This window comes from Mobula hypostoma, chromosome 11 (genome assembly GCF_963921235.1).
Source record: "Mobula hypostoma chromosome 11, sMobHyp1.1, whole genome shotgun sequence".
Classification (NCBI taxonomy): domain Eukaryota; kingdom Metazoa; phylum Chordata; class Chondrichthyes; order Myliobatiformes; family Myliobatidae; genus Mobula; species Mobula hypostoma.
In genome coordinates, this window is record NC_086107.1 from 9,864,546 (window position 1) to 9,992,693 (window position 128,148).

Consider the following 128,148-nt stretch of genomic DNA (forward strand, 5'->3'; position numbering starts at 1 on the left):
TGATGTTCAAAGGTATTTGAAAACTGTTGCACTTAGGGTACACTTAAATATGCTTTAAAAGAAACCCTGGAACATCAAACCAATGCAAAACCTTTTGCAGAAAGTAAGTCAAAAACAAAAGAGATTGTGCAGGTGCAGGAAATCTTGAGCAATGCACACAAAGTGCTGGAGGAACTCGTCAATTCAGGCTGCGTCTATGGAGGGGAATAAACAGTCAACGTTTTGGGTCAAGATAGTTACAGTCTTTTTCCCAGGATAGAGGAGTCTAAAGCTAGAGGGCATGGATTTCTGTTGCAAAGGGAAAAAATTTAAGACAACTTTATACCCAGAGAGCGCTGGGTATATAGAACAAGGTGCCAGAAGAAGCTGGTACTCGTTACAAGGATGTTGCTTGGGCTTGAGGACCTGAGTTATAGGGAAAAGTTCGACTAGGTTCGGACTTTATTCTCTGGAGGGTAGGAGAATGAGGGGAGATTTGATAGAGATGTACGAAATGATGAACTGAATACAAAATTATTATAGATAGGGTAAATGCAAGCAGGCATCTTCCACGGAGTCTGGGTGAGACTAGAATTAGAGGTCACGGGTTAAGGGTGAAAAGTGTAATATTTAAGGGGAACATGAGGGGGAACGTCACTCAGAGGTGGGATGAGAGCGTGGAACGAGCTGCTTGTGGAAGTGGTAGATCTGAGTTCAATTTCAACATTTAAGAGAAGTTTGGGTGGGTACATGGGTGGGAGGGGTACGGAGGGATATGGTCTGAGTGCAGGTTGGTGGGACCAAGCAGATTAATAGCTTGGCACAGAGTAAATGGGTTGAAGGGCCTGTTTCTGTGCTGCAGTGTTCTATAACTCCATTAAGAAGCTGTTGAGAAGCATACAATTACAATGCTGAAAAGACATTTGGATAGGTACATGTTTAGAGTAGCGTAGTGGGTAGCACACTGCTTTATAGTTCCAGTGGTTCAATTCCCACCACTGGTTGCAAGGAGTTTGGTACATTCTCCCTGTTACTGCATGGTTTCCTCTCACAGTCCAAACACATAGGTTAATTGGTCTGCGTAAATTGTCCTGTAATTAGACTAGGATTAAAGCCAGGGAACGCTGGTTGGTCAGGCTCGAAGATCCTGAAGGACCTACTCTGTGCTGTATCACGATACATAACAATAAAAATAAAGAAGAGGCCTATGAGATGAGAGGCCAAATACAGACAAATGCTACGAGCTTGTGTGGACATCTTGATTGTTATGGGTGAGTTGGGCCGATCGACCTTTTTCTGTGCTGTGTTACTCTGACTCTACGAGGCTGAGCAGTGACCCTATAGGGGTTTATGAAATCGTGAGCACCTAGTTAAGATGGACGGTCACTGACTCTCTGACATTTTTCCCCCTCAGTAGGGGAGCGTAAAACTAGACGGGAAAGGTTTAGAAGTGATCTGAGAGGCAAGTTTTTCCACACAGTGGGTAGTGGGCCTATGGGATGAGCTGACAGTATTTTTGTAAGGCTACACCACGGTAACAAGTCCTTCCAGCCCAATGAGCCAGCACCACCCAATTACACTCATGTGACCAATTAACCTACTAACTCATACGTCTTTGGAATGTGGGAGGAAACCCAGGTGGTCACATGGAGAAGAAAATGGTAGAGCTGGGTTAAAATACAATATTTCAAAGATATATTCGACAAGTCAAATGCTCTGTGGGTCTGGTTGGACTATCACAAGATCATCACACACTACACTTCTCACTTGTGCATTGTGGATGAAACCATCACCCACTCCCTTGTTCACTTACCAACAAGACGGAGAAAAGGCACACTGTTCTTTGTCAGGATTACGCATTGGACTCTGTACTCTGCATGTTGCTTCCAGGCACTCACACGAAGATAAATATCAACTACGGCTGGAAGATGGTCAATTTGCTGAAAGATGCCCTCTAATTGAAACCTGATGGTTTCCATTGGAAGGAGTTGCCCAAATCCAAATGTTGTTGGCACAGATCAAGTTCATGACCAAGGGGCAGGGCGATGTACTGATGCTCGGTGCCATTAGTTCAAGGATTCTGTGGGGAAGGCCCCAGACTGGGACGGAAGGCATGTAAAAATCTGTTAGACTTAGCTTGAACGGAAAATTGAAATGATATTGAGATATATAAGTCATTATTTTCTTTACTTATTTAGAGATACAGCTGGGTGACAGAGCCTTTCAGCCCTACGAGCCAGCGCCACCCAACGTGTCCAATAAACCTACTAACACGGTACGTCTCTGGACTGTGGGAGGAAACCCACGCGGTCTCGGGGGAAATGGACAAACTCCTTACAGACAGTAGCGGGAACTGAACCACGGTCGCCTGCACTGGAACGGCGCTATGCTGTCTTCTACACGTGAACGAAACAGCACACCTCAACGGCAAATGCCAGCAAATAATTGTTTTGAGAACCCATGTGCACTGATTGAAGGGAGACACAAGACACTCCACCCACTCCGTCTGTCCATCATCCACACACTCACCCCCTGCCGCCCCGTTCCCCTCCTCCACTGCTCCTCCCACCTACCTCCCTTGCTTTCACGCTCCATCTTCTTCTCCTATCAGATCCCATCAGCTTTCCTGTCACCTCCCAGCTTCTGTTGCTATTTCCACTCTCGACTCCTCCATCTCCACCCGTCATCTGACAATTCTTGCTCCGCCTCTTCACGCCACCATTTATACTGGCTGCCTCCCCTCTTTTAGTCCAGATAAAGTGCTTTTACCTGAAGTATCTATTTCCCTCCAACAGGTGCTACCTGACTTGCTGAGTTCCCCCAGCACAGGGGTTCCCAACCTGGGCTCCACAAACCCCTCAGTTATTGGTAGGGGTCCACGGCATTAAAAAGGCTGGGAACCTTTGATCCCGCATCTTGTGCCTGGCACTAGTGGAAGGAAGAATAACAAGAAATTCAAGAATATTGGCTGGAATCTCAGAGTGGGGGCGGTTAGATGCAAAAATAATGTACTTTTAAATTCTGCAAATGATAATTCAGAGTGTTTATCACAGTTAACCCACAGTAGATAACTAATCGAATGAAGGCAGGAACAGCCTAGGGCAGCATAGACGAGCGGTTTTAGACTTGAGTATAGTTCATAAAATGATGGAAGAAATATTTGTGTTTATTTTAGTAGTTTGATCCAACCAAATAAGGTCGAGGATCAGTGCTCACTAGTTTACTGTGTGTGGAAGCAGTTCGGCTGAGATGCCGGGAGGTGTTCCTTCCTGCTGAGAATGGTGTTTATCAGCTCGGCACCAAAGAATGCTGAAACAGGTGATTCCGTTTCTGGCTGGGCGGAGGTCACCCCTCGCAAAAGATAAGAATAAATTTATTTGTCCCGTGTACATCGAAACCTAGTAAAAACGCGCCGTCTGCGCCAATGGCCGACACAATCCGAGGATTCACTGGGGCAAGTGTCGGCACCAACACAGCATGCCCACAGTTTACTGACCCTAACCTGTAGGTAAATCTTTGGGATGTGGGAGGAAGCCAGAGCACCCGGAAAAACTCACAGGGAAAATGTACAAACTCCTTACGGGACAGCGATGGGAACTGAATTCTGATCAGTGGTGCAGTACAGCGTGATGCATTACGCTACCGTGTCATCTACTAATCTTCCTGCTAAGGCAGTCACAGAAAGAAATCGAGGGCTGCCACGGTCTCCCAGGCAAAGCCTCCTCGGATTGTTCTCAAGGAGGCACAGGAACAATGTCCTCTCCTACCACCACACCAGCTTCCACATCCAGCACATAATTCTCTGCAACTTCCGCCATCTTCGGCGGGATTCCACCACCAAGCACATCTTTCCCTCCCCCCAACTTTTTGCTTTCCGCAGAGACCACTCCCTACGCCACTCTCTTGTCCATTCAACCCTCCCCACTGATCTCCCTCCTGGCACTTATCCTGGTAATCCTTGCAAGTGCCACACCTGCCCCTACACCTCCTCCCTCACTACCATTCAGGGCCCCAAACAGTCCTTCCAAGTAAGGCGACACTTCACCTGTGGGTCTGTTGGGGTCATCCACTGTGTCTGCTTCTCACAGCCGGAAGTGGATTACAAATTACAGCAGGAGTTGGAAAAGGCGTGTCAGAAGGGCAATGTCATGATAACCGTTGGGGATTTTAACATGAAAGTGGATTGGGAAAACCAGGCCAGTGCTGGACCTCAAGAGAGAGAATTTGTAGAATGCCTAAGGGATGACTTGTTGTTGAGCCCACTAGGGGATCGGCTGTGCTGGATTGGGTGTTGTGCAATGATCCGGAGGTGATAAGAGAGATAAAGGTTAAGGAACCCTTAGGGAACAGTGATCACAATATGATTGAGCTCCCTTTGAAATTTGGAAGGAGAAACTAAATTCCAATGTGTCAGTATTTCAGTAGAATAAAGGAAATTACAAAGGCATGAGAGGGGAACGGGCCAAAGTTGACTGGAAATGGACACTAGCAGGAAGGACAGCAGAGCAGCAATGGCTAGAGTTTCTGCGCAATATGTGGTAATTGCAAGACGGATATGTTCCAAATAAGAAGAAATTTTTGAATGGAAGAAGGAAACTACCACAGCTGACAAGTGAAGTCAGAGCCAAAGTAAAAGCAAAAAAGAGAGCATACAAGGAAGCCAAAGCTAGTGGGAAGCTTTCAAAAACTTGCAGAAGGAAACTAAGAGGGTTATTAGGAAGGAAAAGATGAATTAGGAAAAGAAGCTGGTGACTAATATCAAAGAAGATACTGAAAGCTTTTTTAAGTGTAGCCCTCTGATAAGCCTCAGGCTTGCTCAACTGGGTAATCAAGTTTGGGTGGATGCTGTGTGACGTACCCCACCCCGCTAAATAACAGGCAATACACCATATGTGATTAAATGATTACACTTTACAGACATAGATATTACTGGAACTATGTAATTAATAGAGATACAATATAAAAGGACAGTAAAAGGCACCAAACTTATCAAAGTTCAACCACTTCGTGCACAACAGTCGGAGCTCAAGTAACGGGAACCTCTTTCCACCATTCGATCCCCTCCGATCCCCTCGACCCGCCGCCTGGGACCAACCACGGTGGTCGACCAGACACTCCACACAAGTCTGTCTTCGTCTCCTCTCCTTGCCGAAAACCCTGGGCGTCGGACTCCCGCTCGGGCTCCGTCCCGTCGGCCGGCTTACAGCATCGCGCCTTCATCCCCAAAGCCCGCGAAAACAATAGCTTACAGACAGACAAGAAAGAATAACATCTATTCCAATTGGTTCCTTCTCTCTCTTATCAATAATACAACCCAAACGAGCAGAGAGAGAGAGAGAACTCCTTACATCGCAGTTAACATAACAAAGAAGCCATTTTGATTCTGTCTGTGTAGCCTCCAACCTGATGGCATGAACATTGACTTCTCAAACTTCCGCTAATGCCCCACCTCCCCCTTGTACCCCATCCGTTATTTATTTATTTATTTATATACACGGATTCTTTTTCTCTCTCCTTTTTCTCCTTCTGTCTCTCTCACTATATCCCTTACCCCTCCTCTGGGTTTTCCCTCCCTCTCCCTTTTCCTTCTCCCTAGGCCTCCTGTCCCATGATCCTCTCATATCCCCTTTGCCAATCACCTGTCCAGCTCTTGGCTCCATCCCTCCCCCTCCTGTCTTCTCCTATCATTTTGGATCTCCCCCTCCCCCTCCCACTTTCAAATCTCTTACCAGCTCTTCTTTCAGTTAGTCCTGACGAAGGGTCTCAGCCCAAAACGTCGACTGTACCTCTTCCTAGAGATGCTGCCTGGCCTGCTGCATTCACCAGCAACTTTTATGTGTGTTGCTTGAAATTCCAGCATCTGCAGATTTCCTCGTGTTTGAGCCATTTTGATTAGCCTATGCAGTAACATAAAAGAAGAAACCCCTTACATAAGTATATAAAGAGTAAAAGAGAGTAGATACAGGACCAATGAAAATGGCACTGCAGATACTGTAATGAGAGATGCAGAGCTGGTAGAGGAACTGGATGCGTATTTTGCATCAGCCTTCACACTGGAAGACATCTGCAGTATACTGGACATTCAAGAGTGTCAGGGAAGTGAAGTTTGTGCAGTGAAAATTACGACTGAGAAGGTGCTCAGGAAGCATAATGGTCTGAGGGTGGATAAATCTCCTGGACCTGATGGAACGCTCCCTCGGGTTCTGAAGGAAGTAGCTGGAGAGATTGCGGAGGCATTAACAATGATCTTTCAAGAATAGATAGATCCTGGCATTGTACCTGATGACTGGAAAATTGCAAATGTTACTCCGCTATTTAAGAAGGGTGGGAAGGAAACTATAGACCTGTTAGCCTGACATCAGTGGTTGGGAAACTGTTGGAATCAATTATTAGGGATGAGATTACAGAATACCTGGAGGCACATGACAACTTAGGCCAAAGCCAGCATGGTTTCCTGAAAGGAAAATCCTGCCTGACAAACCTACTGCAATTTTTTGAGGGAAATTACAAGCAGGGTAGACAAAGGAGATGCAGTAGATGTGGTGTACTTGGATTTTCAGGAGGCCTTTGACAAGGTGCCGCACATGAGGCTGCTGAGCAAGATAAGAGCCCATGGGATTACAGGGGAGTTACTAGCATGGGTGGAGCATTAACTGATCAGCAGAAAACAGAGAGTGGCAATAAAAGGATTTTATTCTGGCTGGCTGCTGGTTACCAGTGGAGTTCCACAGGGTTCTGTGTTGGGACCACTGCTTTTTACGATGTATGTCAATGATTTGGAGTATGGGATTAATGGATTTGTAGCTAAATTTGCCCATGATACAAAGATAGGTGGAGGAGCGGGTAGTGTTGAGGAAAGAGAGAGTCTGCAGGGAGACTTAGATGGAGATGCAAAGGGACTTGGGAGCCCATGTACAAGGTACCCGAAAGGTTAACCTCCAGGTTGAGTCAGTGGTGAAGAAGGCGAATGCAATGTTGGCATTCATTTCTAGAGGTAGAGAATATAAGAGCAGGGATGTGATGTTGAGGCTCTATAAGGCACTTGTGAGACCACACTTGGAGTATTGTGTGCAGTTTTAGGCTTCTTATTTTAGAAAGGATATATTGACATTGGAGAGGGTTCAGAGAAGATTCATGAGAATGATTCCAGGAATGTAAGGGTTATTGTATGAGGAACATCTGGCAGTTCTTGGGCTGTATTCCCTGGATTTCAGGAGAATGAGGGGGGATCTCACAAAAATATTCCGAATGTTAAAAGACCTGAACAGATTAGATATGGCAAAGTTATTTCCCATGGTAGGGGAGTCTAGGACAAGAGGGCACGACTTCAGGATTGAAGGACGTTCATTTAGAACAGAGATGCGGAGAAATTACTTTAGTCAGAGGGTGGTAAATCTGTGGAATTTGTTGCCACGAGCAGCTGTGGAGGCCAAGTCATTGGATGTATTAAGGCAAAGATAGATAGTTTCTTGATTAGCCAGGGCAACAAAGGTTATGGGGAGAAGGCAGGGGAGTGGGGACAACAGTAAGAATTGAATCAGCCCATGTTTGAATGGCAAAGCAGACTGTATGGGCTAAATGGCCTACTTCTGCCCGTGTACCTTATGGTCTTATGGGTGTGGCCTCCTGTATATCAGTGAGACCCAATGTAGATTGGGAGACCACTTCGTCGAGCATCTACGCTCTGTCTGCCAGAAAAAATGGGATCTTCCAGTGGCCACTCATTTTAATTTCACTTCCCATTCCCATTCCCATTCCCATTCTGATATGTCAACTCACGGCCTCCACTACTGTTGCAGTGAGGCCACGCTCAGGTTGGAGGAACAACACTTTATATTCCATTTGGGTAGCTTTCAACCTGATAGCATGAACATTAATTTCTCAAATTTCTGGTAATGACCCCCACCCCTCTATCTCCTTCACTATTCCCCATTCCCTTACCTCCCTGCCTGCCCATTACCTCCCTCTGGTGCTTCTCCCCCAAATCTTTCTTCCATGGCCTTCTGTCCTCTCCAGTCAAACTCCCCCTTCTCCAGCCCTGTATCTCTTCACCAGTCAATTTCCCAGCTCTTTACTTCCCCTCCCCCTCCCAGTTTCACCTATCACCTTGTGCCTTGTGCAGTGAAGACCAAGATGGTACGGACAAGGGAAGCACAGGAGCACTTACAGGACTGCTTTGAATCGGTGGACTGGGCTGTATTCAGGGATTCATCTGCGAATCTGGATGAGTATGCTGCAGTTACCGACTTCATTAAAACGTGTGTGGATGAGTGTGTGCCTACAAAGACTTGCTGTACATTCCCAAACCAAAATCCGTGCTTGAACCAGGAGGTACGTCATCTGCCGAAGGCTAAATCTGTGGCATTCAAGGCTGGCAACCCAGCTCTGTACCAGAAAACCAGGTTTGACTTGCAGAGGGCCATTTCAAGGGCGAAGAGACAATTTGGAACAAGTTTGGAGGTGACATTGGATGTACGACAACTCTGGCAGGGTTTGCAAGACATTACTTCCTACAAAGCGAAACCCAATAGCATGAATGGCAGCGATACCTCACTACCAGATGAACTCAACGCCTTCTATGCCCGCTTTAAAAGGGAAAATACACCTACAGCTGTGAAGATCCCTGCTGCACCCAGTGACCCTGTGATCTCTGTCTCGGAGGCAAATGTTAGGCTGTCTTTAAAGAGAGTGAACTCTCGCAAGGTGGAAGGCCCCAATGGAGTTCCTGGTAAGGCTCTGAAAACTTGTGCCAATCAACTGGCAGGAGTATTCAAGGACATTTTCAACCTCTCACTGCTACAGGGGGGAAGTTCCCACTTGCTTCAAAAAGGCAACAATTATACCAGTGCCTAAGAAGAATAATGTGAGCTGCCTTAATGACTATCACCCAGTAGCACTCACATCTATAGTGATGAAATGCTTTGAGGTTGGTCATGACTAGACTGAACTCCTGCCTCAGCAAGGACCTGGACCCATTGCGTTTTGCCTATTGCCACAATAGGTCAATGGCAGATGCAATCTCAATGGCTCTTCACACAGCCTTAGACCCCTTGGCAATACAAACACCTACGTCAGGATGCTGTTCATCGACTATAGCTCAGCATTTAACACCACCATTCCCACAATTCCGATTGAGAAGCTACCGAACCTGGGCCTCTGTACCTCCCTCTGCAATTGGATCCTCAACTTCCTAAACAGAAGACCACAATCTGTGCGGATTGGTGATAACATCTCCTCCTCGCTGACGATCAACACTGGCGCACCTCAGGGGTGTGTGCTTAGCCCATTGCTCTACTCTCTATATACACATGTCTGTGTGGCTAGGCATAGCTCAAATACCATCTATAAACTTGCTGACAATACAACCATTGTTAGTAGAATCTCAGGTGAGCGTACAGGAGTGAGATATGCCAACTAGTGGAATGGTGCCACAGCAACAACCTGGCACTCAACGTCAGTAAGATGAAAGAGCTGATTGTGGACTTCAGGAAGGGTAAGATGAAGGAACACAAACCAATCCTCACAGAGGGATCAGAAGTGGAGAGAGTGAGCAGTTTCGAGTTCTGGGTGTCAAGATCTCTGAGGATCTAAACTGGTCCCAACATATCAATGCAGCTATAAAGAAAGCAAGACAGCAGCTATACTTTATTAGAAGTTTGAGGAGATTTGGTAGATCTATACAAAAACTTCTACAGATGTACCGTGGAGAGCATTCTGACAGGTTGCATCACTGTCTGGCATGGGGGAGGGGGAAGTTCACTACTGCACAGGACCGAAAGAAGTTGCAGAGGATCGTAAATTTAGTCAGCTCCATCTTGGGCACCAGCCTACACAGTACCCAGGACATCTTCAAGGAGTGGTGTCTCAGAAAGGCAGCATCCATTATTAAGGACCTCCAGCACCCAGGGCATGCCCTTTTCTCACTGTTACCATCAGGTAGGAGATACAGAAGCCTGAAGGCACACACTCAGCGATTCAGGAACAACTTCTTCCCCTCTGCCATCCGATTCCTAAATGGACATTGAACCCGTGAACACTACCTCACTTTTTTAATATATAGTTTCTGTTTTTGCACAATTTTTAATCTATTCAATATATGTATACTGTAATTGATTTACTTACTTATTTATTATCATTATTATATTTTTTCTTCCGCTGCTGCTAAGTTAACAAATTTCATGACACATGCCACTAATAATAAACCTGACTGATTCTCTCTCCCCTTCCCCCTACCTTTTATCTCTACTCCTCATCATTTTTTCTCCAGTCCAGCTGAAGGGTCTCGGCCCAAAACGTCGACTGTACTCTTTTCCGTAGCTGCTGCCTGGCCTGCTGAGTTCCTCCAGCATTTTGTGTGTGTTACCTGGATTTCCAGCATCTGCAGATTTTCTCTTGTTAACAATTCTGAGATCTGTTTTGCACAAACTGGCCTGCTTTCATTCATGGATTTATAGCACTATTGGACAGATCTCATGATTTGGTACACGTTAAATGTACCGTGAAGCACCGGCTATCACAGTTACTCAGGCAGCCTCAATGACCCGGCCATTCGTGGTCCTGTTCGTGACCGAGTGCACCCAATGCAGGTACAGAAGCAAGGCCACTACCGCCACCTGCTGTTCTGAATGTGTAATTGATGAATTGCAAGGAGCTAGCGACAAATAAAAACAAAAAATACTGTAATGCTAAACAAGTCAGCCTGCATCTAAACAGTCAATGCTTTGAGTTGAAGACCATTTGTCAGTCCTGCCTCCCATCTTTCTCTGCCATTATTTTAGATTTTCAGAATCTGCAGTTTTTTGATTTATGCATAACAAATGCTATAGTCTTCACCATTTTACTCAATTTATTTATTGAGATACAGTGTCAAATAGGCCCTTCCAGCCCTCCAAGCCATGCCACCCAGCAATCCCCTGATTTAATCTGAGCCTAATCACAGACAATTTACAATCACCAATTAACCTACCAACTGGTATGCCTTTGGACTGTGGGAGGAAACCAGAGGACCCAGAGGAAACCCATGCGGTCACAGGGAAAACGTACAAACTCCTTACTGGTAGTGGTGGGAATTGAACCCAGGTCACCTGTACTGTAAAGCGTTGCAACGCTGCCTGAAATGTTGACTGCTCATTTCTCTCCATAGACGCTGCCTGACCTGCTGAGTTCCTCCAGCATTTAGTGTGCGTTGCTCTGGATTTCCAACGTCTACAGAATCTCTTCTGTTTAATGTGACTATGAAACCACCAGGTTGTTATAAGACCTATTTATTCTATATCCTATAAGGAATATCTGTCTTGTAGTCTTGGTTCTTTACTTACTGGCTTACTGCCTGTTATGCTGCTGGCGTTTAGGGCAGCAATGAAGGTCGTCCATCTCTGGTGGTGTTCAGGGCTTCCTTCATCATGTCAGTAGCATCCTCTCGGTTTTCACTCCTGTCAGTCACACAAGGTATACATGAAGACTCAGGAATACTGTCATACTCAGATGTAAAAGGATTCTTCATCGCTGCTTCCATAACAATTCTGTTTTAGCAGTCAGGGTTGTTAGCACCGAGCTGAACCCCCGAACCTGGAGTACCTCTACCCTTTGACCTGTTTGGCGTGGGTGACCCTACCGAGAGCCAAAGCATAAAGCCCTGACTCCAGCCAACAGAGCACTCAGGGTCACTGAGGCTCGCAAGCCTCCAGACCCCACGACAAGGTTGTGGCTCTCTTTGCGGCCTTGGTTCTTTGTCACTACAATTCTTGTCAATTTACGGTACCGGGCCACAAAGCATGTGCTATGAGGAAATGATATGATTTGGCGATATGAGTCAGCTGCACCTTTCCTCATTCCCTGTCACGCACTGTTGAACTTGAACGCACGCAAGCTCATTACCCGCGCGTCGTCTATGTCAGGGTGGGAAGGAGATCAACTCCTCCAGCTTGCAAATGACAGCGGGCTGAAAAGTATGTTTGACATAACATCTCTGCCGGCATTCTGGATCAAAGTCAAGGCTAAATATCCTGAGATAGCCACGAAAGCACTGAAAACGTTGCTTCCATTTCCAACATCTTTCTGCGAAGTGGAGTTTTCTGCAATGAATGCAACGAAAACTAAATTGCGGAATAGACTGGACATAAGGAACCCCCTTCGAGTATCGCTGTCTCCCATCACCCCTCAATAGGACCGTGTTGTTGCAGGAAAACAAGCCCAGGGCTCCCACTGATTCAGTGATATTGGTGTGTTGCAATGATTTTATATGTTCATACGAGGAAAATATGCGCTGTGTGTTTAATATCCAAACATTACTTAAAATGTTATGATGCTATTGAATTATGAGTGACTTATATAACCATATAACAATTACAGCATGGAAACAGGCCATCTCGGCCCTTCTAGTCCGTGGCGAACACTACTCTCACCTAGTCCCACCGACCTGCACTCAACCCATAACCCTCCATTCCTTTCCTGACCATATACCTATCCAATTTTTCTTTAAATGATAATACCAAACCTGTCTCTACCACTTCTACTGGAAGTTCGTTCAACACTTACTTCAAGCTCCCCTGTCCTTCCCTGATAATTGACTTATCACTATATTCACGCGAGGAAAATATGCGCTGTGTGTTTAATATTAAATTCGTTAGATAAACCCTTTTAGAAATGAAATTGAGTGTATTGGCCACTTATCACCTATATTCCAGTGGTGATTAACACCCCCCGAACAGAATGGCCAAAAACGATTTGCAGAGAAAAAAATCAGCAGGTACACGCATGCGCACTGGTGCCCGCGCAAGGCTTCATGGTCATTGTAGTCTTTTTTCTGGGTAACAACGTATTTGACTGCTACTCTTGTCCATTGGAAACCCTACCTCCCACCCCCGCCCCCACCACCGGTCGGCTGGTCCGCAAGAGTATTGTCAATATTAAACCAGTCCGCAGTGCAAAAAAGGTTGGGGACCCCTGCACTCCAGAATAACAGATCTCAGAGTGCTTGAGCAAGCAATGTTACAGCACAATCAGTTACGGCTTTGCCAACACCAAACACCTCTCTTCAAGTATTCACAGGACATTGGTCTCACTGTCAGACACTTTTATTTTATATTTTATTTTTATTTAGAGATACGACATGGTAACAGGCCCTTCTAGCCTAAGGAGCCTGCACCTCCCAATATCACCAAAGTGACCAATTAACCTACTAATCAGTACATCTTTGGAATGTGGGAGGAAACCAGAGCACCCGGAGGAAACTCACACAGTCATGGGGAGAACATACAAACCCCTTACAGTCACGGGCTGAAATTGAACCCGAGGTATTGCCGCTGTAATAGTGTTACACAAACCGCTACACTACCATGCATGTTTCTTTCAGTTATTTTTTAATAAATTTGTTTCAAGCCCCCTCTGCTTGTCAAAAAAATATTGCTGGGATCATAAATATTTCTCATTAGAGCTTTTGAATGCGCAAAGAATACGTCTTCTCTTCTTCTTGGACCCTTAACTCCCAGTGGAGCATGGGCCATCGATGTCCTCCTGTTTCCATCGTCCAAAGTCAATGGTATGGTTGAAGTTCATCAACACTTCTGTAATCCATTGTACAGGGGATTGGCCTGTACAGTTTCACCAGAGCCCTGTTGGCTGGCCTGACCCCTTTCCACCTCTCATGAGGGTTGGACTTTGAAAGGCACAAGGAAAATGTGCTTTGATAGAACTCTCATGAAATAGAAATTGCTTTAGCTTAGACTACAGTCTGGTATCGTCAGCACAGAAACAGACCTTCTGATCCACAGAGCCCACGGTTACTGTCCGGGCTCCCATTTTCATACAATTGCTGATCTGTATGAGGGCCACATCCTTTAAGACCATAAGACATAGGAGCAGAATCTGGCCCATCGAGACTGCTCCGCCATTCAATCATGGCTGATCATCTTTTTTTGTCTCCTCCTCAACCTCAGTTCCCGGCGTTCTCCCCGTAACCTTTGATGCCATGTCCAGTCAAGCTATCAATCTCTGCCTTAAATACAACCAACGACCTGGCCTCCACAGCTGCATGTGGCAACAAATTCCACAAATTCACCACCCTTCGGCTAAAGAAATTTCTCCGCATCTCTATTTTGAAAGGGCGCCCCTCTATCCTGAGGCTTTTCCCTCTTGTCCTAAACTCTCCCACCATGGGAAACATCCTTTCCACATCTACTCTGTCTAGGCCTTTCAACATCTGAAAGGTTTCAATGAGATCCCCCCTCATCCTTCTAAATTCCAGCGAGTACAGACCCAGAGCCATCAAACGTTCCTCGTATAATATCCCTTTCAATCCTAGAATCATCCTTGTGAACCTCCTCTGGACCCTCTCCAATGCCAGCACATCTTTTCTAAGATGAGGGGCCCAAAACTGTTCACAATACTCTAGGTGAGGCCTCACCAGTGCCGTATAAAGCTTCAGCATCTTCCCTTGCTCTTGTATTCTAGACCTTTTGAAATGAATGCTAACAGGGCATTTGCCTTCCTCACCACCGACTCTACCTGCAAGTTAACCTTCAGGATGTTCTGCACAAGGACTCCCAAGTCCCTCTGCATCTCAGATTTCTGGATTTTCTCCCCATTTAAAAAATAGTCCGCACATTTATTTCTACTATCAAAGTGCATGACAATGCATTTTCTAACATTGTTTTTCATTTGTCACTTTCTTGCCCATTCTCCTAATCTATCTAAGTCCTTCTGCTTCCTACCTGTTTCCTCAACACTACTTGCCCCTCCACCAGTCTTTGTATCATCTGCAAACTTGGCAACAAAGCCATCTATTCCATCATCTAAGTCATTCATATACAGCATAAAAAGAAGTGGTCCCAACACCAACCCCTGCGGAACACCACTAGTCACTGGCAGCCAACCAGGAGACAATAAGAAATAACTTTGAGGAGGTGCGTGAGGTTTTTGAAGGTGAGTTTTCCAGTCTTGCTATATTTATCTGACACTGATAATCCATGCACATTCTAAAAAGGAACAGCATTAAATAACCGATGTTACACTCAAAATTTGTTTAAAAAATTGTGAACTTAGTGAAATATAGTCTCTCTCATATCAGCTGCTGTTATGAGACAGTGCATGTTGCTATCTGTTCCCTGATGTATTGTGTATTAGGAAGAGAATCCGTACAGAAACATCAGCAATCTAACACCTCACTTTCAGATAAAGTCTTGTCCTTAACCAATCTCCACTGTCTGAAGATGAGAGCTTTCTTCAAAGTCCTTAAGACCATAAGACATAGGAGCAGAATTATGGCATTTGACCTGTGAAGTCTTCCCCACCATTCCATCATGGCTGATTTATTATCCTTCTAAACCCCATTCTCCTGTCTTGTCCTCATAACCTCTGACATCCTGAATAATCAAGAACCTATCAACCTCCGCTTTAAATATAGCTGATGACCTGGCCTCCACAGTTATCTGTGGCAAAGAGTTCACAACCCTCTGGCTAAAGAAATTCTTCCTCATCTCCATTCTAAGGGGACACTGTATTCTGAGGCTGTGCCGTCAACTCACCCACTACGGAAATATCCTCTCCGCATCCCAAAGGACAGCAATTGGAAAATTTTGAGTATTGGCCTGCCATCTTGTGGTTAAAACTGGACATATAAAAGCTCCAGGCGAGTATCCTCTCTTACTCACACACATTGAGCAAACTAGGGAACGAAGCGAGGATGAGAGGTAACTTGATAGAGGTGTACAAGGTAAGAGGCATTTTCAGAGAGGACAGCCAGAAATGACTTCACAGGGCTGGAATGGCTAATATGAGAGGACATCATTTTTAAGGTGGTTGCAGGAACTGACTGCAATTTTGCCCTATCCTGTGCCTGCCCTTCCTGAGGGTCTCACTACACAATGCATCGACTTGTACACCAACTGCCCCATTCTCAGCCCGATTACCCTGGTTCCCAACTCCCTGCCAAATTAGTTTAAACCCTCCCCAACAGTTGCTGGCAAAGAAATTGGACCCCCTCGGAGGTAGTTAGGGAGGGTTTCAAACCTGGGGTCCATGGACCCCTCGGTTAATGGTAGGGGTCCATGGCTTAAAAAAAGGGTTGGGAACCCCTGGTTTATACCAATTTGGCAGGGAGATGGGAACCAGAGTGATAGGGCTGAGGATGGGAGAGCTGGTATACGAGCAGAGGCAGTGTGTAGTGAAACTGTGAGGAAGGACAGGCAGGTGATAGGACAAAATTGCAGTCAGTGGAATGAGTTGAAGTGTAAGAGGGGGACAAAATCAAAAAGGGTGACGTATATAGGACTGACGGTGTAATATTTGATTGCACACAGTATACAGAATAAGGAAGATGATCTTGTGGTGCAGTTACAGATTGGTTGGTATGACGTTGTGGGCATCATTGAGATGTGGCTGAATAAAGATCATAGTTGGGAATTTAACATCCAAGGATACGCATTGTATTGAAAAGTCAGGAAGGGCGGCAGAGGGTCTGAGGTGGCTCTGGTGGTAAAAAATGAAACCAAATCCTTAGAAAGAGGTGACACAGGATCCCAAGATGTAGGATCATTGTGGGTAGAGTTAAGAAACTGCAAGGGTAAAAAGACCCCGATATAAGTCATATACAGCATAGGACTCTCAATAGTAGCAGGATGTGGGGTACAAATTACAATGGGAGATAGAAAAGCAATGTAATAAGTCAATGTTACAATAGTCATGCAGGATTTCACTTTGCAGGTAGATTGAGAAAATGGGTTGGTTCAAGTTTGAGATTTAAGGGGCATCTGAGGGGCAGGTTTTTCCACACAGGGGGTGGTGAGTATATGGAACGAGCTGCCAGAGGAAGTGGTCAAGGCAGGTACAATTACACCATTCAAAAGGCAAACGGACAGATACATTGAGAGGAATATTTAGAGGTCAATTACAGGCAAATGTGATTAGTAATATTTATGTATTCCAATGTGAAAACACAAGAAGTACAACAAACAGCGAGAGGAAAATATGATGCACTTGTAAATGACAAGGTTCAATGAGATAGAAAGGGAACCGCTAAACTAACAGAATGGTAAACAATACCCAGGTAAGAAAATCATAAAAACAGATTATTGATAATGCACAATATTTACCGGTGTCAAAGGACAAGAAATCAGAATCAGTTTTATTATCATTGATACGTGTCATGAAATTTGTTGTTCAGGGGCAGTGGTACAATGCAATGTATAAAAGATACCATAAACTATAATAAAAAAGGACACTTTATTAGGTACAGGAATGGAACATGATGTGGACTTCTGCTGCTGTAGCCCATCCTCTGGAAAGTTTGACGTGTTATGTGTTCTCAAGTAGTCTTTTGCTCACCATGGTCGTAATGTGTGGTTTATTTGAGTTACTGTCACCCTCCTGTCAGCTTGAACCATTCTGGCCATTCTCCTCTGACCTCTCTCATTTTTGCCCACAGAACTGCCACTGACTGAATTTTTTTTTCTGCTTTTCACACCATTCTCTGTAAACTCTAGAGACTGTTATGTATGAAAATCCTGGGAGACACTAGTAGTATGGTGGAAGTTCCCGGTATCAGGAGGCATAAAGTGTGTGAAGTTACCATAATTAGACAGAAGTTTCTTGGGAAACTGAAAGGTCTGAAGGTGGATAAGTCACCTGGATCAGATAGTGTATACTCCGGAGTTCTGAAAGAGGTGGCTGAAGAGATCACGGAGGCATTAGTAATGATCTTTCAAGAATCAGTAGATTCTGGAATGGTTCCGGAAGACCAGAAAATTCCAACTGTCACTCCACCCTTCAAGAAGGGAGGGAGGCAGAAGAAAGGAAACTATGGGCCAGTTGGTCTAACTTCAGTGGTTGGGAAGACATTGGAGTCAATTATTAAGGATGTGATCTCAGGGTAATTGGAGGCGAATGATAAAATAAGCCGTAGTCAGCATGGTTTCCTCAAGGGAAATTCTGACAGATCTGTTAGAATTCTGTGAAGAGGTAACAAACAGGTTAGACAAAGGAGAATCGTTTGACGTTGTGTGCTTGGATTTTCAGAAGGCCTTTGACAAGTTGCCACATGAGGCTGTTTAACGAGCTACCAGCTCATGGTATTACAGGAAAGATTGTACCTTGGATAAAGCAGAGGCTGATTGGCAGGAGGCAAAGAGTGTGAATAAAGGAAGCCTTTTCTGGTTGGCTGCCAGTGATGTGGTGTTCTACAGGGGTCTGTGTTGGGATTAATTCATTTTACGTTATATATCAATGATTTAGATGATGGAATTAATAGCTTTGTTGCAATGTTTTCAGATGATACGAAGATAGGTGGAGGGGCAGGTAGATTTGAGGAAGCAGAGAGGCTACAGAAGGACAGATTAGGAGAATGGGCAAAGAAATGGTAGATGGAATAGTGTTGGGAAGTGTATAGTTATGCACTTTGGTAGAGGAAATGAAAGGGTTGACTATTTTCTAAATGCAGAGAAAATACAAAAAACTGAGGTGCAAAGGGACTTGAGAGTCCTTGTGTAGGATTCGTTAAAGGTTAGTTTTCAGGTTGAGTCTGTGGTGAGGAAGGCAAATGCAATGTTAGCATTCATTTCAAGAGGACTTAGAATATAAAAGCAAAGATGTACTGTTGAAACTTTATAAAGCACTAGTGAGGCCTCACTTTGAAAATTGTGAGCAGGTTTGGGCTCCTGATCTTAGACAGGATGTGCTGAAGCTGGAGAGGGTTCAAAGGAGGAACACGAAAATGATTCCAGGATTGAATGGTTGTCACATGAAAGACATTTGATGGCTCTAGGCCTGTATTCACTAGAATTCAGAGAATGAGTAGTAACCTCATTAAAGCCTATCAAATGGTGAAAGGCCTCAGAGTGAATGCGCAGAGGATGTTTCCTGTGTTGGGAGAGTCTAATACCAGAGGACACAGCCTCAGAATAGAGGGGCGTCCTTTTAGAAGGGAGATGAGGAGGAATTTCTTTAGCCAGAGGGTGGTAAATCTGTGTAATTCTTTACCACAGGTAGCTGTAGAAGCTATCTTTATGTACATTTAAGGCAGAGATTAATAGATTCTTGATTGGTCAGGGCATGAAGAGATTGTGGAGAAGGCAGGAGAACTGGATCAGCCATGATAAAATGGTGGAGCAGACTCGATGGGCCGAGTGGCCTAATTCTGCTCCTATATCTTATGGTCTTATGGAGATTAGCAGTTTCTGAGATACTCAAACCCCCTCGCCACCCGCCCCCCCCCCAATCTGGCACCAACAATGATTCCACCAACAAAGTCACTTTAGATCACATTTCTTCCCCATTCTGATATTTGGCCTGAACAACAACTGAACCTCTTGACCATGTTTACATGCTTTTTATGCATTGAGTTGCTGCCATATAGATAGATGTACTATATCTATATCCCTACCCATGTACCTATCTATATGTATCTCTATAGACAGAGATGCAAAAACAGAGCAAAAATAGCAAGGTGGTATCCACGAGCTCATCACCTACAGATATTCAGAAATTTGATGGCAGAGGGGAAGAAGTTGTCCTGAAATGTTAAATGTTGGTTATAATGAGAGAAGGGCATGTTGAGGGTCTTTAGTGATGGGTGCCACCTTTTCAAGATGTCCTCAATGGTGGGGAGGCTTGCGCCCATGATGGAGCTCACAAAAATCAAACAAATACCAAATTCTAATTCTCTTCAAGCTCCATTCCTTATCTTCCTCCAATCTCCCTTTCTAGCCCCTAACCTATTCCCACTCCCTATTCCCTCCCCTCTCCATTTAACGCACCCTTTCTGCTTTTATTTTATTAAGTGCAATTGTGAACAGATCAGAAATGCTGATCAAGTCAACTCTCCACTCCCCACCCCTTCCTCTCCCTTCCCTCTCCTCTCCCCTCCCCCATTTGCCCCCTGCTCCTCATCCACCCAACCTCCCTCCTCTCCTCCCCCTCCCCACCTCTTCTCCTCCCCTCCTCTCCCCGTCACCTCCTCCACCCTCTGCTACCCTCCTCCCTCCCCTTTCTCCACCCATCCCCTCCCCCTCCTCCCCTCAACCCCCATCCTCAGCCCCTCCCCATCCCACCCTCCCTCCCCTCCCCCTCTTCCCAACATCCTTTCTCTCCCCCTCACTCTTTCACCCCCTCCCCATTCTACCCCCTCTTGCCCCTCCTCTCACCCCTGCCCACCCCTCACCCCTCTCTCCCACCACCCTCACCCCTTTCTCCCCCTCACCTCTCTCCCCTCTCCCCTCTCTCCATCCCCCTCTGCTCTCCCCTCACCTCTTGCCCCCTCCCCCTTTCCCCTCCCTCCTCTCCCCTCATCCCTCCCCTCTCTCTCCCCCTCCCCCTCTCTCCCCTCACACATTTTCCCCCTTCCCCCTCACACCCCCACCTCCCTCACCCCATTCCCTCACCCCTCCCTCTCCCCTCACCCATTTCTCCCCTTTCCTCTCTCCCACCCCCTCCCCCTCACCTCCATCCACTCTTCCCCCTCCCCTTCCCCACTCTCCCCTCCTCCCCCCTGTTCCCCCTCCTCTCCTCTTCCCCTCCTCCTCTCTCCCTCCCCTCCCCCCCTCCCCACTCTCCCCCTTACCCCTCTCCATCCACTCTCCCCTCCCCTGTTCCCCCTCCCCTTCCCTCTCTCCCTCCCCTCTCCCCTCCCCTCTCCCCTCCCTCCCCTCTCCTCCCTCCCCTCTCTCTCCCTCCCCTCTCTCTCCCTCCCCTCTCTCTCCCTCCCCTCCCCTCCCTCCCCTCTCTCCCCCTCCCCTCCCTCCCCACTCTCTCCCTCCCCTCCCTCCCCACTCCCTCCCCCCTCCCTCCCCACTCTCTCCCTCCCCCCCTCCCCACTCTCTCCCTCCCCTCCCTCCCCTCCCTCCCCACTCTCTCCCTCCCCCCCTCCCCACTCTCTCCCTCCCCTCCCTCCCCTCCCTCCCCCCCCACTCTCTCCCTCCCTCCCCACTCTCTCCCTCCCCACTCTCTCCCTCCCCTCCCCTCCCTCCCTCCCCACTCTCTCCCTCCCCTCCCCTCCCTCCCCACTCTCTCCCTCCCCTCCCCTCCCCTCCCTCCCCACTCTCTCCCTCCCCTCCCCTCCCTCCCCACTCTCTCCCTCCCCTCCCCTCCCTCCCCACTCTCTCCCTCCCCCCCACTCTCTCCCTCCCCCTCCCCACTCTCTCCCTCCCCTCTCCCCACTCTCTCCCTCCCCTCCCCTCCCTCCCCACTCTCTCCCTCCCCTCCCCCCCACTCTCTCCCTCCCCTCCCCCCCACTCTCTCCCTCCCCTCCCCCCCCCTCTCTCCCTCCCCTCCCCCCCCACTCTCTCCCTCCCCCCCACTCTCTCCCTCTCCACTCTCTCCCTCCCCCTCTTCCCCCCTCCCCTCTCTCCCCTTTCTCCCCTCCCACTCCTCCATATGTTCAATACTCACTCCCTGATACCAATCTGTATTCCTATCTCTCATGCCGTTACTCCCTCTCCCCGATCACTGCATTATCACCACTCCCCGTCTCCCTCTCCTTCTCTCCTCCTTCTCTTCTCCTCTCCCCCTCCCTCTCCCTGTCTCCTCCCCGTCTCCCTCTCCTTCTCCCCTCCCCGTCTCCCTCTCCGTCTCCTTCTTCTCCCCTCCCTGTCTCCCTCTCCCTCTCTCTGTCTCCTCCCCGTCTCCCTCTCCGTCTCCTCCTTCTCCCCTCCCCGTCTCCCTCTCTCTGTCTCCTCCTTCTCCCCTCCCCGTCTCCTCCTTCTCCCCTCCCCGTCTCCCTCTCCGTCTCCTCCTTCTCCCCTCCCCGTCTCCCTCTCCCTGTCTCCTCCCCGGTCGCTCCGCCCATTCACTCGGTCCCGCTGCCGCCTCTCACTCTGCCCGCCGGAGACGAGCGATCCTAGCGCCGCGCTGTTTGCCAGGTTGGTAGAAACGGGACCCCCCGCCCCCGTTCGCAGCGGAAACGCTCCCTCCCGGCGGTGAGACTACCCCCGCTTGCCACGGAAGTGTCGCACTTACAGGATCGGCGTTCACACAGCGGGGAAACAACGGCACGGACCGTCTCACCTGTGGACTTGGGCCCTTCCATTCTGTCCGGAATTGATCCGTTGTTGAAGGGACCGGGTTGGTGCGGCAACACTCCATCCAAAGGGAGCTGCCCGCTGCGGCTCCGAACTGTAACCCCTGAGCTGGGTTCCAAGTAGAAGGTACAATCCAGCAATTATTTTGCACCTTCGAAGTCTCTGTTGGGGTGTTCAAACCATTCGTGTAGATAAACCAAACGTTTCGGTTTCACATTCAGGGAAACGCTCAGTGTCGGGCTCTGCAGGTTTGGGAAGTCATTTGTTCAGCTTGTTCCTACAATAGGTTGGATACAAAGTGAAAGTATTTGATACAATTGCATTTTTACTTCTGATATGAAGTTACATTGTTACAGACGTTCCTCTTTCCTCCAGCATTCAGATATGTTCTATAGGTTCTCCTTATCCAAAAAATCACACTCTGAAATTTGTAAGCATTTACATGACATCACAAATGGAAAATTCGACAAGGCGCTGGGAAGGTTCCCAAGCAAAGGGACCGTTCTGAGAAGTGACCTCACTTAAGTAACAAACAGAAGTTAGTGAAAAGTAGTAAAACACTGTGTAAAGTGAAAAATGAAGATCTCGAATGCGTATTGAACGAGTGGAATTGTCCGTGTTGGAGTGAACATATGTCGTTTGGCAGTATGCTGATCATGAAACAAGCAAACGATCTATCAGGATGAACTGAAAATTAAATGTACCGGTAATTGAATATTCAGCAGGCTGGTTGCAGAAATTTAGGAAAAGGCACAGCGTTAAATTTTTTAAGATTTTTTTAAAATTTAAAGATAAACCATCTGCTGATCACGAAGCAGCAGAGAAACCTATTCAGTTATTGAGGAATTTAACACCAGAACAAGTCTATATTGCTGTTTGTTTTAACACCTTACAAAAAGCCTTTAAAAAAGTGAAATACAAATACAGTGTGCTTTAACTTTTTAATCAAAACAGGGCTGCGTAGGTGGAGACTGCTGATGTTTGTTGTTGTTCAACAGCTGATTCAGGTATTCTCCCAAACCTGCTGTGCTGTTTTTGTTACCCTGCACACATTATATTGTCATTATATTAATGGGATGTAATATGTTTTACTGTTAAGTACAGATGTGTGTTGAACAAATATAAGACAAAGACTGTTTACCGGTAACACATAAATTCAGAGTTGGAAATGATGAAGATCCCAAGCCATCTCATTATATACTCCATAATCCAAAATTTGAACCACTTCCTGCCCCAAGCATTTTGGATAAGGGGTACTCAACCTGTGTTAAGTTTCAATGCTTTAATAGAATCTTAGGAAGGTACACTCACTCTTCTTTTTGGCCTGTTATGCCGCTAGCATTTAGGGCATCAATGAAAGTCCTCTATTTCTGGCGGTGTTCACAGTTTCCTTCATTGTATCACTGGCTTCCTCTTGATTTTCATCACTGTCAGTCTTGCAAGTCCCCGGTGGAGACTGGGGAATACCATCGCACTCAGATGTAGAAGGATTCTTCATTGCTGTTTCTGTAACAGTTTCAGTTTACTAGTCAGGGTGGTTAGCCCTGAACCTAGATGATCGGTGGATCACTCTTAGTCTAACCTCTACCCTTTGACCTTTTTGGCATGGGTGACCCTACCAAGAGCCAAAGCACAAGGTCCTGAGTCCAGCCAGCATAGCTCTCTGGGTCACTGAGGCACGCAATCCTCCAAACCACAACCAGGTTGTCATCCTTGGAGATTAGAAAGGCACAGAAGATTGTTGTTTCACATTCCAGCACCTGCAGGCTTTTGTGTCTCTCTAAACATACAGAACAAAAATGGACCCTTTTGGCCAACCTTGTCTGTGTGGATTGTGATAAGTGATCACGCTGATTCCATGTGCCCATATCCATCTTCATTCCTACTCAACAATGGTAATTGTTTCTGCCTCTGCGGCCGCTCATTCCAAATATTCTGCACTCTATATGAAAACTTGATAGAGGTGTACAAGATGATGAGAGGCATAGATCCGGTGGGCAGCCAGAGACATTTCCCCAGGGCGGAAATGGCTAATACCAGGGAACATCATTTTAAGGTGGTTGGAAGAAAGTAGAGGGGAGATATCAGAGGTAAGCTTTTTACACGGAGAGTGGTGGGCATGTGTAATGCCCAGCCAGCGTGGTCATAGAGGCAAGTATATTAGGGGCATTTAAGAAATTCTTAGGTAGGCACAGGGATGACAGACAAATGGAGAACTCTGTGGGAGTGAATGGTTGGACTGATGGCAGGTAGGTTTAAAAAGGTCTGTAAGTGCTGTACGTTCCATGTTCTAAAATTTATTACTCAGATTTCCTTTTGGACCTTAAACCTGTGCTCTTCAGTCCCAGTCTCCATGCCTTATGAAAACAACTGTAAAAATCTACCCTATTTAGACCCCGTATAATCCTACAAAGTTCGTCACTCAGCCTCCTCCGCTCCATTTGAAGCAATCCGACCCTCACCAAACCCTCCTTGAAGCTACGGCTCTCCGTTCCAGGATGAATCACTTCTGCACTCTTTCCAGTTGCGATCATATCCTTCCTGTAGTGTGCTTATCAGAACTGTACACAACACTCCAAGTGGGGCCTGAACAATGTTTTTTTTGCAGCTGCAACATACTTATACTCGATGACTTGGTCTATGAAGGCGAGCATCCTGAATGAAATTCAGTGCCACAGACCACTGTTCATCCCGAGCCGTTGGGTATATTTAAAGTGGAGATTGATAGGTTCTTGATTAATAAAGGTGGCAAAGGGTTACAGTGAGAATGCAGGAGAATGGGGTTGAGAGGGACAGCCACAGTGGAATGGTGGGGCAGACTCAATGAGCCATAAGCAATAGGAGCAGAATTAGGCCATTTGGCCCATCGAGTCTGCTCTGCCGCTTCATCACAGCTGATCCAATTTTCCCCTCAGCCCCAATTTCCTGCCTTCTCCCGTAACCCTTCATGCCCTGACCAATCAAATCAAAGTCAGCCTTGAATATATAACTAGACTTGGCTCCCACAGCTGCCTGTGACAAAAAAAATTCCACAGATTCACCACTCTCTGGCTAAAGAAATTCTTCCTTATCTCCATTCATAAAAGACACCTCTCTATTCTGAAGCTGTGTCCTCTGGTCTTAAACTCTCCCACCATAGGAAACATCTTCGCCACATCCACTCTATCAAGACCTGTGTTTATATTTTCAGGAAACTATAAACTTCTACCCCAAGTTCTCCCTGTGCAACAACACTTGTAAGGTCTCTGCCTTTTTACTCTATATGTCCAACTGATACTCGACATGCCAAGTTCCACCCAATATTCATACCTGCATATCTGCGGTAATATTCCTTCCTCGTCAAAACCTGCCTTCCCTCCTTAGTACTGTCAGCAAAGAAAGTGAAATACAAAATTAAAAAAAAAACAAATGTTTCTGGTTTTATCCAGGTTTTCTCTTGAGGGAGTTCTTGTAGGTGTAATATACCCAAAATGGTGGAGGAACTCAGCAGGCCAGGCAGCATCGACTTCATTAAAAGTCTCGACCCAAAACATCAATGTTATTGATTAATAGATATCATTGGTTTCAGTTTTTCCTTGGAGAAGAGGTTAACATTTTCAGTTCACTGGCATATCATTAGGCATTCTGAAGTGTCGTTGGTTTTAATGTTAGCTCTTTTCTCTGGAGCTTTAAATCCATCCAGGGAAATACAAGATGAGAGGAAAGCAGGATCCATCATCAGGGACCCCCACCACCCAGGCCGAGCTCTCCCCAACACCCACCACCCACCACCCACCACCCACCACCCACCACCCAGGCCGTGCTGTTCCCAACACCCACCACCCAGGCCAAGCTCTCCCCACTACCCACCACCCAGGCCGAGTTCTCCCCAACACCCACCACCCAGGCCGTGCTGTCCCCAACACCCACCAACCAGGCCGAGCTGTCCCCAACACCCACCACCCAGGCCATGCTGTCCCCAACACCCACCACCCAGGCTGAGCTCTCCCCAACACCCACCACCCAGGCCGAGCTGTCCCCAACACCCACCACCCAGGCCGTGCTGTCCCCAACACCCACCATCGTGGCCGAGCTCTCCCCAACACCCGCCACCCAGGCCGTGCTGTCCCCAACACCCACCACCCAGGCCGAGCTGTCCCCAACACCCACCACCAAGGCCGAGCTCTCCCCAACACCCACCACCCAGGCCGTGCTGTCCCCAACACCCACCACCCAGGCCGAGCTCTCCCCAACACCCACCACCCAGGCCGTGCTGTCCCCAAAACCCACCACCCAGGCCGAGCTGTCCCCAACACCCACCACCCAGGCCGAGCTCTCCCCAACACCCACCACCCAGGCCGTGCTGTCCCCAACACCCACCACCGTGGCCGAGCTCTCCCCAACACCCACCACCCAGGCCGTGCTGTCCCCAACACCCACCACCCAGGCTGAGCTGTCCCCAACACCCACCACCCAACACCCATCACCCAGGCCGAGCTGTCCCCAACACCCACCACCCAGGCCATGCTGTTCCCAACACCCACCACCCAGGCCAAGCTCTCCCCACTACCCACCACCCAGGCCGAGTTCTCCCCAACACCCACCACCCAGGCCGTGCTGTCCCCAACACCCACCACCCAGGCCGTGCTGTCCCCAACACCCACCACCCAGGCCGTGCTGTCCCCAACACCCACCACCCAGGCCGAGCTCTCCCCAACACCCACCACCCAGGCCGAGCTCTCCCCAACACCCACCACCCAGGCCGTGCTGTCCCCAACACCCACCATCGTGGCCGAGCTCTCCCCAACACCCGCCACCCAGGCCGTGCTGTCCCCAACACCCACCACCCAGGCCGAGCTGTCCCCAACACCCACCACCCAGGCCGAGCTGTCCCCAACACCCACCACCAAGGCCGAGCTCTCCCCAACACCCACCACCCAGGCCGTGCTGTCCCCAACACCCACCACCCAGGCCGAGCTCTCCCCAACACCCACCACCCAGGCCGTGCTGTCCCCAAAACCCACCACCCAGGCCGAGCTGTCCCCAACACCCACCACCCAGGCCGAGCTCTCCCCAACACCCACCACCCAGGCCGTGCTGTCCCCAACACCCACCACCGTGGCCGAGCTCTCCCCAACACCCACCACCCAGGCCGTGCTGTCCCCAACACCCACCACCCAGGCCGAGCTGTCCCCAACACCCACCACCCAGGCCGAGCTGTCCCCAACACCCACCACCCAGGCCGAGCTGTCCCCAACACCCACCACCAAGGCCGAGCTCTCCCCAACACCCACCACCCAGGCCGTGCTGTCCCCAACACCCACCACCCAGGCCGAGCTCTCCCCAACACCCACCACCCAGGCCGTGCTGTCCCCAACATCCACCACCCAGGCCGTGCTGTCCATAACACCCACCACCCAGGCCGTGCTGTCCCCAACACCCACCACCCAGGCCGAGCTCTCCCCAACACCCACCACCCAGGCCGTGCTGTCCCCAACACCCACCACCCAGGCTGAGCTGTCCCCGACACCCACCACCCACCACCCAGGCCGAGCTGTCCCCAACACCCACCACCCAGGCCGAGCTCTCCCCAACACCCACCACCCAGGCCGTGCAGTCCCCAACACCCACCACCCAGGCCGAGCTGTCCCCAACACCCACCACCCAGGCCGAGCTGTCCCCAACACCCACCACCCAGGCCGTGCAGTCCCCAACACCCACCACCCAGGCTGAGCTCTGCCCAACACCCACCACCCAGGCCGAGCTCTCCCCAACACCCACCACCCAGGCCGAGCTGTCCCCAACACCCACCATCCAGGCCGAGCTGTCCCCAACACCCACCACCCAGGCCGAGCTCTCCCCAACACCCACCATCCAGGCCGTGCTCTCTTTTTGCTCCTGCCATCAGGAAGAAGGTACAGAGGCCTCAGGACCCACACCAACCAGATTCTGGAACAGTTATTACTCCTCAACCATCAGGGTCTTGACCCAGTGGGGTAACTTCGGCGGGAGGAGAAGATGGCAGCACGCTGCGTGTGTGCAGCTCTCCGGTGAAAATGATATCGTATCCGTTAAATAGGGGCCGTGGACAATTCTGATTTGATGGAGAATGGACGTGAAAGCACAGAGGAACATCTGGAGAAATTTCTGAAACGCCCGTTTCCTGCTGTCGTTACTGTGTGGTTGGGAATCTTTTGGAGGGTAGGCCTCAAAATCCCCGGCCTTGCCTGCTTTTGGCGACCGAGAAGGAGGTGGAATCATTTGGACAGAGATGGCGCTCAGTACTCGGCGTCGGAGAGCTGATCGGAGGCTCGAAGTTTTCGGACGACTCAGAGTCAGACTGTGGTTGGGCATGGCAGGGAGAGTTTTTCTTCCTTCTCCCGTCTGCGTGAGATGTGGGACATTTGAGAGACTTTGAACTTTTTACTGTGCTCATGGATGTCTTCATCAAGTTATGGTATTGTTACACTGTTGTAACTATATGTTATAACTATGTGGTTTTGTCAGTTTTTCAGTCTTGGTCTGTCCTGTGTTTTGTGATATCACACCGGAGGAAATATTGTATCATTTCTTAATGCATGTATTACTAAATGACAATAAAAGAGGACTGCGTGTCTTCATAATCATAACTGCACTTGCCCCATCACTGAACTGTTCCCACAACCTATGGACTCACTTTCAAGAATTCAATATTTAGTGCCTATTTATTTATTATTATTATTAATCTTTCTACGTGTATTTGCACAGTTTGTTGTCATTTGCACACTGGTTGAGCATTCAAGTTGGTTTTTCATTGACTCCATTATGGATTTATTGAGTTGCCCATAAGAAATGAATCTTAGGGTTGTGTACGGTAATTGATATGTACTTTGATAGTAAATTTTCTTTGAACTTTAAAAATTTTAGACCTCTTGAGAGCGTCACATCCTCTGGGCAAACAAATATGGATACAATTAAATAATTAGTTTTTCTGGTGCTTTCAAGAACTGTGGGTCAACTGAAGCAGCCTTACAACCGATTAAATATTTTTGAAATTGAGTCATTATTGTGTGAAACTCAGTAAACAGCTTCTGGACCACAAGATCCCACACCAGCACTGTGTTGATTAAGGGATAACTGCAGATGAGATACTCGAGAACACAGTTTGAATTGTGAAGCCGACATCTGGATGTGTTGCCAAATATTACAAAACAAAAATAGTCTAAAATGCTTAACAAGTTGGTATTGTCCTACTAGAAGGATGGTACCACAGTATCAAAGAGGCTCCAGAGACAGTCAATACCAGAAACGGTTTGTTGTCAGAGATCCTGTGAACTAGCAAAGTTACATAATCCATTGCACAATTCATATTTTGCAAAGTCCATTGAGTTTTAAACAAAACTTTTAACACATTTTCCCCATTGATGGTTGTGGCTTTTATAGAATAGTGTATGCAAGGATGTTGCTTTAATTGACCCGTAGTTGTCAAAAGCACCAGAAAGATATAAAAGCAAGATTGTAATGCTGAGGCTTTATAAGGCACTGGTCAGACCACACTTGGAGTATTGTGCGCAGTTTCTGTCTCCTTATCGAAGAAAGGATGTGCTGGCATTGAAGGCAGGGTCCAGAGGAAGTTCACGAGACTGATTGTGGGAATGAAAGAGTTAATGTATAAGGAACATTTGAAGTCTCTGGGCCTGTACCCGCTGGAGTTTAGAAGAATGAAGGAGGGATCTCATTGAAACCTATTGAATATTGAAAGGCCTTGATAGAGTGTATGTGCAGAGAATGTGGGAGAGTCTAGGACCAGAGGCACAGTCTCAGAAAAGGGGGATGTTCCCTTAGAACAGAGGTGAGGAGGAGTTTCTTTAGGCAGAGGGTGGTGAATCTGGAATTTATTGCCACAGATGGATGTGCAGGCCAAGTCACTGGATATAGTTAAAGTGGATATTTATAGGTTCTTGATTAGTAAGAGCATCAAAGGTTATGGGGAGGAGGCAGGAGAATGGGGTTGAGGGGTTGATGGAATGGAAGGGCAGACTCCGGACTGAATTGCCAGACTCCTATGTCTTATGATCTTATAGATATCCATTTGTAAGGTAGATACTCCGAGAGCTGCAGAAGTGGGGTTGGTTAGATTTCAGCCAGGCCTTTGGCAAGGCTCCAACCTGACAGACAGTCAACAGGGCAAAGGTGCTTGGGGTCTGAGGGATGGCAGTGACCTGGCTCATTGGCAGGGAGGATGCAAAGGGGAACAACTCTCTGGAAATGATATTGCACAGTGAAGGCCCTTCAGCCCATGATGTTTATACTAGAAGTGTCATGGAGCATGGAAACATGGCCCTGGAGCCACCGTCCACAACAGCCACCAGACACTTGTTTCAAATCAACCCTTCACTCTTCCTGTGTTAATCCCCTCACATTCCCACCAGTTGTCTCAGGTTCTACCTCTCCCCTGCACACCTGATATTCTGTCTGCGTGTTGCCTCCAACCTGACAGCATAAACACTGATTTATTTATTATAGGGATTATAAACATTAATTCCTATCCCCATTACCATTCCAACATGTCAGTGCATGGCCTCCTCTTCTGCCATGATGAGGCCTCTCTAAGGTAGGAGGAGCAACACCTTATATTCAATCTGAGGACATGACCAACGATTTCGCCATCTTTCAGTAATTTTTTCTCCTTGAATTCCCCTCTCTGGCCTCTTAGCTCTTCTCCTCACCTGCCTATCACCTCCCTCTGGTGCCTCTTCTCCTTCCCTTTTCCCCATGGTCCACTCTCCTCTCCTATCAGATTCCTCCTTCTCCATCCCTTCGCCTTTTCTACCAATCACCTCCCAGCTTCTTGCTTCGTCCCCCAGTCCCCCACCCACCTGACTTCACTTATCACCTTCTAGCTTGCCGCCCTTCCCCTCCCACCACCACCTTATTCTGGCATCTGCCCCCTTCCTTTCCAGTCCTGAAGAAGGGTCTCGGCCCAAAATGTCAACTGTTTATTAAATTCCGTTCACGCTGCCTGACCTGCTGCATTCCCCCGGCATTTTGTGTGTGTTGCTCTGGATTTCCAGTATCTGCAGAATCTCTTGTATTAAACATTGATTACTCTAATTTCCGGTAACTTTTCTCTTCTCTCTCTTTCTATTCCCCATTCTGGCTCCGCTCACCCCTTCTCTTCACCTGCCCACCTCCTGCCTCTGGTGCCCCTCCTCTCTCCCTCTGTCCCATGATCCACTCTCCTCTCCTGTCAGATTCCTCCTTCTCTAGCCCTTTATGTCATCCACTTGTCACCTTCCCCCCCCGCACCCATCCACCTTCCCCCTCACCCGGTCTCACCCGTCCCCTGCCAGTTTGTACTCCTCCCCCTCCTCCTCAGTCTGTCTTCTGCCCACTTCCTTCTAGTCCTAATGAAAGATTCTCAGCCTGAAGTGCTGACCGTTTATTCATCTCCAGAGACGCTGCCTGACCTGCTGAGTTCCTCCAGCAATTCATATGCGTTGTTCTCGAAACCCGGCATCTGCAGAATCTCTTGTGTTGATGTTAAACATGGTCTTTGTATTTGATCCTAGCACTTCCCTCTGGCAGGGAGTTCTAGATGCCAACCACTCTATGTATAAAAAAATAACACTTTCTTGTCAAATCCCCTTTAAATTCCATCCTCTCCTTAAACTGTGGCCTCTGGTTTTTGATACCCCACCTTTTCTAGAAAGTTTTGAGACAATCCACTTGGTATTAACGAAATTCTCTCTTTGCAGGATGACTGCCAAGTTGTATCTGCTTGTGCTTACCAGCCAGCTGCCCTTCTTGTTTCATGCACTATCAGAGTGCACTGACGCATCGGCAAGACAAACCGATCACACTCCACACACAGAAAGAGAAGGCAAGTTCCTTTAATACAAGTTTAATGTAATTGTATTGATCAACCCTGCCTCCTACTCCTGTAGTTAAGCTCGTATTACAGAACAGGGACAGGACCTTTGATCTGTCGTGTTATGTTGGTGCAAAAAGTCTAGTAATTAAAGTATTGTCGCACTATGGTAGCTAGCGGTTAGCGCTTGGGGCATCAAAGTTCGGAGTTCAATTCCAATGCCATCTGTCAGGAGATTGTATGTGACCGTGGGGGTTTCCTCCGGGTGCTCTGGTTTCCTCCCACAGTCCAAAGACGTACCGGTTACTAGATTAATTGGTCATTGTCAATTGTCCCGCGATTAGGCCAGTGTTAAGTAGGCGGGTCACTGGTCCAGAAGTGCCTGTTCCATGCTGTATCTCTACAAATCAAAAATCTAAAATAAATGCCTAACTAAACTAATCCTTTCTGCCAAACCACCTCACTACTCTCTGAACATTAGCGTGCTTCAGCTGATGAAGGCAGACGCGCCGTAGGTCTCTGCCCCACCCTGTCTATGTGTGTTGCCACTTTGTACCCCGAGGTCTTTCTGCTCGACAACACACCCCCAGGGCCCTATCGTTCAGTGTGTACGTTGAGCTGAGTTTTACTTCCCAAAAAGCATCTCCTTGCAGGGAATTGACTTAAACTCCATCTGCCATCCCTTGCCCACTTCCCCAGTTGATCTACACTCAGTGGCCACTTTATTAGGTACACCTGTACACCTGCCCGTTAGAGCGCAAATATCTTATCAGTCAATCATGTGGCAGCAACTCAATGCATAAAAGCATGCAGACATGGTCGAGAGCTTCAGAACAAACATCAAAATGGGGAAGAAATGTGATCTAAGTGACTTTGACCATGGCATAATTGTTGGTGCCGGACAGGGTGGTTTGAGTTTCTCATGTGACGAAAAACCAAGTTATCAGAAGATTGATGCTAATGAGAGAGAGATAAGTGAGATAATGGAGAAATATTCAAAATGCTAATAAGAGAGAAGAGAGAGATTAACAAGAAAGAAACACATTTCAGAATATTGACAGACCGGTTACTTTGAACCTGAACTGTTTGAAGTTTGATGGACAGGCGATACCCCAGCAGGGGGATAAAAAGAACAGGTTCACTAAGGCATGACACACACCACGAGATAACGAGACCCTGGAAGAGTGGTGTGCCCCCACAAGTTGGTGAGTTTGGAGGTCTGGTCGCGGGAACCAACCATAGACGCACAGGGTGAAAAGGGTACGATCGGTGGGAACCTGGTGTGTGTGTCCGCCCTTGCCTGGGTGCCGGGTTCACCGTGGAAGAACGGTCGTATCCGGAATGGAGGGGTCACAGTCGGTGACCACAGAAGACATGAAAAGGGTTCGCCCGAAAGCTAACTGCAAAGAACATCAAAGGTCTGTTTGAATCAAGATTTGCATTCTCTCTCTCTCTCCAACGGCACAACAGCGATTACTGCAAACTGTACTAAGCTGAACTGAACTCTGCGTCACTTGAGACTGATCATTTTACCCCTAGACTACGATAGAGCTTGGTTGATTCCTATTACCCTAGTTCTGTGTACGTGTGTGTTTTATCATTGCTAACCTGTTGCATTTATATCCTTACGATTAGAGTACTGTGTTACTTATTTCTTTAATAAAACTTTCTTAGTTTCTGTTAAACCAGACTCCAACACGTGGTCCATTTCTGCTGGTTTGGCAACCCAGTTACGGGGTACGTGACACTCAGAAACTGCTGATCTCCTGGGATTTTCATGCACAACAGTCTCTAGAGTTTATAAAATGGTGCGAGAAAGGAAAAGATATCCAGTGAGTGGCAGTTCTGTGGGTGAAAATGCCTTGTTAACGAGAGACCCTTGAAGTAGATGGGCTACAGCAGCATGATCTGGGGGGAGAATTAGGCCATTCAGCCCATTGAGTCTGCTCCACCATTCCAACATGGCTGATTTATTATCCCTCTCAACCTTATCTCCATAACCCTTCACACCGTCTAATCAAAAACCTATCAACCTCCACTTTAAATATAACCAACAATTTGGCCTTCACAGCCACCTATGGCAATGAATTCCACAGATTCACCACCCTCTGGCTAAAGAAATTGCTCCTCATCTCTGTTCTAAATGAACAGCCCTCTGTTCTGAAGCTGCGCCCTCTGGTACCAGCACCTCCTCCATAGTAATAGCAACTGCACTCTCTTCTGCCCTCTGGCACTGTCGAATTTCTGGCATACTGCTAGTGTCTTCCACAGTGAAGACTGATGCAAACTTCTTAATAAGTTTGTCTACCATTTCATTGTCCCCTGTTACTACCTCTCCAGCATCATTTCCCAGTGGTCCAATATTCACTCTCATCTCTCTTTTACTCTTAATATATTTGAAAAAAACTTTTGATATTCCCTTTTATGTTATTGGATAGTTTACCTTCATATTTAATCTTTTCCTCCTTATGACTTTTTTAAGTTGCCTTCTGTTATTTTTTAAAAGCTTCCCAGTCCTCTAACTTCCCTCTAATTTTTGCTGTATTATATGCCCTGTCTTTTGCTTTCATGCTATTTTTGACTTCCCTTTTTAGCCACACGGTCACATAATTCTCCCTTTAGAATACTTCTTCATCTTTGGGATGTATCTACCCCGTGCTTTCTGAATCGTTCCCAGAAACTTCGGCCATTGCTGTCATGCCATCATCCCTGCTAGTGTCCCCTTTCAATCAACTTTGGCCAGCTCCTCTCTCATGCTTCTGTAATTCCCTTTTACTCTGCTGTAATACTGATACATCTCCCTCTCAAATTGCAGGATGAATTCTATTATTATAAGACCACGAACATACATACAGTGGCTACTTTATTCGGTACTGGAGGCACTTAATAATGTGGCCACTGAGTATATATCCTATTGTAACCTTAGACAGCCTTCTTCATTGTTCTCTATACCACCAATTTTGGTGTCACATGCCAATTTATAAACATTGCCACCTGTATTTGCATGTAGGGGAGGTTGTGAGAGGAGGTTGGGTGGTGGGGTGGAGATACGTCTCCATCAAAGGAGGTGTAAGGCACTCTTTCCTTCTGCTAGCCTGCAGGTCACCCTTGGACAAGGTGTAGCACTTGATTAGCCCCACCATCAGGGTCACATGAAGCCATGGCAGCAGGTGGTGGATGGTCAGATGAGCAGCCAGTGCCTATCACAAGTCTTGGTTATGCGACATCTAACGCCAGGCAGACAATCTTTGCAAACAGCATTGATAATGGCTGGAAACACCCGTCTTGTAAAGACACTGCCCAGAAGACGGTAATGGCAACCCACTTCTGTAGAAAAAATTGCCAAGACAGGTAACCCCAGCCATTATCAATACTCTTCAGAGATTGTCTGCCTGACGTCAGTGGTTGTGTAAGGTAATGGGTGGAAACATATGCATAATTCATAACCACCGACATTGAGTTGGGGTTCACTTTAAGAGCTGGTCTGGCGTGACGATGTAAAGGTTTTTACTGCTCTTTATGTCCTGAGTTCTGTTGCCAACAAAGAAGTTGTTACAGTTTCCCTTAAGCTTAAAGTACCTCTGCCGACTTGGTGAGATGTATCTCCACCTTGCCACCCATTTCCCAGAGAAGGAATGTCAAATATTGGAGGCATCACTTTAATGTGAGAGGGGGCAAGTTTAAAGGAGATGTGTGTGGGCTACGGTCTTTATTCAGAGAGTGATCAGTGCCTGGAACACTCTGCCAGGGGGAGGGTGGTCAGACATGCCAACATGAAGGGGATGTAAGGATGTGGATCTTGGATTAAGGTTTAATTTAGCTTGGCATCCCGGTCAGCGCTGATATGAGCAGGACAGCCTGCTCCTGTGTTCTACATTCTGAAAAAACAGATTTGTGAGGAATGATTTCTCAAGCTCAAAACCTTGCTGACTCACACTAATCCGTCCCTGGCTTTCCAAATGGTCAGAAGTCCTTTCCCAAGCATTTTCTTTCCAATACTTTCCCAACTATTGATGTTAGGATCACTGGCCTGGAGTTTCTTGGCTCATCTCTACTGCCTTTTTTGAATATAGGAACAAAATTATCTACCGTCCAGTCTTCTGGTACCTCACCTTCGCAGTTAGTAAAAGGGAGAATAGTTGCTGGCTACATATTGCTTGTTAAATTCCCCGTCTTTAAATTCTGACCGATTTTATTATCCAGATTAGAACATCCTGAGGTCAAGTATCAAGGAGACATATAGCATGCAAAAGGCTATGATGAGGCCACACCTCAAATTCCAAATTGATGGCATGAACGTTGATTTCTCTAATTTAAATAACTTCTTCCCTTCCCCCTTATCTCTTTATCTAGTCCACATTCTAGCTCTCCTCGCAACTCTTCTTCTCCTCATCTGCCCATCACTTCCTAGTCTCCCCCCCACCCCCGGCTTCCATTTTCCACTGTCCTCACCTATCAGATTCCTTCTTCTTTAGCCCTTTATCTCTTCCACCTATCAGTTCCCAGCTTCTTACATCATCCCCCTCCTTCACCGTCTATCTCCCCCCCCCCCACCTGGTTTCTCCGATTACCTGCCAGCTTATATTCCTTCTCCTCCTTCCACCTTATTCTGGCTTCCTTTCCAGTCCTGATGAAGGGTCTCAGCCCGAGATGTTGACTCGTTATTCCTTTCAATGGCCACTGCCAGGCCTGCTGAGTTCCTTCAGCACTTTGTGTGTGTTGCTCAAAATTTCCAGCGTCTGCAGAATCTCTTGTGTTTGTGCAACAAGTCCTTTAGCTCATCAAGTCCACACCAACCATTGATTCCCCCTTTGCATTAACCTTACAAGAAGCCATAGACCATAAGATAATAGGAGCAGAATTAGGCCATTTGGCCCATTAAGTCTGCTCTCCCATTTCATCATGTCTGGTCCAATTTTCCTCTTAGCCCCAATCCCCTGCCTTCTCCCCGTATCCCTTCATGCCCTGACCAATCAAGAATCTATCAGCCTCTGTTTTAAATATACCCAATGACTTGGCCTCCACAGTTGCCTGTGGCACTGAATTCCACAGATTCACCACTCTCTGGCTAAAGAAATTCCTCCTCATCTTCGTTCTAAAAGGACGCCCCTCTATTCTGAGGCTGTGTCCTCTGGTCTTAGACTCTCCCACCATAGGAAGCATCCTCTCCACATCCACTCTATCAAGTTCTTTCACCATTTGATAGGTTTCAATGAGGTCACCCTTCATTCTTCTGAATTCTAATGAGTACAGCCATCAAACATTCTTCATATGACAAGCCTTTCAATTCTGGAATAATTTTTGTGAACCTCCACTGAACCCCCTTCAGTTTCCACACACCCTTTCTTAGATAAGGTGCCCAAAAACTGTTCACAGTATTCCCAGTGAGGCCTCCCCAACCCCATTTTGATTCTCCCCACATTGGCAGCTTGTGCTATATAAATGAAGTTGTTCTTTTAGCTTTCAGTGTGATTTTATGTATTTTAACCTAAATAGATTGATTGTGAGTTTGATCCAGTTGTCTGCCTGTGACCCGGCTTTTGGCCTTGAGTTACGGGAGTTTCTTTTCCAGTAGGTGTTCTGGACAATGAAGAAAATTCAGCCAAGTATCTGCTCCTGGTGCATGTTTGTGCTGGTACACCAGAATGTCGTAGGGAAGAGTGGGAGGAAGTGGAATTACACAAATCAATGTTTCCTTTGAAACTTCGATATTTTTGAGTGCGAGTACTTTTCACGTTGGGAACTAATTGTGAATGTAAATATTCATATGAGCAACTTTTCTGTGGAATATTAACAGTACAGATAGTTCCAACAAAATAAACCAAATTCCACAGCTTTACATTGAACTCTGCACCCTCTTTCATGGTGCAGTTGGTGTAACTGGGGTCCAGAGCCAGGAGATGAGTGCTCAGAGCGTTTCAGCCAAGGTACAAGTGCATTTTTCAAATATTACTTACTATGCAATCTAAATAATGGGTCTGATGAAATTGCTAAACAGACCATTCCCTCTCTTGTCCCCTGTAAAGGATTCTCTCTTACTGTAAATGCAAGGCTTGTCAACTGAGTTCTAAATAGTAAAATCATAGAGTGATAGAGAAAGACAGCACAAATACAGGCCCTTCAGCCCAACGGAACCTTGCTGACCACATTCACCTAGATGGCTCCAATTTCCTGCGTTTGCCCCACCTCCCTCCAGGTACCTCTCCAAGTGCTTCAGAAGTTCCTTGTACCTCCCTCAACCACTCTTCTCCTGGCAACTCATCTCCCTCTGCATGAAAGTTGCCCCTCAGATTCCTTTTGAAACCTTCTCCTCTAACCTATGCTATCTAGTTTTAGTCTCCCTACTTTGGGGGAAAGACTGTTGCCATCCGTCTTTCAAACATTTCTGTGAGGTCACCCCTTATTCTTCTATATCCTATGTAATAAAGACGTAGCTGGGCCAACTTCTCCCTGGAACTCAGACCCCTTAGTCCTGTCAATGTCCTCATGAATCTTGTCTCATTCTATCCAGTTTAACCACATCTGTGCTATAATGGTGACCAAAGCTGTACATAATTTTCCAAGTGAGGCTTCATCAACAACTTGTACAACTGTGACGTAGTGTCTCAGCTCCTCCACTCAGTGCCTGACTGATGAAGGCCAGCATGTGTAAGGACTTTTTCAGCCCCTGTCTACCTGTGATGTGTTGTCAATGAACTTTGCATTTGTGCTCGCAAGCCCCTCTGTTGCATTGGACTCCCTGATGCTCTCAACACACACAAAATGCTGGTGGAGCGCAGCAGGCCAGACAGCATCCATAGGAAGAAGCACAGTCGACTTTTTTTATGTGTGTGTGCATTGCTTGGATTTCCAGCATCTGCAGGTTTCCTCGTGTTTGCATCCCTAATGGTCTACTACTCGTAATTCAAGTCCTACAATATGGGCGTAGAGTAATACAGTACAGAAACAGGCCATTCAGCCCATCTAGACCATGCCAACCTGATCTTCTGTCCAATTTCATCTACCTGTACCTGGATCAAAGCCCCCACCCCTTAGCCATCTCAACCATGTACCTATCCAATTTCCATTAAATGCTACAATTGATCCCACATCTAGCACTTTTGCTGGCAGCACATGCAACACTCAAACCACACTCTGAGTGAAGAAGTTCTCCCTTAGAAACCCCTTAAACATTTCACCTTTTACCCAAAACCAATGACCTCTAGTTCTAGTCTCACTCTTCATCAAGACTGGATCTTTCATCTTTCCTTAGGTTCTGTTTTGGCTGTGATCTGATTCCAAAGAATTTTTGCACAGAGTATAGGTGTGTTTTATGATTATCGAAGTACTAAATAGGTATTGCAGTCTTGTATGGTAATCTTAATTTCCATGTTAATAAAGAAATTATAAGGAGTTTGTTGCCTGTAAGGAATTTGTACATTCTCCCCATGACCACGTGGGTTTCCTCCGGGTGCTCTGGTCTCCTCCCACAGTCCAAAGGTGTACCAGTTGGTAGGTTAAATGGTCATTGTAAATTGTCCTGTGAATAGGCTCAGATTAATTCGGGGTTTCTGGGAGGTGTGGCTCAAAAGGTGTATCATGATAAAGAAATACATAGATAGATAAATAAAATATTCATAAACATTAAAGATAGACAATCTAAGAGATCTAGGCCACTATTTCCAGGTCAATATTTTGCAAAGCCATTCAGTTTCCATGCCATTGGAAGGGAAAAGTAGATTTGTAGTGAAATTGTGCTTTTCACAGCCGCATGATATCCAGCAATATATTTTACAGCTAATGAATTGCTGTAAATGGACTGTTACTGTTAAACTTATGACCCTATAACTGATGAAGTTTGGGAAATATAGAAGTCAGCATGCACACAGGCAGCAAAATATCACGAATGGTGATGAGAAATGTTGGTTTGACGATGCTGATCAAGGGACGCATTTTGGCCAGAACACCCCTGCGAATCACACTGGGGGTTGAGGAGAGGCAATATTTTTGCTAAAAAGGACTAGGAAACAAAAATAAATCATCAAAGCTTGCTGAAATGTGTCTAAACAACGTGTTTCTATTTATTTTCTTTATTTAAAGATACAGAGCAGAACAGGCCCCTCTACTCCTTTGAGCTGCACCCCCGGTAACTCCCGATTTAACACTAGCCTAGTCATGGGACAATTTACAATGACCAGTTAATCTTCTAACTGATTAACTCTACTACTCGTAATTCAAGTCCTACAATATGGGCGTAGAGTAATACAGTACAGAAACAGGCCATTCAGCCCATCTAGACCATGCCACCCTGATCTTCTGTCCAATTTCATCTACCTGTACCTGGATCAAAGCCCCCACCCCTTAGCCATCTCAACCATGTACCTATCCAATTTCCATTAAATGCTACAATTGATCCCACATCTACCACTTTTGCTGTCAGCACATGCAACACTCAAACCTTTGTCTTTGGACTTAGGCCTGGATAGGGTGGATGTGGAAAGGATGGTTCCTGTAGCGGGGAAGTCTAGGACCAGAGGGCACAGCCTCAGAATTCAAGGACTTCCCTTTACAACAGAGATGAGAGGAATTTCTTTATCCAGAGGGTGGTGAATCTGTGGAATTCATTGCCACAGATGACTGTGGAGGCCAAGAGATTGGGTATATTTAAAGCGGAGGTAGATAGTCAGAGTGTCAAAGGTTTCAGGGAGAAGACAGGAGAATGGGGTTGAAGGGGATAATAAATCAGTCATGATGGAATGGTGGAGCAGACTCGATGAGCCAAATGGTCTAATTCTGCTCCTGTGTCTTGTGGTAACAGTCACTTTCCATAAGCCAATAGTATCTTTAGTGCAGAATCAATGAAGGCACAGTACATGATGGATTTGAATACATGTCCTTGGAATTTAGTGCAGTAATTTTAATTATTTACCACGTAACTCTAATGAGGTGCTTAAGTCACTGGAATGGGATTTGAATCAACGGCCTTTGGACTGCGAGACCAGAGCGCTGTGAAGTTTGCTGGAAGCTTACTGATCATGGTGCTGTAACATAGAGGGCAAAGAAACTGTAATCTAAATCTTTGGAGAGTTGGTGGGAGTCTCTATTGAGAGAATGGACTCAGATCATCTTGTTTTGACATACAAAATGGATAGAAAAGGTTTAGAGCAAAAGTTTCCAACTTGGGGTCTACTGACCCCTTAGTTAATGGTAGGGATCCATAGCATAAAAACGGTTGGGAACCCCTGGTTTAAGGTACGTGAGGCAAATGGGATTGGCTTAGATGGGTTTCTTGGTTGGCGTGGACCATTTGGGCTGAAGGTATGAGTCTAAAATCAGGGTTGAACTGTATCCTTACTGACACTTAAAGGCATGGGTACAGGAGGTCTCTTAAACCATTCCATCTGACCAGCAGCACAGGAGCTGTCTTCACTTGGAGGGAAGGATATGGGTGTACATGCAGAAACATCCCTGGTTAAAGAATTCAGATTCCTGTGAACCTCCAAAACCACTCACTGTTTAGCCAGCACAGGGACTGCTACTCCTTCCTGGACTCAAACTATGCAGGAGATGTGGTGACCAGAGACTCAAACACATCTTCACTTGCCTTTTCTTCTTCCCTTTCACCTTCTAACTCCCTTCTCCAACACTTGCTCTCTCTCGTCTGAAAGCAGGAACTCGCGATGTGGGGGTGTGGAGAAATCACAGTGCAGAGTTCCATTTCTGAAATGGAGATTAAATGCCTCTGCAGAAATTCTCACTCTGTGCGTATAGATATTTCCCATTCCCATTCCGACAATTCCCGTTCTGACCTGTCAGTCCATGGCCTCTTCTTGCGCTACACTGCGGGTACAACATCTGTCTAGGTATCCTCCAACCTGATGGCATGGATATCAGTTTCTCTTAATGGTAAAAAATAATTTTCCTCCCCCCTCCCCTTTCCTTTTATTCCCTCCTCTGGCCTCTCACCTCATCTCACCTGTCTGTCACCTCCCCCTGAGTCCTCTACTCCTTTCCTTCCTCCTATGGTCCACTCTTCTCTCCTGTCAGATTCCTGCCTCTCCAGCCCGTTACCTTTCCCACCCACCTGGCTTCACCTATCACCTTCCAGCCATCCTCCTCCTCCTCCCCCAACCTTTTTATTCTGGCATCTTCCCCCTTCCTTTCCAGCCCTGAAGAAGGGTCTCAGCCTGAAACAGCAGCCGTTTATTCATTTCCCTTAGATGCTGCTTGACCTGCTGAGTTCCTGAAGCATCTTGTGAGAGGTGCAGATCAGAATCAGGCTTAATATCAGGGGCATTAAGATGTTAACTGTCCTGTGCTATCACCAGTGGGATCATCAGTTGATCTGCCACCTGTCTTCAGGATATATATATAGTTAAATTAAATAAAGGTGCAACAATAGTATAAGTACTATCACAATGCATTTCTGGGAACCGCAATAAGCCGTTAGTGTATTGGTTTCTGTCTCTCGGTGTATTTCGACTCTTATCCCTTCTGAAGTGCAAGAGTCATAGAGAGAGATACAGCATTGCCACAGGCCTTTCAGCCCCCTGACTTGGTGCTGGCCATCAACCAGAGCCTACACTAACACTGGTTTTACTCCCTCCAACAAGCTCATCAACTCCCCTCCAATCTTACCACTTACCAATGTATGACAAGCGATTTACAGTGGCTAGTTAATCCGCTGACTCTTGCATCCTTGGGGTGTGGCAGGAAACTGGAGCACCCGCGGAGTCAGAGGAGCTCGCACCCTCCACGCAGACAGCACCCAGCGTTAGGATTGCTGAACTGAGCTGTAGGAGCTGAGCTCTGCTAGGTACATCACTGTGCTGCACCCACGGGTGCAGCCTACCCCCTCCCCCAGGCTGCGGGTGGCAGACACCAACAGAATCAACAAACTCATTCGTAAGGCCAGTGATGTTGTGGGGATGGAACTGGACTCTCTGACGGTGGTGTCTGAAAAGAGGATGCTGTCCAAGTTGCATGCCATCTTGGTCAATGTCTCCCATCCACTACATAATGTACTGGTTGGGCACAGGAGTACATTCAGCCAGAGACTCATTCCACCGAGATGCAACACAGAGCGTCATAGGAAGTCATTCCTGCCTGTGGCCATCAAACTTTACAACTCCTCCCTTGGAGGGTCAGACACCCTGAGCCAATAGGCTGGTCCCGGACTTATTTCCTGGAATAATTTACATATTACTATTTAACTATTTATAGATTTATTACTATTTAATTATTTATGGTGCAACTGTAACGAAAACCCATTTCCCTCGGGATCAATAACGTATGACCATGACATCGAGGGCATCTTCCAATGCCAATGTCTCAGGCAGGTGGAGTCCATCAGCAGAGACCGTCACCATCCAGGAGACGCCCTCTTCTCGTTACTATCATCAGGGAGGAGGTACCCACACTCAGTGATTCAGAAACAGCTTCTTCCCCTCTGTCCTCAGATTTCTGAACTGTCCGTGAATACCACCTCATTATTTTTGTGGTATATGTCTGTTTTTGTAAGTTCTATTTCTCTGCACCATACTGCTGCTGCAAAACAACACATTTCACATCATATAAGTCAGTGATAATAAATCTAATTCTAATTCTTATCCTGAGCCTTGTAGGTGAAAAATTTCTTTACGTCTTCGCTCAGCCCTTTGAATACCAACTTTCCCCTCAATGAAAAGCTGAACACTGAACTTCCAAATTAGCCTTGTCCTAATACCCTAAACCAAGGGTTCCCAAACTGGGCTCCAGGAACCCGTCAGTTAATCGTAGGGGTCCACGGCATAGAAATAGGTTGGGAAACCCTGTTCTAAACCATGACTTCTCTTTCAGCATCCTTTGTTTTTATCTTGGAACTACATATTTATTATTGAACTCTCCAACACAATCCCATTATGGGTTCAATGACAAAGGATAATTAAGATGACCCATTTAAAGTGGCAGTTCGCACAGAAACTCAGTCTTTGATGATCAGAAATATACAAGTGAAGGGTAATTGTTTTCTGCCCATAAATTCCCGTCCAAACTACTAATGTTAGTTTGTATTCGGTTTTCTAATCAACCTGAACGATTTACTTTAATCAACATTTTCATTTCCTCCATTACCTTTAAAACTTTAAATGGGTAATTTCACTAATTTCACTAATCTTTCTGTAGATGGATAACTTCACTAATCTTATTTTCAAATCTTTATTTAATCTTTAATCTTTTTAATTTTAACTTTAACTTTCAGTTTTTTGACTTTAATTTCTTTAAACTGTAAATGGGTAATTTCAATACTCTTTTGTAAATAGGTAACTTTAATCTTATTTTTGAATATTTTTTACTTTAATCTTTTTAATTTTAACTTAACTTTAGATTCAATTTTATTTTTCTGTCAGTTTAACTAACTTTTAATTCAACTTTAATTTTTAATTTTTTAAACTTTAAGTGGGTAATTACAATAAGCTTTTGTAAATGGATAATTTCACTAATCTTATTTTCGAATCTTTTACTTTAATCTTTTTAATTTTAACTTTAACTTTTAAAGATTTTGCTTTAATCCTTTAAATCCTTTTAAATTTTAAATGGGTAATTTCCCTTATCTATTTTCTAGGGACATGGGCATTAAATACTGGAGTGACCAATGAACTTGCTCTGGCAGTGATAATTGATACACTTGGGAGTAACACACACAAAATGCTGGGGGAAGTCATCAGGCAGCGTCTATGGTGGGGAATAAACCGCCGACGTTTCAGTCCACGGCATTCCTCAGGATTGGAAAGGAAGGGGGGAAGAAGCCGGAATAAGAAGTTTGGGGGCAAGAAGGTGAAACCAGGAGAGGGGGGAAGTAGGTGGGTGGGAGAGAGAGGGGTGTGGTGAGAAGCTGGGAACGGATAGGTGAAGAAGGGCTTAAGAAGAGGGAATCTGATAAGAGAGGAGAGTTAACCATAGAAACGGAAGGAGGAAGGCCACCAGAGGGAGGTGATGAGCAGATGAGGAGAAGAGAAAAGGGTAAGAGGGGGCCAGAATAGGGAATGGAAAAAGAGAGAAGGGAGAGGGCAGAGAAGTTACCAGAAGTTAGAGAAATAGATGTTTTGGGGCAAAATGTTGACTGTTTATTCCTCTCCATAGATGCTGCCTGACCTGCTAAGTTCCTCCAGCATCTTGTGCGTGTTGCTCTGGATTTCCAGCATCTGCAAAATCTCTTGCATTTATGATACACGTGAGATCATTATTGAGGTTAGAATGGATTCTCAAAAGAGGATGTGTATAATTGAAAGAGCAGCCATGGTTTGGTTTGAGGATGCCTCCTAATTAAATACTCTGTGGATAGAGTCAGCCAAACACTGTCAACTACAGTCAGTTTATAAGAGAGTGTCAGAATCAGGTTTAATATCATCGGCATATGTCGTGAAGTTTGTTAACCTTGCAGCAGCAGTTCCATGTAATACATGATAACAGAGAGAAAAAAAATTAATTACAGTAAATAAATAAATATATATATATGTGTAGCTAAATTAAGTAAGTAGTGCAAAAACAAATTAAAAAGTAGTGAGTTTGTGTTCATGGGTTCAATGTCCATTCAAAAATTGGCTGGCAGAGGGGAAGCTGTTCCTGAGTTGTTGGGCTTTGATACCTTCTCCTGATGGTAGCAATGAGAAGAGGGCATGTCCTGGCTGGTGGGGGTCCTCAGTGATGGACACCACCTTTCTGAGGTACCGCTCCTTGAAGGTGTTGTGGCTACTACAGAGGCTCGTGCCCATGATGGAGCTGGCTAATCGTTGTTTATGCTTATCGTGTTTATATTTGTGTTCTTGTTCATGGTTTACAGCTTTTATAAGGGGAGATGTGGCCCTCAGTTTCCTGGGACGGCGTCTCCTATACAATCGGTGGGATTTTGAGATATTCACCAAAGGAAATCTGGAGAGAGAGTGTATCGAAGAAATGTGTAACTATGAAGAGGCACGAGAGGTTTTTGAAGATGACAAGAAAACGGTTGAGTTTTTCTTTCTTACTGTACTTGAAGTACACTGATAATCCATGAAATTCTGAAAAGGAATAGTATTTAATAACTGATAGAAACATAGAAAATAGGTGCAGGAGTAGGCCATTCGGCCCTTCGAGCCTGCACCGCCATTCAGTATGATCATGGCTGATCATCCAACTCAAAACCCTGTACCAGCCTTCCCTCCATACCCCCTGATCCCTTTAGCCACAAGGGCCATACCTAACTCCCTCTTAAATATAGCCAATGAACTGGCCTCAACAGTTTCCTGTGGCAGAGAATTCCACAGATTCACCACTCTCTGTGTGAAGAAGTTTTTCCTAATCTCGGTCCTAAAAGGCTTTCCCTTTATCCTCTCGTTCTGGACTTCCCCAAATTTGGGAACAATCTCCCTGCATCTCGCCTGTCCAATCCCTTTAGGATTTTATACGTTTCAATCAGATCCCCCCTCAATCTTCTAAATTCCAACGAGTATAAGCCTAGTTCATCCAGTCTTTCATCATATGAAAGTCCTGCCATCCCAGGAATCAATCTGGTGAACCTTCTTTGTACTCCCTCTATGGCAAGGATGTCTTTCCTCAGATTAGGGGACCAAAACTGCACACAATACTCCAGGTGTGGTCTCACCAAGGCCTTGTACAACTGCAGTAGTACCTCCCTGCTCCTGTACTCGAATCCTCTTGCTATGAATGCCAGCATACCATTCGCCTTTTTCACCGCCTGCTGTACCTGCATGCCCACTTTCAATGACTGGTGTATAATGACACCCAGGTCTCAATGCACCTCCTCTTTTCCTAATCGGCCACAATTCAGATAATAATCTGTTTTCCTGTTTTTGCCACCAAAGTGGATAACCTCACATTTATCCACATTAAATTGCATCTGCCATGAATTTGCCCACTCATCTAACCTATCCAAGTCACCCTGCATCCTCTTAGCATCCTCCTCACAGCTAACACTGCCGCCCAGCTTCGTGTCATCCGCAAACTTGGAGATGCTGCATTTAATTCCCTCATCTAAGTCATTAGTATATATTGTAAACAACTGGGGTCCCAGCACTGAGCCTTGCGGTACCCCACTAGTCACTGCCTGGCATTCTGAAAAGGTCCAATTTATTCCCACTCTTTGCTTCCTGTCTACCAACCAATTCTCTATCCACATTAATACCTTACCCCCAATACCAGGTGCTTTAAGTTTGCACACTAATCTCCTGTGTGGGACCTTGTCAAAAGCCTTTTGAAAATCCAAATATACCACAGCCACTGGTTCTCCCCTATCCACTCTACTAGTTACATCCTCAAAAAATTCTATGAGATTCATCAGACATGATTTTCCTTTCACAAATCCATGCTGACTTTGTCCGATGATTTCACCGCTTTCCAAATGTGCTGTTATCATATCTTTGATAACTGACTCTAGCATTTTCCCCACCACCGATGTTAGGCTAACCGGTCTATAATTCCCTGGTTTCTCTTTCCGTCCTTTTTTAAAAAGTGGGGTTACATTAGCCACCCTCCAATCCTCAAGAACTAGTCCAGAATCTAAAGAGTTTTGAAAAATTATCACTAATGCATCCACTGTTTCTTGGGCTACTTCCTTAAGCACTCTGGGATGCAGACCATCTGGCCCTGAGGATTTATCTGCCTTTAATCCCTTCAATTTACCTAACACCACTTCCCTACTAACATGTATTTCCCTCAGTTCCTCCATCTCACTGGACCCTCTGTCCCCTACTATTTCCGGAAGATTAGTTATGTCCTCCTTAGTGAAGACAGAACCAAAGTAGTTATTCAATTGGTCTGCCATGTCCTTGCTCCCCATAATCAATTCACCTGTTTCTGTCTGTAGGGGACCTACATTTGTCTTAACCAATCTTTTTCTTTTCACATATCTATAAAAGCTTTTACAGTCAGTTTTTATGTTCCCTGCCAGTTTTCTCTCATAATCTTTTTTCCCCTTCCTAAATAAGCCCTTTGTCCTCCTCTGCTGGACTTTGAATTTCTCCCAGTCCTCAGGCGAGCCACTTTTTCTGGCTAATTTGTATGCTACTTCTTTGGAATTGATACTATCCCTAATTTCCCTTGTCAGCCACAGGTGCACTACCTTCCTTGATTTATTCTTTTGCCAAACTGGGATGAACAATTGTTGTACTTCATCCATGCGATCTTTAAATGCTTGCCATTGCATATCCACCGTCAACCCTTTAAGTGTCATTTGTTAGTTTATCTTAGCTAATTCACGTCTCATACCTTCAAAGTTACCCTTCTTTAAGTTCAGAACCTTTGTTTCTGAATTAACTATGTCATTCTCCATCTTAATGAAGAATTCCACCATATTATGGTCACTCTTACCCAAGGAGCCTCTCACGACAAGATCGCTAATTAACCCTTCCTCATTGCTCAATACCAGTCTAGAATAGCCTGCTCTCTAGTTGGTTCCTCGACATGTTGGTTCAAAAAACTATCCCGCATACATTCCAAGAAATCCTCTTCCTCAGCACCCTTACCAATTTGGTTCACCCAATCTATATGTAGATTGAAGTCACCCATTATAACTGCTGCTCCTTTATTGCACACATTTCTAATTTCCTGTTTAATACCATCCCCAACCTCACTACTACTGTTAGGTGGCCTGTACACAACTCCCACCAGCGTTTTCTGCCCCTCAGTGTTATGCAGCTCTACCCATATCGATTCCACATCCTCCCGGCTAATGTCCTTCCTTTCTATTGCATTAATCTCCTCTCTAACCAGCAATGCTACCCCACCTCCTTTTCTTTCATGTCTATCCCTCCTGAATATTGAATATCCCTGAATGTTGAGCTCCTATCCTTGGTCACCCTGGAGCCATGTCTCTGTGATCCCAACTATATCATATTCATTAATAACAATCTGCACTTTTAATTCATCCACCTTGTTACGAATGCTCCTTGCATTGACACACAAAGCCTTCAGGCTCGCTTTTACAACACTCTTAGCCCTTATACAATTATGTTGAAAAGTGGCCCTTTTTGATTTTTGCCCTGGATTTGCCGGCCTGCCACTTTTACTTTTCACCTTAGTACTTTTTGCTTCTACCCTCATTTTACACCCCTCTGTCTCTCTGTACTGGTTCCCATCCCCCTGTTGTGAACTAACCTCCTTTCTCCTAGTCTCTTTAATTTGATTCCCACCCCACAACCATTCTAGTTTAAAGTCACCTCAGTAGCCCTAGCAAATCTCCCCGCCAGGATATTGGTCCCTCTAGGATTCAAGTGTAACCCGTCCTTTTTGTACAGGTCACGCCTGCGCCAAAACAGGTCCCAATGATCCAAAAACTTGAATCCCTGCCCCCTGCTCCAATCCCTCAGCCACGCATTTATCCTCCACCTCATTGCATTCCTACTCTCACTGTCGCATGGCACAGGCAGTAATCCCGAGATTACTACCTTTGCAGTCCTTTTTCTCAACTCCCTTCCTAGCTCCCTATATTCTCCTTTCAGGACCTCTTCCCTCTTCCTACCTATGTCATTGGTACCTATATGTACCGCGACCTCTGGCTCCTCACCCTCCCACTTCAGGATATCTTGGACGCGATCAGAAATATCCCGGACCCTGGCACCAGGGAGGCAAACTACCATCCGGGTCTCTGGACTGCGTCCACAGAATCGCCTATCTGACCACCTTACTGTCGAGTCCCCTATTACAACTGCCCTCCTCTTCCTTTCCCTACCCTTCTGAGCTACAGGGTTGGACTCTGTGCCGGAGGCACGGCCACTGTCGCTTCCCCCGGGTAAGCTGTCCCCCCGCAACAGTACTCAAACAGGAGTACCTATTGTCAAGGGGCACAGCCACCGGGGTACTCTCCATTACCTGACACTTCCCTTTCCCCCTCCTAACCGTGACCCACTTGTCTGCCTCCCGTGGCCCCGGTGTGACCACCTGCCTATAACTCCTCTCTATCAACTCCTCACTCTCCCTGACCAGACGAAGGTCATCAAGCTGCAGCTCCAGTTCCGTAACGCGGTCCCTTAGGAGCTGCATCTCGGTGCACCTGGCGCAGATGTGGACGTCCGGGAGGCTTGGAGACTCCAGGGCCTCCCACATCCGGCACCAAGAACAACAAACTGCCCTCACACTCATACCGCCCCTCTCCTCAAATAACAACAAAAAATAAATACCAAACCCTCTTTGACTCGCCTGTTTCTGCCTAAGCCCGTTGAGCCTCTGCTCCCGGCTCACTCTGCAGCCCGCAAACTACGCTGCCCGCTGTATGAGGCTCTGTTCCTTTTAAATCTTCCGCGCTTCACTGCCCGACGTCACACGCCTGCGCAGTCCCGCCTCTCTGAACGCCGATGGAGAAAAACCGAAAAATTCAAAAATGGCTTCCTCTGCACTCCCGCTCTGATTCTCAGACTTCCTTCTTCTGATATTACTTTCAAAATTTGCTTTAACAATTGTGAACTTAGTGAAATATAGTCTCTCTCATATCAGCTGCTGTTATGAGACGGTGCATGTTGCTATCTGTTCCCTGATGCTCTGCTTGTGTATTAGGAAGAGAATCCGTACAGAAACATCAACAATCTACCCCTCACTTTCAGATAGAGTTTTGTCCTTAATGAATCTCTGTTGTATGAAGATGAGAGCTTTCTTCAAAGACCTTATGACCATAAGACATAGGAGCAGAATTAGGCCATTTGGCCCATCAAGTCTGCACCATTCCATCATGGCTGATTTACTATCCTTCTCAACCTCATTCTCCTGCCTTCTCCCCATAACCTTTGACACCCTGACTAATCAACAACCTATCATCCTCCGCTTTAAATATGCCCAATAGCTTGGCTTCCCCAGCCATCCGTGGCAATGAATTCCACAGATTCACCACCCTCTGACTAAAAAAAATCCTCCTCATCTCTGCTCTGAAGGGCCACACTTGTATCCTGAGGCTGTGCTCTCTGGGCCTAGTCTCTCCTGCTCATAGGAAGCATCTGCTCCACATCCAAAGCTCCTGATTATTGATCATTCAAACTCAAAAATGAATGTATATTATACCTGAACTTTTTTAATCTTTACGGTTGTTCAAAATGATGCAAATTCCTACGCTTCTAGGTTTGAAGATTGATTCAGTTGTGATTTGAAATGATATGTCTTATTACTGAGGGAAAGGAAATATTTTATCTCTTTTTTTTTTCAATTTTAGATTATGTTTTGGAAAGAATACTCAACAAAAGGCCCTTATGCTAACTCAGGTAAGAGATACTTGCATTATTGCTAATAGTCAACACACACAAAATGCTGGAGGAATGCCTGGCCTGCTGAGTTCCTCCAGCATTTGTGTGTGTGTTACTCTCAATTTCCAGCATCTGCAGATTTTTTGCGTGTTTGTTATGTCTTTCAACTACTGGGCTTCACCTGCATGTATTACCTTTGGGAAGTCACCTCACAGACACCTTGGTTTCCAGAAGTGATTCAAGTGAAGGTACAGCATTGTTGGATAGGGAGTTTCATGATTTTAGTACAAGAGTAGGGATGTTATGTTAAAACTACAAGGCATTGGTAAGACTACATTTGGAATATTTTGAGTCCTGATGAAGGGTCTCGCTGCAAAATATCGATAGCATATTCCTTGGCCTACTGAGTTCCTCCAGCATTTTGTGTGTGTTGCCTTGGATTTCCAGCATCTGTAGATCTTCTCTTGTTTGGAGTATCGTGCTCAGTTCTGGTCACCTAACTCTAGGAAAGATTTCATTAAAGTTCAAAGTTCATGGTAAATTTATTACTGCAAACATATATGTCATCATATACAACCCTGAGATTAATTTTCTTGTGGGCATACTCAATAAATCTATAGAATGACAACCATAACAGAATTAATGAGACTGCCATAATATGCCATTCAACCAGACTGCAGAAGACAATAAACTGCAAATACAAAAGAAGAAATAATAATAATAATAAATAAACAAGAAATAAATCAATCAAATCAATCATTCAACCATATATGGATACCTCTGGGGCCAAGTGCTAAACATACACAGCGCATTCAAAATGGCAAGCAAAAAAAAAACAAACACGTATGTAGTCCAAGACCATGAGCCACATGACGGTAAGGTTCCCGGCAATCCAGCCTGTTATTCCACTGATATCGAGAACATGAGATGAAGAGTCTTTGAAAGTGAGTCCACTGGTTGTGCAAACATTTCAAAGATGGGGCAAATGAATTTGAGTGAAGTTATCCCTTTGGTTCAGGAGCCTGATGGTTGAGGGGTAATAGCTGTTCTTGAAGCTGGTGGTGTGAGTCCTGAGGCTCCTGTACCTTCTTCCTGATGGAAGCTGGAAAGGATGTAGAGAAATTTCACAAGGCTGTTACTGGGATTGGTGGCTTGAGTTATAAAGAGAGATCAGGTGGGCTGGTGCCCTTTCCCAGGAGCATAAGTGGCTGAGGAGCGACATTATAGAGATTTATAGATTATAAATAAGCATTATAGATAAGGTTAGCAGAGGGGGGAGTGCCTTACACCTCCTCTGGTAGAGACGTATCTCCACCCCGTCACTATTACATCCCGCTGTACTGATCTAAATGTCTCTAAGCTTCCTCTGGTAACTTATTCCACGGAGCCACTAGCCTTCATGTGGGAACCTTCCTTACCCTCAGATTGTCATCGCTTTCACCCTAGATCTTTGCTGAGTAACTTTACACTCACCTGCCCTGGGAGCAAGACCTTACTCGCCTAACCACGGGACAATGTACAATGATCAGTTAACCTACCGACTGGACCGTGGGGGGAAACCGGAGCACACGGAGGAAACCCACACGGTCACGGGGAGAACGTACAAATGCCTCACAGACAGTGGCAGGAACTGAAGCCGTGTCACTGGTGTAATAAAGCGTTGTGTTAACCACTGTGCTGCCTTGTCCTTTGCACGTTGACTATTTGCCAGAATTCATTTATGTATAGTTTTGCATACATTCTATTGTACTTCTTTATTTTCCTGTAAATGCCTGCAAGAAAATGAATCTCAAGGTAGTCTATGGTGACATATATGTACTTTAATAATAAGTTTTGGTACTGAATTCCACATGCATGTCACTTGCTACATTAAGGTGTTTCATCCAAATTCCTACTGGATTTATTAGATCCTCTTTTGTAATTATAGCCATTAACTTCAGGAATGAAGGCATGGGGGTGTAAGTGCAGCACTTACAAAACACTGGAGGTACTCAGCAGGTCAGGCAGCATCTGTGGAAATGACATAACATTACCCTCCCTCAGAGACATTTATACTGGCAGACTTCAAAAGAAGGCTACTTGTATTTCAAAGGATCCCACTCATCCTGGACATCACCTGTTTTCCCCTCTACCTTCTGGGAAGAGATACAGAGCATTAAGGACGAAAACAAAGAGACTCCTTAACAGCTTCTACCCACAAGCAGTGAAATGTATAACACCCCCTTCCCTTCTCCTGCCCCCCTCCTAAGACGGCGGCAGCTAAATGCATCACACTTCCAGGAATGGCAGGTGTGCAATAGTCCTACCCCGCCATCCACATATTATTAATTTTGGACTGCACTCCTAAGGTTTTAGAGTTTATTTTATGTATATATTCTTTGTCATGCTGCAAAACGTTGAGCTGCTAAACTGTGTTTCATTGCTCCACAACAATGACAATAAAGATATTCTTCTTCTAAATAAACAGTCGACGTTTCAGGCCGAGACCCTTCTGAAGAAAAGGAAGAGGGTAGATGCCAGAATAAGAAGGTGGGGGGAGGGGAAGGAGTACATGCTAGAAGATGATAGGTGAAGCCAGGTGGGGGGGAGGGGCGTATGAAGCAGGAAGCTGGAAGGTGATTGGTGGAGAAGATAAAGGGCTGAAAAGAATGAATCTGATTGGAGAGGAGAATGGACCATGGGAGAAAGGGAAAGGGGGCAGCACCAAAGTGACATGATGGATAAGTGAGAAGAAGAGGTACAAGGGGGGCCAGAGTGGGGAAAATAAAGAGGGAAGGGGAAGGGGAAAAAGTTAATGCAAGTTAGAGAAATCGATGTTCACGGTATCTGGTTGGAATATAAGGTGCTGCTCCTCCAACCCTGAGAGTAGCCTCATTGTGGCAGAAGGGTTTCAGGAGGCCGTGGACCAATGTCGGAATTGGAATCAGAATAGGAATGGGGATTGGAATTGGAAGTGTAAGTGTTCTGATCCTGAGAGGGTGGGATACATTTGGAAGTTAACCTGAAAATCAGAAAAGAACTCCAGGAGCTTGGAATCTAAAATAAAACAAAAATTTCTGGGAACACTGTGCAGGGGGGAATAAACAGGTGATGTTTTGGGATAAGGACCATTGTCAGGACTGGAAAGGAAGGGGGAAGAAGGTAAGAACCAGGGTCTTGGTCCGCACAGGAGGAGAGATGTGGGAACTGAATGAGTTTGGTCTACGGTAGATGGGAAGTCATTGTCATGAAGAAGAAGGACATTTCATAGGCATTTGTACAGAGTATCTCAATGGAGAAAAATATGTTCATTATGCGCCGTGTCATATGACGTGGGCAATCATGTTGTTCCCATGACCATGATTGTTCTTGCCAAATTTTTCTACAGAAGTGATTTGCCATTGCCTTCTGCTGGGCAATGTCTTTACAGCCATTATCAATACTCTTCGGAGATTGTCTGCCTGGCGTCAGTGGTAAAGCAGAAGGATGCTTATGTGGGAATGCTGTTCTTGGACTACAGTTCAGCATTCAACACCATCATTCCCTCCAGGCTCATCAAGAAGCTCGGAGAACTTGGCATTCACCCTGTCTTGTGAAGCTGGATCCTGAACTTCCTGTCAGATCACTGGCGGGTGCTAAGAGTGGGCTCCCTCGCCTCTGCCCCTCTGACCCTCAACACCGGTGCCCTTCAGGGCTGTGTCCCAAGCCCCCGCCTTTACTCTCTGTATACCCATGACTGTGTCGCCACCCACAACTCCAATCTGTTAATTAAATTTGCTGATGGTACTACACTAATTGGCCTGATCTCAAGTAATAACGAGGCAGCCTACAGAGAAGAAGTCATCACCTGACACAGTGGTGTCAAGAGAACAACCTCTCCCTCAATGTTGCAAAATCAAAGGAGTTGATTGTGGACTACAGGAAGCATGGAGATGGGCTAACCACTGTTGACATCAGTGGATCTGGGGTTAAGAGGGTGAACAGCTTTAGGTTTCTCAGCATAAACATCACTGAGAATCTCACGTGGTCTGTACATACTGGCTGTGTGATGAAAAAGGCACATCAGCACCTCTTTCACATCAGGTGGTTGAAGAAGTTTGGTATGGGCCCCCAAATCCTAAGAATTGTCTACAGGGGCACAATTAAGATCATCCTGACTGGCTGCATCACTGCCTGGTATGGGAACTGTACCTCCCTCAATCCCAGGACTCTGCAGAGAGTGGTGTGGACAGCCCAGCGCATTGTAGATGTGAACTTCCCACTATTCAGGACATTTACAAGGACAGGTGAGTAAAAAGGGCCCGGAAGATCATTGGGGACCCGAGTCACCCCAACCACAATCTGTTCCAGCTGCTGCCATCTGGGAAACGGTACTGCAGCATAAAAGCCAGGACCAACAGGCTCCGGGACAACTTCTTCCATCAGGCCATCAGACTCATTCATGCTGACACAACTGTATGTCTATGTTATATTGTTGTACATACTATTTATTATACATGATTGCGCATTACACACTTATCTGGAGACGTAATGTAAATATTTTTTTCTCCTCATGTATATGAAGGATGTATGTAATAAAGTCAATTCAATTGAATTTCACCTTAGAGCAAATCACAAGGGGCAATAAGGGAAGAGTTTAAATAACTTAGAATGAAAAATTTCGATCTTGGAACTATGTTGATCAAAGACAGATCACTTTAAGGGCAGGATACATTTGAAAGTCAGGAAAGAACTGCAGGAGCTGGGAATCTAAAGTAAAACAAAAATTGCTGGGTAACTTCGATCATCTCTCTTCACTTTCTCTCTTCAGGAACTACATCTGATGCTACTACAATTTTGACAGCTTTCTTTGGCACTGTGTTATGTTTAATTGCATTGGGATTGATCCTGTGGTGTTGCTGCAAGCACAGATCCAAAGTTCGAAATAGGACACGGTGAGTTAATCATTGTCTTTAGTGGGTACGAATGTTGGCAGGGTTTTTGGGAAATTTCAGAACATGTTTCACCTTGGAATCACCTTGGGATTTATGCTTGGATTTACTCTTTGAAGTTTGAATCGAATCTGAAATGTGAGTTAAGAATTATGCATAAATGATTAATTTAACAGATTAGCTCTATTTATCACATGTACATCGAAACATACTGTGAGACCTGTCGTTTTGCATCAACGACCAACGCAGTCCGAGGAGTGGACTGGGCAGCCCACAACTCACTAACCCCACGTGTACAGCTTTGGAACATGAGAGGAAACCAGAACACCTGGAGAAAACCCACACGGTCATGGGGAGAACGTACAAACTCCTTACAGACAGTGGTGGAAATCGGTCCCTGATGCTCTGGTCACTGGTGCTGTACGATGTATGTATCAGTCCCTGATGCTCTGGTCACTGGTGCTGTATGATGTATGCATCGGTCCCTGATGCTCTGGTCACTGCTGCTGTACGATGTATGCATCGGTCCCTGATGCTCTGGTCACTGGTGCTGTACGATGTATGTATCAGTCCCTGATGCTCTGGTCACTGGTGCTGTATGATGTATGCATCGGTCCCTGATGCTCTGGTCACTGCTGCTGTACGATGTATGCATCGGTCCCTGATGCTCTGGTCACTGGCGCTGTACGATGTATGCATCGGTCCCTGATGCTCTGGTCACTGGCGCTGTACGATGTGTGTATCGGTCCCTGATGCTCTGGTCACTGGTGCTGTACGATGTATGTATCGGTCCCTGATGCTCTGGTCACTGGCGCTGTACGATGTATGCATCGGTCCCTGATGCTCTGGTCACTGGCGCTGTACGATGTGTGTATTGGTCCCTGATGCTCTGGTCACTGGTGCTGTACGATGTATGCATCGGTCCCTGATGCTCTGGTCACTGGTGCTGTATGATGTATGTATCGGTCACTGGTGCTGTACGATGTATGTATCGGTCCCTGATGCTCTGGTCACTGGTGCTGTACGATGTGTGTATCGGTCCCTGATGCTCTGGTCACTGGTGCTGTACGATGTATGCATCGGTCCCTGATGCTCTGGTCACTGGCGCTGTACGATGTGTGTATCGGTCCCTGATGCTCTGGTCACTGGTGCTGTACGATGTATGTATCGGTCCCTGATGCTCTGGTCACTGGTGCTGTACGATGTGTGTATCGGTCCCTGATGCTCTGGTCACTGGTGCTGTACGATGTATGCATCGGTCCCTGATGCTCTGGTCACTGGCGCTGTACGATGTGTGTATCGGTCCCTGATGCTCTGGTCACTGGTGCTGTACGATGTGTGTATCGGTCCCTGATGCTCTGGTCACTGGTGCTGTACGATGTGTGCATCGGTCCCTGATGCTCTGGTCACTGGTGCTGTACGATGTATGCATCGGTCCCTGATGCTCTGGTCACTGGTGCTGTACGATGTATGCATCGGTCCCTGATGCTCTGGTCACTGGTGCTGTACGATGCTGCCTCTGTTCTACACACTAGGGTGTGCAGTTGTCCAGCTGGCTCCAAACTGGAGACTGAACTTTCTACCAACTAAAATGGTAATACATGGAAAGTAAATGTGGAGGCTTACAGCCCAGAGTGAGGCAAGAAGACCAAACATGCAGAGCAAAGATGATAGTGTCTCTTATCTGCTTTTCATTGAATGGCAAGAACAGTAACTTCCATTTATATAATCCTTTCAAATTAAATATCCCAGAGTGCTTCTGAGCTATGTTCCCTCTAAGCTGTGTGCGTATGCATGCGCATACACATTTTTCAACCAGCGCACAAAGGAAATTAATGTGCGCACAAGAGATTAGTTACCTAAAATAATGTAGTAATTAATAATTATACTTATCGAAATTAATCTTTTAGCTGAATGTTTCTGTTAACTAGTTAACAACAGGAATTCTGCAGATGCTGGAAATTCAAGCAACACACATCAAAGTTGCTGGTGAACGCAGCAGGCCAGGCAGCATCTCTAGGAAGAGGCGCAGTCGATGTTTCAGGCCGAGACCCTTCGTCAGGACTAACACCGCCCTATACACCCATGTGAATTATTAACCTACCAACCGGTACATCTTTGGATTGTGGGAGGAAACCAGAGCACCCAGAGGAAATGCACATGGTCGCGGGGAGAACATACTATCTCTTTCCATGCAGCAGCAGGAAGTGAACCCGTGTTTGCTAACACTGTAAAAGCGTTATGCTCACGGCGATGCTACTGTGCTGTGTCACATTTTGTTTTATAATTGTAGGTCAGGAGCATTCTGGGATATTGACATGGTGGGCTAAGGTGCCTGTTTCTGTGCTGTATGACTCCATAAGCTTTCCTGAAGAAGATGATTGAAAGAAGCTTGGGCGGGGGGGGGAGGATTTTCCTGAGCTTGCGACCATGGAGGCGGGGGTGGGGGGTCGAAGGCACTTTTGCCAGTAATGGTGAGATTAAGTGTATGATGCTCGAAGAGGGAAAAACGAGGTGTGCAGAGACGTCAGGTGGTGGCCGTGTTGAAGATACAGAGCAGCTATGCAATGCAGTGGTGTGTGAGGTGGTAGCAACACCAACGGGAAGGACAGAAGTGCACAGTACGCTGATCAGTAAAATAGTTTCGGCAGCTCACTTCAGAAGTTAAAAAAAACTTTGGTGGGGGGAAATGACTAAAGAAAAATACAAGGGGAAAATAAGTAATGGTTTGTGTTGCTTTACCCCATTTGTCCACTAGATGGCACTTCAGTTGCATCTGAGAAAAACTGGGGCGGCAACAAACTGAATCTAGATTTTATTTCAGATTTCTGGCATCTGCAGGCTTTGTTTTGATTTCCACTATATTTATTCAGAATCACTGACATATGTCATGAAATCTGTTGTTTTGCAGCAGCAGTGGAGTGCAATACATAATATTATTATAAGTTACAATAGGAAATGCAGTGGCTTCCAGTTAATTGGTCCATCAGTTAATCAGGGCGGCCATTTATGTGGATAACTAAAAGAACAAAATTTAATTAAGAAAATAGCCAGGATTCCCTTTGATTGTTTGGGACACTGTGCACTTAATTGGTACAGGAGACTGTTGCTGAACAGTTCCCAACTAGCGTCAGTTGCATGAACTTGTGTGGCTGTTAGACACTACACCATGCTTAGAGTGAACAGTTTTTAAATAGTGTTAACTGTGTGTGTGTTTGTGTTCAAAAAGTAGTGACTTTTGTTACTGGTAATTAGCAAGAAATAAGCTGTAAGACGGTTTAGAATTGTTTCGCTCACTGTGGTTTCAAGCATTCAAGCTCGGAGATGCCAGGAATGGCTGGGAGTGAAAATGAAATGATTTCACTACAACAACGAAGGATTTGAAGGCATCGACAATCATCTTGAATGTTGCAATCGAAATGAGGATTTGGAGGATGCAATCAGTGGAAGCACTGTGTGAAGACAGTCCCATTATCTGCACTAGGTATCTGCGCTAATTTTGTTCATTTACAGTCAATCAAAAGAATACGGCAGGATGTTGGTTGCCTGTTGTTTCTGATGATGATGGTGAAATCTGTACAGTGAGTTTTTAATGTGGAAAAGCCATTACACTGGGACAGTTCCACTCTCTCAACCTTGGAATTCCAGGTTTGGTGGTAAGAGTATTCATCACAAACTGGGGCCTACCATGGTTGCCGTGGGTGACCATGACTTCTCTGGCTCATCATGCCCTTCGCTGTCCACAAAGCATTGCAGAACTGCCGTTGGATCTCACCGTTAATCTCGTGCGCCCAGTCCACCAGAGCTGACTTCACACACTAGGACAGACATGTCCCTGTCTCACCAGGGTATGAGGCCCGCCGGCTGCCCTCACCTGGTTTAGCCCACCTGTCGAAGCAGTGTAGCGGGGTGTGGCCACTCTCGCATGCCAACAGCGACTTGGAGCCACGGGTGAGAGCTGAGTGTCTGGTGGAGATCAAAGGTGAGTGAGCTGCCACCAGATATGCTGTCCCTCCCTGGACACCCATCCATGGCAGCATACGCTGGAATAATTCCTCTTTCACTAACTATTGGGAACTAATACACAGTTTTACAGTACTGTAGTAGTATCGGTAATGTTCTAATTTGTTCTGTATTTCATTTAAAAACTGTGCATAATTTATTACTCAGTTAAAGAGTAGTTTATCTTCTTAGATTTTTTTTAGATTATGAGGACACTCGGTCCTCGTTTATTGTTATTTAGTAATGCATGCATTAAGAAATGATACAATGTTCCTCCAGTATCATTTGTTCCTACAGTGCAAAGCAGTACTGTAATTTGATAAAGAACAGACCATGGGCACGGTAAAAAAAAAGTCTCAAAGTCGTGATAGCCCCATCATCTCACGCAGTCGGTAGAAGGAAGAAAAACTCACCCTGCCATGAACCTCCAGCGCTGCAAACTTGCCGATGCAGCACCCTGGAAGCACCCAACCACAGCCGACTCTGAGTCCGTCTGAAAACTTCGAGCCTCTGACCAGCCCTCCGACACCGAGCACCGAGCACCATCTCTGCCGAGTGCTTCGACCCCGGCCCCAGCCGCCAAGCAATAGGCAAAGCCGAGGACTCAGGGCCTTCTCCTCTGGAGATTCCGGACCACACAGTAGCAGCAGCAGCGAAACAGGCATTTCAGAAGTCTCACCAGATGTTCCTCCATGCTTCTCACGTCCGTCTCCATCAAATCAGGATTGTGCACGGCTCCCTACTTAACAGTTAACAGATATTCATTCCGGAGTGGCCGCTGCGCGCTGCGTCGCACCGCCATCTTCTCTTCTTATACCTTTTTTAACTATTGCCAGGAAATTTTGGCTGATCGCGGCAGCTGGTTGGTTGGGCCAAAATGGCCTGATGAATGCTAAATGCGTGTGTTCATGGGTTCATGGAGTGTTCGGAGATCAGGTGATAAAAGAGAAGAAGCTGTTCGTTGAAAACTATAATCCTACTTTCTCCCCAGTTCTGGGGAGGGGTGAGTTTGATCATTTTGATATAGTGACCGGTCTCCCTTTCCACAGATGCTGCTCTCCTGGCTGAGTTCTTCCAGCACTTCTGTTTCTGTTTTAGATTCTAGCATCTGCAGTTTCCTTGCCCCCCGGTACCTCATTCACCACCTTAAATAGTAATTGCTTCTGCCACTGGCACACAATGGCAGCAGTACTATCAACAAGATGCACTGCCGTTACTCATCTGTCCCACCCTGACAACATCCGACCTTGTGATCTTTATCACCAAGGAGGGTGTCAAAATCAGGAAGAAAGGAATACCGTCGCCCTTCACATTACTGTGTGCAGTTCCTTTCATTATAGGAAGGGTGTGGAGGCTTTGGATAGGGTGCAGAACGGGATATTCAAACCACAAGGTAATCTGCAGATGCTGGAAATCCAAAGCAACACACACAAAAAGCTGGAGGAACACAGCAGGCCAGGCAGCATCTGTGGAAGAGAGTTAAGAAAATCCTGATGAAGGGTCACGGCCTGCAACGCCAAGTGTTACTCTTTTCCATGGACTGTCTTTTCCCTTGGACAAACTTTCTCTGGAGTGCAGAAGCTGCAGGAAGACATAATGTCATGAGTCAGTCAGGAATTTTTTCCCCACAAACAACTATCAAATGCTGGAGTTTAAAAACGCCAACACGAGGAAATCTGCAGATGCTGGAAATTCAAGCAACACACACACACAAAATGCTGGTGAACGAAGGGTCTCGGCCCGAAACGTCGACTGTACCTCTTCCTATAGATGCTGCCTGGCCTGCTGCATTCACCAGCAACTCTGATGTGTGTTGATCAAATACTGGAGGATGTGCATCCAACATGAGTGGGGTAAACATTGAAGGAGACGTGAGGTGTGGGTTTTCTACACAGAGAATGGTAGTTACCGGAAACAAGCCGCAAGGGAGAGTGGTGGAAGTAGATATAAATTAGAATATGTAAGGAATGGAGGGATATGGATCTTGTGCTGGAAGAAGTTCATGTCATTTGACTGTATGTATATACAACCAAACAAAAACACCTTCCTCCAGACCACAGTGCACCCAGAAAACACAGCACATAATCTAAAATATTACCGCAAATAAGTTAATAAAATACAATTCAAAAATGCATGTAGTGTGCAGCTGGCTGTCCTCGTGGTAAGACCTCGGTGGTGGCAAGGTATTCATTAGTTTCACTCCTCCTTTGGTGGAGACGTATCTCCACCCTGCCACTCATATGGTGGGAATATATGTTCCATTCTTCTCCAAGGTGCACACCATTCTGACGTGGAAATATATCACAGATATTTTGTTGTCCCTTGCTCTAAATCTTGGATCGCCCTCCTCAAAAGCTCTGAGGAGGTACATTCATCAGAAGGAGTGCAGTGGTTTCAGAAAATGACTTACTACGACCTTCTGAAGGGCATCGACCAACTCGATCCCAGATATTTGACCAAAAGTAAGGGCTGATTTTTTTTTTGCAAAAAGAGCTGAGAATTGCCGCAAAATCTGAACCACTTCAGATCAATTACTTACAGATTAAGGAGTTGTAAATTGCTCAGTGTTCGAAGTTCTCTGCCAATTTCCCTGCTAATGTTTAAAAGGATTTTGTCTGTGAGAAATGCCTGTGTACTCTTGTTCTGCCCCGGTGCTTTCTGTGCACAGTAATTTACTGTTCCAGCCTTTCACCTGTCATTCATCATCGTGCATACTTCCCCAATGAGATCACCACTCAGACTCTACCTTGCAGAAATGAAAAACTGGTCGCGGGACATTTCTTTTGTCATCATATCTTCTTGACTGAGCAACCTTGGTTCAGACTTAAAGACAGAGAAATAGCATTTCTCATTATTGACCATAAATCAGCCAGAAAAACTGAACAGACTGGTGCTCATTTGTCTCAATGGAACTGTGTGGTGGTGGAGTTTGAAAAGATGTGGGGATTTCAGGAGAAAGTAGTTTCTGAGTGTCAACATCTCTGAGGATCTGTCCTGGGCCCAACATGCCCATGCTGTTACAAATAAGGCACGACAGCAGCGATATTTCATTAAGTGCTCTTGGTGTGATCTTTGCAGGATGCCCACTCCTAGGTAGAGTAGCAATAGTACTGAATTTCTTCCATTTGTAGACAATTTCTCTCACTGTGGACTGATGAACATTCTGGTCTTTAGAAATGCCTTTGTAGCCTTTTCCAGCTTCACACATCTCTTCTCCTAAGGCCCTCTGAAAGTTGTTTTGAACGAGGCATGGTGCACCTAAATAGATCATTTTTAAGAAGAGCAGGCTCTAAGTAATCTGACTTTGTGTGTCTTTTTTATAGGGCAGGGCACCTCTACAACCCACACCTCCAATCTCATCTCATTGATTGGAACCCCTGACTCCAACCAACAAAGGCATTACCCCAGGGGTTCACGTACTTTTTTTGAACCTAGACTGTGATAGTTTAAATGGTATACTCAGTACCGATGAGAAGAAGTATACTTGTGTGTTATTAGTTTAGGCAGATTGTTTGAAATATTGCGGAATATCAGTAGCTCAGGTTGGCTATTTGGAAGTTTGGTTGATTACCGAGCTTGGCAAAATATTTTGTTTTGGTTCCAATGGAGAAGCCATCATCAGTTGCACAGTTGAGAGTGTTGTCTGCTCAAAATGCCAGCTTACCTACTCCTCCCGGGTCCGAATGGACATTGTTTAGACGTCGTGGTCTGGTTGGCTGGTTCAAAACACTGTGAACAGTTTAGCAGTCGAAAATTCTGATTCTCTACTGAGAGCCAAAGCGTAAAGCCCTGACTCCAGCCAACATAGCCCTCTGCATTACTGAGGCACGTACACCTCCAAACCACGACAAGGTTGTGGTCCTCCTGGAGGGGAAATCCAGAGTAAAGGCCAATTTATACTTGTGCATCAAATCCACGCTGCGTACCCTGCACCATACCCTACGCCGTAGCCTGACACTCATCTCCCCAAAAATGTAACTACGTGTCGCAGCAATGCAGACCGCTACAACTGTGATTGGTCCGCTTGGTAGCATCGCATTTCCTCCTACGCTGCAGTAGCTTCCCATTGGGCAACTGAACGACAGGGAAGGAACTCTGGCTGCAATGCTTTCCATAAAGTTTTACAGACCTCCGAAATTATGGAGGACCCTGTACTTGATGCCAATTTGTAGCTAGCTACTACGGCCTGTTGACTTCCACCTGAAGCTAAAACTCGAATGGTGATTGCCAGTCTCTGAATATACTGTGTGTACACTGATGCAAAATAAATGGTTGGAGACAATGAACCAAGTTGTCAAATCTACCTGCCGACATCGGAAAATATAGTCGTAGTCATAGTCATACTTTATTGATCCCGGGGGAAATTGGTTTTCGTTACAGTTGCACCATAAATAATAAATAGTAATAAAACCATAAATAGTTAAATAGTAATATGTAAATTATGCCAGGAAATAAGTCCAGGACCAGCCTATTGGCTCAGGGTGTCTGACCCTCCAAGGGAGGAGTTGTAAAGTTTGATGGTCACAGGCGGGAATGACTTCCTATGATGCTCTGTGTTGCATCTCGGTGGAATGAGTCTCTGGCTGAATGTACTCCTGTGCCCACCCAGTACATTATGTAGTGGATGGGAGACATTGTCCAAGATGGCATGCAACTTGGACAGCATCCTCTTTTCAGACACCACCATCAGAGAGTCCAGTTCCATCCCCACAACATCATTATATTTCAATCATATTTGAAATGCATTTCCTCATCCATGTCTCTCAGTGGCCGGACAAGCACAGAAAATTCACCCTCCTTCAATTTCAGTTGCCATTGTTTGAAGTTTGAGTTTCTTCGTGTTGAGTTTCAACACGAAGAAACGCAACACAGTGGCATAGAAACCCCACCGCCAACTAGCATGTTGGCGGTGAATTGCAGAGCGACGCAGACACACCAACGCACAAGAATAAATGCTCACAACGGCGTAGGCTACAGCGTAAGCTAGTACGCACAAGTATAAATGAGCCTTAGCACATAGTCAGCAGATAAGGCAGAGTCGACGTTTCAAGCCGTGACCTCAACCTTGCGCTTATCACCTACTTTCACAACACCTTCTCGGTAACTGTAATACGTTGCATTTTGTTACTGCTTCTCCCTTGTCCTACCTCAATGCGCTGATGTGATGAAAGGGTCTGTATGGATGGCACGCAAATGTTTTTCACCTGCGTGTGTGCGTGTGACAATAATAAACCAATTGAAAGATTGCAGGTCTGGCTGTGCCATTGTCAGAACCAGGCAAGAGATAACAAAGTTAGTTTTAAGTTGCAGAGAAGGGGCGGGGGAGGGGTGGGAGAACAAAAGGAAAGTCTGTAACAGCATGAAACCAGGTCACCACTTGGGTTAATAGTGGCAATTATGTGGTGATTAAGTTGCTTTGTTTGTGCGTTGTGTGGCCAACAGTAGGACTGTGGGTCATGGCCAGCGGGTCAGACAGTACTAATGGAGCAAGGAAAACTGGAAGAGTGACACACACACACACACACACACACCTGCAGATGTTGGAGTAACAAACAATCCAACAGTTAAAAGCATCTGTGGAAAAGAGTAAACAGTTGACGTTTCCGTCTGAGATCCTTCATCAGGACTGGAAAAGAAGAGAAGTCGTGAACGGCAGATCGGCTGTCAGAGGCCTCTGTACTCAGATCTCTCCCTCCCTCTTTCTCTCGGGAGGGAAGAGTTTGTTGCCGATTCTTGAGTCAGAGGTAAAAAAGAAGCGACGTGGCAGACTTCAACATCGTAAATCGGCGAGTGTATTTTTTTGTCTTGTTCGTCTCCCTTCTTGCTGTGTGACACCTCTCTGTCCCTTTATTAGGGGGAGAGTGAGCCTGTGATATGTCGAATTGTCGGTGAAGTTTTTCAGTGCTGGAGGTCATGGTCTTTCTTGGGGGTTTTGCTGTTGCGTGCTTGGTGGGTGGAGGGTGTTGACACGTTTTGCTGAAGAAAGTGGGGAGGGTTGATGCTTGTGTGTGGGAGGGGCAAGTAGGGGTGCTCTTGGGTTCTAATGTTTTTGCTGTCAGTCATTCATTGGGGTACTCCTGTTTTTGTGAATGCCTGCAAAGAACAAGAATTTCAGGGTGTATACATTCTCTGATATTAAATGGAACTGTTGGAGTCAGAGTAAGAAGGTGGGGAGTAGGGAAGGAAGAAGTACAAGGTGGTACTTTATACTTTATTGTCGCCAAACAATTGATACTAGAACGTACAATCATCACAGCGATATTTGATTCTACGCTTCCCACTCCCTGGATTACAAATACTAAATATTAAAAATAGTAAAAATTAGTAAATATTAAAAAATTTAAATTATAAATCATAAATAGAAAATAGAAAAATGGAAAGTAAGGTAGTGCAAAAAAACCGAGGCAGGTCCGGATATTTGGAGGGTACGGCCCAGATCCGGGTCAGGATCCATTCAGCAGCCTTATCACAGTTGGAAAGAAGCTGTTCCCAAATCTGGCCGTACGAGTCTTCAAGCTCCTGAGCCTTCTCCCGGAGGGAAGAGGGACGAAAAGTGTATTGGCTGGGTGGGTCGTGTCCTTGATTATCCTGGCAGCACTGCTCCGACAGCGTGCAGTGTAAAGTGAGTCCACGGACGGAAGATTGGTTTGTGTGATGTGCTGCGCCGTGTTCACGATCTTCTGCAGCTTCTTTCGGTCTTGGACAGGACAACTTCCATACCAGGTTGTGATGTACCGTAGAAGAATGCTTTCTACGGTGCATCTATAAAAATCAGTGAGGGTTTTAGGGGACAGGCCAAATTTCTTTAGTTTTCTCAGGAAGTAAAGGCGCTGGTGATAGGTGAAACCAGGAGAGGGGGAGGCGTGAAGTAAAGAGCTGGGATGTTGATTGGTGAAAGAGATAAAGGGCTGGAGAAGGGGGAATCTGACAGGACGGGGTCGAAGTCCATGGAAGAAAGGGAAGGAGGAGGAGCACCAGAGGGAGGTGATGGGCAGGTAAGGAGATAAGGTGAGAGAGGGAAACAGGAATGAGGAATGGTGAAGGTGGTGCGGGTGGGCAATTACCAGAAGTTTGAGAAATTGATGCTCATGCCATCAGGTTGGGGGGCCTACCCGGATGGAATATAAGGCATTGCTCCTCCAACCTGAGTGTGGCCTCATCGCGGCAGTAGAGGAGGCCGTGGACTGATGTGCCGAAATGGGAATGGGAAGTAGAATTGAAATGGATGTCCACCAGGAGATCCCACTTTTTCCGGTGGATGGAGCGTAGGTGATCGGCGAGGCGGTCTCCAAATCTACGACAGGTCTCACCGATATACAGGATGCATCGCCGGGAGCACGGGATACAGTATATGGCCTCAACAGACACACGGGTGAAGTGTCGCCTCACCTGGAAGGATTGTTTGGGGCTCCGAATGGTACTGAGAGAGGAGGTGTAGGGGCTGGTGTAGCGCTTGTTCTGCTTGCAAGGATAAATACCAGGAGGGAGATCAGTAGCGAGGGAACAAATGGAAAAGAGAGTCACTCAGGGAGTGACCCTGTAGAAAGCAGAAAGTGGGGGGGGGGGCGGAGCGGAGATGGACCCCCATTACACTTTAACTCATCCCACTGATTGCAATTTCGTCTTATCATCTGCCTGTCCTTCCTCACAGTCTCACTACACAGTGCACCTAGTCATTAAAAAAAACTGCCCCATCCTCAGCACTATCTCTCCAGTTCCCCATCCCTTTTGCCAAGTTATTTTAAATCCTTCACCAAAGCTCGAGCAAACCTCCCTGCAAGGATATTGGTCCTCGCTCATGTTCGGAAGTAACATGACCTTTTTGTGCACATCATACCTTCCCCTGAAGAGATTGCAGTGATCCTTTTTTGTGCAGGGAGGGGAGAGTTTGGGGTTGATGTGCCTGTTCCGTTTTGTTTGTTTTTTGTGCAGGGAGGGGGCATTTGGGGGTTGATGAGTGCTGCCTTTTTCTTTTCTTTCTTGGTTTCATGGCTACCCAGGGAAGAAGAATTTCAAAGTTGTATATTTTGATAACAAATGAACCGTTGAACTTTGAAATCTGAAACCCTGCCCCCTGCACCAATTCCTCAGCCACGCATTCATCTGCCAAATCAACCTATTCTTACTCTCACTGGCACGTGGCACAAGCAGCAATCCAAAGGTTACTAACCTGGAGGTCCTGCTTTTCAGCCTAACTCCCTTTATTCGCTCTCCCTTTTTGTACCTGTGTTGTTGGTACAATATGTACCACAACTTCTGGCTGTTCACCCTCCTCCTTTAGAATACCATAGACCTGATCTGAGACATCCCTAACCCTGGCACCTGGGTGTCACGTACCATCTGGGTGTCTCTTTCACATCCACGGTATCTGCTTTCTGCTGCTCTGATTATGGAATTGCCTATCACTGCTACACTCCTCTTCTCCCACCCCCCCCCTTCCCTTCTGAGCCACAGAGCCAGACAATGCCTGAGGCCTGGTCACTGCAGTTTTCTCTCCCCCTCCTAATACAGGCCATCTTCCCTCTGTCTTTCGCTCCAGATGAAGGGTCCCAACCCAAAATCCAACTGTCCATTTCCCTCCATAGATGCTGCCTGACCCACCGAGTCCAGCATCTTGTGTGTTTCTTTAGATTCCAGCAACTGCAATAATGTGTGTCTCCACATCCTTAAATTAACTTTTCTTTACAGGCCAAGCTGTAGACGATTCAGTGCTATCCCTAGTTTACATTGTTGATTAAACTACCTTTCCTGTTTTAATTTTGTGCCGATTTTTCTTTTGAAGTGCAGATGCTGAAAATCTGAAATAAAAGATGAAAACGCTGGGAATACCCAGCAGGTCAGGCAACATCTGTGGAGAGAGAGAAGACCTTTACGCATTAAATTTGCAAAAAAGATAAACAATTGTAGTTCATCCATGCCCTCTTGAAATGTTTGCCATCTCTGCTCCAATGCTAACCCCATAAGTAATCTGTAAGGATTCCTGCTCATTGGATTTCTTTGCTCTACAGATCCACATCATCTGAGTTAATATTCTTCCTTTTTTCTGTATTATGCTTGCTCCTTTTACACATGCACACCCACCTTTCTCTTCTGTAGCTCTCTGAAATCCTTTTCACTTCTTGGAGAGATTTTAATTACTCAAACCAGCTTCACTCTTTTAAAAACTAGTTGGAGAAAGGAGGGCATCTGGAATCACTGTTGGGGGTCCAATTCCCGCCGGTCGCTGTAAGGAGTTTGTACGTTCTCCCCATGATTGCATGGGTCTTCCTCAGGGTGCTCCAGTTTCCTCCCACATTTCAAAGATGTACGTCTAGATTAGAGTTAATAAATTGTGGGCACGCTTGGATTAGGGTTAGTAAATTTTGGGGAAGTCAGCGCTGGAAGGATGGCAACACTTGCGGGCAACCCTTGGACTGTGCGCAAATGGCACATTTCATTGTGTTTTGATGTGACAACTAAAGCCAATCTTTGATCATAAAATCTTAAAGCTGAGCGCAATCCATTTGTTACAAAGCAAATGTCAACCGAATCAGTAACAGATCATCTACAAATTAATAAGTTCTGAACTTTGACTTAGTTGCTAGTATGTTTATTTTTTCCAGTGTGATAGTGCCAAGTTATAATGAACAGGTTTATAAAAAGCAGCTCTCTTCCAGCTGACTTAAAGCCCAACTTTCACTCTTATTTGAAAGCAGTCACTGAATAAGTCATTGGATTTGCTTTCAGTCATTGGACTTTTTGTCTGAGATGCTTGTATGCAAAATTGCATTTCAGTGCGAAATGAGTTGGACCTGCCATCATACTAAGTAACAGAGCCAAACGTCTCTGCCAAATATTCAGATGTATTGATGTTTGTAGCTCAAAGCCAACAGGAGGGAGGTGTTGAGAATATGATACATAATTTATTTTATCATCACCTGCTGTGACTGCCTTTGGATGTTGGAGTAATGAGTAACAGTTCCATACAACACCCTTCAATGGCACTGTTCCCTCTAAGCCACACGTCGCCACATAGTAACTGCAATGCTTCCGCACACGTAACTTTGTTGCCACACAGGTCAAATGTTCTTTTATATAATGTTAGTGTATAATTTTGAAAGTATGCTAAAAAACTATGTGTTAATGAATATAATCTATAACTTTTCTAAATAATAAATATACCACTACCTTTACTTTGAAACATAGACCTTCAATGTATTTATAGTGTTAATGTTTCAAGTTGCAACACTGTTACAAATTGTAACAATAAACACAGAATGGAAGTCGATAGTTCGTTGTAAATAAACCACCAGCCCACTGAACGCTGATGCCATCTAGTCAAACCATTTTACTTTTGCCATTGTGCCTATTTGTTTTGACTGCCTGACATAATTTACTTGTGTTGTATTTGATGTGAAAAATTCTATATTTGACTTTTTTGGGTAAGTAATCATTCAAAAATTTAAAAAAAATCATTTTGCATGCATATTACAAAAAAAATTAAAGTACCATGCAATTCTCAGACCATGTAAAAATTTCCTGCTCAGAGCAATGTTTGGTGTGAGCAGATGTAAAAAAATTCAAGAGAATATTGCTCAATGGCTAACCCTGTGGTCTACTGTAGTCCCTCTAGTCCACGCAAAGGTTATGTGCATGCAAGAGTTCCAATTAGACTCACTGGATGGAAGCCTGACTGTGCGATTTAATGTCCAGGTTGTTGAAAGAAATTGTCTACCTTTGCTGAAATAAATCACCTAAGATTGATTTCAGAGAAAAAAAACATAATATGTCTTTATAAAGGATTTGTAGCTTTAATCACATTTATTTTGTATGAGCTGTAAGGAGAGGTTGGATAAAACTTGGGCAGCTTCCTCTGCAGGCTGAGAAAACACCTGACGGAAGTTTATAAAATGATGAGGTCCATAGAGAGTGGATAGTCAGAATTTTCTTCCCAGGGTGGAAATGCCAGACGATGTGCATTCACGATGAGAGGGTCAAAGTTCAAAGAATGGTAGGTGGTTCAAACTGACAGGAAAGTGACAGTGACTCAGATGACCACATGTTACAACACTGATGAGCTGAAGAGCATCTCTGAGTGTACAACACATCGAACCTTAATGCACTACAGCAACTGAAGGCCACACCAGGTTCCACCCTTGTACCTAATAAAGTGGCCACCCAGTATATGTTCTGGGTGTTAAGAGCAGAATTTAAATTTGATAGCAAATTGAAAGCATTATTTTCATTGGGAGAAAATAATTTCTTTTTTGATCTGGAAAAAGCTCATATTTTAGATGTTCTATTCTAATAAGGTTACCGCTGTTAACTTGCTTTTAAAAATTTGACTGACATGAAGAAAAGAGCTTTTGTCTGCATAGTTCCATTCATAATATAGGTTTTCCCCAAACAATTCAAAATCATTCGAGTTCTTCTAATGTTTCATTGTGGTTGTACTGTACGACAATGAAACATTTTGTGCTCAAGTGAAGACAATCCTAGATAACATTCAGACACACACTGATTTATGATAAGAAGTGTCCACACCACACAGTCTTGAATCTGACCAACTCCCTGCTCATTTCTCCATTGTCTGTTCCCCATTGTTTGCTTATTTAGCCATCATTGCCAGAAACTGGGCTAGTCGTGTAAATACAGTAGCCTGAAGGTCAAGGAAGGTCAGATGTTTAGTATCCTGTATTGAGTAACTCAAGACTCCAGTAACTCACTGCATCATCCATGGAATACTCTCCAATAACTCTTAGGAAGCTTGACACCATCTAAGACAAAATGTTCTTCTCGATTGCCACTCTAAACACTTGCACAGAATGTGGTCTCCCGGTAAGGAAGTCAAGGATCCAGTTGCAGAGGGAAGTAGAGAGGCCCAGATTTTGGAGCTTGTGGATTGGAACTGAGAGTATGATTGTGTTGAACACTGAGCAGTAATTAATAAACAGCAGCTTGGCATAGGTATTGCTAATGCAGAGGGGATGCGAGGCCGAGTGGAGAGCCAGTGAGATTGCATCCACTGTAGACTTAAATCTAATCTCCCAGTTCTACTGTAATTGGCCCTGCAATATTTTTTGCCACCAGCTCCATTATGTAAGCTGTTACTTAACTGGTTTCTCTGTCCTTACAGATATTGAATTGTGGGTGATGATAACTTTTGGGTGAAGAAGTTTCTCTTTACCTCAATGTTTATTCTGCCTGTTATTTGAAATTCGTATTCTCAAGGTGGTGTTTGGGTACTCCACCTTCTGATTTTTCATCTCTTGAAAACTTTTGTATTAGAGTTCAAAATTGAAAGTAAATTTATTATTGGTGCATATACTGTATGCCACCATATACCTTAAGGTTCACTTTCTTGCAGGCATGCACACTAGAACAAAGAAATACAATAGAATCAATTAAAAACCACACACAAAGACTGACAAGTCAAGTCAAGCAACACACATCCAAGTTGCTGGTGAACGCAGCAGGCCAGGCAGCATCTCTAGGAAGCGGTACGGTCGACGTTTCGGGCCGAGACCCTTCGTCAGGACTGTGTGTTGCTTGAATTTCCAGCATCTGCAGAATTCCTCGTGATCAAGTCAAGTCACTTTTTATTGTCATTTCGACCATAACTGCTGGTACAATACACAGTAAAAACAAGACATTTTTCAGGACCGTGGTGCTACATGAAACAATACAAAATCTACACTGAACTATGTAAAACAACACAAAAACTACACTAGACTACAGACCTACCGAGGACTGCATAAAGTGCACAAAACAGTGCAGGCATTACAATAAATAATAAAAAGACAATAGGCACAGTAGAGGGCAGTAGGTTGGTGTCAGTCCAGGCTCTGGGTATTGAGGATTCTGATGGCTTGGGGGAAGAAACTGTTACATAGTCTGGTCGTGAGAGCCCGAATGCTTCGGTGCCTTTTGCCAGATGGCAGGAGGGAGAAGAGTTTGTATGAGGGGTGCGTGGGGTCCTTCATAATGCTGTTTGCTTTGTGGATGCAGCGTGTGGTGTAAATGTCTGTGATGGCGGGAAGAGAGACCCCGATGATCTTCTCAGCTGACCTCACTATCCGCTGCAGGGTCTTGCGATCCGAGATGGGGCAATTTCCGAACCAGGCAGTGATGCAGCTGCTCAGGATGCTCTCAGTACAACCTCTGTAGAATGTGGTGAGGATGGGGGGTGGGAGATGGACTTTCCTCAGCCTTTGCAGAAAGTAGAGATGCTGCTGGGCTTTCTTTGCTATGGAGCTGGTGTTGAGGGTCCAGGTGTGATTCTCCGCCAGGTGAACACCAAGAAATCTGGTGCTCTTGACGATCTCTGCGGAGGAGTCATCGATGTTCAGCGGAGAGCGGTTGCTCCGTGTCCTCCTGAAGTCAACAACCATCTCTTTTGTTTTGTTCACATTCAGAGACAGGTCGTTAGCTCTACACCAGTCCGTTAGCCGCTGCACCTCCTCTCTGTATGCTGACTCATCGCTCACAAACAACCAATGTGCAAAAGAAGACAAGCTATGCAAATATAATAAAAAAATAATACTAATAATAAATAAATAAATACATAAATATGTACATGTATAGATAGATAAATAAACAAATCTGAGGACATGAGTTAGTCATAGTCATAGTCGTAGTCATACTTCATCGATCCCGGGGGAAATTGGTTTTTGTTACGGTTGTGGGGTCCTTGAAAGTGAGTCCATAGGATGTAGAATCAGTTCAGTGTCAAGATGAGTGAAGTTATCCACGCTGGTTTAGGAACCTGATGGTTAAGGGTAGTAACTGTAGTGCCATGATTCCTCTTGTGGGGTTTATCCTTCATTCCTCACTTACACATTAGGATGAAGGTTTGATTCCAATAATAAAAACTGCAGCTGTGATGGTAAATAGGAATTGGTTTATTTTAAACTAGAAATCCCATTAACTTCCAGCTTCATAAGTAACTTAAGAGCATGATTGAACGAGACAAGGAAAAGAGAAGATGTAATGATTGTTGCCAGGATCACTGTTTCACATCTACATCACCAGATGACAGAAATTTCACTTACTTATCATGACTAGTAGGTAAAATCCATGTTTAAAAGATTTTTGCATTCATTACACAAAATATAAATGGCAAAGGGAAACTTTCCAGAAAGATAATGAACTTACAAAATTGTTGATTTATTGTGTGACTTTCACCAGATCTGTTTGTTTATCATGATGCTGATGATAGTGAGTATATTGGACCTTCTGTCCAAGACCTCTTTCAGAGTCGATGCCTCCAGAAGACACGGTACATCATTAAAGACCCCTCACACCCTCTCCATGAACTGTTTGTTCTTCTGCCATCAGGCAAACATTACAGGAGCATCAAAACTAAAACCACAAGGCTACTAAACAGCTTCCTCCCACAGGCAGTCAGACTGCTAAATAGCTGCTGTACCTGACTCTGCTTTGGACACTTTTAACTTGCACTGGACACTTATAACTGATTTTAACTGACGTGTGGCTGTTGTGTTTTACTATTTATTGTTATGTTTATTATTATAGTGTTGCATTTGTTATGTTAGGATTGCACTGCCCCTGAGAAACGCTGTCTCATTCTGCCCTGCAGAGCTGATGTATGGTTAGGATGACAATAAAGTTTTTTGAACCCTTGAATCTTGAATCTTGAATATGTCTTTACTAACATTTATCAAGTTTCATTGGTTTCAACTTCCCATTTGGGATATAGATCCAAATCTGTAGATATGGCCTCACTCTCATAGGGTTACAGGTGAGAACACATCTGCTGGCTCATCTGCTGGTTATCAAGCTCGATTGTCATTCAACTGTACACATGTTTACAGCTAACCGAAACAGTGACACAATAAAGTCTGCAGATGCTGGATATCCAGAGCAACACTCACAAAATGCTGGGGGAACTCAGCAGGTCATGCAGCATCTATGGAATTGAATTTAGATAGTCAATGTTTTGAGCTCAGAGCTGCCTTCAGGACGGGAGAAGGGCCTCAGCCCGAGACTATCTGTGTTCAATTTCATAAGTGCTGCCTGATCTGCTGAGTTCCTCCAGCATTTTGTGTGTGCTGTTTTATACAAACCATTGTTCATCCAGGGCCAAGGTGCAAAACACAGCATATATAGTTACAATCCAGCGCAAACAGTCACAAAATAATGATTAGCCCAAGTCTCTGAGCAGCATAGCCTGAGAATTGACAGATTGACATAAAGTGTGAGATGCACGTTTTTGTAAGACGGTCTAATGTCTTGACAACTGGAAGTGCAGTGATACAGATTTCACCTCTCTCTACCTATCGTCACTTAAATTTCCAGCATGGAAGTTTGTGAAGTTGAACATGTTGTTCCAAAGTGAAGGTGGGCTACTACACAGAGGCAAAATAACCAAACATGATTCCAGTCGGTTGATTGAAGTAGGGAAACCACACAATTGTGCAAAAAGAGACCACTATATACAATTTGCCATGAAGTGGAGTGACTTAGTGAGTTTTATCATCTGATTCACTTTATATACAACTGCAGTAGTTTTATGAGAATTCTGCGTGTATGCAGTGTAATTTGCACAGGTATTTATTTAAGCCAAACGGTTAATTTAGATTTATTTCATTGTAGTTAATGGAGCCTAATGATCCTTATGTTTAACCTAGCCCACCCATTTTGCCCATTCTGTTTATCCTTGTACTGTTATGAAAATTGTGGCTAATGAAAATGTTTAGTTACCTTTGTTAATGGCCTTATTTCATCAGGAGGACTGAAGAAACTTCAATACATCTTGTGTCCATTCCTGGGACCACGAAGTCATTTCTGCCATCTTATGAGCAAGCACTTCTGGCAACTGGACAGTATGATGCTCCTCCTCCTCCCTACCCAAGGTAAGATCATAAGACATAGGAACAGAATTAGGCCATTCAGCCCATCGAGTCTGCTCTGCCATTCCATCATGGCTGATTTACTATCCCACTCAAACCCCCTTCTCCCTAAAACCTTTGACGCCTTTACTAATCAAGAACCTATGAACATTCACTTTAAATATACCCAATGACTTGGCCTCTACAGCTGTCTGTGGCAATGAATTCCACAGATTCACCACCCAAGGGGGGGATGTCGACTCAGACCATGAGAGGCCTGCGTCGGGCACTTTCATGCCTTACAAGGCGCAGATTGGAAGTCTGTGTGGGGCGCCACCCCTCGCACAGACTAGATTTAAGTGATTAAGTGCCTTGCTCAAGGACACAAACACGCTGCCACAGCTGAGGCTCAAACTTGTGACCTTGAGATAACTAGACGAACGCCTTAACCACTTGGCCATGTGCCCACGTACCCAAGTAGGTAACACAATTGCTGTCTTTTAGAGGAACTAAATGGTTATTGCATTAGTTTAGCAGATGTTAAACACTGCATAGAAAAATCTTCACAATTCACAATTTATTGGTTTTAAATTGCTTTGGGTTAATGCAGTTGTGTGAAAAAGTCATTATAACTTGTAACTTACAGATCCATAAAATAAGCAAACTAGGCACTGGGTTTAATTTGTAGAGAGATGGGAATAAAACTCAGGTTTTGTTGAATGTGTTGCATTCTCACCTCTGAATCACGAGGTTCCAGATTCACTTTCTGATAGAGTATCTTGAGGACAACGTTTCAGACTGAACTCCAGTGCAGGAGTGATGGAGTGCTACTCTCTCAGAGATTCGTTGTTGAGATTAACAAAGATCTAACAAACTCTGTCTGTTCCTCAAGCCACAGCACATAAGAACCAAAAGCAGGTGTCAGCTGCTCGAATCTTCTCTGCCATTCAGTAGAACCAGAGCTTGTCTAATTTTAACCTCAACCCTTTGTCCCCATCCTTCCCTTGTACTCCTTCACCCCCTTGCAGTTTAAATGTCTGGCAATCTGTCTCTTTAATACATTCGATATTTGCACCCCACATCTCTCTGATAAGAGATTTTCAAAGATACTCATCTTCAGATAAGTTGTTCCTCCTCGTCTTTCTTGAATTGGATGACTCTTTTTCCTGAAACCAAGTCCTCTAATTCTTGAAATCACAACGAAGAGAAACATCCCACTGAGAATCATATTTCAATGAAATCCACCCTCATTTTATAAGAGATCATAAAACGTAGGAGCAGAGAAGGCCATTCGGCCTGTCAAGACAGCTCTGCCATTCCATCATGATTGATTTACTATCCCTCTCAACCCCATTCTCCAGCCTTCTCCCCATAACCTTTGACACCTTGACTAATCAAGAACCTATCAACCTCTGCTTTAAATATACCCTATGACCTGGCATCCACAGCTGTCTGTGGCAATGAATTCCACAGATTCATCACAAGGAATTCCTCCTCATCTCTATTCTAAAGGGACGTCCTATTCTGAGGCTGCGTCCCCTGGTCCTAGACTCCCTCATTGTAGGAAACATCCATGTTTTTCTATATTCCAGTCAGCATACTCATTATCTGTTCTGCTTTCCTTGACATGTCAACCCCTTTCACCCCGGGAACCAACTTAGTAAATCTTCTTTGCATTGCCTACCATAATTCAGGATCAATTTCTTTACTAACAAATGCTTATAGCACCACAAGTAGCAGTTGATGCCAAAAGCAAAGATGCATTCAGGGAGAAGTTAAATAAATACAAGGGAGGATGAGATATGGTAGATGATATGAAGTTTAAATACTGGCCAGATTATTGGGCTGCATGATTGTTACTTGACTGTGAGTTCTGTTCTTCAGTGGAGTATTGAAGATTGCATCATATAATTGGGAGTCACACTCTAGTAGGACGTAATTACAGGAGCTGATATATAGGGAGAATTAGGATATAAGTTCATCATCACACAGTGAAGATTATTCATTTTTTTTGTAACTTTTGTAACAGATTTCTTTGTAACTTATTTTTCTGAAATATACTGTTTATACAGGTCATCTTCTGGTTCCTGAAAATCCCATCGCTACAGAAAATTAATGGACAAATTAGTATGGATTTTTAAAAAATTTGGCATTAATAGTGTACATTTATATTAAGTGTATTATAATAAAGACATATGCACTATAAAAATTAAATTAATTACTCTTTGTATTTGAATATGTGATATTTGTATATAACTATGTGGATGTAAAATTCTCCAGAAGTGATACAGAAATGTTGGTTTATTTTTCATAGATTAACCTTTTTCAAACACTTTCTTACTTTATTATATAAACGAATAACATTTTAACTGATGCAGACTTTAAATCTGCAAACCAGTGACCTTTTTGGCATAAGTTTGTCTCATTTCTTCCAAGCTGCAGGATTTTCAGCTCCAGGGATGATTGGAAAATTGAAAATATTTATTTTGGGTTAGAATTAAGTACAGCTGAATACTTAAGCATGTGTCTTCTGTAATGTTTCTCATGCATCAATAATAAGTATATTTTCCTCACAAAAATCGTCTACTATTCCATGTTAGTCTAGCAGCTCAGTCAGCCAAATCATTGTCAGACTCAAAAAATACTGTCTTCAGTAGCTGCTTCACACTAAAAAATGTACTGACCCTGGAATTTCAAGGCCTAATTACCTAGATCATTTTATTAACTGTCTCTTTCAATGAGTGCAGGTCTTCAAGTGTGGCTCTCATAATCAAACTCAGGTCTGCATTCTTCATACCAGTCAGCTCTGAGCTTGCAGTTTCCATTGTAATTCAGATGGTCTTTCTAGCATTTCAGCCTGAATTTGAAGCAAATCCACTGCCAGCACCGAGTTGAAACATTAGCTGTTGACCACATTCAGAAACTGCCCTATCATATTTGCCAGTGTCCTGAACTTGTTATTTTTATCCCATGAATGCAATGAGATTATGATACCAAATTTCATCCCAAGAATGCAATGAAATTATGAGACCAAACTTCATCCCTTGAAATTTCATCCCAAGTATTTAATGAGATTTTATCCCATGAAGGCGATATTATGACACCAAATGGATTGGTTATAGTTTTAATATTTTTTGTTCCTGTAATGTCAGAATGTTATATTTGGTCTAAAGAAGGCCTTTGCTCTGGGCTTTGCCTTATGTACCAATTCAAGATGATTGATGAAGATGAATCACAGGTTTTGATGAAGGATTATGAAGAAGGATCTAGTCATGGAAAATAATTTTTGATAATTAAGTTACACCATAAGAAAACAAAATTGACATTGTATCCTTTGCCTGAATTGTTCCATTTGCTGTGGAACCCATAAGTTGGTGGAACACATACAAGGGGTGATTTATAAGTTCGTGGCCTAAGGTAGAAGGAGTCAATTTTTGAAAAGCTAGCACATTTATTTTTCCTACATTTACACACTTAGTCCAGCGGTCGTGGAGCACATGGATCCCTTCTTTGTAGAAGTCGGTGTCTTGGACCTCCAGAAAGTGGTCCACAGCAGGGGTGATTGATAAGTTCGTGGCCTAAGGTAGAAGGGTATGAGTTAGTAACTTCAAACTTTCTGTGTTTTCACTCAAAGAGTTGAACTGCACGCACAGGTAACAAGAGCGGTATAACTCATCTCCTTCTACCTTAGGCCACGAACATCAATCGCCCCTGCTATGGACCACTTGGAGGTCCAAGATGCTCTTGTTAAATGCACATGCAGTTCAACTCGGAGTGATAATGCAGAAAGTTTGAAGTTCTATCTCATCTCCTTCTACCTTAGGCCATGAACTTATCAATAACCCTGCTGTGGACCACTTCTACAAAGAAGGGATCCGTATGCTCCACGACCTCTGGACTAAGTGTGTACATGTAGGCGGGGACTATGTTGAAAAATAAATGTGCTAGGTTTTCTAAAATTGACTCCTTCTACCTTAGGCCATGAACTTATCAATCACCCCTTGTATAAATTTTAGAAGTGAGGGAAAGGTGTACGTTACAAATATTTGGACCTCTATATCCAAGAACAATTATTACTACCTTTGCTGGACAGGAGCACACTTGAATTTGAGCAAGTTCAGATGATGGTTTATCTAACCCAAATTAGACCAACTTCTTTTGTCTCCTCCTTAAAGAAATCTCTACCATCTTAATATGAGAGCAACTCAACTGTGCTTCACTGTAGGTCTTTTGGGACACTATTTATCAAATTCACCCATTCACATAATTGAGTACAGGCCGGGAACATTCCAGGCTCATTCCAAGTATGCATATCATCTGTCAGGCTGGCGTTTCTGTCACTGTCTGTACTTCTGTGATAAAAACAAGGGTTTAAAGTTCCATCTCCTAATTACATTTTAGAGACTGCAACTGTAAGTTTCATTTGAGTTGATGAGATGGCGTTGCAAATGTACGATCCATTAGCACTGTTCAGAAAGTCCTGTTGCTGAATAATACCTCTTGGATAAACTCACGATCATGAATGGGGCTTGTGGAACTGTACCTTGATAGACAGTACTTTCAGCAAATGGGATCATTGGAGCATAAAATACCTACCTTGTCACTTTTAGTATTCTGAGTATTAATTGCTAATGATTGACTAATTAAACTTGAAAATGTTGACTCAGGAAATCATTTTTCCGTACAAAGCATGAAGGGAAATAAAATCACTTTAGTGAGATACCTCAAGATTTGAGTGCCTACATTTAAGGAGAATTGCATGAAGGCGTGCAGGTCGCAATATCTGACTGGAAGAGAAAAACTATTTTACTTCAAGACCTCGCACATCCCTAATTTGGCCTGCTTACATTTCTTTTCACACATGAATTACTCTGTGCAAAATTCCAGGGAAGATATTCTGGTAATTCTTTCATGCCCTACAGGGTTATGAAACAGTACTGTGAATAACATACATAGAGTGGTCTCTGTGTAGTCATGCTTTTCATGTGCTATAAGTCCTCAATTATTGTGAAATACAGGAGGCTTTACTTAACTATGGTTATAATGTTATTTTACTGAATTTGCCAAGTTTATTTTGGAGTTTTTCATCAATTGCAATTGACAATTAGATTTTGTTAAAGACTTTGGAAATTTTGAGGCAAATCACTCTCCTTCTGGAACTGCTGACCCCAGAACTTTCCAAATTTTCTGACCTTTAACTAAAATTAATGTTCCCCTTACAGAAATTAAACATTTTACTTGTCTTGCTCCAGTTTCTTGTTCTTCTGTTTCATATAATCTCTGACGAGTTTGGCTTTATTATTCAGGAAATTGGCTTCCAGAGTTTTGCCTTCAATTAATCAACATTTGAGATTCTTGAGCAATCTCTATCTCCGCTTTCTGTTTAATTCAATGGCTTATATATTTGCACCAATAGGTCGATAACTATTTGTAAAATGTTTTGATTCTAAATAAAACCGTTTTTGTCAAAAAAAGGTTCTGCAGTCAGTACTTGTAATTTTTACAAACACAATTATTCTGTAGAAATTCTACAAGTGGAGAGCAAGTTTGTAAAACTGGCAGGAGCAAAAGATGTTGGGAATAGCAAGGCTGGTGCACCGGAGGGGTGTGGGACAGGTGGCAGAGGAAGAGTGCCAGGGTTGGGGGGGGGTTACGTGGGTGCAGACACACCCAGCCCTGAGACACCAGGCAAGGTCATTTAGTTCCAAACAATTGGTTTATTCATCAGTACAGAATGTCTCTCTGGTGCTTCCCCCTCCCTGCCTTCTCCCAACCATGACTGAGGCATCCCAGCTGTATACTGTGGGTATATATGTGTATGTATATATATGTGTGTGCCTAAGACTTTTGCAGAGTACTATATGTTTTTAGTATCATGGGGCCATAGAGCATGGAGGAGAGAGCCTTTGACCCATTGTTGCCTTTTTCTGGATCTCTGAAAGAGCAATTTGTCCCATTCTCCTCTCCTGCTTCTGCTTGGTACTGCGCAAGCACTGCTGGACGGCTGTTATAACGCGCAGTCAGTGTGGATGGCGTGGGAGTTAAATTGTAAAATAATCTTTTTGACTAGATCCCCTAAATAGATTTGATTGAGTCTATCTTTTAAAAATATTAATGTCAGAAATACCGCGCATGTCTGGCGGCAGAAGATTCCACTCTCTTGTTGACCTTGGGTAGAGGGAGTACTGGTAGCAAATCTTATTGAATGAAGGAGTTTCCAATATGTGAGGTCCAGTTTGCTGTCGAGTTGAACTGACCCTGTGACGAATTTGGATGTTTGATGGAGTGATGTTGTGAGCTTCCTTGAAAATGAAAATTAACCGTAGTTTAATAAGTCGGTTTTCAATTGGTTCCCATTGAAGGTTAGAGAGCATGTTGGTGATACTGGATTTCCTGCTGTAATCATTTAACACACAGCCAGCAGCACCATGTTGGATTTTTTCGATGGAACTCTTATTGTTAGCCTGATGGGGAACTCTTGTTGTTAGCTTGATGGCCGCGCAATACTCAAGCTTTGGATGGACGAGTGTCTTGTATGCCATGTCCTTGACGGATTTACTACATGAGTGGAGGTTTCTTCTCGGGATACCCAGCATGTAATTTGCTTTGGCTGTAAGCTGATTGATGTGGGATGCCCAGTTAAGATCCTTGCTAATTTCAACACCAAGATATGGGTGGTGGGTGACTGTTTCAAGAATCTGTCCATTCATGTTATATGTCGTGCTGATTGGTTTAACTTTGTGACTGACATGCATAGCATAACATTTAGATGACTTCATAATTTGTCAGAGGTACTCCATAATTTTTCATTATTATTCTATTCATATATCAGAATCAGGTTTAATATCAGCAGCATATGTTGTGAAATTTGTTGTCTTTGCAGTAGCAGTACAATAAAATACATAATAACAGAAAAAACATGAATTACAGTAAGTACAGTATATATAAGCCCTTTGTTTCAAGAGCCTGATGGTTGAAGGGTCATCGTTATAGTCAAAGTCATAGTCATAGTCACACTTTATTGATCCCGGGGGAAATTGGTTTTTGTTACAGTTGCACCATAAATAATAAATAGTAATAAAACCATAAATAGTTAAATAATAATATGTAAATTATGCCAGGGAATAAGTCCAGGACCAGCCTATTGACTCAGGGTGTCTGACCCTCCAAGGGAGGAGTTGTAAAGTTTACTGGCCACAGGCAGGAATGACTTCCTATGACGCTCTGTGCTGCATCTCGGAGGAATGAGTCTCTGGCTGAATGTACTCCTGTGCCCAACCAGTACATTATGTAGCGGATGGGAGACATTGTCCAAGATGGCATGCAACTTGGACAGCGTCCTCTTTTCAGACACCACCGTCAGAGAGAATAACTGCTTTTGAACCTGGTGATGTGAGTCTTGAGGTTTCTGTACCTTCTACCTAATGGCAGCAGTGAGAAGAGTCCATGTTCTGGAAGGAGGAGGTCCCTGATGATGGATGCTGCTTTCCTGTGATAGTGTTTCATGTAGATGTGCTCAGTGGTTGGGAGGGCTTTACCCATGATGGACTGGGCTGTGTCCACTATTTTTTGTAGGATTTTCCATTCAAGGGCATTGGTGTTTCCTTAGCAGGATGTGATGCAGCCAGTCAATATACTCTTCACTACACACTATAGCAGTTTGCCAGAGTTTAAGATGTTGTGCTGAATATTCACAAACTCCTAAAGAAGTTGCCATTCTCTCTTCGTAATTGTACTTGCGTAGTGGACCCAAATGTGCAGGTAAGAAGATAAAATGGGAATGTACAAACTAAAATGTTCTAAAAATTGCCAGAGCAGTTCTGGCGGTGTGCGTGGTTAGTGCACTTTTTGTACTACTTGAGGTGCACTTGTATTTTTAACCCAAAGTGCATTTTCGTAGTCCAACTCTAATCTCTCCACCACCTTACACTGTTCTTTGTGTTTGCTTGGTGGCATTCCGAAGGATGAGTCATAATTCCTTCCTCTTAATAATGCTGAAGAATTAACCTACTGTCTTTGGACCCCATTACTAAATACAGTAGATTCTGGTCAATTGGGCTATCGATTAATCGGGCAGCCGCTTATTTGGGCCAACTCTTAAAGAACAAGAACTAATCGGGAAAGTAGCCAGGATTCCCTTCATTTATTTGGGACAGTATGCCACTTAATTGGGACAGGAGACTGTTGCCCAACAATTTCTAACTACATCAAGACACGTGCTTGAATGGCTGTTAGACAGATAGATAGATATACTTTATTGATCCTGAGGGAAATTGGGTTTCGTTACAGCCGCACCAACCAAGAATAGAGCATAAATATAGCAATACAAAAACCACAAACAATCAAACAACAAAATGCAAACTATGCCAGATGGAAAATAAGTCCAGGACCAGTCTATTGGCTCAGGGTGTCTGACACTCCACGGAAGGAGCTGCAAGTTCAATGGCCACAGGCAGGAATGACCTCCTGTGCCGCCAAGTGTTGTATCTGGGTGGAATATGGCCAAAGTCCAACAGTAAAAAGTTCAATATCCGGTCTACAAACACGTTCCTCGATCGTAATATGACCCGGATTTCACCATCTGTTGTTAACCAGAACAGTAAGCACCCAACTCCTTTACGCTTACGGCTCTCAGTGCACTTCCGGTCAGCCCGAACAGTCTGGAAGCCGTCCATGGAAAAGTTTTGATCGGGTATATCCTCATGCAGCCCCGTTCCAGTGAAACACATAACATTGCACTCCCGAAATGTTCTCTGACGCCTGGCTAGCGCCGTGAACTCATCCATTTTATTACCCACCAAACTCCTCTTCTCCATAAGTCTCTGTTGTCTCGACCTGGTCCTCTTTCCTCGACTTTGTGATCCCCCTCTGCATCCTCTGTGTGTTTTCCTCCAGATTTCAGACCCTGCACTGTGCTTAGAGTAGACAGTTTCAAGTAGCATCAGTTTTGTGTGCTTCTCTTCAAAAAGCTGTGATTTTTGCCACTGACAGTTGGCAAAAAAAAGAGGAATAAGTCAATTCAGGACAGTTTTGCTCACTGTGGTTTCAAGCATTCAGGCTTGGAGATGCCAGAAACCATATGACCATATGATATAGGAGCAGAATTAGGCTATTTCAGCCATCAAGTCTGCTCCACCATGTCATCGTGGCTGATTCAATGTTCCTCTCAGCCCCATTCTCCTGCCTTCTTCCCATATCCCTTCATGCCCTGAACAATCAAGAATCTATCAACCTCTGCCTTAAATATACAGAAATATGGCCTCCACAGCTGCCTGTCAAAGAATTGCACAGATTCACCACTCTCTAGCCAACGAAATTCCTCCTCATCTCCATTCAAAAAGGATGCCCCTCTATTCTAAGGCTGTGTCCTCTGGTCTTAGACTCTCTCACCATAGGAAACATCCCCTCCACATCCACTCTATCAAGGCCTTTCACCATTCAATCAGTTTCAATGAGGTCACCCCTCATTCTTCTGAATTCTAGAGAATACAGGCCCAGAGCCATCAAACACTCTTAATATGACAAACCATTCAATCCTGGAATCATTTTCATGGACTTCTTTTGAACCCTCTCCAGTTTCAGCACATCCTTTCTAAGATAAGGGGCCCAAATCTGCTCACAGTACTCCAGGTGAGGCCTCACCAGTGCTTTATAAAGTTTCAAAATCACGTCCTTGCTTTTATATTCTAGTCCTCTTGAAATGAATGGTAACATTGCATTTGCCTTTCTCACCAGAGACTCAACCTGCAAATTAACCTTTAGAGGATCCTGCACAAGGTCCCCAAGTCCTTTTGCATCTCAGTTTTTTGTATTTTATCTCCATTTAGAAAATAGTCAACCCTTTCACTTCTACAAAAGTGCATGACCATATACTTCCCTTCACTGTATCCATCTGTCATTTCTTTGTCCATTCTCCCAATCTGTCTGAGTCCTTCTGTAGCCTCTCTACTTCCTCAGAGCTACCTGCCCCTCCACCTATCTTCGTATCGTCTGCAAAATTTGCAACAAAACCATCAAATCCATCATCTAAATCATTAACATATAACGTAAGAAGAATCAGTCCCAACACAGACCCCTGTGGAACGCCACTAGTCACCAGCAGCCACCCAAAAAAGGCAGAAAAACCGTCAATTCCACCATCCAAATCATTGACATATAACATAGACCCTCCCTCCACCTCCCCGCCCCCCCCCGGGAACAATATAGTTGCGGGGCAGCCACAGCTTCCAAACTCTTTTTCACTTTCCATTCCGAAGACCGTTTGCTTCCACTTCCATAACCATTCTTATTTGCTCCATTTATGGCAGAGCATATTAATAATGAACTAGATTTCCTCAGGACAGTTGGCACTAAAATGCTTGCTAATCCCACTCACCCCTGGAATCTCCAGCAAGAACTTCCTCAGCAAAGACCATCCAAATTGATGGGTTCCACTTGTCATCTTCATGAAAATATTTAAATCATGCCACTGAACTGAACTGCTGTAACAAATTAAAAGTTAAAACTATACATAAATACATTGAATTTTAGAATCTTTCCATGACCTCACACTCCCTATCTCTGAAACCTGCTTCATCTCGATAATCTATCTCACCGCCAATGAGAATTCACCTTTTGTTTATTCCTTATCCCATCAGTGCAGCAGTGATCCTGCTGTCCTTCACAGACCATGAACACTGTCTCCACAAAGCCCTCTAAATGAACCCGAAGTATAAACAACACAAAATGCTGGAAGAACTTTGCAGGTCCAGCAGCATCAGCTGGTTGAGACCCTTACATCGACGGTCCACGTCCCTCCATAGATACTGCCTGACCTGCTGAGTTCCTCCAGCATTTTGTGTGTTGCTGCAGATCCCATCTTCTGCAATTTCTTGTGTCTGCAATGACACTGACAAGCTGTTGCAATACAGTATCAGTGGCATTACCCAGGGATGTGAAAAATATCGTCGTGCAGCATGAGTCATCTAACTATTTATTGTCAGTTAATTATCTGACTCAGATTCTCAGTTTTACTCTGTTGCATGATCTGCTGGGTATATCTGGATTCTCATTTCTTTTGGACATCTACCAATTCTGTTCTGCATCTGACTGGCCCAGCTATCCTTCTGTTTATTTTCCCCACATTAAACAAAAAAGATCCTCCAGCATTGTGTGTGTGTGGGGCTAAAGTTATCACTTTAAGTTTTGGGAAGAAAATATCTGTTTCTGACTTACATAAAGTATTGCTATATGCCGTTATACAAATCCCCTAGAGACACAAGAGATGGCAGATGCTGTTATCTGGAGCATTAAAAGAGCTGCTGCAGAAACTCAGCAGGTCAGGCAGCATCTGCGGAAGGAAATGAAAAGTCAACGTTTTGAGTCAAGACTCTTTACCGTTCGTTCTCTCCATCCTTTACCTTCTGGGCAGTTTAAACTACAGCAGGTCCCCAGGTTCCACTTGTCCTGGCTTGCAAAAAGTCGACTTAATGCAAATGCTGGCAGGTATAGTACCTGAATCTCTTCACCAGAAAATGATGCAGATATCCTCCCATAAAAAATATCCAAATCCTTCTCCAAACTCTCCTTCGGGTAAGATCAACTTTATGAACCCTGAGCCACCTTTTGTTAGCACGCACTTTTAAAAAAAAATTAAATTCCTGGTAGTTTTCTCACTGATTAACAGATCAGCTTGCTCAATCACTCCACCCTGGCAGCAAACATTTGTCACAGTTCAGTTGCCAGTAACAACTCCTGTCACCTATGCTGACCTTTTGCAGCCTATTCTCTGCAAAGCAGTCTCCGGGGATGCCAAGCCCTCCAGCATTTTGTGTGTGCGTGTTGCTAAATTTTCACATTAAGTTCTGGGAAGAAAATATTTGTTTTTGACTTACATAAAACTCTGTTTATGGGTAGGGACAGAGACACAGGAGGCTGCGGGTTGAATTCCTTCATCTAGACTGAAAGATAAAGAGACAGTATAAAGAGGTGAGGGGAAGAGGTGGAGAAAGAGGTCAACGTTCGAAAGTTTGAAGTAAATTTTTTATCAAAGTGCATATATGTCACTATATACGACCCTGAGATTCATATTCTTGCCGGCAATCTCAATAAATCCAATAACCATAACAAAATCAATGAAAAACTGCACCAACAAGGCAAACAACCAGTGTGCAAAAGACAACAAACTGTGTAAATACTAAAAGAAAGAATAAAAAGAAATGATGATAAATAAATATCAATAACATGAAATGTAGAGTCCTCGAAAGTGAACCCATAGGATGTGGGAACAGTTCAGTGATGGGACAAGTGAAGTTATCCCCTTCTGGTTCAAGAGCCTGATGGCTGAGGGGTTATAACTGATTCTGAACCTGGTGGCGTGAGTCCTGAGGCTCCTGTGCCTCCTTCCTGATGGCAGCAGCGAGAAGAGAGCATGGCCCGATAATGGATGCTGCTTTCCTGTGAAATGCTCCTTGTAGATGTGCTCGGGGGGCGGGGGGTTACCGTGATGGAATGGGCCGTATCCATTATTTTTTGCAGGATTTTCCATTCAAGGAAATTGGTGCTTCCACAGCAGACTGTGATGCAGCCAGTTAATATCCTCTCCACCACACATCTACAGAAGTTTGTCAACGTTTTAGATGTAATGCTGAATCTTCGCAAACTCCTAAGCAAGTAGAGGTGCTGCCATGCTTTCTTTGTACATGCTGGGCCCAGGACAGGTCCCCCGATATAATAACAGCGAGGAATTTAAAGTTGCTGCCCCTCTCCAACTCTGATCCTCCAATGCAGACTGGCTCATGGACCTCTGGTTTCCTCCTCCCGAAGTCAATAGTCAGCTCCTTCATCTTGCTGACATTCAATGAAAGGTTGTTGTTGTGCCACCACTCAGCCAGATAGTCAATCTCCCTCCTATCTGCTGATTCATCACCACCTTTGATTCAGCCCACAGCAGTGGTGTCGCATCAAACTTAAATATGGCATTGGAACTGTGCTTAGCCTCACAGTCATAAGTTTAAGGCAGGTAGAGCAGAGGGCTAAGTACCCAGCCTTGTAGTGTAACCGTGCTGATGGAGATCGTGGGGGAAATGTTGTTGCCAATCCTAATTGACTGGGGTCTGCATGTGAGGAAACTGAGGATCTAATTGCAGAAGGAGGTTTTGAAGACATGGTCTTGAAGTTCATTGACTGGTTTTGAGGGGATAATGGTGTAGAATGCCAAGCTGTAGTCATCTTTGCTGTCCAGGTGTTCCAAGGTTGAGTGAAGAGTCAATGAAATGGCATCTGTTCTGGACCTGTTGTGCCGGTGGGCAAACTGGAGCAGATCCAAGTCGGTTCTCAGGCAGGAGTTGATATGTTTCATCACAAACCTCTCAAAATACTTCATCACTTGGATGTAAGTGCTACTGGACAGTAGTCATTGAGGCAGTTCAACACCTTGTTCTTAAGCACTGAAGATTGAAGACTACTAGAAGCAGGTGGGTACCTCAGACTGCCAAAGCGAGAAGTTAAAGATCTTAGTGAACATTCCAGGTCTTTAGTACTCGACCATGTACACCATCTGGGCCACATGCTTTCCATGAGTTCACCCTCCTGAAGGGTGCTCTCACACTGGCCTCAAAGACTGAAATCACACCGTCAGCAGGGGCTGTGGGAATTTGTGATGGGTCCTCCATGGTTCGATGTTCAAGGTGAGCATAGCAGGCATTAAGCGCATCTGGAAGCGAAGCCCTGTTGTCCCCTATGTCACTTGATTTCACTTTGTAAGAGGTGATAGCAGTCAAGGCCTGCCACAGCCGTTCAGCACCTTTCAGTAATTCAAGTTTCGTCCAGAAATACCACTTTGCCCATGAGCTGGCTTTCTGGAGATAGTATCTGAACCTTTGTTAACTTTCTTGGTCGCCAGACTTGGATGCCTCTGATCTGGCCCTCAACAGATTGTGCATCTTATAAGAACATAAGAAAAAGGAGCAGGAGTAGGCCATCTGGCCCATCGAGCCATGGACTCATCTCTACCTGCCTGCCTTTACCCTATAACCCTTAATTCCCCTACTATGCAAAAAAAAATGAAGATAGTAACAGAGGCAGGGAGGTGATAGGTTGAAGCAATAAAGGGCTGTGGGTAATGGAATCTGGTAGGAAAAGGAGGCTGATCATGGCACGCATTGACACCAGCCTCCCAGACAATCTCAGCCCACTGCAGTTCTCCTACCGCCAAATCAGCTCCATGATAGGCAGCATCTCCGTCTCCCTAGACTCATCTCTCCAGCATCAGGATGGTAAAGACACCTATATTAGACCATTGTTTATTGACTACAGCTCCGCCTTCAATGCTATAATCCCAAGCAAATTCATCACCATCTCCGAGACTTGGGAGTCAACACCTCCATTTGCAACTGGATCCTCGACTTCTTCTCCGATGTTCCCATAAACCCTCACCAATTTTTAATCGATGCACCACAGAAAGCATCCTATCTGGATGCATCGCGGCTCGGTATGGCAACTGCTCTGCCTGTGAAACTGCAGAGGATTGTGGATACAGTTCCAGGCATCATGGAAACCAATCTTCCCTCTATGGACTCTGTCTATATTTCTTGATGTCTCAGTCAAGCAGTCAGTCAGAGGAGAGGAGAAGATGGCGGCGCGACGCAGCTCGCAGCGGCCAATCCGGTGGTGATATCTGTTATTTGTCAAGTAGGGTGCCGTGCACAATCCTGATTTGACGGAGACGGACGTGAGAACACGGAGGAACATCTGGTGAAACTTCTAAAATGCCTACTTTGCTGCCGCTGCTACTGTGTGGTTGGAAATCTCCGGAGGGGAAGGCCCTGAGTCCTCGGCTTTGCTTGTTGCTCGGCAGCCGGGGCGGGGTCAAAGCATTGGGCGGAGGATGGTGCTCGGTGCTTGGTGTCGAAGGGCTGGTCGGAGGCTTGAAGTTTTCAGACCGACTCAGAGTCGGCTGCGGTCGGGTGCTTCCAATGGTGCTGCATCGGCAAGTTTGCGGTGCTTGGAGGCTCATGGCAGGGAGAGTTTCTCTCTTCTACCATCTGCGTGAGATGATGAGGCTATCAGGACATTGAGACATTTTTTTACCGTGCCCATGGTCTGCTCTTTATCAAATTACGGTATTGCTTTGCACTGTTGTAACTATATGTTATAATTATGTGGTTTTGTCAGTTTTAATCTTGGTTTGTCCTGTGTTTCTTGTGATATCATTCTGGAGGAACATTGTATCATTTTTTAATGCATACATTTCTAAATGACAATAAACAAGGACTGAGTGTCCTCATAATCTAAAAAAATCTAAAAAAAAGTATAGTCAAAGGCCCCTCCTGTCTTTGACATTCCCTCTTCCATTGGGCAGAAAACATAAAAGCCTGAAAGAACACTACCAGATTCAAGGATAGTTTCTAAGACTGCTGTTAGAAGGCTATTGAATGCTACCATTGTACCTCCTATGACCTTATTGTCTACCTGCACCAGATCTTCTCTATAGCTTTTACACGTTACACTGCATTTTGTTAATTGTTTTACTTTGTGCTATTTCAATGCACTGTGTAATGGTTCAATCTCTAGAAACAGTTTGCAAAAAAAGTTTTTCGCTGTACATCAATACAAGTAACAATAAAAAAAAACTAATTCCAAGTCCGATGAAGCATGGAACCAAATAATGGAGATGGGATCAGAGGGGGGTGGGGACCCCACTGGGAGGAGTGCATGGGTGATGGGCAGATGGAGTGGGTGGAAAGGGCAAAAAAACAGATGGTAAAGGATAGGGGTGGTGTAGGAGGAACTGGGTGGAGCAGGGTAGTGGCATTCAAAAGGCTTTTAGATATACACATGAAGATGCAGAGAATTGAAGAACGTGGGTCATGCGCAGGCAGAAGAATAATTTGGTGTCATGCTCAGCACAGATGTCAGGAGCCAAAGGGCCTGTTCCTGTGCTGTACGAGAGAAAAGGGACAGAGGGGGAAGAGATTACCCGATATTGGAGAATTCAACGTTCATACTGTTGGGTTGTACACTACCCAGGCAGAATATGAGTGAGTATTTCTCAAGTTTGCATTTAGCCCCAGCCTGGCTGTAAAGGAAGTAGTATCTTGACAGGCTGGTGTGGGAGTGGGACGGGGAATTAAATATGGCTAATAACCGGGTGCTCCAGAAGGCCACAGCAGTGAAGCTCAGGTGCTAGGCAAAGTAGTTGCCTATTCTGTGCTTGGTCTCACCAATGTAACTTCTGTCTTTCTGTTGAGATAAATGGCCTTGTTGGCCAGAAAGAATAACAATCAGTGAACAGGATTGACCGTGGCCATTTTGTGAGGATGTCCTTGCAACCGCAATTCTTGCTCTAGAATAACTTAATCGGAGGAATTGAATTTGAACACAAGGAGTTTCAGCTAATTATCTGCAGAACCCGAGACCATTCTCAGATTAAGCTCTTCATTGTGTAAAATGGCAGGCTTGAAGAAGCAGTCTATGATCTCATTAGGGCCAGTGTCTGTGTGACCTGGATTGACTGGTATGAACCAGTCAGAATTGAATAGATCAAAAGAAGTCACCTAAGGCACAAAGTTGAAGGCAAAGGCCATAAAACCATACTGCTTGTAGCCCTGGGTTACATCCAATGAGAACTGACACAGGTTAGTCAGATGACCTTGAGCCAACGAGATTGAAATGTAACATTTGAACTGGTAAAGGAAGTAAATACAAGGAGAGGTTTTGAACGCAAAGGAGGGACAGCTCTCCAGAGTTGAACCATTGCAGATTACTGAAATAAAGTACCCCTTGGTCAGACACGTGGAGATTAGATTGGGACTACAAGGAACACCTGGCCAGTGTAGACTGCTTTCCCAGGTATTACCTTTTCTAATCTTTGGCTGTTCGTGGAGGGTAAGGGAAATTTAGTAGGTGTGCACACAGGTTATGTAAATTCAGGTGCTTGTGAACTGAGCCAATAAGGGTACTTGTCAGTAACACAGATTCTCTCTGTGACTTACTGATCATTATTACTAAGGGGTAATCCTTGTAACAGTCTCAACCCGAAATGTTTACTGTCCATTTCCCTCCACATGTGCTGTCAGACCTGATGAATTTCCCCAGCAAGTTTGTTTGCTCTCAGGAATAGAGGCCTTACGTAACCTAAGGATCCCTGATAATTTCCAATTTTCAGGAAGGATCATTAATGTAAAATGTTAATTCTCTTTCCCTCTATATCCGTATGCTACTTGACCTGCTGAGTTAAGAGCAGGAATAGGCCATTTGGCTTCCTAAGCCTTACCGAACATTCAATAAGATCATGGCTAATCTGGTCTATGGCCTTGTCTCCAGTTACCTAACTTTAGCCATAATCATTAATCTTCCAAATGAAAAGATCATCCAAAAATCTGTCTACATCAACCTTAAATATACTTACTGACTGCATTCAGTACAAAATTCCAAAAATTCTCAATGTTCTGAAAAAATAAATTTCTTCTCATCTGAGCCTCGTGACAACAGATTGCCTCTCGAGGGGAAACATGCGGGGTATTTAACTCTCAAGTCCTGCCAGAATCTTACAGATTTCTATGTGATCACTTCTCATTCTTCCATAGTGCAGGGGATATTGGCTCAGTCTGCTCAATCTTTCCTCGTTGTACACATTCCAGGAATCAATCCAGTGATATTTCTTGCTCTGCCTCCAAGGCAAGTAAATCTTGCCTAAGTAAGGAGACCAAAAGCCATACGCAGATCTCACCAAAGCTCTGAACAGTTGCAGCCAGTCTTTTATTTCTCTCTTAATCTATTCCCCCTGCTCTAGAGGCCTGCATTCCATTTGTCTTTCTAACATCTTGCTCATATTTTTTTCTTGATAGGCAGATTTCTCAGAATAGCAATATTAAAAAGTGAAATTATATTCTCCTTTTCTGCTTTTCTTGTACCCCCATGATAGCCCACATTGTGTTTTTTTTTCCTTACACAACCTGTCCATATCCCTTTGTGGTTCTGAGTCCTACACAAATTTTACTTTCACTTTAAAATAAGCACAGAAGATACAAGAACTCAGTTCAGGCAGTATACGTGGAAAGAGTAACAAGTCAGCGTTTCAGGTCAGAGGGTCTACTACCGTTTGGAAACATCCTATTCAATCCCCTCACCTACCATTAACAAACACTTAGTGGCCATTTTGTTCAGTACCTCCTACATATATTACCGAGCTCTATGGCGAGCAGATTTGGAATAATTTTATATTTTTCATGTCCATGTTTGGACAACTCATCCTCCATTTGAAGTTTGTGTTTAAATAAAATAAATTTTAGTGTTAGCAGACTACTTCACATGTTTTACCAATCTGTGGTTGCCAGTACAGTCTTCTATGCGTGGTGTGCGGGGCAATGGCATCAACACAGTGATGCCAACAGGCTCAATAAACTGATTAGAAAGGCTGGCTCTGTTATAGGAGTCAAACTGGACACATAGGAGGCTGTGGTAGAGCAAAGGACCCTACGGAAAATCCTGGCAATTTTTGACAGTATTTCTCACCCTCCGCCTGCCAGCTTGGCTGAAGAGAAGAGCACTTTTAATAATAGACTGAGGCAACTGTACTGCTCCAAACAGTGCTATATGAGATCATTCTTTCCCTCGGCCATCAGGCCTTATAATGAGTCAACCTATATAGCGAGGGAAGTGCTGATCCCCTCCTGTTAGACTGTTATTAACCTCTGTTTACCACACCCTGCTTTACGGACACCCTGTGCAATACTGAGCAATACTACCATCATTTCTTATCCAGATAGTGTGAACATGCACCCATTACTGTATAATATTATGGTAATTCTTGCACTACCATCTTATCAGTGTGAACTTGGAAATCTTATAAATCTTGCAATCTCTGACTTGTAAATCTTGTGCATCTTATTTCTAAGGTAACAACTTTATTCCTTCTTACTTCTCACCTAACATTTGTATATCTGTGCACTTGCAACACTACTATGACACTGTAATTTCCTTTGGGATCAGTAATGTATCTATCCAACACTCACAACACGCTGGAGGAACTCAGTAGGTCGGGCAGCATCCCTGGAAATGATCAGTCAACGTTTTGGGCCAGAACCCTTTGTCAGGACTGTAGAGGGAGGGGGCAGAGGCCCTATAAAGAAGGTGGGGGGAGGGTGGGAAGGAGAAGGCTGGTAGGTTCTAGGTGAAAAACCAGTAAAGGGAAAGATAAAGGGGTGGGGGAGGGGAAGCAGGGAGGGGATAGGCAGACACAAAATAATCTGCAGATGCTGGGGTCAAAGCAACACTCACAACACGCTGGAGGAACTCAGCAGGTCGGGCAGCATCTGTGGAAAAGATTGGTCGACATTTCGGGCCGGAACCCTGTGTTAGGACGAAGGGTTCCGGCCCGAAACGTCGACTGATCTTTTCCACGGATGCTCCCTGACCTGCTGAGTTCCTCCAGCATGTTGTGAGTGTTGAGGGGATAGGCAGGAAAGGTGAAGAAGGAATAGGGGAAAACACAATGGGTAGTAGCAGGAGGCAGAACCATGAGGGAGGTGATAGGCAGCTGGGGGAAGGGGCAGAGTGAAATAGGAATAGGGGAAAGGAGGGGGAGGGAATTACCGGAAGCTGGAGAATTCTATGTTCATACCAAGGGGCTGGAGACTACCTAGACGATATATGAGGTGTTGCTCCTCCAACCTGAATTTAGCCTCATCATGGCAGTAGAGGAGGCCATGTATGGACATATCCGAATGGGAATGTGAAGCAGAGTTGACTGATCATTTCCACGGATGCTGCCCGACCTGCTGAGTTCCTCCAGCGTGTTGTGAGTGTTGCTTTGACCCCAGCATCTGGAGATGTATCTATCCATCTATCTTATTGCAACAGACTATTTAGGAACTCTTTGTACTATTTATAAACAATAGGGACAGGGAGTGGATGCTGGGGTTGGGTAGAGGGAAGATATTTGCTGCATTAGTTCAGAGGAGAACTATTTATTCCGGGTGAATGGAATTTGTATTATAATAGCACCTTGCACAATCTCAGAATGCCTCAATGTACTTTATAACGGTTATGTTTTGTAACTCCAGAAACCAGTTGAAAGAAAAACACAAGAGCCAGGAGACCTTGTCTACATTCGTTTTTTTTTGTGAGGAGCTCACAAGTGACACAGTGGTGTAATGATGTATGACATTCACACAATTCTTAGATATAACCCATTGCTGTGTACATACATCTATTGATGCTTCTGGACACATCTTCAGTGATGTTCCTGGAATCATCGGGTGTTTCGGGTCTTTCAACATCAAACAACCTCCTCCAGGTGACCCAGCCGGGGCTGATCAGACCCCAGCTTGTGTCCATATGGCTAGCTTCTTATGACTCCATGGCTCCCCTCTTTTCAGCCAGAGCCATCTTGAGGCCCTCTCTGCCGCATCGGTGGTACTGCGGATGGCTCTCCTCTTCCTCTCTCCCTCGATGCCCAAAATGCTGAAGGCTGTAACTAAGGAATGGGCTACGAATCCCCTACAACCAACCTCCACTGGGAGAAACCTCGCTCTCCATCCAGCCTGCTGACAGTTGCTGACCGGTCCTGCGTACTTGGAGAGCTTCCTTTCAAAGGCCTCTTCCAAGCTATCTTCCCATGGGACTGTCAGCTCCCATTAATTAATTATGTAAACAAATAAAGGATTTTTAAACAAACAATATACTTACAGTATTACCAAAATATTGAATGCGCTACACTCCTCCCCGCTTAGCTATAAACTCCAACTCAATATAGAATGCATCTCAACTCAAATTTGTAAGGTATTGCCCTCTAGTCATCTACATACATACACACACACAATATACTATATAATACAATATATAGATCCACAGCATTATTCAGACTTAAAGATTTAATCGTTGTGGGGGATTTCTTACTCTTATGGGATAATATCTTTCTGACAAGGGGGAATCTGCTTGGCAGGTGAGACTTGTGCTTGCAAAAGAATCTCAGATTCTGGGGCCTTTTGGTAGTTGTAGGAGTTGGCTCTGGGACTGGAGGAAGTGATTCTGACTGCTCCGGTCACCTTATACTCTAACAATTGGCTCTGCTCTCCTCAACTGATTGATGTGCAGTCTCCAGATGACATCAGGTGTATCTCCGCTGTGTGGGAGAGTGGTCCAGTTCTGTCCTTAACCTTTCAAAGTGATCACCTCCTCAGGGCCACTAGTCCAGGAGTGAAACATCAAACCTCCTTGTTTGAGGAGTCCTCGATTTGTCTCAGCTGTTTGTCCTGCATACTCCTTCTGAGATTGGGTTTGAGGAGATCCAAACGTGAGTGAAGGGATGACCCAATAACAGTATCACTGGTGGGTAGTTGGTTGCAGAGTGTGCTGCAAGGTGGAAGCTGGTGAGCTTCAGATTCAGTGTCAATGTTCTGCTGACTGGAATGACTGAAACTGTTCCACATAAACTGTGGTCCATTGTTTCTGACTCAGTGCTCCGGAACACTAGTCCCTGAGAAGAGGCTTCTCAACGCATCAACAGTGTGCAAGGCTGTACTGGCGGCTATCGGGAACACTTCTTGACACCTTGGCATCCCAAACAGTGCATGCCAAGTTGCTCAATCGGCTGGTCTATCCCAGGCCACCAGACAAAGCTTTCATTTTGATCATGCCTAGGTGATTGGCGTGTAGCTCCTCCTACACACAACTTGTATGGTACAACTCTCAATCCCCACATAAAGCAACTACTGTCAAGGACAAGTTAATTCCAGCACCGGTAAAAATGGGAGAACTGGAATTTCTGCTGCACATTTCAGCCATTTTGGGTTGCCATGTAGACCTGAGACAGTAAAGGGCCTTTTCTGGTTTCCCTTTGAACGACCTCTGCCATAATAGGGAAACTTTTGATTAGCGTTAGGGAGAATACATCAAGAGGAGTGTCCTCTTTTGTAAATTTTTCAGATATTTCCTTCTCTAAGGCTAAACGGGACAATTCATCAGTATTTCCATGATTAGTTGTCCTCTAGAATTTGATCTTGTAATTGAGTCCTCCAAGAAAGAGAGTCATCTCTGCAATTGTGTTGCTGTTAGTGAGATACCCTTCTATGGATTGAAAATGGACACCAGTGGTTGATGATCAGTAATTAGGATAACCTCTCTCCCATGTAGGTACTGGCTGATATGTTTTACACACCCCTAACCAGACTCAAGGCCTCTCTAACCAGACTCAAAGCCTCTCTGTCAATATGCATGTAATTTTTCTTTGCAGGGATAAGGGAATGCGATGTAAAGACTTATGGGGCATCTACTTCCATCATTCATAATATGTCACATGACTGCATCTATACCATAAGGCGAAGCATCACAGGTAAGCTTCACTGGATGATGTGGATCCCAATGTGTGAATGCAGTGTCTATAGTCACCATTTACTTTGCCTTTTGGAAAGCCACCTCACAATACGTTGTCTATTGTCATTTCTCCCCGACCTGTAGTAATGAGTTCAAAAGGTGGAGCACAGTAGCCAGGTTTGGCAAGAACCTGTTAACAAATCCTAAAAAGGATTGTACCTGTGACTTGTCCTTTAGACTTGGGGCATGTACTGCTGCTTGAATTTTGTCAGCACACTTGTGTAATCCTTGTGCATCAATGGTGTGACTCAATAAGTGATGCTTGGCTTAAAGAATTCACACTTTTTGCATGGTGCTCTGAGTCCATAATCTTCTAATCTTTTTACACTGTCTTGAGATTTTGGAGATGTTCCTTGTCATCCTTACTGGTAACAATGATATCATCCAGGTAACACTGAGTTCCTGGGCAGCTTTGCAGCACCTGGTCCATAGCTTTCTGCCAGAGTGGAGGTGCAGATGCTACTCCAAAAATAAGCCTATTTTTGAGAAAACCCTTTGTGAGTGTTTACGGTGAGAAATATTTTGGACTCTTCCTCTGTTTCCATCGGCAGGTAGCCCTCAGCTAAGTCCACTTTTGATAAAGTGTTTCCCTCCAGAAAGGTTTCCAAAGGTATCTTTTACCCCCCAGGCAGATTTCTTTTTAGAAATTGCAATTTTGTTTACAGTCACATTCATTCCTGACTGCAACACAATTGTGTCTCTGGCTGCTGCTTTCATTGATGCAGCGATTTCTACTGCTCTTTTAAATGTGAGTTATGCTTCAGTTAGGAGCCATTTTATTAATGTTTTCTTGTAAGATTCCATATATTAAACAATCTCTCAGTACATCATTAACCCCATCACTGAACTGACAATGCTCAGACAATTTATTCAATTCAGCCACGTAAGCTGAAATGGATTCCCTTCCTTTTGAATTCACTTATGAAACCTAAAACTTTCAGCAATCAACAATGGTTTCAATTCTAATTGTTCCTCAATTACGCTCATGATATCAGCAAAGCTCGTTTGGCTGGCTTGGTTGAAGCAGATACACTTCGAAACAAACTGTATGCTCTTCCACCTATTGCACTCAGCAACACTCACACTTATGTTTTATCGGCTATTTCATTTGCTTCAATATACTGCTCGATTCATTCACTATATATCATCCAGTTATCTGTTATGCCATCAAACACATCTATCTTTCTGATGTAGCCACTTATTTCTGCTATTTTGATTTACTATCGTTATCACTCAGTACTCTCTGTTTATGAACCCTTGGCTGTACATTTTGTTTGTTAGTTTCATCTGTTTTCTGCCTTGTGTTTTTACTCGAACACCTCTCTCCTCTTTTGAAGAAGAACATTCTGCTTTTCAACAGGTTGGTAGTCGACTCGGGTTCATTTTAAAATTTCCTCGTGTTACTGTTACGTTGTGTATCTCCTGAAACTACTAATTGAAATAAAAACACAGGAGCCAGGAGAATATGTCTACTTAGTTTTGCTTTGGTGAGGTGCTCACATATAGTGTGGTGCGTAATGACGTGTGCCATTCACATACTTCTTACATATAATTAATTAAGTAAGCAAACAGGTAATGCTTAATCAAACAATATATTTACAATAACAACAAATAAAGTATACTTAGCGGCCCCTTTATTAGCTACCTGCTGCTGTAGCCCGTCCACTTCAAAGTTTGATGTGTCGTGCATTCAGAGGTGCTCTCCTGCACACCACTGTTGTAACACAAGGCTATTTGTTGTACTGTCCCCTTCCTGTCAGCTTGAACCAGTCTGGCCATTCTCTTCTGGCCTTCTCTTTAACCTACAGAACCTCCGCTCACTAAACCAATTTCCCCCTGGGACCAATAAAGTATGGCTATGACTATGACTATGACTATTTTTTGTTTGTTTTTTGCACCATTCTCTGTAAACTCTAGAGACTGTTGTTCATGAGAATCCCAGGTGATCAGCAGTTAATGAGATACACAAACCATTCTGTCTCGTACCAGCAATCATTCCATGGTCAAATTCACTTAGATCACATTTTTTTCCATTCTGATCTTTGATCTGAAAAATAACTGAACTTCTTTTTTGCATGCTTTTCTGCACTGAGTTGCTGCCACATGACTGGCTGGTTAGATATTTGCATTAATAAGCAGCTGTACCTAATAAAGTGGGTGCCAAGTGCATACATGGCTGGTCAGTGGTAATTCCCCATCATGTTGGAATGAGCTTCCAGCAGAAATGGTTGAATCAGGTTCTATGTTGTCGTTTAAAGTTAAATTGGATAGATATATGGACAGGAAAAGAATGGAGGGTTATGGGCTGAGTGCAGGTCAGTGGGACTAGGAGAGAGTAAGTGTTCGGCACGGACTAGAAGGGCCGAGATGGCCTGTTTCCGTGCTGTAATTGTTATATGGTTATATGTTGATGTTGGGATTATGTCAATACTAATACTATAATGTCAGGAGTAGATGATTAGGCTTCCACTTCTGGGAATCTGGAGACACATATGCTGGACTGGGTAAGGAAAGCATATATCTTTTTCTAAACCTCATTTGTAACCAGGCAGGTCTTAATGAAGGGTCTTGACCTGAAAAGTCGACCATTTATTCATTTCCACAGATGCTGCCTGACTTGATGAGTTCCTCCAGCATTTTGTGTGTGTTACTCTGAATTTCCAGCCTCTGCAGAATCTCATGTGTTTGTAACCAGATTTTTTTTACATGGATTCAGTATTATTAATACTAGCTAATGCAACAGGAAACTATAATGTTAAATTATTTTAAATTCCCAAGCTACCACAGTGTTATTCAAACCGATTTCCTCAAATCATTAGTACAGGTTGCTAAGGTTCAAATCTAATAATATAATGGCTATGCCGTTGAACCACCTAATTGACAATAATAATATGGCAATAGGATCTACAAGGTTCAGGTTCAACACTATACAACAAAACTATGTTCCTCCAGACCATGGTGCACCCACAAAACATATATCACACACAGTACATAAAACAAAATATTATACAATACATAACTGAATAAAATATAATTCAAAAAAGTGTGTGGTAAAGTGCAGAACAGCTTAAGAGTAAACTGCACAGTAAACAGCTCGCTGTCCTAGTGACAAGACCTCGGTGGTGGCACGGTAGTCATTAGTCTCACAGCCTGAGGGAAGAGGCCGTTACGCGGTCTGGCAGTCCGAGTCCTGATGCTCCTGTACCTCCTTCCTGACGGTAGTGAGGCAAAGAGATTATGGGATGGGTGGTCGGGATCCTCTACAACACTTTGGGTAAAACTTGTTGTAACAAATCACGCATGTATACAAGCAGTACTGAAATGAGTTTGGTAGTATTTTTAAACTCAGTGGCATATCCTGTTACTGACTGAGAGGGCAGGCTCTCACCCAACTCTGCCCTTGTTGCAGCTGGTAGGAAGCCATTTTGTGATTAAAACCAGCTTGTTGTGACTGCTCTTGTAAGGTTCATTGCTTCCCTTTGGGGTAGTGTTGCCCTGCACACTCTTTGAGATGGTGATGAAATGTGGCATGTTTGGTCAAATACTAGTAAAGACTAAAGTGGCACCAGCTGCAGCCTGACTTCACGCCAAATGTACATCCTTGGGTGTCACAAACTGTAGAGTAAGCTTTGGATGAAAGTCAAGAGCAATAAATCTCCAGAGACAGATTTTGTACACGTCGAGTTATTGAGACTGGGTGTGAAACTTATTAAGTCCTAACAGGTAAATACAAGACAGATCTCTATGGAATGAAAACAAGCTAATAAAATACCTATTCTTAACTAAAGGCGATCAAACAAAGCCCTGAGAATTATTAACACCACATTAAAAGCTGTCAAAATAAAAGCTTTGAACATCAGAAACAAAGTTGGAAAATTTCCTTTTGAAATGAATCCAGTTAGTAGCAGCCAATGCAAGATTCAGAATGAGCAGGTCCTGTGGTCGTATTCCGAAATGAAGTCAAAACAAAGTCACCTTATGCCAGGTATGAAAATGGTTGAACTTACGGAAAACAAGTTCAATGGAAAAGACTGAAAGACAAGCTTAAACTATTGGTTATGTTAGTGAAAACTTGTTTTTCACGCAGAGGTTATAGAAAGGAAGCCAGTCAGAAAAGGCTGTTAGGAGGGATGCCACAGACTTGACTGTCCCAGGGATGAACATTCAGACTCTCACACTTTCTGACCTAAATGAGTGACCTGGATTCAGAAGCATTTTAGAAGTTGGCCTGGGCTTGCACACAAAATAATTTCAAACAAGGCGAGGCAACACAGTAGGAATTACTGTATGTATATATATATAAAAAGAGAATTCTGTCAAGTGGACAGGTAGAGTCATACATGTTGGAAACAGGCCATTCAGCATCCTCCCTACTAGTCCCATTTGGCCCATAACACTCCAAGCCCTTCTCCTCCATGTACCAATCCAAATGGCTCTGAAATGTTGGAATTGTACCTCTTCCTCTGGCAGCCCATTCCTTTACTCACTACTTACTGTGTAAAGAAGTTATTCCTCACATCTCTTAAATCTTTCCCCTCTTATCTTGTAACCAGAGACACCACACACCCCGGCCACTACCTGTCTGACCTGCTGCCGTCCAGCAAAAGGTTCAGGACACTAAAAGCCAGAACAAATAGACTGAGGAACAGCTTCTATCCCAGAGCTGTGGCCTCCATCACACCACTCCCACAGACCAATGACTGAAACTGTGAGCACACACAGACACACACAAGGACTCAAATACTTGCACTAACGGCACTTTGTGCATTACTGTGATACTCTGGTGCTGCTGCGACTTATCTATTTAATACTGTTTTTCTATTACCGTCTTGTTTTTATCTACCGCTTTATTTAATTGCCTGAGAGGAAGCCAAACAGAGTTTCATTGTACCTGTGTATAATGACAATAAAGATCATTCATTTATTCATTCATTCATTCTATATCTGGACTTCCCAATCCTGGGGAGAAGACTATGACCGTCCACCTTATCCATACTCCTTACAATTTTATAAACTTCTATGAGATCACCTCTCATTTTTCTACACTCCGAGGAAAAAAGATCCAACATAACCGTCCTCTCCCTATACCCCAGGCCCTCAAGTCCAGGCAGCTTCATTATAAATCTCTTCTGCACCCTCTCCAGCTTGGACCATGTCTTTCCAAGAACAGTGTGACCAAAACGCTACATGATACTCCACGTGCAGTCTCATCAATGACTTGTGTAACTGCCACATAATGTCCCAACTCTGAAATTTCATGCCCTAAATGATTTATGAAAGACCAATAATTGCAGTTTTTTGTACAGTGAGAAAATAATGGGAAGTATACTTCATTTATGGTGCTCAGTTGTGGGAAGGGGTGGGGAGGGCAGATAGGGCAGGATGGGGCAGCGGGGGAGAGAGGATTGGAGAGTGTGAAGGGGGATATGTAGTGGGGAAGAGGAGGAGAGGAGGAGATGAGGGAAGGGAGAAAGAGGAAGAGGAGGGAGATGGGGGAGGGGAATGGGGAAGAGGAGGGGCGATAGTGGGAGGGGAGGAGGGGAGGGAGAAGGGGTGGGAAGAGGAGAGGGGGAGGAAGAAGAGATGGGAAAGGGGGATAAGGGAAAGGGAGGGAAGGCAGAAGGGAATGGGGAAGGGGAGGGAGAGGGCAAAGGGGGTGGAAGAGGAGATAAGGAGAAGGGGAGGGAGAGGGGTGGAGTGTGGGGAAGGAAGGGGGCTAGAGAGGAGGTGAGAGAGTTGAGCAGGGAGAGGAGGGGGAAGGGGTGGCAGGGAAGGGAGAAGAGAGAGGGGAGGAGGGAAGAGGGAAGTGGAGGAAGAGAGGAGGGGAGGAAGAGGAGGTGAAGAGGGGAGAGGAGAGGGAGAAGTTTAAGGCAATCTGGAGGTACTAGTAGATTCAGCACTAATCTTGATTTGTCATTGTGAATAGATAGATAGATAGATATACTTTATTGATCCCAAGGGAAATTGGGTTTCGTTACAGCCGCACCAACCAAGAACAGAGCATAAATATAACAATACAAAAACCACAAACAATTAAACAACAAAATGCAAACTATGCCAGATGGAAAATAAGTCCAGGACCAGCCTATTGGCTCAGGGTGTCTGACCCTCCATGGGAGGAGCTGCAAATTCGATGGCAGGAATGACCTCCTGGGCCGCCCAGTGTTGTATCTCGGTGGAATATGGCCGAAGTAGGTATCATACAAGTAGGTATCAGCTTCAGCTCAGTGGCAGAACTTTCCAGAACCATTCCCAAGCATTAAGCACAAACTACAGGCTGATCATCCTGTGTAACACTGAGATACCACTGTATTATCAGAGACACTGTGTTTCATGCTAAATATTCCACATAGACACTGTCCACCCTTAATATTACTCATTAAACACTAGGGCATTCTTTATAAGAGTATTCCCCAGTGTTCTGGCTTTCAATCATCTTTCAACCAACTGAATAGATTAACTAGTTGTTATCTAGGTCCAAATTAGCTTCCATGTTTTCTACAATACCACAGTGATTACATATGCAGTCCTCAGAGAATATAGACCACATCCCAGATTTTGGGAGCCATCACTTGGTGAAATCAGTCATCAGTGAGAAAGTCCACCATCACCTTCAATGTTCCAGCACAACCCTTGCTCAACTGAGGATAAGGGTGAACACAGAACATTGGGGATAGAACAGTACAGCACAGGAACAGGCCATTCGGCCCACAATACTGTACCCAACCAGCTATAAAGCAAATCAGAAACATCCGAACACTAATCCCTGCTACCTACTTGATGATAATAACCTCAGACCTAGCACAAAACCCATGAATGACAAGGCAGCAGCGATCACTGTCCTCTCAGATGCTGCTACGACCTGGACTACCTCCAGCAAGTATCTCAAAGCACAGGGGAGATAAAGCCAACTCCACTCTATAAATCGTCCAGATTCAACGGAATGACAAGCAATTCAGCAAAACTTTTCCATCCCAGGCTTACAACCATAGCATGGTTATACCGAGCTGTTGTGTAAGTGACTTCTGTCACAGGCTTGACACTGGGCTCCTGAAATAGTATCATGCTCTGTTCATGAAAGGGATTACCACATGGATAAAGGGGAAGATTCAAGGATGTATGCAGAGCCTCGCTGATGAATAACAGATATGTGTTAATTTAAAAAGTCATAGCTGATATTTTCCCTTGCCCCAAATATTGTGTTTGAATGGTGGTTTATGCAGATCTAAGCCAGGGGTTCCCAACCTGGGATCCACGGACCACTCGGTTAATGGTAGGGATGCAAAGCATTAAAGAAAAGGTTAGGAACCCCTGATCAAAGCTGATACATTACCTATTTCTGAGAAATGTTCAATTTCAGTCTCATTTGCTCTCTGAAAGGTCTCAATTGTATCCCCTCTTGGGAGTTTCTGGCTGTAGGAGAGAGTGGGAAAGAGGAGGAGGAAGGGAAAGGTATTAAGGTAAAGGCTGGCCAGGTGATTGCAATAACTGCAATGATGAGGTCAAATCTCCAAAATTTCAATCCAGCTCCCTCCACTAAATCAAGAATTTGCAGGAAACTAGCAGCTTTAGAATATCATAACAGCAGCATGTTTGACTGTAAAGATGAGGTGGCATTTAGGAATTTAATAGTGGGGCTTGAAGATCAAAAGATAAGGCATTATAAAATTGAAGAGCGAGGCAATCTTAGAAATGTGCACAACAATGAATAGCCAAAGTACCTAGCAGATGTAAACTAAACTACCCATTCAAAGCAAATGAAAGACAGGAAAATATTGACTGGCTTCCGGGGCTGGCTGTAAGACTTGAATATTCTGATAATGCGGATAAATACAAGAATTGTACAGCAGATAATGTAAGAAATGATGCCCCTAAAGGCACTGATCCACTTATTAATTTGGAGGTTAACAACCCGGACTTTAAGGCTGCTGTGATGACATTGGCTAATCTCTTGCAAAATCCAACGCCATGATGACTACTTAGTAATGTTGAAGGCAATTCGTATTTTGGTGCAAGAGAGATTAAGCCCAGAAGCCATTGCAAAAGCAAACCGTACAAAGGAGGATTTTACTGTATCTTCAGAAAAGCATCTTCTTCGCTTTGATACTGGCACTCTAAATGAAGCTGCAGGAGTCCTCCGACTGCTGTGTATTGAAAAACTATGAGACCTTCAAACCTGGATTCATGAAGCTATTGTAGCTGTTCAGTCAATAATAGCAGATCCCAAAACTGACCACAGGCTGGGAAAGATTGGAAGATGATCAGGAGGTGGGAGTTTGACATTCTGTACAGCTTTGCAATTTTGAAACAGTGTAGACACAAATAAAGGGAAAAGAACCGTTTGAGTCTGGATAACTTCACTAAAGTGAAATAAATAATAAAATATCAGAAATTAAAAGATGGCTTTATTGTCAAGTTGGAACAAAGTTCGAGAGTGTGCATACAATAGTGTCAGACTGTGGTCGGAGGCTTCCGGGATGCTGCATCGGCAAGTTGGCGGCGCTGGAGGTTTACCATCTGCATGAGATGATGGGACTTTCGAGAGACTCTGAGACTTTTACCGTGCCATGGTCTGTTCTTATCAAATTACGGTATTGCTTTGCACTGTTGTAACTATATGTTATAATTATGTGGTTTTTGTTAGTTTTTAAGTCGGTTTGTCGTGTGTTTTCGTGATATCGTTCTGGAAAAACATTTTTATCATTTCTTAATGCATGCCTTATTAAAATGACAATAAAAGGGGACAGTGTGTCCTCATAATTATAATCATAATCATAATAATTTTGTCTACTTAATCATGTTTTAGATGGTATATATACTTTACAAAAGGAAATGGACAAAAGTATAAAATCAAACTGTTTAGATTCTGTCAATTATTTTATGCCTTTACAAGAAAAATAATTTGCATGGAACAACAGTAAATCTTATACTCCAGCATGAAACAAATACAAAATAATACAGATTTTTTAAGAACAGATTTATTTAATCAAATATTTACTGGTGCCAAAAAAAAAGAATTTGCAGCTTTTATAGTTACAGATACTTTCTCCCTTGATTTTCCACTAAATAATCATTAAATAATGTGGAAACAATGTTGAAAGCACTTTATGGATATAATAATTATTCCTCTGGATAGTATTAACAATAGCACAAACTCAGCAGAATGATAAAGAGAAATCCATGCTAGTAAATGGGACATATTCTATTCAACAGAACCACTTCTCACATTAGACCATAAGATATAGGAGCAGAATTAGGCCATTTGGCCCATCAAGTTTGCTCCACCATTACATCATGACTGATCCAAGTTTCCTCTCAGCCCCAATCTCCTGCCTTCTCCCCATACCCCTTCATGCTCTGACCAATCAAGAATCTATCAACCTCTGCTTTAAGTATACATAAAGACTTGGTCTCCACAGCCGCCTATGGCAATGAATTCAATAGATTCACCACTCACTGGCTAAAGAAATTCCTCTTCATTTCCCTTCTAAAAGGATGCACCTCTACTCCACGGCTGTGTCCTCTGGTCCTAGACTCTCCCACTACAGGAAACATCCTCTCCCATTGAGGAATTTCAGCATTTGATAGGGTTCAATCAGGTCACCCCTCATTCTTCTGAATTCCGGTGAATACAGACCCAGAGACGTCAAAACCTCTTCATATGACAAGTCGTCAATCCTGGAATCATTTTCCCTCCATGTATTAAAGACCAAGATTTCAATCAAAGGGAGTGTCCAGATAGAAAACGATTCCAATAAAAACATAGAATTACAGATCTACCCGTGAATCTGACATCTCCTTTTCCAAACCTCTGCCAAAGTTAATTGAGAAGTTCAAATAATTCTCTCAATCTGGTTAATTACGTGATTACAGATTACAAATACAGAAATGCAAGTCACTGCTAAAGACAATTAACAGCAATAGATCAGGAAATTCGGAGGCATGTTTTTTGTTTCCCTGACCAGATAGCAACTTAATGTTTGTACAATTTGTGCTTTTTTTTCTCTCTCTCTCTGTATTCGGTGCTTGTTGGTCTTTTCCCATTGTGGTCTTTTGGATTAACATCAGAACCCATTAACATCCAATGAACATCTGGATATCATTTTCAGTCTCTTTTTTGCTACAAAATGTAAATTGCTTATTCCTTTGCATTTTAAAGATGTTTATTGTAAAATCGTCATTGGATATATTAAAGACTACCTTACATCCATAATCTAGGGTTATCTCAAACCAGAAAACTTTTTCTCGTAGTCTATCCTATCAATTCCCTTCATAATTTCAGAAACCACTACGAGATACCCCCTCAATTTTCCCCTTTCTCTAGGGTAGAAGTTCCCAACTTGGGTTCCATGGACCCCTAGGTTAATGGTAAGGTTCCATGGCATAAAAAAGATTGGGAAATTTTGCTGTAGGGAGAAGATTGTACACAAGCTGAATGTGGACTTCAGAAAAAGTAAGAAGAGGGAACACACACCAATCCTAATGGAGGGAGCGGAAGTGAAGAGGATGAGCAATTACAAGTTCTTGGGTGTTAATATCTCTGAGAACCTAACCTTGTCCCAGCTAATCGATGCAGCTATGAAGAAGGTAAGACAGTGATTATATTTCATTAGGAATTTGATGCAATTTGGAATGTCGCCTAAAACACTTGAAAATTTCTACAGATGTACCATGGAGAGCATTCTGACTGGCTGCATCACCCTCTGGTATGGTGGCGGGGGGCGGGGGGGAGGTCACTGCAAAGGAACAAAGTAAGCTGCAGAGAGTTGTAAAATTAGTCAGCTCCATCATGGGTACTAGCCGCCGTAGTATCCAAGACATCTTCAAGGAGATGTCCCAAAAAAGCAGCATCCATTATTAAGGTCCCCCATCACCCAGGACATGCCCTCTTCTCATTGCTACCATCAGAAAGGAGGTACAGAAGCTTGACGTCACATACTCAACGATTCAGGAACAGCTTCTTCCCCTCTGCCATCAGGGTTTTGAATGGACATTGGAACCATAAACACTACCTCACCGCTTTTTAAAATTTTTGTTTTTGCACTATTTAATTTAACTATTTGATACACACATACAGTATATACTTCCTGTAATTCAGTTTTTCCCCCCTATATTATCATGTATTGCATTGTACTGCTGTTCAAAGTTAACAAATTTCAGGACATATGTCAGTGGCATTAAACCTGATTCTGATTCTGAAATTAAGATATTGAACGTTTTTATTGTAGTAAGTACTATCGAAAATGTTACATTAATTGTTTTGACTGTCAGATACTTTTGTTCCAATATTAAAGCAATATAATTATTTGTAATATAGAGTCACAGAGAAATACAGGGCAGAAACATGCCTTTCAGGCCATCTAGTCCATGCCGAAAACTATTTAAACTGCCTACTCCCAATGACCTGCACTGGGACCATAGCCCTCCATATTCCTACTATCCATGTACCTATCCAAATTTGTCTTAATCGTCGAAAACAAGCTTGCATGGACCACTTGTGCTGGCTGCTCATTCCACGCTCTCATAACCCTCTGAGCAAAGAAGTTTCCCCTCATGTTCCCCTTAAACTTCTCACCTTTCACACTTAAGCCATGACCTCTGGTTGTAGTCCACCCAAAGTCAGTGGAAAAAGCCTGCTTGCATTTACCCTATCTATATGCCTCATAATTATCTATACCTCCATCAAATCTCCTCTCAATCTTCTACGTTCTAAAGAATACAGTCCTAACCTATTCAATCTTATAACCCAGGTCCTCCAGACCCGGTAAAATCCTTGTAAATTTTCTCTGTACTTTCTCAACCTTGTGGATAAGTGACCAAAACTGCACACAATACTCCAAATTAGGCCTCAACAATGTCTTATAACTTCAACATAACATCCCATCTCCTGTACTCAATATTTTTATTTATGAAGGACGATGTGCCAAAAGCTTTCTTTACAACCCTATCTACCTGTTACACCACTTTCAATGAATTATGACCTGTATTCCCAGATCTTTGTTCTACCACACTCCTCGATGTCCTGCTGTTCACTGTGTAAGACTTACCCTGGTTGGTCCTACCAAAGTACAAATCCTTGCACTTGTCTGCATTAAATTCCATCTGCCATTTTTCAGCCCATTTTTCCAGCTGATGCAGATCCCTCTGCAAGCCATGATAGCCTTCCTCACTGTCCACTACACACCCAATCTTAGTGTCATCCGCAAAGTTGCTGATCCAGTTGATCACATTATCATCCAGATTATTGTTATAGATGACAAAGAACAAAGGGCCCAGCCTCGATCCCTGTGGCACTCCACTTACAGGCCTCCAGTGAGAGAGGCAACCATCAACTACCACTGTCTGGCTTCTCCCACAAAGCCAATGTCTAATCCAATTTACTACCTCATCTTGAATGCTGAGCTGCTGAACTTTCTTGACCAACCTCCCATGTGGAACCTTGTCAAATGCCTTCTTAAAGTCCATGTAGACAACATTTACTGCCTTGCCTTCGTCCACTTCCTGGTAACTTCTTCAAAAACCTCTATAAGATTGGTTAGACATGTCCTACCGTACATGAAGCCATGCTCATTATCCTTAATCAGTCCGTGTCTATCCAAATACTTATATATCTGGTCCTTTAGAATACCTTCCAATAACTTTCCCACAACTGATGTCAGACTCGCTGGTTTATAATTTCCTGGTTTCTGTTTAGAGCCTTTTTAAATAGTGGAACAACATCGGCTATCCTCCAATCCTCTGGTACCTCCCCTGTCACTATGGGTGTTTTAAGTATTTCTGCTAGGGCCCCAGCAATTTCTGCAGTTGCCTCCTGCAGGGTTCAAGGGAACTCCTTGTCAGGCCCTGGGGATTTATCCACCCTGATTTGCCTCAGGGTAGCAAACACCTCCTCCTCTGTAACCTGTACAGGGTCCATGAAGTTGATGCCACCTTGCCTCACTTCTATAGACTCTGTATCCGTCTCCTGAGTAAATACAGATGTAAAGAATGCATTTAAGATCTCCACCATCTGTTTTGGCTCCACACATGGATTACCATCCTGGTCTTCCAGAGGACCAATTTTGTCCCTAGCAAGCCTTTTGCTCATAACATACCTGTAGAATCCCTTAGGATTCTCCTTCACCTTGTCTGATCGAGCAACTTCATGCCTTATTTTAGCTTTCCTGATTTCTTTCTTAAGTGTCTCTTGCATTTCTTGTACTCCATAAGCACTTCATTTGTTCCTGTTCGCCTATACCTGCTATGCACCTCTTCTTTTTTTCTCTTAACCAGGGCTTGAAAACCAAGTTTCCCTACACGTGTTACGTTTACCTTTTATTCTGACAGGCACATACAAGCTTGGTACTCTCAAAATTTTGTTTTTGAATGCCTCCCACTTTCCAAGAATACCTTTGCCTGAAAACAGCTCGTCCCAATCAGCAGTTGCCAGATCAATTCTGATACCACCAAAATTGGCCTTTCTCCAATTTAGAATCTCAACCCATGATGCAGAACTATATATTTTAGATTTAGATTATGAAGACAAGCAGTCCTCTTTTATTGTCATTTAGTAATACATGCATTAAGAAATGATACAATATTTCCTCCGGTGTGATATCACAAAACACAGGACAGACCAAGACTGAAAAAACTAACAAAACCACATAATTATAACATATAGTTACAACAGTGCAACAATACCATAACTTGATGAAGAACAGTCCATGAGCACAGTAAAAAGTTCAAAGTCTCTCGAATGTCCCACATCTCACGCAGACGGGAGAAGGAAGAAAAACTCTCCCTGCCATGCCCAACCACAGTCCGACTCTGAGTCATCCGAAAACTTCGAGCCTTCGATCAGCTCTCCGACACCGAGTACCGAGCGCCATCTTTATCCTAACGATTTGACCTCAATCTCGGTTGCCAACAGCAAGCAAAGCCGGGGATTTTTGAGGCTTTCCCTCCAGAAGATTCCCGATCGCGCAGTAACAACAGCAGCGAACGGGCGTTTCAGAAATTTCTCCAGATGTTCCTCTGTGCTTTCACGTCTGTCTCCATCAAATCAGAATTGTCCACAGCCCCTATTTAACGGATACAATATCATTTTCACCGGAGGGCTGCGCACGCATGGTGCGCTGCTCTCTCCTCCTGCCATCTTTACTCCTCCTCTCTTGCATATTTACTTTAAAATTAATGGCACTGTGGTCACTAGGTGCAAAGTATTCCCCTACACAAACTTCTGTCACCTGCCCTGCTCAAACTCTAATAGCAAATCCAGTATCACAAGCTTTCTCATTGGGAATTCTATGTATTGATGAAGGAAAATTTCCTGAGCACATTTGACAAACTCTATCTCACCTAATCCTTTTACAGTATGGGATTCACAGTCAATATGTGGAAAAGTTTAAAATCACCTACTATAACAACATTTGGTTCTTGCAACAGTCTGCGATCTCTTTACAAATTTGTTTTTCTAAATCCCTAGCAATGTTGGGTGGTCTGTAATATAGCCCCATTAATGCGGTCATACCTTTCTTATTTCTCAATTCCACCCATAATGCCTCACTGATTGAGTTCTCCAGTCTGTCCTGACAGAGCACTGCCGTGACTTTTTTCCCTGACTGGTAACGCCATCCCTCCTCCTTTAATCCCTCCTGCTTTGTCATGTATAAAACAACGGAACCCCAGAATATTTAACCACCAATTCTCACTGTTGGCTACAATATCGTAAGTCCAGGTGTTGATCCATGCCCTGAGCTCAGGTTGCAGCATGGTCAACCTTTTGACTCCTAATTTTTCTGAGGTCTTCCCAACGTCTGCCTCCAGAACCTTTCCACTAACTGTTCTGACACTCTGGTTCCCATCCCCCTGCAACTCCAGTTTAAACCCCACAGTGCAGCATTAACAAACCTTCCTGCTTGGATATTAGTTCCCACCCAGTTCAAATGCAAACTGTTCCTTCTGCTTTTCTTTTGCTTTCTCTGACTAAAGCCTCTCTTTGCTGAAGCCTTGATGAGCTAAAGCCTTAAGATCATCACTCTGACTCATCGTTCTGTTCTGTGCTGTATCTCTAAATAAAATACAAATGGAAATAAATTTCATAGCACTCAAAGTCTCCTCCATTAAAAAAACAATCAAACTGGCAGACAAGACTTCCCCTTGACTATCTTTGATTCATTCCAGACTATCCAAGTGCAGATTAATCCTGTCCTTCAGAATTCTTTACAGTAAACTCCCTACTGCTGATGTAAGATATCTGTAATCACCAGGTCCTTCTTGGATAAAGAAGCCATATTTAGTTTCCTTTAGTTAGGCAGCATTGCTTCTGGGGCCAGAGAAGATATGAAATCTCCTTTGGCAGCCTGGGATACAATTCATCAAGCCCTAACAATTTACCCACCTTTAAGCCTGCTAAGACATCTAATAGCTCCTCATTTCCATGTCATACCCCTTCCTTCAATTCTCCATCTTCCTCCCTAGTGAACACTGAGGAGCAGTATTCATTTAAGGCCTCATTTACATCATTGGAAATAAATGTGCAGTATAGGAATACACCCCTTGGCCCACTATGTCTGTGCTAACCACAATGCCAAGTTGAACTAGTCACAGCTAAACCCCATTTGTCCATGTATCTATCGAAATGCACCTAAATCTTTTGCTATCGTATCTGCTTCTATCACCTCCCTTGGTCATGCATTCCATAGACCCACAATACCTGGTGTGAAAACCTTACTCTTCACGTCCCTTCCCTTAAACATATGCCCTCGAGTTTTAGACTTTCCCAACGTGGGAAAAAGACCATGACCACCACATTATCTATGGCCCTTCATAATCTTATAAGCCAGTATAAAGTCACACTTAAGCCTCCTTCGGTTAAGGGAAACAGTCCCAGCCCATCCAGTCTTGCCAATATCCTTGTGAATAGTTTCTGCTCCCTTTCTCACTTAATCACATTTTTCCAAGAGTATGACAACTGGAACTGTTCACAATGTCTCACCAACATCTTGTATAGCTGTAAAATGGCATTCCAATTCTTGTACTCAATGTCCTGACCAATGAAAGGCAAGCATGCCAAATGCCTCTTTCACTGCCTTGATAATCTGTACACCACTTTCAAGGAACTCTGTACTTGTACTGTAAGTCTCTCTGTTCTACAACACTTCCTGGGGCTCTGCATTCATAGTGCATTTCCTGCCCTGGCACAATTTCCCAAGATGCTTCACTTTGCATTTGTCCGAATAAATTCTATCTGCAATTTATTTACCTCAAAGTTCAAAGTAAATTTATTATCAAAGTACATGTATGTCACCATATACAAACGTACTACCCTGAGATTAATTTTCTTGTGGGCATTGAATAAGTTGATAATAACTTTCCTAGTTGATCTACGAGGGGTGATCAATAAGTTCGTGTCTCAAGGTAGAAGGAGATGAGTTATACAGCTCTCGTTACATGCACATGCAGTTCAACTCTGAGTGATTATGCAGAAAGTTTGAGGTTAATAACTCATCTCCTTCTACCTTAGACCACAAACTTATCAATCACCCCTGATGAGTTATTAACCTTAAACTTTCTGCATAATCACTCAAAGAGTTGAACTGCATGTGCATGTAACGAGAGCTGTATAGAACATAATGCTCCCATATAACCCTCCACCTTAAATTCCTCCATATACCTGTCCAGTAGTCTCTTAAATTTAACTCATCTCCTTCTACCTTAGGCCACGAACTTATCAATCATCCCTGTTGTGGGCACTTTCTGGAGGTCCAAGATCTGTATGCTCCACGACCGCTGGACTAAGTGTGTAAATGTAGAAGGAGACTATGTCGAAAAATAAATATGCTAGGTTTTCTAAAATTGACTCCTTTTACCTTAGGCCATGAACTTATCAATCACCCCTCGTAAGTCCTGTTGTAACCTTAGATTACCTTCTGTATTGTCCTCTACACTACCAATTTCTGTGTAACCTGCAAATCTACTACTTAGGTCACTTACCTTTTTCCTTGTGTTTACCTTTTTGTCTAAATTGTTAAAATAGTTGACAAACAACAGGGGACACTGCAGGTAAAGAAATGGCAGGGAACAAAGCACTGATCCTTGCAGTACGCTATCAGTCGGAGGCCTTCAATCTGAAAAGCAGCCCTTCATTACCACTCACTGCCATCTACCACCAAGTCAAATTTGTCTCCAATTGGTGAGTTCACTCTGGACCTCATCTACTTTTTTTCTAAAACCAAATCTTCAGTGCTGTTGATATTAATTTTATTCACATCTGATCAATGCAGAACAGGAAATAATACCTTTCAACTATCAGGGTTGTAGTTTATATAAAATAATAGCTGCAAGTATACTTCTGTTTTGTCACTTTTGATTGTGTCTTCAATTTTTTTCCTGTTGTGTTGTGGTCTTGTAGGTTTTCCTAATATGTAACATGTATAAGAAATAAAGTGGATGAGCTTGAGGTTCAGTTGGAAATTGGCAAGCATGACGTTGTGGGAATAACAGAGACATGGCTGCAAAAGGACCAGGGCTGGGAAATGAATATTCAGGGTATACGTCCTATCGAAAGGACAGACAGGTTGGCAGAGGGGGTGGGGTAGCTCTGTTGGCAAGGAATGAAATTCAGTCACTTGTGAGGGGGGACATAGAATCAGGAGATGTAGAGTCAGTATGGATAGAACTGAGAAACTGTAAGAGCAAAAAGACACTAATGGGAATTATCTACAGGCCCCCAAACAGTAGCCTGGATATAGGGTGCAAGTTAAATCAAGAGTTAAAATTGGCATGTCGCAAAGGTAATACTATGGTTGTTATGGGGGATTTCAACATGCAGGTAGACTGGGAAAATCAGGTTGGTACTGGACCCCAAGAAAGGGAGTTTGTGGAGTGCCTCAGAGATGGATTCTTAGAGCAGCTTGTATTAGAGCCTACCAGGGAGAAAGCAATTCTGGATTTAGTGTTGTGTAATGAGCCAGATTTGATAAGGGAACTCGAGGTAAAGGAGCCATTAGGAGGTAGTGACCATAATATGATAAGTTTTAATCTACAATTTGAGAGAGAAGAGGGAAAATCGGAAGTGTCAGTATTACAGTTGAACAAAGGGGACTATGGACCCATGAGGGAGGAGCTGGCCAAAGTTGACTGGAAAGATACCCTAGCAGGGATGACAGTGGAACAACAATGGCAGGTATACAGAAGGTGCAGGATCAGTTCATTCCAAAGAGGAAGAAAGATTCTAAGGGGAGTAAGGGGAGTAAGGGGCAACCATGGATGACAAGGGAAGTCAAGGACAGTATAAAAATAAAAGAGAGGAAGTATAACATAGCAAGGATGAGCGGGAAGCCAGAGGATTGGGAGACTTTTAAGGAGCAACAGAAGATAACTAAAAAGGCAATATGCGGGAAAAGGATAAGGTACGAAGGTAAGCTAGCCAAGAATATAAAGGAGGATAGTAAAAACTTCTTTAGGTATGTGAAGCGGAAAAAATTAGTTAAGACCAAAGTTGGGCCCTTGAAGACAGAAACGGGTGAAATTGTTATGGGGAACAAGGAAATGGCAGATGAGCTGAACAGGTACTTTGGATCCAACTTCACTAGGGGAGACACAAACAATCTCCCAGATGTAATAGTGGCCAAAGGACCTAGGATAATGGAGGAACTGAAGGAAATTTGCATTAGGCAGAAAATGGTGTTGGGTAAACTGATGGGACTGAAGGCTGATAAATCCTAGATGGTCTGCATCCCAGGGTACTTAAGGAGGTGGCTCTAGAAATCGTGGACGCATTGGTAATCATTTTCCAATGTTCTATAGATTCAGGATCAGTTCCTGTGGATTGGAGGGTAGCTAATGTTATCCCACTTTTTAAGAAAGGAGGGAGAGAGAAAACAGGCAATTATAGACCAGTTAGTCTGATATCAGTGGTGGGGAAGATGCTGGAGTCAATTATAAAAGATGAAATAGTATATTTGGATAGCGGTAGCAGGATAGGTCCGAGCCGGCATGGATTTATAAAGGGGAAATCATGCTTGACTAATCTTCTGGAATTTTTTGAGGATGTAACTATGAAAATGGACATGGGAAAGCCAGTGGATGCAGTGTACCTGGACTTTCAAAAAGCCTTTGATAAGGTCCCACATAGGAGGTTAGTGGGCAAAATTAGAGCACATGGTATTGGGGGTAGGGTACTGACATGGATAGAAAATTGGTTGGCAGACAGGAAACAAAGAGTAGGGATTAACGAGTCCTTTTCAAAATGGCAGGCAGTGGCTAGAGGGGTACTGCAAGGCTCGGTGCTGGGACCGCAGCTATTTACAATGTACATTAATGATTTAGATGAAGGGATTAAAAGTAACATTAACAAATTTGCAGATGACACAAAGCTGGGTGACAGTGCGAAATGTGAGGAGGATGTTATGAGAATGCAGGGTGACTTGGACAGGTTGGGTGAGTTGGCAGATGCAGCTTAATGTGGATAAATGTGAGGTTATCCACTTTGGTGGCAAGAACAGGAAGGCAGATTACTATCTGAATGGTGTCAAGTTAGGAAAAGGGGAAGTACAACAGATCTGGGTGTCCTTGTTCATCAGTCACTGAAAGTAAGCATACAGGTACAGCAGGCAGTGAAGAAAGCTAATGGCATATTGGCCTTCATAACAAGGGGAGTTGAATATAGGAGCAAAGAGGTCCTTCTGCAGTTGTACAGGGCCCTGGTGAGATTGGAGCGACTGGCCTTGTATACACTGGAATTTAGCAAGATGAGAGGGGATCTGATTGAAACATCTAAGATTATTAAGGGATTGGACATGCTAGAGGCAGGAAACATGTTCCCGATGTTGGGGAGTCCAGAACCAGAGGCCACAGTTTAAGAATAAGGGGTAGACCATTGAGAATGGAGTTGAGGAAAAACTTTTTCACACAGAGGGTTGTGGATCTGTGGAATGCTCTGCCTCAGAAGGCAGTGGAGGCCAATTCTCTGGATTCTTTCAAGAAAGAATTAGATAGAGCTCTTAAAGATAGCAGAGTCAAGGGATATGGGGAGAAGGCAGGAACTGATTGTGAATGATCAGCCATGATCACAGTGAATGGCAGTGCTGGCTTGAAGGGCTGAATGGCCTACTCCTGCACCTATTGTCTATTGTAACACCTCCTGCAAATATTGGGAAAAAAAGGCAAATAGACAATAGTTTCTTCTTTACCTTTAATGTAATGAGTTTAATTGTCGTTGGTATCAGAAATATGTTGTTAATTTGGGTAGTTGTTAATTTGACTTAATGAAGATGGTTTCAATAGTAAGCTATGGCAGGAATTAACATGCCATACCATGTGAAAAATAACAGGTAAACTCCAATGGTCATTAGATGGTGAGGAAAGTGAAATGCTAATTTTATACTTGAGTCATTCTGCACTGGAGTCCTTCAATATTGAAACGAGAAGCTTAGATTTAGAACAGGGGTTCCCAACCTTTTTTATGCCATGGACCTCTACCGTTAACTGAGGGGTCCTTAAACCACAGGTTGGGAACCCCTAATTTAGAAGGCTATGAGCCAAATGCTGGCAAATGGGACTAGTTTGGATTGGCAGCTTGGTCAACATGGACTAGATGAGCTGTCCTTGGACAGAGTCCAGTATATATGATGATCTCTGTCCAATGACCATAATATCCTTTCTCATGTCTGGTGTCCAGATCCACAAACAGTATTCCAGATGTATTCTAACCAGAGAAAACAAACCATTTAGAATGGCTCACTAATGCTGATGTCGCTAGTGACAACGCTATAACCAGAAGAAAAAGAAAACCATGAAATACAAAACCTAACTATTGATTTTTGGACATATTGCCAATATGTTACATCTTTTTAACTTCCTCCAATTTTCCTATCAAACATCAAAATTTTGAATGGTATTTTTCCCATCAAAATGGTGGTAAAGAATTCCAGTTTTGCGGTCTTGAAACTGTTAAGCCATCATGAGAATCAATCAAAGTTAAGTTATCCATGACTGGGAATTCTTTCCGGCAAGAGAGAGCAAAACAATTGGGTAAATCTCTGCCCACAGAGGCATTTTAGTTTCTGTGCAAATTATCATTGTGACAGTTGAAATTCTGGACTATAAGGATTAATTTAGAATCCAATGGCATAAGCAAGCAAGGCTGTGCTTGCTGCTAAAGCTTAACAGATGGTAAACAGGTGGCAAAAACTCTTTAATTACCTAAGCAGCACTTCAGCTTAAAAGCTCTTAAGGGTTTTGGATTCAGAGTCTTGGGTGTATGGTATGTTGCCAATTTTTAATTTTGTGTCACATATAATCAAACATCTATTATGTTAATTAAATAATAACTTCATGTAATTGTGGCATAAAGTATTTATGTAATGTGGATTGTGTCAGATTTGATATGCTTGTATTTGTTTTATACCAAGAAATACACTCAGAATCATTAACCATTATTATGTAACAAGGCTGTGATAGAAATTTGTTGACATCATGAATTTTAGAAAATCACAATTGATCCCCAAGCATAAAATTCAAATGTATCAAATTAAGTCATTTTGTTACACTGCTTGGAATCTCTAAGCTAATCATCAATTATTTACATAATATTGACCAATATACAATGTTATAAATCCATTTTAATCATCAGCATGTGAAATATTGAATTCAGTTAAGATTTAATTTGCAGACTGCAGCACCTTAAAGTCATTATACCAGTTTTGCACTATATGCGTGTTTATACTTATTGATTGGATGGGTAGGTATACTGAATAAATTTTAAATGCATAGTGGTATGAAGATCTGTATAAAGTTCAAAGTGAAATTTATTGTCAAAGTACATACATGTCACCACATACAACCCAGAGATTTTTTTTCTGTGGGCATACTTAGCAAATCAATAGAACAGTAACTTTAAACTGTAAACAAACTTTGCAAATGCAGATATAAATAAATAGCAATAAATAACACGCATTAAACAACAATATATCAGAGTCCTTAAATGAGTGTAGCTATCCTCTTTTGTGCAAGAGCCTGTTGGTTGAGGGGTAGTAGGTGTTTTTGAACCCGGTGATGAAAGTTTTGAGGCATCTGTACCTTCTACCTGGTAGAAGGCTTGGATGGTGAAGATCTTTGATGATGGATGCTTCTTTTCTATGGCAACATTTGATGTAGAAGTGCTCAATGGTTGGAAGGGTTTTAACCATGATATACTGGCCCAAATTCACCACTTTTTGTAGGATTTCCACTCAGAGGAATTGGGGTTCCCATACCAGGCCATAATGCAAACAGTTAGCACACTTTCCACCACACATCTATAGAGGTTTGCCAATGTTTTCGATGATATGCTGAACCTCCTCAGACTCCTGAAGAAGTAGCGGCACTGTCATGCTTTCTTTGCCATAATATTTATATGATGGCTGGCTATTTTTAACCATGGACAGAAAGGTAACATAATAAGCCACTTATTTATATTTTAATAGTTATCTGTATAATATTGTCTGTATTACATAACCTTGAAGGGTAGGAATCCAGTTAAAACTAGTTTAAATGCATAAGTGTTAAATATATCAGTGTGTAAATTCAGTAGGACTTAAAAACTAATCTACTGCCTTTATTGACTCTGATAGTAATTGACGAAACTTTTCAACATCAGGCTATGAAAAATGGAATGGGAAGGTAAAGTTCTTATCAAGGAGAATTGTAGATATTTTACTTTAAATGATTTAATTTTGACACACTTGTCAAAGTGAATTATTTCTGATGTGATGAAAGTCATGATGACTTCATCAAGTGGAATTAACCCCCTGGATGGAAACCGGGGTCACCGGTACCTTAGCTCTCCTCAGGTCTACCACCAGCTCCTTAGTCTTATTCACATTAAGCTGCAAATAATTCTGCTCACACCATGTGACAAAGTTTCCTACCATAGCCCTGTACTCAGCCTCATCTCCCTTGCTGATGCATCCAACTATGCAGAGTCATCAGAAAACTTCTGAAGATGACAAGACTCTGTGCAGTAGTTGAAGTCTGAGGTGTAAATGGTGAAGAGAAAGGGAGACAAGACAGTTCCCTGTGGAGCCCCAGTGCTGCTGATCACTCTGCTGCTGATCACGTACTGTGGTCTGCCAGTCAGGTAATCAAGAATCCATGACACCAGGGAAGCATCCACCTGCATCGCTGTCAGCTTCTCCCCCAGCAGAGCAGGGCGGATGGTGTTGAACACACTAGAGAAGTCAAAAAACATGACCCTCACAGTGTTCGCTGGCTTGTCCAGGTGGGTGTAGACATGGTTCAGCAGGTAGACGATGGCATCCTCAACTCCTAGTCGGGGCTGGTAGGTGAACTGGAGGGGATCTAAGTGTGGCCTGACCATAGGCTGGAGCAGCTCCAGAACAAGTCTCTCCAGGGTCTTCATGATGTGGGAGGTCAATGCCACTGGTCTGTAGTCATTGAGGCCACTGGGGTGCAGCGTCTTTGGCACAGGGACGAGGCAGGACGTCTTCCACAGCACAGGAACCCTCCGGAGCCTCAGGCTCAGGTTGAATACATGGCGAAGTACTCCACATAGCTGAGGGGCACGGGCTTTGAGCACCCTGGTACTGACACCATCCGGTCCTGCAGCCTTGCTTGGGTTGAGACGTTTCAGCTGTCTTCTCACCTGTTCAGCTGTGAAGCCCACCATGGTGGTTTCGTGTGGGAAAGGGGTACAGTCATGAGAGCAGGGTGGGCGACTGTGAGGAGGGCTAGGAGGGGTAGAACTTGCATATGATAAATTTATGATTATATTTACAGAAACAGCATGTCTTTTTGTCCCTACACAATCACTTATGAAATATTCCCTGTTATTCTCTTCATTTCCATGTTGCCTTTTGATGAATTATGGTCAATTTTCATACAAATGCAGATAGCACCCAGCTCTTACATCTTCATTTGTATTCTCAGTTTTATCAGAACTTTCTTTATTCTACAGCACTCAAAAGTTCCAATGAAAGATCATCACACTGAACTACTAACTACAGCGCCTTGAAAAAATATACAGCCCTCACAACCATTTTCACATGTTACTGTCTCATTTTCTAAATTTAAAATATATTGAAGTAGGATTTTTGAGCTAATCTACAAAACATGGTTCATCATGTCAAATCAAATGAAAAAAATCCAAAAACCTGTCAACAATTTTCTAAAAATTAAAAACCAAAATAGTGAGGCTGAGAAAGTATTCATTCCCTTTATAGTTACTACACTAACTTTCCTCAGGTGCAATATATTGCCTTACCAACTCACCCAATTTGTTGATGTAGACAATTGGAGGCTCACCTGTTTTCAATGAATTCATAAGAATAAATATCCCCTGTCTCTGTAAGGTCCAATAGTATGGTAGATTTTCAACAGACCAAACCATAATGAAGACAAAATAGCGTTCAAGACTAATCAGGGAAATGATAATTGAGAAGCACAAATCTGGGAAAGGGTACAAGACACTGAACATACCTTGGAGCTCAGTACAATCCACTGTAGAAAAAACATGAAACCACAACCACGCTACCTAGATCAGGGCACCCCTCTAAACTTAGTCGCCAGGGAAGAATGGCACTTGTAAGAGAGGCTACTGTGACCCCAACAGTCACTCTGAGTGAGCTGCAGAAGTCAGTGGCTGCAACTGGAGATGAAGTTCATGACTCCACAATCTCCAATTGCCTTCCACAAAAAGGGTATTTATAGAAGAATGGCAAGGAAGAGAGAGAGAGATACTTTATTGATCCCAAAGAAAATTACAGTGTCACAGTAGCATTACAAATATTAGAAGTAAGAAAGAATTAAAAAATAGATTTCCTCAAACAGTCTAACAGGAGGATGTCATCACTTCCCCAACTATAGGTTGACTCATTATAGAGCCTAATGGCAGAGGGTAAGAATGATGTCATATCACGCTTTTTGGAGCAGCACGGTTGTCTTAGTCTATTGCTAGAAGTGCTCCTGTGTTCAGCCAAGATGGCATGCAGAGGGTGAGAAACATTGTCCAGAATTGCCAGAATTTTCCATCGGGTCCTTTGTTCTACCACAGCCTCCAGTGTGTCCAGTTTGACTCCTATAACAGATCCAGACTTCCTAATCATTTTATTGAGCCCATTTGCATCACTGTGTTGATGTCATTGCCCTAGCACATCACTGCACAGAAGATTGCACTGGTGACAATAGACTGGTAGAACTGGAAGGAAGAAGCCCTGGCTGAAAAAGAAAAGCATATCCTTGTCTGTAAAGACTTTGCAAAGCATCACTTAGAAGATTCTGTAAAGCGATGGAAGGTCTTGTGGTCAGATGAGAGTAAAAGTGGAAATTTTTGGCCTCAACGCTAAGCAGGTAACAACCATCCCTACTGTAAAGTATGGCAGAGGTAGCATCATGCTATGAGAATGCTTTCCGAGAGCAGAGATCAGAAATCTGGTCGGGATTGATTAGAAGATGAATGCTGCTAAATACAGAGAGATCCTGGATAAAAACCTGTTAGCTTCTGCCAGGAAGCTTAAACTGGAGAGGAAGTCTGTCTTTCAGCAGAACAACAACCCAAGCAAACTGCCAGAGCAACTATGGAATGACTTCAAATGAAGAAAATTGATGTCCTTGAGTGACCCAGAGTCCTGGCCTTGACCCAAACGAACATCTCTGACAAGACCTCAAGATTGCAGTCCTCTGCCGCTCCCCAACTGGGCACAGCTTGAGCAATTTTGCGAGGACGATTAGGCAAATCTTGCTCCAACATGTTGTGCAAAGGTAATAGAGACTTATCCAAAAAGACTACTGGCTGTAGTAGCTGTGAGATGTGGTTTAATTAAGTACTGAGCAAAGGGGAATGAATACTTCTGAACTGCTGACATTTAAGTTCTTGAATTTTTTTTTAGTTTTTCATGCTTTACAATTTTCCCTGTTTTTTGGTCTCTACTGTGAAAAAGGAGCATGTGATTCACAAATATAAAATTATCGGTTAAAATAATAAAAATCCCTGGTTGTAATACTCATTTATACAACAAAGGGTTGGGCTGAATACTTATTCAAGGCACTGTACGTCTCACTCTGCAGACACTGCCCAATCTATTGAACACTTTCTGCTTCCTACACGTCAGCCTTTCAGTTCTATTTTTGGTCTTCAGCACCTACCTCCTCCTGGTAGGACTATACTATGTATCTGAGTTTTCATTCTAATCGAACTTATATCAGGGATATAATGAATCACAAGAAGAAACGTTGAGAAACATGCACTTTATTTCATTGCCTAACCAGCCAGTACTGTACATATTTACATGCACATCACATTCCATTCCAATTTTGCAAAAAGATTAAATGAGTAATTCTGTGTGTTTTATAATGTTGATTACATACACCATAACCCATATCTACACTGGAGATCCTCACTTGATGGCAGGGCATTAGCATTTTGGCTCTATCGACAAAGGATTCCTTCAAAAACCTCTTTACCGTAGCAGTTAGTGCAACGCTTCATGGTGCTAGCTATAGGATTGTGTTTCAATCCCCACAGCTGTCAGTAAGGTGTTTGTATATTCTCCGCCCCCCCCTCCCCCCCCGGACCACGTGGGTTTCTTCCGACATTCCAAGGACATATGGGTTAGGGTTAGTAAGGTATGAGCATGCAGTGTTGGCTTTGGAAGTATCACGGCACTTGCGGGCTGCCCCCAGCACCTATTTGGCGCAAACCATGGAAACCATGTTTCAATGTACAGGTGACAAATATACCTAATCTTGATCTTTATCTTTGTTTTGCTCCTTCCCTTTCAACATTTGAAGGGTTATTAAAGCACACCCTTTGGATTATTTTCATCAATTTTCTTAGCATTTCTATCTTTTGGACTATATATTGATAGTGATATGTAATAAACTATTGAGCATAAATCAGTCAGTGACAGATTAAACTGATTACAAAAGCAGTGCTGGCTCGAAGGGCCGAATGGCCTACTCCTGCACCTATTGTCTATTGTCTAAAACAGATGAGACAAGTCACTAATTACAAATACTTAAAGAACCTTGTCATCACTTTTTGATTATTAAAAACATACCATAAAAAGCACCTTCTCTGGTTCACCACCAAAAGATAATGAATGGAGAATTGAATTGACTTTATTTCTTACATCCTTCACATACATGAGTAAAAATCTTTACTTTACATCTCCGTCTAAATGTTGCATTTCAGTCAGTAGAGATTAGGTAAAAATGATTCATCTAGGGTTATCGGATTCATAGTTGCAGCCAAACATCATTAACTGTCCAACTCAGTTCAGATAATACTACACTTGTGCTTGAATTGTGTGTTATCTTGTTGCACTTAAGATGATGAGATTGGCAAATAATAAACTCTAAGACTCCCTATCCAACATAGGAGCCATGGAATTGTTTAGAGATACTTTCTTACAGCAAAAGGGTGATTCATGATTCACACTGATTCAGTAGGCCAAAGGGCCTGTTTTGTCCTGAATTTCTCCTTGACTACTTAAGCATTAAAATGCATTTTGTTATTGTGCAAGTTGCAAACTGTTAAGCAATTTAAATGATTTATGATCTGTGAAGTGAAGACACATTCAGTGGTCACTTTATTAGGTACGCCTGCTTGTTAATGCAGATATCTAATCAACCAATCATGTGGCAGCAATTCAATGCATGAAAGCATGCAGACATGGTCAAGAGGTTCAGTTGTTCTTCAAACCAAACATCACCTGTGATGTTTAAAACGACCCCAGTGGCTTTGACTGTGGAATAATTGTTAGTGCCAGATGGGGTGGTTTGAGTATCTCAGAAATTGCTGGTCTCCTGGGATTTTCACACAAAAGAGTCTCTAGAGTTTACAGAAAAACAAAAAAAAACACCCTTGTGAGTGACAGTTATGTGGGTGAAAACACTGTGTTAATGAGATTGGTCAGAGAAGAATGGCCAGACCGGTTCAAGCTGACAGAAAGGCAACAGTAACTCAGATAACCACATTACAATTGTGGTGTGCAGAAGAGCATCTCTGAATGCCAAACACGCTGAATCTTGAAGTGAATGAGCTTCAGCAGCAGAAGACCACACTGGGTTCCGTATATGAATAACGTAGTCATTGAGTGTATTTTGCTCATTTATATGCTTTGCCTTAGATTTTTAACATACAGACATATCATCAGAGTAACATTCAATGTGGCAATATTAGCATATCCAGAGCAAAGTCCTGAGTCCTGATGAAGGGTCTCGGTCCAAAATACCCACTACTTATTTATTTCCATAGACACTGCCTATTACTCCAGCATTTTGCGTGTGTCATTTTACATTATTGTTCTTGAGTAATTGTGTAGTAGCAAGCCAGGTACTGAAGACTAGTATTAGCAAACTATTGTGGTGCCAGGAGGGAAGCAAAACTCTGATATTGTAGAACTAGTAAGAAATAGGGTGGGGGTGGGGTGGAAGAGATACAAAAATCTGAAAGCACACATCACCAGCCTCAAGAACAGCTTCCATCCCATTGTTATAACACTACTGAATAGTCCCTTTGATAAGATGGACTTTTGACCTCACAATCTACTTCGTCATAGCTTTGCTCTTTATTGTCTGCCTGCAGTACAATGTCTCTGTAAATAAAACCATAAGGTATTGGAACATAATTAGGCCATTTGGCCCATCAAGACTACATTACATCATGGCTCATTTATTATCCCCAAACAACCCCATTCTATTGTCTTCTCCTCATAACATTTGACACCCTGACTAATCAAGAACCTATTAACTTCCACTTTAAATATACTCAATGACATGGTAATGAATTCCACAGATTCACCATCCTCTGGCTAAAGAAATTCCTTCTAATTTCTGTTCTAAATGAATGTCTCTCTATTCTGAAGGTGTCCCCTCTGGTCCTAGATTTACTCACTACATCTACTTTATCTAAATGTAACATTTTATTCTGTATCCAGTTACTGCTTTTGCCTTGTATTACCTCAATGTACTGATTAGATTAGATTAGATTAGATTCAACTTTATTGTCATTGTGCCGAGTACAGATACAAAGCCAATGAAATGCAGTTAACATCTGACCAGAAATGCAAAGAATAGTGTTATTTACAAAATAACTGCGAATAAAAAGTAAGTGCTACAGCACACAAATATAAAAGTACTAGACAGTACAATATGGGTGCAATACTGCTTAGTGCTGTGATTTGAGGTTCAGCAGGGTCACAGCCTCAGGGAAGAAGCTCTTCCTGTGCCTGCTGGTGCAGGAGCGGAGGCTCCTGTAGCCCCTACCGGATGGGAGGAGAGTAAAAAGTCCATGGTTAGGGTGAGATGCATCCTTGATAATGCTTTTTGCCCTGCCCAGGCAGCGTTTATGGTAGATGTTCTCGATGGTGGGCAATTAGGTGCCGATAATCCGCTGGGCAGTTTTCACCACATGTTGGAGTGCTTTGCGGTCCGATACGGGACAATTGCCATACCACTGAGATGCAGTTGGTGAGTATGCTCTCAATGATACAGCGGTAAAAGTGTGTCAGTATCCTGGGACAGAGGTGAGCTTTCTTGATGCTCCGCAGGAAATAAAGGCGCTGTTGCGCCTTTTTGATCAGGATGGAGGAATTCCGGGACCAGGTGAGATCCTCGGAAATGTGGACCCAAGGAATTTGAAGCTTGATACACACTCCACTACAGCTCCGTTGATGTAGATGGGGACGTGAGTGTGGCTCCTGGCATGGCTGAAGTCCACAATGATCTCCTTTGTCTTCTGGGCCAGGTTGTTGTCGGCACACCACACGGCCAGGTGCTGGATCTCATCCCTGTAGGCTGTCTCATCATTCCCTCTGATCAGGCCAATCACCGTGGTGTCGTCTGCGAACTTGATTACGGAGTTAGAACCATGTACAGGAACGCAATCATAGATGAAAAGGGAGTACTGAATTGGGCTCAGCACACAGCCTTGAGGCACGCCAGTGTTCAGGGTGAGAGTGGAGGAGGAGAGGTTGTCTAACTTAACTGATTGGCGTCTGTTAGTCAGAAACTGTTAGTCTGATGTGATTAAATGTGATGCCATGCAAAATAGTTTTTCACTGTACCTCAGAG

At 44.0% G+C, this 128,148-nt stretch overlaps 1 protein-coding gene and 1 pseudogene across 2 annotated transcripts; both read left to right on the forward strand.

Moving 5' to 3' along the window:
• Positions 1–21,718: 21,718 nt before the first annotated feature.
• Positions 21,719–81,191, forward strand: prrg4 (proline rich Gla (G-carboxyglutamic acid) 4 (transmembrane)). Of its 2 annotated transcripts, none has more exons than XM_063061658.1 (7): positions 21,719–22,112; positions 31,703–31,827; positions 45,614–45,777; positions 50,966–51,014; positions 55,786–55,909; positions 75,637–75,762; positions 77,811–81,191. In XM_063061658.1, the coding sequence occupies exons 2-7, from the start codon at positions 31,704–31,706 to the stop codon at positions 77,827–77,829; spliced, it is 606 nt and encodes a 201-aa protein (XP_062917728.1). In that variant the 5' UTR covers positions 21,719–22,112; position 31,703; the 3' UTR covers positions 77,830–81,191. The 2 variants fall into 2 exon arrangements, with proteins under 2 accessions (XP_062917728.1, XP_062917729.1); XM_063061659.1 differs by having other exon boundaries at positions 21,719–21,827.
• Positions 81,192–105,440: 24,249 nt separating this feature from the next.
• Positions 105,441–106,355, forward strand: LOC134354194 (RNA transcription, translation and transport factor protein-like; annotated as a pseudogene).
• The last annotated feature ends 21,793 nt before the right edge of the window (positions 106,356–128,148 follow it).

Bases quoted from the DNA above. Each gene is read 5' to 3' on its own strand.
- prrg4 (XM_063061658.1), top strand. From the start codon at position 31,704: ATGACTGCCAAGTTGTATCTGCTTGTGCTTACCAGCCAGCTGCCCTTC. The intron at 45,778-50,965 runs GTTGAGTTTTTC...TTTCAATTTTAG, and splicing joins TTGAAGATGACAAGAAAACG to ATTATGTTTTGGAAAGAATA. The intron at 51,015-55,785 runs GTAAGAGATACT...TTCTCTCTTCAG, and splicing joins AGGCCCTTATGCTAACTCAG to GAACTACATCTGATGCTACT.